Source organism: Pinus tabuliformis, chromosome 4_1 (genome assembly GCF_031772625.1).
Source record: "Pinus tabuliformis cultivar Carrire ecotype Pingquan chromosome 4_1, CPIR1, whole genome shotgun sequence".
Classification (NCBI taxonomy): Eukaryota; Viridiplantae; Streptophyta; class Pinopsida; order Pinales; family Pinaceae; genus Pinus; species Pinus tabuliformis.
In genome coordinates, this window is record NC_142303.1 from 411771598 (window position 1) to 411915776 (window position 144179).

At 35.6% G+C, this 144179-nt stretch overlaps 1 pseudogene; it reads right to left on the reverse strand.

The window, feature by feature from the left end:
• Positions 1-8244: 8244 nt before the first annotated feature.
• On the reverse strand, positions 8245-108202 carry LOC149176057 (uncharacterized; annotated as a pseudogene).
• Positions 108203-144179: the final 35977 nt, after the last annotated feature.

The following is a 144179-nucleotide window of genomic DNA, read 5'->3' on the forward strand; positions in this document are numbered from 1 at the left end:
GTCACTGTCTCCTCAGTGGTCACCGCTGTTGCTAGACCTTCGATTGGTCCTACTAGTGGTGGTCCTTCAGCGTCGGCATCTGGAGTTGTTAACCCCACCAGTAGTGTTCCACCTTCTTTTGGTTCCATTCCGGCAGGGTGGACATATGACCAGTACATGTAAGCTTTTCAGAATCCTGATCTACAAAATCCATTTCATTACTATGATCCTCAAGGAGCTCATATTTATCACCCTGGATCCATCCCATCTCAGCCTGTGGTTGAGGTTTCAGTCCCGTTATCTATTGCTTGGGGTCGTACTGGTTATCATGGTGGCCAAGCACAACCTTCGGCTTTTCAAGGTCCACCCTATCAAGGTCAGTCATCTTACGGGCAGCCATATCAAGGGCAACCTTATCCAGGGCAACCTGCTGGCCCATAAGGACAACCCTTATAGGGACAACCTTTGGCCTTCACCAGTTCCTCTTTTACTTACTTTGGGTAGCCTTTTGGTCAACTGGGTTAGCCTTACATCCAACAAGGCCAATCTAGTGCCCAGCAAGGTCACCCCTCTAGACAAGTAGGTCAGCCTCAAATTTAGTAAGGCCAACCTACTGTCCAGCCTGGTCAACCCTCTGGACAAGTAGGCCAACCTCAAATTCAACAAGGCCAACCTACTGTTCAGCCAGCTCAACCCTCTGGTCAGTCAGGCCAGCCTTCGATTCTGCAAGGTCAACCCATTACCCAGCAAGCTCAACCTTCTAGACAAATGGGTCAACCTCAGTCTCAACTAGGCCAACCTTCTAGCCAGATGGGTCAGCCTCAGTTTCCACAAGGACATTCGTCTGGTCTCGTTCAACCGGGCACTCAAACGCTCATTGTTTCTCAAGCTCCACCCAGTTTCCAGACCCAGTCTAGACTCCAGACCCAACCTGGTATCCAAACTCAAGCTGGATTTCAAACCAGACCTGCTTATCAAATGGAGCGTGAACCCCAGGAACAGTTTGGAGCTCAACCGCCATATGGTATTCGAAACCTTTAGTAGCCCCAAGGGCAGCCTCAAATTGCCCCATATCAAAATTATCCACAACCACATGTCAATCCCTATCAGAATTTTCAGCAACTGTATGTTGCTCCCGTTGGTCAAGTTGGTAATAAATGGGCTGCTAGTGGTCAAAACCCGGGTCAAACATCCGGTTATATTTATAATCCCTATGGAAAAAACCCTTACAAACAGAACCCTTACGGGCAAAATTCGACCAAGCAAAATCAATGGGGGCAACAAGGAGTTGGATGGAATTCTAATGTCGTTTCTTATCAACGACCTCAGATGTCCTTCAATCCTCAATTACCTTTCTTGGTGACTTTGGAACTACACGATGTGTCTAAGCTGAAAAAATATCCCATTCTTCACAATCCATATTGGCCACTGGTTCCGACTAAGATTCCCGATGATTGTCCCAAATTCGACGGTAAATCTGGAGAATATCCTCAAGCTCATGTCATGACCTATCACCTATGGTGTGCATCTAATTCATTGCTTAAAAATTCTATCTGGCTCTGTCTATTACAACAGACTCTCACTGGCTCTGCCACGAAATGGTATATTGAGCTAGCTCGTGGAACTTTCCAAGACTTTAACTCTCTTGCTATGGCATTTCTAACTCATTACCAGTTGCTGACTCGTTATGAAATGGGCACACACCTCCTAACATCTTCGAAACAAGACACGACCATGCATATCTCCAATCATATTCATGAATGAAGGAGGCATCGTTGTCTGATTAAGTTCTCGATCCTTGATATGCTTCTGACTGACTGGTTTACAACGTCATTCGTCGGTCTAATAGCCTGGGATATTTATATGGGGGCATGTGTTACTGAAGAGTAGGATATCATGCATGCTCCATACCTTAACTTGGTTTATTCCCAGTCTAGTATGCTATATGATTATTTTCCTGATGCTTTGTGATCCAGAACTTCCAAAGCTCTGTCAATGCCGTCTGTTGATGGTGTTATTGGTTCTATTACTTCATCCTCCAAAAAGTCTTCTGTGAACCCTGCGAAGCAAAAGTCTGCTACTCCAACTGAAAATTCTTCTCAGGCCCCATCTCATCCTGGTAAAACTTTTGAAGTTAATGTCGTCCAGTCTACCATGGCAGAAAAGACTTCGAAACGTAAGAAAAAGGGTAAAGGGAAGAATAAAGTCGATCAACCAAAATAGGATCCTCCTAAGCCTCCGGCCGAGGAAGGTGCCAAGCAAAAACCTAAGTACCCTTGTCTCATTTGCAACGAGGATCACTATACTAAAGACTGTCCTAGATGGTCTGAGGTTAGTCATTTGCTTAAAGGTGCCCCTGGGACTCCTGCTGTGCTCAAAGAGCCTTTTCCCTCACAACAAACTCAAATGGTGGCTGATCAACCTCAATCTTCTTCCACTTTTGGCTCTCAAGTCTTTATGGCTGGGACGATTCCCATCCATATTAGTACTCGGTCAAAAGAATATCCTCCACCCACTAGGAAGGAAACTGAAATCCCCTCCAGTGTTCCTTCGTCTAGTACTGGTCCCCTCCATATTGAGTGGCCTAGTACCGAGGCAGTCATTTGACCTCCTCCCAAAGGAGTGCTTCGGAAGTCTTCCTACAACCCTAATGCTCATGTCGCACAACACTATAGCATTGTTGAGGACCTAGCCCAAGCTCCTTCGACTATGTCCACATTAGAAGTCCTCCAGATCTGTCCCTCCCAGAGGAAGTCTCTGCTATCAGCCATTAGTGGCATTGACCTGGCTGATTTAGATTTTATCACTTTTGATCTTGATAATCATGTACTAAGATTTCCTCATCAGATTGCTTTCCTCATTCAAGTCATCATTAAATCTAAAAATATTCATCTCACTTTTATTGATGAGGGTGCCTCCACTTGCATCATGTCTGTTGCTTGTTGGAAGGCTATTAGTTCCCTGACATTAAGTCAATCTCCGAATACCTTGGAAGCCTTCAATGGAAGGGATTCATGTCCTTTTGGTATCCTCCCGCGTTTGCCTATTACTCTGGAAGGGAAGATAGTTGAAGTTGAGGTTGAAGTTGTCGATGCAAATTTGACTTACAACCTCCTCTTAGGACGAAGTTGGACATATGCCATGCGAGCTGTGGCTTCATCTTTATTTCGTGTCCTTCATTTTCCCCATCAAGGGAAAATTGTCATGGTTGATCAATTGTCCTTCTTCACTTCTTCTTCTTTCGATGGCAACATGCCTTTTGTAGAGCATACCTCTGTTCCATATGAGAGTGTGGGTGCCAGAATTTTTAAAGATCCTGCCCTTATGGGTGTTTTTTCACTTCCACCTCCCAACATCACTCCCATCAATATGATTTCTATCTGTTTTGATCCATGGGTCCTTCCTCCCGTCGATCAGGTAGAATCTTGGGGTGATGTCATGCCATTGAGTCCTGCCGAGCTCAACTATGTCGAAATTGTTTCTGCATCAGCTTCATCTTCTGAACCTACTCCTTTGAGTAGGGCTCTCGACACGTATGTACAATCCCCTTGGCTCGGAGATAGCACTTCTTTGGATCCATTACAGGAAATCTTTCCTTCTGATGAAGTGATTATCGAGACTATGTCTTTTGAGGAGCCTCCTTGGTTTGATCATCACCATCGCTCCTCGTTTCTCCCTAGCCATGGGGCCATGACTACTTGTCTTGAGTAGTTTGCTTCTTGTGTCCCCTCCCAACCCCTTCAGATGCCTATTCAAGTCCATGAAGTTTTCTCTGAAGGCAATATGGGGAACATTACGCAAACGATCCCCATCGACATCTCTGTCAAACCAGGGATTGTCGAGAACATACACATTGGAGTAACCTGTACTCCTGAGGAGATTCAACTTTATACTGATCTTTTCAAAGAATTTCATGACGTTTTTGCTTGGTCATATGAAGAGATGCCCGGAATTGATCCTAGTATCATGGTGCATGAGATCCCTACGTATCCTGGTGCCAAACCTGTTCGACAGCATTTACGCCCCGTGCACCCGCGAAAGGCTGCAACTATTAAAGGCGAAGTTGAAAAACTTCTTAAAGTTGGGTTTATTTACCCTATCCCACTCACTGATTGGGTCTCTAATATTGTCTCGTGACTAAGAAGCAGGGCACTATTTGGTTTTGTGTTGAGTATCGTGACATTAGTCATGCTTGTCCCAAAGATAATTATCCTACGCCTTTCATTGACTAGCTCATTGACGATTGTGCTGGGAGTGAAATTTATTCGTTTATGGACGACTTTTCTAGTTACAACCAGATCAATATATCGCCTGTGGATCAACACAAAACTGCCTTCATCTGCCCATGGGGTACCTTTGCCTATAAGAATCTCCCTTTTGGTCTCAAAAATGCCGATGCTACCTTCCAACGCGCAATGTCCTATGCATTTCATGACATTCGTCACATTGTGTAGCCTTACTTGGATGACCTTCCGGGTCATTCAACAAAGCGCCATGACCATCCAAATCACCTCCGTGAAATTTTTCTTCACTGTCGACACTACCATATCCATCTTAATCCACATAAATGTGTCTTCTACATCAAATCTAGCAGACTTCTTGGGTTTGTCGTCTCCAAGGAGGGCATCCATTTGGATCCCCTCAAGGTTGAAGCCATTTTGAATCTCCCTCCTCCTGCTTCTTTGCAGTAGTTGCAGAGTTTGCAGGGTAAAGCAATTTTTTTACGTCGTTTTATTCCAAACTATGCTAAAATTGCTAAAGGCTATATGCGGTTATTGAAGTGTGACACCTCCTTTGTTTGGGATGTTGCTGCACAAGAGTCATTTGACCAACTCAAGGTGCTCCTTATCTCTACTCCTTTATTGTGTCCGCCTGATTATCACCATGACTATACTCTTTATTTGGCCACTGTCGATAGCACAATTGGCATGGTCTTAGTACAAGACGATGATGCTGGTACCGAGCATGTTGTCTATTATCTCAGTCGCAATTTACTCGACACAGAAACTCGATATGCTTATGTTGAGAAGCTCGCTTTGGGAGCTGTTCATGCTGTCCAACGATTTCGTCACTATATTTTCTTACCCACAACTATGGTGATTTCTGATTGCAACCCGATGACATACATCTTGTCGCGTCAGTTGCTGGGGGGCAATACTCAAAATGGATTGTTATCCTTCAAGAGTTTGACTTGGAGTTTACTATGGCCAAGTCTAAGAAATCCCTTGTCTTTGCTGAATTGTTGTGCTCGTTACCATCTACTACTGCACCCTCTCGGTTAGAGGATCGCATTTTGGATGATACTCTTTTCTTGATTAGCACCCTCGATCCCTGGTACGGGGATATTATTGTCTACCTCTAGATGTCCTCTTTTCGTCCTGATTTGTCCAAGGATGCTCAGTGACATATTCACCATCATTCTCAACCTTATCGCATTATCAGGGACACCCTTTACCATCTCGGTGTTGATTCTGTTATCCACCATTATTTGACGTTCGAGGAAGCCGAACAAGTCTTCAATGACTGCCAATCTAGTGCTTGTGGTGGTCATATGTTTGGTTATGCTACTGCCCAAAAGATCCTCTGCGCTAGTTATTTTTGGCCATCTATTTTTAAGGACTACATTCTTGCCGTCCGTTCTTGTCATGCATGCCAAATCTACCAATGGAAGATGTGTGCGCCTCCCTCTCCTTTACACCCTGTCATTACCATTGGCCCTTTTTCCAAATGGGGTATAGATTACATGACCTATAACCTTTGCTCGGTGGGGCGGCATGGGTATATCATCATTGCCATTGATTATTTTACGAAATGGGCTGAGGCGATGCCTACATTATCTAATGACGGTAAGACAATGGTGTAATTTTTATTCAATCATGTAATTTCTCAATTCGGAGTCCCTCAAGCTATTGTCACTGATCATGGTTCTCATTTCCGTGGTCATATGATGATTGAGTTAACAACCCAGCTAGGCTTGCATCATGATAGTTCGACGCCGTATTATCCTTAGGCCAATGGCCAAGTAGAAGCCGTCAACAAGGTCTTGGTCATGATGCTTCAGCGTACCATTGGCATGCATAAGTCTAACTGGCATTTGATGTTGTTTTCTACCTTATGGGCCTACCATGATTTCATGAAGGATGCCACCGGATTCACTCCATTTTAACTTGTTTACAGTTTGGAAGCTACCCTTATGATTGAATGTGATATCCCTTCTCTTAAATTAGCTGTTGAATTTCTCCCGAATACTACTCCGGTAGAAGAACATATTCTTTACCTAGAGTGGCTAGACAAGACCCATCGACTTGCCTCTTTAGTCATCGAAGCACAGAAGAAGAGAGTGAAAACTCACTTCGATCAAACTGTTACTCCTCGTTCTTTCATTGAGGGAGATTTAGTCCTGTTGTACGATCAAGCGAATGATAAGCTGGGGGTAGGCAAATTCGAGCCTATGTGGCATGGGCTATATATTATGAAATGTGTTTTGCAAAAGGGGGCCTATGAGCTAATTGTCTACGAAGGGAACCCTCTAGATAAGCCCCAGAATGGGCTTTATCTCAAAAAATATTATGCATGAACTTCGTGCATCTGCTGTGTACATACATGTGTTTTCAGTGTGTGTGCATGTGTGGCTTGGTGTGTAGGCATTATCGCCACTTATTGTGTCTTTTTACTTCTTGTGCAGATGTCTAGTGCACCTTACATTGGTTTCGCTGATGGTGCCTATCGCAGTACCCAGAATCTTTCCTCCGCGGCATGGGTGATCTACGATCCTCACGGTGAGTTAGCAGACCTTCAAGGTGTTTGTCTAGGTTGTACCACAAACAATGTCATTGAATATAGCACTGTCATTGAACTATTTACCGAGGCTGTTAACCTCGATATTCATGCATTAGTTGTAAATATGGACTCTCAATTTGTTGTTCTCCAACTTAATAGGCATTATTCTATCAGAAACCCTCAAATTTTAAGGTTGTATTTGCATGTTAGATTATTGGAAAGAAATTTTGATTTCATCACATATCAACACATTCCAAGAAGATTAAACACATTAACTGATGCATTGGAAAATCATGTATTAGACAGACATTTACGCAATTTATAATCAAACATTGAATACAAACATTTAGACACAGTAATAAAGCATATATAGTATATATATCGCGTGGCGCACCGAGGCGCTCAAAAATAGTGTATATGTCAAAAAATAGAGTATGTGTTCGTGATACATCTAAGACACATGTCTCTCAAAAATAGCAGAAAAAGAAACCTAGGTGTCTACTATGGTGGGTTCTGCTCCCTATAGCAGACCACTGCCTGCACTACTCATCTCAGGAGTCTATGGATCCTAGGTGATACGCCAGCAGTATGTCTTTGGTACTCTCGTGGGACCTCCTCGAACCCCCTGTAATCCAGGATCCCCTCGGTCAGGCCCTCGAGGTTCTGGGCAATCTCCTCCTCTGCATCACTGCCTGGGCGTGGCAGAGCCAACTCTCTGTTGTCCTCCCTCCATGCTATAGGAGCGAGACCCACAGGCCTCTCAGGTCCCACATCTGCAAATGAAATGAACATGATGATTAAGACATATACATTTAAAAATCCAAAAACATTATAAAAAACAAAAACACATAAACAGTGTGGTGGTTAACCAAGTGTGTTACCTCTCTCATCCCATTGCTCGCTGGGTGGGAGCAGCATGTCAGGATCTCCTCAGAAGTCTGTGCCCGCATAGGGCCAATCCTCAACAATAACAATCTGCCGATCTAGCCACTCCCGGAAGAGTACTCCCCATGAGACTGGCCGGCCGCCACCTCCTCGTGGCATCACATGTGCCCATCTAGTGATGTGAGTCTCTCGTGGTCTTGGCACATACAGGTCCATGTCCTGCAGCTGAAGTGATGGTACCCGCTCTAGCATGAGCGGTATCAGGATGGACCCATATCCAAACTGTTTGGTCTCTCCGTGTCGGCATTTGGTCAGTTGTCTCTTCATGTTTAGAGACACTGCCTCAGCCCAGTCATACATGGTTGGGTTAAGGCAATCTAGAGCCAACCGCAGTTGGGTCTTAGTTGCCTCGTGTTGTGCCTGAGAGCCTGCTGCTCTCGTGATCATGAACAGTATGATGCGAAGTGTCAAATCCTCCACTATTGGGATCTGCAGTTTCCCACTGGTGGGTGATTTGTGTGCCCCTGGGCACACTCGTGCAATTAGCATATCAAGGGTCTCTCCGGCAACCCGCATGCCCTCCATGTGGGGTTTCTCACCTCAACGAGATAAGCCTGTCAGGAAATATATGTCGGTCGCATCGAACTCAATATCCTGACCCCGAATAACAAACTTGCCCTCCGTCGGATTCCACGAGTAGATCAGGAACTCAAGCAAGTCTAGTTGTGCCCGAAGGAGTGGTGTAAGGAAAAATTTCAGTAGCCCGTAGTTTCGCAGGGCTCTTCTGCATTGAGGATCATTGAATGCTCTTTCATCATCAACATCATGAGTTTGCTCTTGCCACACGAACACCATTCTCACACCCTGCACAAACCAACAACATCAATTAGAATTGTTTTGACCATTCAAAATGCTGCCAAAATGAAAAATTCATATTTCACAGCATTGTCGTAGTTATTTTTAAAACAGCAGCAATGACTCGATTTCCTAATTTATTTTTTGTTAGGTTATCGTAGCAATACACCTATTTCTCGCAACGATTCCGGTTGTGGTGTGTGTGAAATCCTCGATTGTTGCTAACTCATGAGGGACTTCCGCGACGACCAAGGCGCGGCTGTGAAACAAAAAAATCACCAAAAACCACCTAAAATGCATGAAATTTGACTTCAAAACAATCAAAATGTAGAGAATGGCTTGATGTACTTACTTGGTGAAAGTCTCGCGCGAAATGGTCGACCACAGGTGATGGAATTGAGTTCCAAAAATCACATAGGTATGTAGTTGAAAAGTTACCAGAGGTTAAAAACTCAAAACACAATGTAAAAATGATTTACCATAGGCCTTTATATAGATATTTTTCAAAATTTTAGGGTTTTTTGCACTATAGGGTTTGGGTTTTTTCATATGTTTTGGGTTTTACCTATGGTTTTAGGGTTTTTGACCTAATTTTTCAAATTTATAGTGCATTTTTGTCGAATGGATCTTATACTTTGTTTTTCTGTGCAGAAACAGGGACGATGGATACATTTAATGATTGATACATGCTTGGTCCATATTGTGAAATTTTCTACAAGTCTTCTTTAAGCTCTTTTCTGACTTATAAAAGATGAAAAGATTGCCGAGTTTTCCTTTTTAACTCGTTAAATGGAATAAAAACGCAGTCCACTTTTAGCTCTTTTTCGACCGTATAAATGCGAAAAGATGGTCGGGCATTTCTCGTTCCAAGTTTGATTTTGGTTATGAAACATCGTGTCTTTGATTGCTTTTTTACTTTTTCAGGTCGGGAACACTAATTACGAAAAGCAATCCTTGATCGTAATGGTCAAGCGATTCTCTCGAGTATTGTTTTCTACTTTTTTGGGCTTGAGGGACACAAATTTACAAAAAGGGACCCCCCTGGAGTTTTCTTTTCCATGTCTTTTTCAAACTCTCTAAACATGAAAAAGACTCTGAGTTTTACCTATGTCGGACTTGTTAAACCTTTACGACATTAGACTTGTGACCATGACGAGACTCGAGCTTCTCCTCCCTAGGGCTCGTCAAACTATCACTAGGTTCGATTCGTCCGAAGGTCGAACTTATATCACAAGCATATGCTATCCCCTTCAAGCTTGTTTTTAAAAAATAATTGGGGTACTTGCTAGAAATGGTGGGGGAAACTTTGGAAGTCATCATTGGTTACCTACGATAGCTTGTCACTCTTGAACATTAACACTTTTGCTTCTCGTCAGGTTGGGATCTCCTCATATCGTCATTGGCCTTCCAGGGTTTTGGGTTGCCATTTTGCCTCATTCCATCTGATCCATGTTGTCTCCGTCAGACCTCCAATCCCTTGGTCTCAAAATGTTGCCGCATTCCGAAGTTGTGTCGTCAATATGTTCAAGAGTATAATCCTTCTATAATTCGCACCCTTACCTCCTCCTCTGATGCTCTGCTTTACCGTCTACCACTTATTCCTTGTCTCACATCGTTGATGGGGGAAACATTATGGTCCTCCTGTGACGGATCGTCTCCTGTCGACATCAACTCATTATCCAGGAAGTTGACCTAGAGATCCCTTTCAGTACCTTGGAGCTTGCATGCTTCAATGGCAAGTTCTTCGCACATGACAACAAATTTTCATCATTGGTCTTTGATTGGGTGATTCCACGAGTGTTCAACTTCAACTCATTTTTCACACTTAGTGGATTGTGCTGGCAGTACCTTGAGAACCATTGACATTATTGGTGGTCTCTCTCACACTTGTTAATGGTTTCTATCATTGACTGGTAATCAAGTGACTTTCTATCATGCTCGACTTTAGCACATCTGTTCACATGCTAGAACTTGTACTATGATCGGTTAGGGTTTCAAAACCTTGGACAAAGATTACACCTATTCGAGCTGCATGGATTGGTTCGTGATTATATGCATGACTCTTTGATTGGATGGCTATGACCATACCTGAGTCTTCATGGATGGTTACGACCATACGTTTATCATTATATATGGTCTTATCAATTGGGTGGTTGTGTCCATACCACAAACCACGTTTCATATGTCTTTTGGATGGTTACGCCCATGCCTAGACTACATGTATTTTACTATCAGAGATATCAGTTGTACTTGTGCTTGTAGGTTCTTCGTGGTGGTGTTCCAGTTCGGTTATGATTTCATAAAGCATTTCACTCCTCCTACTCTCTTGTACTTCATGATTTAGGAGGCATCTGTTACATAGTAATTTGTCACTCACCTCATCTCAATCCCTCCACTGTGTCATACATCATAATAACATGTTCATATCTTCCCACTCATGCAAGAAGATTAAGCAAGTGCTCTCTAATGCTGAAGATTGACCCTTTTTTCCTAAGTTTCTACATCGTTGCAAGTAAACCCTTAAGATGTTTGACGATTCCTTGTCATGAACTATATCATTGCAACGTCGTCGGAGGTGTACACGTGTTTCCTGCAACGGTCGAATTTTAGGGCTTAGCGCAAGTCTTCCAGATGTTTATTGCGATGATTGGTCTGAACGCATCGCTCCCTTGCGATGTCATCACTAAGCCCTAGTTTATGACCTGCGATGATCCAAATTTGGCAAATTAGTTCAAACAGTCGGCCTTCTGGGTGATTCTAGAGCTGGTTGTTGGGTCAGATTAGTTCACTTTTCCTCCTCTGGGATGGTAGTTCCACCTTTTATGAAACCTCCCTTGAGGATAAGCTCCCTCTCCCTCATTTCATGGAGGCTCCTCCTCCTATAAAAGCACTCACCATTGCTATGATCAGCTAGTTCCTAGTTACAGGTTGCTAGTTGGATTGAAGTAGATTAGATAGCTTTGGTGTGAGTTTGACAAGTGTGGAATTGCTGATAGTTTGGTAAGAGATTGTGGAGTGCCTTAGCCTTGCATTAGAGTTTGTGAGTGAGAGAGAGATTACCCATTTGGGAGACCCATTCTTGAGAGTGAATGCTTGAAGGAACATACCGGCTGGACCCTCTGAGAAGGCTTGCGACGTCAAGGCTTGGTTGTAAGCTTTGCTCTTGATTTATTTTAATACAATCAATAACGATTTCCTATATCTTGTGTACAATTTACTTGGTAGCTTATAATTCCTTTACTTTATAAGTAAATAGATCATTGTTGTTCTCGATTATGTGCTTTGTTGTTTTCTTTTGGTGTTTGAGGTTGATCGCTCATTAAGGAGAAGGAAATAGGAGCTGGAGTGGTGCAACGGAAGCTTCACCAAACACCAATTTTGAGGTAGGCCTCTAACGATGAATATTTAAGGGAATCGATTGTTGTTTTGTTTTTTTGTGACTAGACCCACTCTAGGGCTAGAGGGGTTGCCTCTATCCGCAGAGGTAACAATTTCCTACTTCACAAGTTGGCAACTCCACTAGGGAGTCCTTTGTATGTTTTCTTCTTGTTTACTCTTGGTTTTTATTTTGATTTAGTGTCTCTTGAATTTTGGGGGTTTCACCTTCAGTTTTTTGGATTACCTGGGTCAATATGAGAATTCCCCTTGCTATTAGGAAGGATAGCCTGGTGTTTTTTTGGGTGTTGTCACTTTTCTTTTCCCCTTTTTACACTCATAGCTGAAGATAGCTTAACAGCTGCGACGACATTGCCCTGTCCTCTTTAGTAAATTTGTGCGTTGCTGATTACCTGTCATATAGTCGCGACTATTCCTGAAATTGAACTATCGCAGAAGATAGGTGTACGCCTGCGACAACGTCGCTCAGTTGCTGTCTCTATGCTTGTGATGATTGGCTAATCATCACAAGTTTCTTGTTATAGACTCATGATGATTCCTATACAATTTGTTTTTTTACAACATCGCCTGCTTAAACCATCATTCTTGCTTACCCCCTACTGTTCTCTGCCTCCCATCAGCTTGTTTTAATTTCTTTGGTTAAGACTTGTTTCTCTTTGATTTCATTTGCGCAAGTCTTGTGTTTTAGACCCCGTGACCTAGCTCTTTTAAGTGTTTCAAACCATTCACCTAGGTTACTTGTCTATCCAAGGTTCATCTGTAACCGTCTTATTGATTTGCTTGAGGCTTTTTGCTACTTGTTTTCCTGCTGATTGATTTTTGGTGTTGATTATTGAATCAGTTTCCCATATTGATTTGATTTCTTCACTACCAATCATAGATCACAATTGTTTGGATTGATTAGGTTGACACTTGCTTGTTTGTCTCTTTAAATTCAAAAAAAAAAAATCAAGAGATTGCATTCATTCAGTATACGAAAGTGAAAGTACACGCGCATTACAAATTTTCATGTTTTGAGAATTTGGAAAGCAAACTTTAAATCTTTCATTAGTAGTATCAATGCACTGTAGGATTGGCGTGTTGATGGATTGTGTTTCTTAGAGCTTGCATTAGCTTGTCTTGGTTTTGTGTTTTCTTGGGAATGAACTCTCTACCTTTATTTAAGTAGGTTTTCATCGAAACGATTGATGCTTTACTCATTCTAGTTACATCCTAGGGATTTTTGACATACATATGGTAGGGCCTGAAAACCGAAACCTAATTCAAGATCAACCCTAAAATAAACTGAATGAACTTAACAACAGATTGGAACTTAACGAACATTATTTAGAGGTCTAGGCTAGAGACGTGCACCGACGTCGTTAAACCTAGTCACTATTGTTTTCGCTTAAGGTTGGGTGATTCCTCCTTCTGTGACTCAATAGCTGCTAGTACAGACTTGTGCTCCCCGTACCGTCAAGTATATATCGGGAGACCCCACTAGGTTATCATCCTACATCCATAGGAAGCCGTTTCTGTCGCCTTATGAACCGTAATGCACCGAACACAGCATTTGGGAAGATTGACTGTCATACGGAAAGTCCTTGGTCATTTCTCTTTCGTTTGATCACCAAGGTGTATATGCAGTTTTATGGTTTGTCTGGTAAACCTTTTGCCTAGTTCTCCTGAGTAGTCTCTTCCATTCCTTTTCGACTCCTTAAAAGAAAAGGATCATCTGAGCACTTGTCCTTTCAGGCTCATTAAATATTCGAAGGTGACTAGAGTCATCTTTTGTCCTTTTCTTGACTCTTTAAAAATGAAAAGGTCAAGTTTTGTTCCTGTGTCATAAAATTTATTCGACCACGTTCACATTTTCCTTGTTAAATCTTGACTGTGTTTCAGTTTGCATAGGATTGTTTTCCCTACTCATTTATCTTTTCCTAGGACTTTTGAGTTAAATCATCCTGGTGGAATCACCGATCCCGTCTCCCGTACCAAGTGACCAAGGCTCTGCATCTTCTGTCACTTCTGAGGTACCGGTTGTTAGTGATACCCTTCCTATTATTTCGAGTATTCAACCACTTAACTCTCGTGCCCTGAAAGAGGAGTTGTATGACATCAATTGGAACCCTATTTGGGAGCCTTCCAAAGAGGACTTCTGTTACACAGTAATTTGTCATTGACCTCATCTCAGTCCCTCCACTATGTCATACATCAGATAAACATGTCCATATCTTCCCACTCATGCAAGAAGATTAAGCAAGTGCTCTCTAATGTTGAAGATTGACCCTTTTTTCCTAAGTTTCTGCATCGTCGCAAGTAAACCCTTAAAATGTGCGATGGTTCCCTGTCATGAACTGTATTGTTGCAACATCGTCGCAGGTGTACACATGTTTCCTACGACGGTCGAATTTTAGGGCTCGGCGCAAGTCTTCCAGATGTTTATTGCGACGATTGGTCCGAACGCATTGCTCCCTTGCGATGTCGTCGCTAAGCCCTAGTTTATGACCTGTGACGATCCAGATTTGGCGAATTAGTTCAAACAGTCGGCCTTCTAGGTGATTCTAGAGCTAGTTGTTGGGTCAGATTGGTTTGCCTTTCCTCCTCTAGGATGGTAGTTCCACCTTTTATGAAACCTCCCTTGAGGATAAGCTCCCTCTCCCTCATTTCATGGAGGCTCCTCCTCCTATAAAAGCACTCACCATTGCTATGATTAGCTAGTTCCTAGTTACAGGTTGCTAGTTGGATTGAAGCAGATTAGATAGCTTTGGTGTGAGTTTGACAAGTGTGGAATTGTTGATAGTTTGGTAAGAGATTGTGGAGTGCCTTAGCCTTGCATTAGAGTTTGTGAGTGAGAGAGAGAGATTACCCATTTGGGAGACCCATTCTTGAGAGTGAATGCTTGAAGGAACATACCAGCTGGACCCTCTGAGAAGGCTTGCGACATCAAGGCTTGGTTGTAAGCTTTGCTCTTGACTTATTTGAATACAATCAATAATGATTTCCTATATCTTGTGTACAATTTACTTGGTAGCTTATAATTCCTTGACTTTATAAGTAAATAGATCATTGTTTTTCTCGGTTACGTGCTTTGTTGTTTTCTTGTGGTGTTTCAAGTCGATTGCTCAGTAAGGAGAAGGAAACGGGAGTTGGAGCGGTGTAACGGAAGCTTCACCAAACACTAGTTTCGAGGTAGGCCTCCAACGATGACTATTTGAGGGAATCGATTGTTGTTTTGTTTTGCTGTGACTAGACCCACTCTAGGGCTAGAGGGGTTGCCTCTCTCCGCAGAGGGAACACTTTCCTACTTCACAATAGCTTAGGCTAGCACCTGGGTCAAATAAAATGGAAACAGTTTGCTTAGCAATCATACCTTCACATTCGATCATTGTTGTCTGGAATTCGGCTTGATGATCATCCAAGGCCGCATTAATTCTAGGTGTGCTCCTCGCCACTTTGCCAACTATTGATGCTTCTTTCATGTTTGATAACTGTTTTGTTCCAGCTCTTTGTGGGAAGTTTTTGTAATAATGGGGTTCTCCGCAACCCCAACACTATAGCGGCAGTTTTGATTACTGATCGTTGGCATATTTTGTGACCCCTTCAGCTGGCCTATTCTAAGAATATGTATTTCTGGGTGGATTACTAGCTGGAAACCTACTGAACAACTTTTGTTGTGTATTCTTATGATTAACAAATTTTGGGTGTGTCCTTGGGATCAAGCTTCTACCCTTCTTACTTGATCCTCCTTTTGGCCCTTCATTCCCTTTTTTCATTTACTGATAGAAAATACAGGCCTTCCTCATAGGATCATCCATTGTCTTAGGATAGTCAAATTCCAGTTTCTTCTTCATAAAGTATGGTAAGCTGCTAATAAAACACTGAATTTTGGCCTTTTCCTCTTGCATGTAAGGCACGTAGCGGAGTAAGGATGTGAATCTGGTCATGTATTCATCCATGGTTAAGGTTCCCAATCTTAGCTCATGGAATTATTTCGCTTTCTCATCATAATAGTGTTCAGTTAGATATTTATCATTGAAATGTTTTTGAATTTCATTCCATGTGACCTGTTCTTCATCAATTTTGCTTAGTGTCTCTATTTCTTTCCAATAGAGAGTCACTTTCCCCCTCAGCTGATAAACTACCAATCGTGCCTTCAGTTTTTTAGTATATTCATAAATATGGAAGTATTTTCCCATATCAATTAACTAGGCTTCCGCAGCTTCTTCAGATTCTCCCTCAAAAAGGGAAGGCTTACTTTTCTTAAACTCTCCTTGTAATTCTGTCTGTGGTTCTGACTTTTTCTTCTTAGTTTTCCATTGGTCAGATACATTGTCTAAGCACCCCTCATCTTCCTCTCTATTTCTTTCGGCAGATTCAACGTTTTCTTCCCTATACTGAGTGGTTGGGTCGTTTCCCAATTCTCTATGTTGGGATCTGGATGGTGCTGATTTTGTTGGCTGGGTAAACTTCTTAAGATTCTTGCTGTTCTACACATAGGCGTTCATTATCTATTCTCAACATAGTCATTTCCGCATGCAAATGCTACACCATTTCGAGTAATACTACATTAGCTTGCCGGGATTCCTCACCCAACTGAATCCAAATATCTGGGTTAGCATTCACATAGGTTTCCCTGGGTGATTCAGGTGGTCCTGAGTTCCTCTGCATGTTGAACTTGCTATTCTTTTTGTTGGTGTGATCTTTTTTTCTGTTATATATATTCACACATAAGTAGTTTTAATTAAAATTCAAGCACACAGTTCCTATTCATAGCTACTCCCAAAGGGTCTTAGTGTACGAACTTGGCTTTGATACCATTTGTAACATCAAAACTTTACAAACCGAAATAAACATAGTAAAAAAAAAAATATTTTATGCCTCAAACTGTTCCCATCTAATCACTAATCATTCTGCATACATACAAATATTTCACATGTTTAATGGCATTTAACCCTGAGGGATATGCCACCTACATGTTGTACCTATCATTGAATGTGATTAATGACTATTACCACGACAGGTCTATGTGCACATGGATTTACACATGGTCATGTTGTGCTGGCCATTATCGTGCCTCCACGCAGTGCTTGTACATGATGAGGGACATGACTTAGGTGTGCGTCCACCAGCTATTGTGGATCTCCACCCTCAATCTCCAGCTGTAGATCCAATGACAGGGATGGGTTTCAGATTTCCCTAACCAACTTCCCGCACCGACACTGGCCCTCCTCATTGCTTCTGGCATACTCTAGCTTCGCGCTGCTCTACAGGGTTTCCGGTTATGGCGTTTGGCAAAGCTTTGCCAATGGCGCTCCATGAGGATTAAGGGTAGGAGGGTTTCTCCATCGAACCAAGCAAGGTAACCCTCTCTCAGCTGTCTCGGAAGACTTTGCCTGTTCAAAGGTTCACTTCTTGGAAATAACTATTTATAATTAGGAAAGAAATGAGGGTTTTATCTTGCTGTTGTACAGAGGTGACTAGAACAATTCCAAGGATGAAAAAAGTCAACATACCCCCCATAACATCTGCCTCTGGTAAGTTTTTAAACATCAGGTGAACGTTTGATTGGTTGACTTCTATTCATACTTTTTTCTAAGGTTTACACTCCTCCTCGAATGGCTTTCCAGTTGCTAACACAGAGTTCTCATTTTCCTTTAAAGGGGGCAACTTACCGAAGGTGTTCTGCTATGTCAGGGAAGCCCATATCTATATCTTTTGTTATTGAAGTTTCTAGAGATGAACTACCAGTTTTAATACTACATGCCAGCCTAACCTTACCTTCTGTTGGATTTTAGGTATGCTATTCTCAAGAGGTTATAGAGTTCGATCTTTTGGCTTTTAAGTACCCAGACTCTGACATTGTGACCTCTGTGTTTCATGTTGGAGCTAGACTCTTGTCATAGGATTTAAGAGGTCATTTTCTTTTTATTTGTAAATGAAGGACTTACATATCCGGTCATGGTCTCTCATGACACTCTGTGTTTGTGGGTTAAATTACTAGTTCGGTCCTGATGGATTGTAATTGTAATGAACTTAAACATACTTTCAAGTGGTTATTTTATGTTATATTCTGTATGTAATAGTAATTTTCAAACCCTAAGGGTGGTGCCATTGCTCGGTAGTTGAGGCTTATCTCAATACCTGTTTATTGCATTTCCATTCATCGAACCAATTTATTTATGTTTGTATGAAGGGTGTAAGAAGTTTAAGCAACAAATGCTATTCTGGCATGCAATCTTTAAATATGAACAGCAGGGTTAGGCTGTATCAGCTCTAAAATGGGGTTTCGTATCTTGCTGTCGGTTTCAGTTTTTTTTATATACATATACGTTTAGATATTTCTTGAGGCTATAAATTTTGGTTGAATTGTGGTAGCTATGTTATCGTCTTTCTTTGCGTTTCAATGGATAAAACATAGAATCTACATATTGCATCACGATTTTCACTTTCGTGTTTCTTCTGAAATTACAATTATGTATGTTTAGCATGTTCAGATATTTTGTCAGAATCCAATCTTTTCCTAACTCTGCTCCACGTGATAGTTTCTATTTCATGTTAATTTAATCATGTAATCGCTATCAGAGGCTCTGTCTTCTGTGGACTTTTCAGAAGCATTCAAAACTGTTAAGAAAATAGTTTATGATCATAATCACTTTCCTATGCATTCAATGTTAATAGATACAGTCTAGAATAATTAATTTATTGCACATACATGAATAGTTACTGTGAAAAGTTGTAATTACAATTCAACAATGATACTTTTGATGGTTTCTTCTTCAGTATTCTAATTAACCTGGTAAATAGATAATAATGACTAATATATATAATACTATTTGTGATTCGACATTAAGTCTATTATGAAACTTGCTACATCAGTTTGATCATTAACCTGTAAAAACAATATTTATGAAAGGCCTCTCCTCCCAGCCACAAGTCTGGCAATCACATCCAGACTCTCCCCCGCACACTTTCAATCTTTTCCATGCTGGATATAATCTAGTTATTATCTGTACGAAGGCCTTAGGACTACGATCCAGCCTCCAATTGTACTCTTTGCTGACTATACTGAGCATGGATATCCCACTGGTTTATTCCACCCAGCTCTAGGAGCCTTTTCTGCTCCTTGCCCCTCTCTATATTACCTCTCCCAGGCAGAGGGTAACTACCTCTTGGCAACTGTTCTTTTAAATGAACAAACAGTTTTACTTAAAATATTACCACCTATAATTTAGGTAATTACCACATGTGTTTCTTGGCTCTTTACAATAATAGTTCCTATTCTTTATTAAATTAAATAACATTTAAAATATCCTTTTAGTAAAAACAAACATAATAATCTTCATGAACTTTATGCAACTTGGGGGTGTTACATATCATACATACATGGTTGACATCGTAATATTTTACTCCACATGGCCATTGAAATATCTCATTTATAACCTATGCTGTATGTGTTAAAACTTCATCTTCATATTGGTCCCTCTCACCATAGATACACACATAAAATTACTTTTGTTATTAATATTTTTTAAAATGTTGCTTGTCAACTCTATTAAATACTAAATCAAATACAAATATCTCATACCTTGAATTACAAAGCACATATCAATGGAATAAAAATTTATTAAATACTAAATCAATTACAAATATCTTATACTTTGAATTACAAAGCATATACCAATGGAATAGAAAATCTCTACTTTTTTTTATATAAATGGTGTTCAAATATTTTTCTCAACAAACATAAAGAAATAATTTATTTGTAATTTATATTAAGATTTTTTTTGTTATTGATATTTTTAAATATCACATATCAACTCCATATTAAGAATTAATTAAGTTACAAATCTCTCTCATAATTAAAAGTGAAAATGTTTTTTTTTGAAATTTCAATTAATTTAAATATATTTAAAATTATGTTATAAGATAGACATTGGAATGTTTTATTTATGACTAATACTAAAATAATTTTTTTGATATATATATATATATATATATATATATATATATATATATATATAGAAATACCACATGTCAATGGAACAAACATGAATTTCAGTTCTAATCTAGGTATATCAATATTATTTTTAAATTATTTTGTGTGTCAACCCCATATCAAGTAAAAGAAAGCATCATTCATTTTCTTCATTTTAAAAAGTAAACAATTTAATAGCGAAAACATTACACATTTCTCTTTTACTTAAAAAAAAATAAAAAATAAATAAATTAAGATTTTCTTATTTTAACTACTTTATCTTTTCTCTAAAAAAATTGATATAAATCTAATAGAAATTTAAAATATAATTAAAATATTTTATTTAGGATTTAATATTTTTTATAAATATTTTATATTATTATTAAATGTAATTTTATAAAAAATCACAAAACACCAATCAAGCTCATTATTTCATAAAATTTTAAAATTAAATTTAAACCAATATCATAATTAAAATAATAAATAAATTATATTTTATATTATTGTTAATTATGTTATAAAATAGACATTGAAATATTTTATTTATGTCTAATACTAAAATATTTTTTGTTATATATATATATATATATATATAGATTGAAATACCACATGTCAGTGGAACAAAAATGAATTACACTTCTAATCTAGGTATATCAATATTATTTTTAAATTATTTTATGTGTCAACCCCATATCAAGTAAAGAAAGCATTATTCATTTTCATCATTTAAAAAAGTAAACAATTTAATAATGAAAACATTACACATTTCTCTTTTACTTAAAAAAAAAAATTATTTAAATTAAGAAATTTGTATTTTAAATACTTTATCTTTTCTCTATTTGATATAAATTAGATAGAAAATCAAAATATAATCAAAATATTTTATTTAGGATTTACATTTTTTTATAAATATTTTATATTATTAATAAATGTAATTTTATAAAAAATCATAAAACACCACTCAAGCTCATTATTTAATAAATTTTTAAAATTAAATTAAAATGAATATTATAATTAAAACAATAAATAAATTATAATTTATATTATTGTTAATTATGTTATAAAATAGATACTGAAATATCTATTTATGTCTAATACTAGTTTTTTCTTTTATTTTGTTATATATATATATAGAAATACCATGTGTTAATGGAACAAAAATGAATTACTCTTCTAATCTAGGTACATCAATATTATTTTTAAATTATTTTATGTGTGAACCACATATCAAGAAAAGAACGTATTATTCATTTTCCTCATTTTAAAAAGTAAACAATTTAATAGTGAAAACATCATACATTTCTCATTTACTTAAAAAAAAAAAATTAAATTAAGAATTTTTTATTTTAACTACTTTATCTTTTCACTATAAAATTGCTATAAATCTAATAGAAAATTAAAATACAATTAAAATATTTTATTTATGATTTACATTTTTTTAGAAATATTTTATATTATTATTAAATGTAATTTTATAAAAAATCATAAAAGACCACTCAAGCTCATTATTTAATAATTTTTTATCACTAAATTAAAACCAATATTATAATTAAAACAATAAATAAATTATATTTTATATTATTGTTAATTATGTTATAAAATAAACATTGAAATATTTTATTTATGTCTAATACTAAAATATTTTTGTTTTGTTTTATATATATATCTATATATATCTATATCTATATATATATATATATATATATATATATATATATATACCACATGTCAATGAAGCAAAAATGAATTACACTTCTAATCTAGGTATATTAATATTATTTTTAAATTATTTTATGTGTCAACCCCATATCAAGTAAAGAAAGCATTATTCATTTTCATCATTTAAAAAAGTAAACAATTTAATAGTGAAAACATTACACATTTCTCTTTTACTAAAAATAAAAATAAAAAATAATTAAATTAAGACATTTGTATTTTAACTACTTTATCTTTTCTCTGTTTGATATAAATTAAATAGAAAATTAAAATATAATCAAAATATTTTATTTAGGATTTACATTTTTTTATAAATATTTTATATTATTAATAAATGTAATTTTATAAAAAAATCATAAAACACAACTCAAGCTCATTATTTAATAAATTTTTAAAATTAAATTAAAATGAATATTATAATTAAAACAACAAATAAATTATATTTTATATTATTGTTAATGATGCTATAAAATAGATACTAAAATATTTATTTATGTCTAATACTAGTTTTTTCTTTTATTTTGTTATATATATATAAATACCATATGTTAATGGAACAAAAATGAATTACATCAATATTATTTTTAAATTATTTTATGTGTCAACCACATATCAAGAAAAAAAAGCATTATTCATTTTCCTCATTTTAAAAAGTAAACAATTTAATAGTGAAAACATCACACATTTCTCTTTTACTAAAAAAAATTAAATTACGAATTTTTTATTTTAACTACTTTATCTTTTCACTATAAAATTGCTATAAATCTAATATTGCTATAAATCTAATAGAAAATTAAAATACAATTAAAATATTTTATTTAGGATTTACATTTTTTTAGAAATATTTTATATTGTTATTAAATATAATTTTATAAAAAATCATAAAAGACCACTCAAGCTCATTATTTAATAAATTTTTATCACTAAATTAAAACCAATATTATAATTAAAACAATTAATAAATTATATTTTATATTATTGTTAATTATGTTTTAAAATAGACATTGAAATATTTTATTTATGTCTAATACTAAAATATTTTTTTTTGTTATATATATATAGAGAGAGATATACCACATGTTTGTGGAGCAAAAATGAATTACACTTCTAATCTAGGTATATCAATATTATTTTTAAATTATTTTATGTGTCAACCCCATATCAAGTAAAGAAAGCATTATTCATTTTCCTCATTTTAAAAAGTAAACAATTTAATAGTGAAAACATTACACATTTCTCTTTTACTAAAAAAAAAAAATTAATTAAATTAATTTTTTTTTTATTTTAATTACTTCATCTTTTCTCTATAAAATTGATATAGATCTAATTAGAAAATTAAAATATAATCAAAATCTTTTATTTAGGATTTACAATTTTTTTTTTTTTATAAATATTTTATATTATTATTGAATGTAATTTTATAAAAAATTATAAAACACCACTCAAACTCATTATTTAATAAATTTTTAAAATTAAATTAAAATTAATATCATAATTAAAACAACAGATTATTATATTTTATATTATTATTAATTATGTTATAAAATAGACATTGAAATATTTTATATATGTCTAAGATATCTATATATATATATATATATATATATATATATAACAAAAATGAATTACACTTCTAATCTAGGTATATCAATATTATTTTTAAATTATTTTATGTATCAACCGCATATCAAGTAAAGAAAGCATTATTCAATTTCCTCACTTTAAAAATTAAACAATTTAATATTGAAAACATTACACATTTCTCTTTTACTAAAACAATAAAAAATAATTAAATTAAGAATTTTTTTATTTTAATTACTTTATCTTTTCTCTATAAAATTGATATAAATCTAATAGAAAATTAAAATATTTTATTTAGGATTTACATTTTTTAATAAATATTTATATTATTATTAAATGTAATTTTATAAAAAATCTAAAAACACCACGGAAGCTTATTATTTAATAAATTTTTAAAACTAAATTAAAACTAATATTTTAATTAAAACAATAAATAAATTATATTTTAGATTATTGTTAATTATGTTATAAAATACACATTCAAATATTTTATTTATGTCTAATACTAAAATATTTTTTTTGTTCTATATATATATATATAGCACATGTCAATGGAACAAAAATGAATTACACTTCTAATATAGATATATCAATATTATTTTTAAATTATTTTATGTGTCAACCCCATATCAAGTAAAGAAAGCATTATTCATTTTCCTATTTTAAAAGTAAACAATTTATTAGTAAAAACATTACACATTTCTTTTTTACTAAAAAAATAAAAAATAATTAAATTAAGAATTTTTTTATTTTAACTATTTTATATTTTCTCTATAAAATTGATATAAATCTAATAGAAAATTAAAATATAATTAAAATATTTTATTTAGGATTTAATTTTTTGTAAATATTTTATATTATTATTAAATGTACTTTTATAAAAATTCATAAAACACCACTCAAGCTCATTATTTAATAATTTCTAAAATTAAATTAAAAACAATATTATAATTAAACAATAAACAAAATATATTTTATATTATTGTTATTATAACTAACTTTATTATAACTACCTTTTAATTATAAATCAAGTATTAATAACAATTTTTTAATATCCCATCAATACTGAACTAATAAATGAACAAGTATAATTAAAACCATAAATAAATTCAATTTCATATTATTATTGATGATGATGATGATGATGGTGGTTAATGTCCACTGAGACCAAACATTGGTATATCGGACCTAAAGAAACAAATTATTTAGTTTGATTTATGATTTTATTCCTATGCTCAAAAAGCTTGGAGAGAAGCCTTCCGAGCTCACTGTAATTTTGACAATGTAAAAGGCTAGGAAGGTCAGTATTGCAACAAAGATTTTGAAACTGAGATCTAATGTGGTTGTACGTGGGGCACTCTAAGTGGAAGTGATTTTCATCCTCAATGTTTGTATTCTCACAGAGATGGCAAATCCTTTCCATCCATGGTGTTTTAGGAACTGCCCAACGACCAGTTTCACTATGGAGCTCATGAGAGTTCATTCCAATCTTGGCTATGTTAATTTTCTTCTTTGAGCTATACTTTTGATCTTCTAGGGTGGTGTTGATGACCTCCTTATAATATCTTAATTTTCTTTTAGCTGCTAAATCTTTCTCACACTATATTTTTTCTTTGAACTTAGAAGTAACAATATTTCTAATGTTATTAATGTTTTGCAATGCAACATTCTCATTGATCTCCCAATGGTTTAACCAGGCCCTGGTGTCTTTATACCAACCGTGTTTGAGCCTTAGGTCGTTTTGGCTAGAATTTAAAGCTAGCTTAGGAAGTCTATGGTCTCCTATGTTATTGAGTTTGTGCTTGTACAACAGAAGCCTAGTCATAGCTAGGTTCTCTATAGGGGAAAGACCCACTTCTATAAGGTGAATAGGGTAGGTTGTGTTGCTTTTAATTTTGAGGTTATATGTTATAAAACACTTCTGGATTTGTTCAATCTCTGTCCAAGATTCTCTAGAGATGCTACAACCCCAAACCTCACATCCATATAAGATAACCGGAGTGACTAAAGTTTCAAAGAGGAATTTCTTTCTATCCCACATTACGAGGTTTGTCATTTTACAATTAGTTTCAAGACCAAACTATGCTTTCCATCCCCCATTAATCCTTTTCTCAATGCTATAGTTCCAGTTGAGCTTCTGATGAATATCAATTCCTAGGTACTTGTAGGAAGACACTTCCTCGAAGTTACTATTGTCATATATGAAATTAGTGTAAGTATCCTTCTTGGATTTGATAATCATGACTTTTTTTTTGTCAATGTTAACAATCATACCCATGGTAAAGCAGGAATCCTTAAGAAGTATCAGTTGCTTATCAAGATGAGATGCGCACCTTGCGAGAAGAACAATATCGTCAGTGTAGAGAAGAAGGATGATGACTATCCCAGCTAAGATCATGCCAACACATCATGCTTCCTCTAAACAATATTCTAGCTTGTTTATGTAAATGCCAAATACGGTAGGGGAGAGGGGGCAACCTTGTTTAACTTTGCTATTACACTTAATATCTTTCGACCACCCCTCATTGCTTTTTAACTTGGCAATTACATTCTTGTATAAACTTATAGCGGCAGCTCTCAACTCAAAAGGAACCTTTAGCTCTTCTAATATGTTCCAAAGGTTGTTTCTAGGAACCGTATCGAAAGCCTTTCTAAAGTCCACAAAGTAACAAAAGATATTTGATTTATCATTGCAGCATTCCTCCACAATGATCCTAAGTGTAACGAGGTGGTCTGTTGTTGAGTGTTGCTTTTTAAAACCCGCTTGGCCTGTAGCCTGCTTACCTTCACTTTCAAGCCATATGCTCAACTTCCTTTACAAAATAATACCATATAACTTGGCTAGGAGAGGGCTGATCATAATTGTCCAATAATTAGAGGGGTTATTTGTATCGCCACTTTTAAAAATAGGGATAATGACGCTTTGAGTCCATGGTTTAGGGAACCCTTGCTTGACCGCTTGATTGAAAGGTTTATGAATGTGGGGGATGATGATAGGACCTCCAATTTTTAAAATTTCTGCCTGGTAACCTTCAATGTTCTTAGCTTTCCCATTAGCCAAGCGATTAACGCCAAAATCAATGTCTTCTAATGAGAAAACTTCTTTCGTTGTGAGCAGGACTTCAAAGTTATCCATGACATTTGGAGATTCATAAAGCTTTTTAAGATAGGAATTCTAGTCGTGTAAAGCAATTTTATTATTATCTTTAGTTTTCCTAGTTAGAATTTGCCTCCAAAATTTCTTAGAAACTACCTTAGAGAAGTGTAAGAGATTCTCTTGTCTTTTACCAATATACTGCCCTTATAATAACTACCCTTATTATAAATACCTTTTAATTATAAATCAAATATTACTAACAATTTTTTAATGTTAATATATAGTTATACATCCCATCAGTAATGAACTCATAAATAAACCTTCCGAATAAGTATACTACAAACTCATAACACACCATTTAGACCACTAAAATGTTTTGAAAACCATACTCAAAGTGTATTTTTAATTATTGTGCTCAGTGTGTTTTATCACTTATAATGAGAGAATATATATATGCACTATACTTAGTAAAATTCTTCGAAAATCAGTATAATATTAAATTATTTCATATTAGAGATGAAAATGATAATTATTATAAATAATAATAAAAATTATTAAGAAAAATATTTCTATAATGTGTGATGAAAATATGGATTTTTTTCTTTGTAATTGAAATAATATATTTACAAATGAAATATTAGTAGGTGGCTTTCCAAATATATAAAAGTTAATGACATTTTTTTTAATATTTTTTTTATTGGGAATAAAATTAGTTTTCACTCCAATATCTTTCCAAGTTTATTGGATTTAAAATGAACACAAATTTACAATTAATATTATTTATTTAATTAAAATATATAAAATATTTTATAATAAAATATTAATAATATATAATATTATAATAAAATATTAATAATAAAAAATTAAAAGGTATAAAAAATAATTTTAATTAATATCATTAACATTTTATTATATGTAGTTTATATTACAAAATTTAAATAATGTAGATTATTTTTCTTTGATATTAACATCGAATATGATATTATGGAGATCAACTCTGGTTGATATCGTTATTTTTCACAATGTAATAAATAACTTAAAAGACGCAATTTAAAATGTGTAATCAAACATCATTCTTCACATCATTTCATAATATTTAATTTACTGATTTTAATTTTAAATGTAATTTTTTAAATAATTTTTATATAATATTTTTAAAAATATATAATTAATTTTATAATCTTAATTTATTTAGTAATAATATATGTTATATAAATTAAAAAATATTTTTAATTTTATAAAATAATATGAAAATATATATTTATAATAATCTATAACTTACTTATATTTATATAGATTTATTTTAATCTAAATTTATGAAATATCAGTAAGGATACAAAAATTTATGATGTAATTTTTTCAGATATATATATATATATATATATATATATATATTACTCATATTGTCTATATTAAAATGTTATAAGCATTCTCTTTATATTAGAAGTAAAAAATATATATTCACATGATATGATTTCTCTCTATATATCCTCATATTGTTATTAATTATTTTTTAAATGTCACCCAACTCCATATTAAGAATTTAATGACTGAAGAATCTCTCTCACTTATTAAGTTACAAAGTACATATCAATGGAATAAGAAATGTCTCTCCTCTTTCTTTATATAGTTAGAAATATTTTACTCCAGATACATATTCAAATATTTAATTGATAATTCACATTGAATTTTTTTTTTTATTAATATATTTTAAATGTTACGGTATCAACTCCATATTAAAAAATAAATATATTATATATTTCTCTCACCATAAAAAGTGCAAATAAGTTTTTTTTTTTTTTTCATTATTTTTTCCTCTATATAAAATTAAATCACTTATTATGGATATTGAAATATTTATTTATGAATTGAAACTACAATATTTTTCAATTATTAATATATATTTTTAAATACTATATCTCTATAAATTATATTTCTCCTTCATACTAAACTATAATGAAAAAATACACATCTTAATTATATTGAAAAATATTATAAATTAAATTAAAACTTTTCTTTTTTATTTTTAATTTTTAATTTTTATTTTATATAAAATTAATATAAAATCAAAATCAAAATTACAATATTTTCATTTATAACCTTTTATTATTATGATATTTTAATTTACTAATTTTTTGTTTTTTAATATAATATTATATAATAAAACAACACACAACAAATACAATCATTTTTTTTATTATACTCATCAATAACAACTTATCCTCTATACATCTATCTAAAATATTAATCTTTAGTTTATCAATGAGTGAAATACAATTTCGAAATTCATCACACTTAATATAAAAGGTTTCAGTATTTAATGTGAAATTCATCACACTCAATATAAAAGGTTTAATGTATCACATTAGGGTTTAATATGTCAAATCAATGAAAGAGAACGTTAAAGAACTGGAAATCATCACATTGTGTTCATGCACAATAAACATTTACATTTCATTGTAAGTATTTAATGTATCACATTAGTGTTTAATGTGTCAAATTAATGAAAGAGAACATTAAAGCACATTTGAAATCACCAGATTGTGTTAACACTTACATTAGCACTTTCATTTCACGGTAAGTCTGTCAATTAATGAAACATAATTTTAAAGTTCAATATGATACATCAAATTAACGTGTCAAATTAGTGTTTAATGTAGAAAATAATGAGAAAGAATATTGAAGAAAATTAGAGATAATCACATTGTGTTGATGCATATTAGACATTCCAGATTTTATACATTGTATTCAAAAGCATCTTAATTTTGATAATTAAATTTATATAACACACTATCTTTGTAATATATCGAGAGCAGCAATTTATCAATTATATGGGAATATTGAACCAAAATATCAATGTTATATATATATATATATATATATAAAAGCTGCTTCACTTGTACTTCCACTAAGTTTCACTTGGTTACCTTTCGTAACGATGTAATAAAAATAGTACACCGAGACTCCATTGTTCCACATGAACTATCCTTCCCATATCCATTATATTTTAATGTAAGCTTGGCCATCTATATAAATGTGAATTCTCGACGATTACATCTTTACCTTCTCTTTTATCTTTTACTTTAGATAGTCAGTTACATGATATCCTTTCTCAGTAGGTTTGTGCCTAGACTATTATAATACTCTGGTGGTCACTTATTCTTTTTATATATATATATATATATATAATGGAATATATAATTATTTTTACAATCCTTCGTAATATTTAACACTTACATATTTATACGTTTTGTATTCTCAAACATGGATCATGTAAGTATATTAGGTTTTGACTTTTGGACTTTGGCATCAACATATACATTTATATACTCATTTTTATTATGAAGCATTGTTGCATGTTTACATAGGGTTTATAAATATTATGTTTTGAATTATGTCAATAGATGTTTCTTTGTGGGATTGGGGTGAGCAGGCACTATTCATGATCTGAAGATAAAAAATAGGCTCAAAAATTAAAGTGCTCGGAATCTCTCGAAATTGGCGTCAAGTCGTAGTGTTCATCATCTTGATTCTAACGATACTCAAATCATCTCAATCCGATGTCGTATGAAAAAGTTATGTTGTTTCGAAGTTTTGGCCAAACAACTAAAAACTCAAGAGTAGGGTTGACTACCCTGGTCACTCGATAGTCCCCACAACTAATATCATCAGCTCTGTGCAGGGAATTGTTGGGAGTGGACCAATCACATCTTGACACATGGCATGTTCATATGGGAGGCAATTGGTGTGTTTTGATTGGTTCGTGTAGTTGTGAGGTGGTCGAGTCAGAGGCTACCACGTGGCCCTATCGGAGGATGCCACATGGCCCTCTATGGTTGGTCAAAAAATTGTATATAGGCAAGAAAGCCTCAATGCGATTCGACCCCCAAACCTGTCGCTTAACAACTCCGCCCTCCACCATCGCACCACAGGTTGGTTCTTAACCCATATAGGCCATGGGTTATATTTGTATCCAATATATTTTGGTGTTTGGGAGGAGGGGCGAGGTGAATAGCCTTGACCCGAAGTTACATGTTGACGTATATGTCTACGTGTAGGAGAGAAGGGAGTTAGGCTAGGCACTTGGTCGTGGCCCCCAACCACATTAATCACCCATGTGCCCACGACAGAGCGCTTGGCAGAGAGGGTATGACTAGAAGTCCTGGCTCGTGGTCTTATCGACACCCATATATCCATGCAGAGGATGGTCAATGGTGGAGGCAAGTGTATAAGCCTGGTTTTTGGTGATAATGTTTTACCATAACCAATGTCGAGAAGGAAGGGAGCTTGTCCGGCAGGGTCAGGAGGTTGGCCCCAACCCCCGTCCACATGGGCACAATGTGACCATAGCCCGACAGAAAAGGAGCCAAAGTCGATGGGGGAAGACAATTTCCCTAACCCCTAACCTTATGTGCTCCACGTGACTCTAATTTTGTGCATAGGTATTATTGCCAAAATTAAATAGGCAACAAATTGCACCTTTATTTGGCAGAATCGTGTCGGTTGTAGGCGAAATTGTTTCTTGACAGATTGTGTAAAGGATGAATTTGTAGTATAGTTAGCAAGATTTATCAATTTGCAGGATAAATAGGAAATCTTGTCTTGGAGAAGCATATCTTGCTCAATTTTAAACCTTTTTGAGCTCAAGAAGAGCTTAGATGGGGTTTTTTGAGTGCCGTGGACTCAATGGCCACCTTAGTTTGTTGATTTGAGCACTTTATGATGAACTTTTTGCGGAATCAAGTCTTTTACTGCTAGAGGCAGAGTCAATTTTGAAACAGTTTGGAGGCACTTTTGAGCATGGAGAGAGCCTAGTTGGAGGTTTTACATCCTTCTAGTTTCATATGTAGTAGTTGTTAGTACTGTAGAGGAGCTCTTTTTAGTCTTTTCTCGATGTGTTAGTGAGAGAAGATTTTGTTAACTCTTTATTGTGTAGGATTTTCATGTTTATGCTTTTGATTTCTGATTGAATACATGGACATATTTTGTGAGAGTCATTTTTGTGTTGACATTTTCATGGCTTGTTGTATGGAGTCATATTTTGAGTGAGAATTCTTTGTAGGAAAAATAAGCTACTCTACTATAAACAAATTGTATGTACTCATTTGTTGCATAAATCAATATATTGATCTACTTATTGGAGCATGGCTGGAGATGTAGCCAAGGAGGAGTGAACTCCATCATCAAATGTCAATTTATTCTCTTCACATTTATCATCTTGATATGCATATGAATTCGTTTCTCTTTTAAATTCATGTGAAAAACTTAACCCCCATTCTTGAAGAGGGTGTGAAACTTGTTTATTTTTAAAGACCCATTTTGTAAACTTACAAAGTGTCGAAGGATGGTGAGTTTTTGATAGGAGGAGTGTTCCCTCCAATTTCATATCAAGTGGTATCAGAGCAAGTTCTAACCAAGTTGAAAGTATGGGAAAGAAATTGAAGTGTGAATGACTCCAAGAGTTGGAGGAGATTAATTTGTCTCTTCAAATGGAGAATGTTGAGCTGAGGAGATTGCTTGAAATTATAGAGGAGGAGAAGAGGAAAATCACTTACAATTGTTGCATGTACTAGATGAAAAAAGTGGTGAGAGTTCCATCCCGGAAGTAGCAAAGAAACCATCTAAGATGAAGTCAAATTTTGGACATGGTCCATACACAAGATATGGACTCTATGCTGGTAAAAGTGGTTGGATTAAGTCATCATCCACTTCTTCATCAACATCTAAAACAAAAAAGATGGATGACAGGTCAAAGGAGGTAATTAGCATTTCTAGTTCTACTCCTTCAGCTAATGTTGATAACACATCTTTTGCGGCCTTTGAAAAGCATACCTAAGGTATTGGTATGAATATTTTAACTCAGATGGGTTATGAGGGAAGAGTTCTTAGAGTCAATGGATAAGGTATCACTAATCCTACTGAGGTGAAGGAATGACCATGATATGAAGGATAGGGTTATGGTCATGGAGAAATTGGAGAGTGTTCTAAAATTTTTGAGGCAAATAAATCATCAAGTGATGATATATCACACCATCTTGGTTGTGTTGATGGAAACTTGTCTCTAGAGAGAGATGAATATTCGATGGGACATGTAAAGTCTAGTCCTCATATTCAAAGGCAAAACACAAAGGAAAGGTATAAGTGTCATGGGGATTTTAGAAATGTTGGTGATTTTGATTATTTGTGGGAAAAATTCCCTTCCACATTTTGTGATGCAACTTACCATTGTGTGGTTGATTATGAGAAAAGTAAGGTGATGGTTAAAATAATATTTCCTTGTTATGAATACTTCCTTGTAGATGGGCAAGCAAAAGCATTTTTGTACCCATTGTAGCATGAACGGCCACCATATTGAAAAGTGTTGGAAAATTCATCCAGAACTTCATCCCAAGAAGGACAAAGAGGTCATGCGATCCACTACAAGGAAAGCGATAGGTGGAAAAGTGAAAACTGATGTAGTTCCTGAAGCAACCTTCAAAGAAGAGACAGTGTAAAAAGAGAACCCATAAGCCTAGGATAGGAAAAGAATGGGAAAATTATTTTGTACAATTTGTTTGCTTTGTAAAATTGTAATTACTTGTTGTAAATTCTTGTTTGGGTAATTGTAAAGTGAAGTCATGTACAATCACTTATCTACAACAAGTGTGTTTTCTTTGACATGTTATGTTATTTTGGCTTGATGATGAGTCCATTTGTTTGAGGACTTTTGGGATGAGAATTTGTATTTCATCCAATATGTCTACAATTGTGTCAAGCACTCACTTATACAAGTGTTTCAAAATGAGGCTTGTTTGTGAATTTAATCTTTGATAAAGATTGTGCAAAAGATGACCATAATTAGGTGGAAAAAGCTAAGAATGTGATTGAACAAATGCAGCTGGTGCATCTAAGAGTAGAAGTGCAACTTGAGGAAGACAAAGCAAAGTACAAATCAATGCATGGAAAACATTGAGTTGCTTATGATTTCCAGGTGAGAAATCAAGTTTAGGTTCAACAAGGAAGAAATTCAAGGTGAAGTTTGTTTGAGCCAAAGAAAGACGGTTTTGGAGAGAATGTCTAGATTCCATCCATTGAAGTTTTAGTTCATGCATGTTTAGAATAATTCTGGGTTAATTTTTGGCAGGAAGATAAGGACTTAACACAGAGGCAAGGTGTAGTAACTTGATTGGAGCTAAAATACACCAATTAAAAAAAACAAAAAGGATTAAGATCAATAAATTTAGTGATATTTTTCCTCACTTATTTGCTAATACAGGATAAACTTTTGGAGGTCCAATAGTTCCTAGTGGGGAGGTATGATCCAGAGATAAAAAATAGACTAAAAAATGAAAGTCCTCGAAATCTCTTGAAACCAATGTCAAGTTGTAGTGTTCATCATCTTGATTCCAACGACACTTGAGTTTCCTCAATCCAATGTCGTACGAAGAAGTTATGACATTATGAATTTTTTGCCAAACAGGTAAAGAGTCAATATCAGGGCTGACGAGGATGCTGACTAGGTAGTGCATACAACTTACAATATCAACTGACTATACATGGTATGGGAGTGGACCTATCATGTCTTGACATGTGGCATGTTCGTAGGGTTGAAATTGGCGTGTTTTGATTAGTTTGTGTAGTTGTGAGGTGGCTAAATCAAAGGCTACCACATTGCCATATCAGAGGGCACCATGTGGCCCTCTATGATTGGTCAAAATTTTTATATATAGGCCCAAATGCCTCAGTGGGGTTTGACCCCCACATCTACCGCATAAAAGGTTTGTTGTCCACCATCACACCACATGTTGGTTCTTAACCCGTATAGACCACAGGTTATATTTGAATTCAATATAGTTTGCCATTTGAGAGGAGGGGCAGGGCAGCTAGCCCTGACACTAGGATACATGTTGATGCATATGTCCAAGCACAACATGGAAGGGAGTGGGGCTATGAACTTGGCCTTGGCCCTTGACCACATTAATTACCCATGTGCTCGTGACAAAGTGTTTAGCGGAGAGGGAGGGACTGTAAGTCTGGCCCCGTGGTCATGTCAACAACTATATGTCCATGTAGAGGAGCCTTAGCAATGAGGTTGGGCAAATAAGCTTGAATCCCAGTCACAATGTTTAAGTTAACCAATGGTGAGAAGGAAGGGAGCTGGTCTAGCAAGGGCGGGCAGTTGGCCTTAGAAAAAAAAATCTAATGTCAGCTAAGGCAGACAGTTGGCTCTAGCCCTCAACCTTTACACTCCATGTGACCCTAATTTGTGCATATGGGTTATTGGAGAAATTAAAGAGGCAAAAAATTGCACAATTTTCGGCGGGAATCGCGCCGGTCCTGAGTGAAATTATTGCTCGACAAACTATTTAAAGGGTGAATTTACAAGATAATTAGCATGATTTGTCAATTTACAGGATAGATAGCAGAGCTTGGCCTGAAGAAGCATATCTTGCTCAATCTTTAAGATTTTTGAGCTCAAGAATATCCTAGATGGGGGTTTATGACTATCCTAGACCCAATGGCAGCCTCATTTTGTTGATATGAGCACTTTATGATGGACTTTTTGCATAATCAAGTCTTTTCGTTTGAGAGGTAGAGTTAGTTTTGAAGCAGTTTGGAGGCATTTTTGAGCATGGAGAGAGCCAGGTTAGAGGTTTTCCAGCCTTCCAGTTTCATTTGTAGTAGTTGTTACTTGTGTAGAGTAGCTCTTTTCAGTATTTTCTCAGCGTTAATGAGAGAAGCCATTGTTAACTCTTCATTGTACAGGAGTTGCATGTTTATGCTTTTGATTTCTAATGGAGTACAAGGACATATTATGTGAGAGTCCTTTTTGTGTTGACATTTTCATGACTTGATGTAGGAAGTCATCTTTTGAGTGAGAATTATTTTTAGGAGAATGTTTCTTGTATGAGAAACAAGCCACTCTACTGTGAACAAATTGTATGTACTCGTTTGTTGCTAAAATCAATATATCGGTCTAGTTGTTGGAGCAGGCCCGAAGATGTAACCCAGGATGGGTGAACTCCCTCATCAAATGGTTTCTTCTTTTCTTAATGTTTATCATCTTGAGATGTATATTAATTTTCTTCTCTTCTAAATTCATGTGAAAAACTTAACTCCCAATATTTAAGATGGTGTGAAACTTGTTTATTTTTAAAGACCCATTTTGTTAACTTGTAAAGTGTCAAAGGACAGTCAGTTTTTGATAGAAGGAGTGTTCCCTCCATTTTCATATCATTTCACCCCTCCCAATAGGAGGCCTCCATTTTATTCCTTCCTCTAATTAGAAATTGGAACATGGTATGAATGATGTTTGTGCACGTTCGTCAATATGCCTGTCAATATCCACTAGATTCGTAGTGTGGTTTTTCTTGTTGTCTCACCATTTCTCTATGTTCTAATAATTTCTTATGAGGATTTCCATCGAGTGTGCTTGTAGTCATGAGAATTTAGCCTAGACGATTCGCTTATGGCTAGAAGAAATTAAAAAAATGTAAAGATAGCCAATGAAATATTCATCCACGAGTAGGGTTGATTGAATATTAAATTGTCTACACTACAGTGACATTTTCACTAGGGTTTCTATCTTTGCCTCATCTAAATGGCATGTCAAATAAAGGGTGAGATGAGGTGGAAATCCCTTGTTAATTTGAGACAATTAGTATCCCTCAGACTTAGCACCAAAGTTGAAAGAAGCCTATGTTATGTGGTTTATCCCCGAACCCTGGGACATGTTCCTTGAAGATAGTACGTGAAGGGAAAAAAATCCTAAAAGTACGTACGTGAAAATTCTTCAAATTCGAATTACCCTCTTGTGCACATGCCAAATCCAACAAGGAATTCACAAAATTGTCCATCTCTATTGGTTCGATATCAATGCTAAAAATATGTTCCCCGTAGCACTAGAAAATACCTTTTGAACTCATAATTGTTTTCTCAACATTCCAATCCCCTTCCCCCAACCATCCATACCCATGCCAACCTCCACCCCAACTAATCATCACTTTGCTAATTATATTTGTGTCCTAGTTCTCATTGCCCGCCTCAAAACCAACCTTTCTCTTAAACCATTATTTAATAACATCACAAGTAGATTCATTAATGGATTATACATAGAGAAAAACTACCAAACCTGTCATTCAAGACCTAAACAAAAGGCTTTCGCCTCTTCCATATGCCTCCTTTGTTTATATTTTTACTCTTTTTGTATTTAAGAGTTGTTAGGTTTGAATCCTTGTATTTTTTTTTTTTGTAAGATTGTAAAATAGACAGACTGAATGAGACAGTGAAAGAAAAATGCAAGATGATGGAATGGCTTCAACTCCAACTTCAACAAGAATGGGCCAAACAATTAGATGTGGAACATGAGAATGTGTGGTTGCATGACTAGGTTTGCATGCTTATTAACATGCTTAATGATGATGAGGGGTAATATGTGGGTACACCCCAAAGCTATGTTAAATGGAGATCATGTGTCTTATGCTTAATGTTATTTTCTTTTCATACATCAAGTTTATTTAGCTCTAAATATTCTCATCACAAGCAGGTGATACAGGATATAAGTTTTAGAGATGATAGTCATTGGATCACCATTAGTTCATCTATGGGAATTAGACATTTGTTTGTTATATCACCTTTCGTTGGGGTTGTTCCTACATACCCTTGAGGGAAAACGTATGGATGTAAGTAGGGTATCCTCCCATGTATGGAGTCCTATAATGTTTTGGTGGTCATGCTCTAGGCTACTAAGGGCCAATCATCAACCTCTTCCACCACCTTCACCTCCCATCGCTTTATTTATTGTGAGGAGGATAAATAATGGTAACATTTGTTAGTGGGGTACTATGAGTGGTGCTGTAGTTATTGAAATGGGAAGAACAAATTATTATGCAAGTGGTATTTCTATTGTTTTCCATAGTGGGGGTGGCCAGGGTGGCCAAACTATGCAATCCGATACTGGAAATTTCAATTCAAAAAATTAGCTACATGTTTTCTTTCCTTCTAGACATTTGGTAAAGTATTATTTCCATGTGTATAATGGAGTGGAAACTTCTTACTCTATTAATATTTCTCTTGGAATGGGTAGTGGCCCTTGTGAGCTGAGCCAAGAACAAGATTTGAGAGTTGTGGATGAAACACTTCAAAAGTGGGATGTTTGTCAAATTCCAAACATGACATAGAGAAGAGAACATTGATAATCTTGTGAACAAGGAACTATAAGTGGGAAGACATGAAAACATGCTTTGGGACGATATAGAAATGGAACTATTGTTCCTCATTCTACTGGTAGTGGAGGGACAAGAAAGGAAGGGAACAAATCTAAAGAGAAGTTCCACTAGTATCTTTCAAATGTTGAAGTGAAGATGTGTCAAGCAAGGATCCAAATATGGGAAAAATCACAAGTATGGTTGTAATATTGAACCCATATTTTACTTTTAATTTACAATTTGATTTAAATTTAAATTTTTCTGATGGAATCCCAAATGTATTTCCAATTTATGATTCCTAATGGTATGAACACAAAACATTCAAATAGATATGCATTTGGAGAAATTAATACATCATCTAGGGAAATTGAAGTTGAAAGAATTCCAACTAATATTTTTGAAGTGAGGACACAACATTTGGTGCATGTTTTGTATCACCTTCGATATTTTAAGGAAGTTCAAGAGGCAAGCTATATATTTTCAGTTGTATGAAAAAGAAATTTATGGTTTTTCAATGTTGAGGTTGTTCTTTGCATGTGTGATACACTTATTAATTGGGGGAAAACATCATATATTTTTCACATGCCACTTGTTATGTGTTCACAATCATAAAATGCTAAAACTAAACAAATTAAGTTTGTCTTTATTTCCCCTAGAAAGTAGAGGGGACATGCATTGGATTTGATTGTAGACAGAAAATATTCTAGGCATTTGGTAGAGTGCATTCCATTATATGTTGTTTGGTTAAATATTGCATTCCTATGTGGATGAAGGGGTGAAAAATATTTCATTACCAGGTTGAATTGTTTCATAAATACACCTAAAAATTGTTGAAGATGATTTGGAAGAAGAGAATGGTGACCACCTAGGAATAGAAAAATTACCAATGGCACGTGTATGGTTAATGGGATTTAGAGCAAGGGATTATTCCATCTTATTTTTTAACTTATTTACTGGTACAACTCATGCCTCTAATGCAATGAATGTTAGAATGTTTAACTAGGAAAACTATGGTTTAATATTTTGAAAGGAATGACTCATTTTATTGAAATGGTTAGTTTCAAGTTTAGATAATAGAAGATATGAAGTTGTTTTAAAAGAATCCAAAGAGTGGATTTTTAATCATATGTATCATAGGTTATGGAAATCATGTTGTACACAAATAATATTAACTTTGTTGCTTAGAGTAGTGCAACCATATAGCATTGTGATTATTCCCACCATAGATTTATCTTATATATTTCACGCAGAAATTTACATGAGTATTTGAATATTGCTTTATATCAAGCTAAATATGGATGTTATTTTACTAGAAACTAGAGATGGGAGATACTTACAAAACAAGAATGTAAAATTCCTTATACAATTTATCATTATACTCTTATTGGTTTGAAAATAGGTTGCACTAGGGTCAATGTTGAACATGCACATCTATTACATTTCTTGAGGCATGCGCCTAATAAAGCTTCTCATTATGTTGATCACTAAAATTTTGTGGATGAAATAGATATTGATACTGTTAAATATTAGGATCATATGTCAAATTTGATTCTATATAAATTGTTACATCAGGCCTATAGATATATAATGACTTTTATCATGGAAGAAGAAGATGAGAAGCAAAAGAAACTAGAAGCCAATGAACTAAAAGGGGAAGAACTTGATTTATACATTGCTAGAGTGTAATGACTTCAAGTTAGAGGTGACCACTTTTTGATGTAAAAGTTGATATCAATCAATCAATTAACCGTCTAGAGAGTGAAGCAAGTAACATCAGGGCCACATCTTTAGGTTCTAACTTGAATATTGTTAATGGTGAGCTTCAACAATTCTCCTGGCAACAAGTTCAGTGACTAATTGGATGCTCAATACTACTTCTCGGGAAGTTGATGTTCCTAGATTGGCACATACGAGTTTCGCATATACAATTCTACCAAGGAGGATTCAAGCCTATAAGAGGTGGCATATACTTTTGTATTTCAAGCAGTATCATGTGGATTTATTTTATATGGTTGGATGAATGAACATCAAGGACATGTCACTAGGTCCATTCTAGTAATTTATGAAGCACTAAGTTGTTAAGTTCGTGTAGTAAATTAATACCATACACTATATGGTTGCTTTTGATCCATCTAAAAGGTATCCATATTCTAAATAATATGTAGACTACTAATATAAGGGGATGCCATTCACCAAAGGGTGAAATTTCAAAAGCTCTATCTTTTACAAGAGTTGTCTTTTAATGTAAAAATATCTAGCATTTCTTCTAAGGGAGACAATAACATTCACGTGATCCCTAAGAAAAATCGTTGGACCAACAATACACTGTAGTGACCGTGATCATAGAGGAAGAAATTGTTCTATCAAAACATTCTATTGAATAAAACCACCTTTTGGGCAAATGAACTCTGATGCAAGTTGATTGAAGTGTTGAGGGCATTTGATTCCTTCAATGGACAATTTCTCTAAGATTTTGTATTACTAGATTCTAAATATCAATTTCTTCATATGAATATTTATGGAAGTGAATCTTCTCATTTTACTGAATGGATTCCCTTATTTATGTACCAATTTAACAAAAATTTAGCTTATATTACCTCTTTTGGAACATTGCTACTTGTTCTTTGTAAATGATATTTTTGATGTCAAAATTGTAACAAATGTTTAGTTTTACTATGAGTAGATTAACTTTGTGATTTGGTAATATGCTATGAATTTTTATATAATGTATTTTTCTATTGTCCATTTTATAAAACATTGGCTCAAATTTACTGCAATGCACCAACTGGTGCAACACATTGACTTTTTGTAATCCCATTTCATAAAACATTGGTTTAGCTTTACTACAATACATGAATTGGCTTATCACTTCAACTCTTTTGCAATCTAAACTGAGTTGCTTTAGTAAAGATGTTAGGTACATTATAAGATGAATCACAAAAGCTTAATCTTTTTGAAATTTGGTAATTTGACAAGTGTAGACATTCCAAGTGAAAATGAGAAAGTGGGTGCTTAATAAACATAAAAGTAGCATAAAATCACATTTGAGCATTGAACTTGATCATCTCAAAATCAAAATAAATATTTGTCAATTGTAGACCTTCCAAGTGAGATCTAGAACACAAGTGCTTAATAAATGAGGGTATAACTACATTTGAGCCTTAATTTTTTTCATCACAAAATCAAAATCCATAAAATCATATTTGCCCCAATGACCATCTCAACTACACAGTGACAAGGTTAGAAGTGCCACGTGAAGGAGATAGTGAAATTCAGTTGCATAGTCACCATCTTAGATGTGCCACGTGAAGGAGGTAGTGTAATCGATATCCATATTTCTAAAAAGTGCCATGTGATGCTTACCTCTGTCCTTGTGGGACATGCAACCAAGGACATGATGGTTGCAGTATTTTTTTTTTTTAATATTGTTTAGTGTCTGTGCTTAGATTGTTCGACTCAAAAGGACCTCTACTCCTGAAAGCAGGTGATTACATGAGCCTCAATTAATTTTTTGCTGACAGATTCTCATCTATTCCCCCACATTTCATGGTAAAGCATTGCATTGTAGCTAAGTTAATGTCGTCATATATTGACTGATATTTTACTAGGGGATACTTCATTTCACTTGACTTTTGGTATGTTAATTCATCCTTTAGCATCCTCTTGTCTTTGATATGGAGGTCGGCCATCCAATTTCACCAATGGTATTTTTTGTTGTTGAATATTGGTAATCTAGGTATGATCTACCCAGCTGGATTCTAATCCAAAATTATAATAATAATTAACATTTTTTCATCTCCCCTTTGTGGGAAGGGGCGAAGTAGTTGAAGATCCCAGAATGTATTTAGTAGTAATGATAGTCATAAGGATGAAAACTGAAGTTATGTCAGTAACCAGGGTGGGAAGAAAGATGGTTGTCCTTTCTCATGCCACAGTACAAACTATGTTTCCTCAAAGGGGCGTTAACAGGGTTTAATATGCAATCTACAGTTTGGACCTTAGCTGAGACTTAATCATAAGTATACCTCAATTCTTATTATATAGTCACTATAGCTAGGGAGGTAACACGTTAACTAAATAAGAAAGAATTGTTCGACCATCAAATAATGGTGTTAGGAATGAAAGAACGTTACCCAGATTCCATATGATGATGATAATGGACTGCCCAGTTTTGAAAAGACTGCCCATTAATATGAAGAAGCTAATACAATATAAGACGGTTAATTGGCCAAAGACACTCGTGGAAAATAATAATTTGAGAAGATGATACTATGAAAATACACCTTGCAAAATTATTCACAAAATGGTAAGTGCATTATTTATTTTACTCAATTTTTAGTTAATTTTATAATGGTTGTTACTTAATTTTATGGTGGTTAAATAAATATCTAATGTACACTTTTTTTTCTATAACGTTTTCATTAACTTCTGTTACACAAGGAATCTCGATGGATGTCAATGGGAGTTTAACCATAAGCTTCAAAGGAAGAGCATTAAAATATAAAATGTCTATGTCATCTTCAAAAAACCTTTTCAAAACTATTTTCAAATTTTTTTTATATTTTTTAAAATGTAAATTATTTATTAAATGCATTTTTAACTAAAAATTCCTTTTTGGTTACATCAAAAATAATTCTATTTTTTTTTTCATATATACAAATAACTAGATCAGTTAATAAATAGTTATTATTTATTTTGTGATATTCTAACTATGTTAATTACTAATATTTTTTATTTGTCCAATTATCTTAACAAAGTTGTTCATGACTATATTGACATTACTTGGGAAAATAAATATCTGACCCGGTAAGGGAGTCATTTAATGTACTACAATGGTTTTAGGGCATCCACGGTCCGTAAGTTTATGATTAAAATGAAGGAATTGGAGATATGAAAAAATGCTCGATATTTCCCATTGAAATAGTTTCAATCTACAAATTTATATAAAAGATTTAGCATTAATTAAAATGTTGCAAGTATATATGATGGATTGTACTTGGTTTTATCTTGGTTTGTTTTAATAGTGATAGACCTACCAACATTCAAGGGAGTCTCCCTGATATGAGATCCCAATTAGATCTCACACTATTTGGCATAGGAGCCCCATCCAGAATATGACCTGACTAGCATTTACTTAAAGATTTGCCTTGGATTTAGTTGTCAGCAAGAGAGAGAATCGCATATGTGTCTTTGAAAAGCAAGCAAGTGTGCTTGGTGAAATTTTGGTTGCAAGTGTATCAAGGTTGTTCTACTGCACATGGAGAGAAAAGTGAGCCTCTAAGAGGGAAGTAGTAGTACCACCTTAGCAGAGATGCACAAAAACAGGAAGGATTCATCTAACATTCAGTGAAATAGTCTACATAAATGCAACGATCATTACACTTACTACAACACATTCTCACTATGATAAGAAGTAAAATAACATAAATAGTTCAACTACTTTAGTACAGGTGAAAGCAAACATGAATCAGAAAAAATTACAGAACAATCTTACAAATATTCCTAATCCATGCATGAAAACATGTTGGCCATCAAGCTTCAAATATTAAGTAAAAGTCACAAGATACATGAATATAACTAAATTCACCTCCTCCAATATTGGAGCGTTGGAGCCACTACTTGCTCCCCAAAAGTACTAACTTTGTCTCTATGATGCCTTACAAGAGAAGCCAAGGTTAAACATAATTTTATTGTACGATGAGGAAATATATATAACTAATGAAGTGATCCTTCAACTCCCTTGTGACTCTTAAACTACCCTCATGATTGTTTGACTTCCCTATGAATTTTCAATTCTTACATGACTCTTCATATTCTATACATGTGCTTCATGTGCTTTGGAGTTCCACTTTACGATACATTTTCGAATAAGAATTTACATAATACACAACTAATGTGGCACATGATGACTCATGACATGACATGACATGAAATTGATGAAATGGACTACATGATGACATGGCGATGCCAAGCCATTATTTGTTGCATCTTTCTTTATCTCTTCTTGAAGATAGAACATGATATCCTCTGCCACCTCCATATGGCTTAGATATGAGGAGTCTTCAGTTTTATCTAGATCTTGAGTTATTGTCACAATATGATGTCCCTTTTCTTCCTATTGATTGATCAAATTGTACTTACAACTAGAGAGGTGTCTCCTAGCATGGCCTCCTTCTCCATGTCTTTCATCATTATCCTATCATAGCATGATAGAATACTTGCAACTGCAGTTCACTCATGAAAAGATGACATTGGTTGAATAAACACCTATTCTAAGATGCAACATGATGATCCATTGATTGAGCTAGAACTAGGAGGAAAGCTGAGAAAAAGGCTTCAGGATTATGTAGTTGCGCAGATCAAGTAGTCAATGGTGATGACTAAGCTTTGAGACTGCACAATTCACATTTTAGGCTGGACTGAGCTTGAAAATTGCACAGTTGAGGGATTCAAAAAGATAGATTGAGGGCTTGAGCATCGAGTTTTCCCACTGTATAGTTTTAGAAGGAAATGAGGTCAGGTGATTGCAAAATTGCACAGTTCAGGAGATCAAGGCTGAGGCGTGAGGATTGAGATTGTGCAATGTGTCGTTCAGGATTGGTTGGAGGGAAATATTACGTAGTTCTAGAGATTATGGATTGGGCTTAAGCACTAAGAGTTTGTAGTGCACAATTCTGGGAGGAATAGACTACACATTGCACAGTTGCAAGAGACAAGGTTGTTTCTTAAGGATTGAGACTACATAGTGTGTAGTCTATGAGGGTTGAATGAGGTTGAGTGGCTAGTTAGGGATTTTTCCTAGCTTTGACTAAGTGTTGGATCAGAGCAATGAGGCTTAAAAAAGCATTAATTGAACATGATCACTCACATATATTACTTGATGACACAAAAAGGAACACTCATAACACATGAACAACATACTTTTCCTCAATGTGACAACTTTGTGACAACCTACACCAAGTGCGACAACGAAGATACACTTTGAGACGACAGTGAAAAAACTTGTGTGACAATGCTTGAAACTTTGTAAATGAGTGTGATAGATGTTTTCTTGATAATAGAAACTCATTTACACAAGGATTAACACCTAAATCACACCAAAAGTAGGTTGTATATAATGTGTGACATTTAACATGCTAGAAAACGACACTTTGATCTTCTCACAAACTGGACCAAATCACTTAGAGAAAAAAATGCAATCGCTCTTAATATTTGCGATGACAATATGAAAAGACAAGTTAGGCTCTGAAATTTGGATGTAGGCCAAAATTTTGGAGGGTTTTATAGTAGCCACAACACTTGGCAACACACTGGTAGAATTCTAGCTTCTCTACCTTGGCTAATTCTTTCGTGCAAGGTCTAGTTCTTCAAGGAGTATTGATTCATCATGAAGATCACTCTAGTTTACCCACTCACCCCATGCATAAACATAGTTCCCTTTGTCCTTTCTAAGTTGGACACAAACATACAGCCAACCATATCACAATGTTTTGAATTGGGAAAAGGTTAATCAAGTTCGTGAGTTGTAGGCATTCAAAGTATATTTTTTCATCTCTAGCATTACTTTGCTACCATCTAGCCTGGACAGTACTTCAGTGGAGTGAATTCATGGACAAAAACAATGATCCACTGGCTGTAGAAATTCCTTGTAAATTCAAACTGGAAATTGTAATATTCTAAAACAATTGACTTGTATCTACTCCACTCATTAGTGGAAACAATAATTGGTCGATGAAAACACAAAGAATATAAGAGAAATAATTTAATCACACATAACACAATGATTTTCTAAGGAAATACACAACTAAAAACCCTTGATATTTGTATATTGCATTAATAAAAAAAGACGAGAAGATTACAATTCTTTGCTCAAGCCTGAGCAACCTCTGCACTATCTCTATTTGTCTCATTGCTTCCTAGGCTGACTTTAGCCAACACTTAGCCAATTTCCTAGCTTTCCAAGCTCCTACTTCCTTGCGCTGACTCTAGCCAACACTTAGCCAATTTCCTAGCTTTCCAAGCTCCTACTTCCTTGTGCTCACAAAATCCATGCACAAAATTGTGCTTCTTATTGATTGGTCTCACCAACTTCTGCTCACAAAAACAATGATTAAACTTGTGCCTTCATTCCTCCTTTTAAAGGAAATTCAAATGGTTAAAATTAGTGAGTTTTCTAATTAAGGAATGATTTCTTTTAGGCCTTCTTCTAATTGCATGCACCATATATTTAATTTAGATGATTTTACAACTAATATTACACTATCCCTAAACTCCAATATCAACTGGGTAACTCTCAGATATGACATGCATAAGTTCTTTATGAGTGAATCTTCATTTTACTAATTGATCACTGCAGAAAGCACCGCACCACACTTCAGGCAACACCACAGTGTTCAACAAGCAATACCCCAATACTGCAGGTTGTACCCCACTACTGCAAGATACACCCCACTATTACAGGTTACACCCCACTACTGGACCTCCCACTAATTCCTCCATTAGTTGGATCTAGTTTAACTGACTTTAACTCAGTTATACTGAATTAAATAATTAGAACTCAAATAGACTCAACTAGTGATCCTAATTGTAGGAGACACTCTACATGAATCTAATTAGACCCTCAACTCGAACTAACTGAGCCAACTAAGTCAAATTAACTTAGTTAACTATTACAAGTTGTCATGAGATGTGGAATTACAATTTAACTCCCAATTTAATTCAAGGACAAATCAAATTAGGATTTTTCTTGCTGCTAATTTTAAAATTTCTTCTTGATATTTTCAACACTCACTCTCAACAAGAAAGGAATTCAACTCTATCCTAATCTGGTACCTTTGGAATTTTCTACATGCAACACTTGTCATTGTTGTTGTTGCTACTGCAACATCTGCAACTAAAAAGAATCCAAACAAAATAAACTGAATCAATCGTGTTTGCAACTGTTTACTGGGAAAATTGTATTGTTGTTGACTCTGCTACTGAGCATCATGCTCTGCTATCAATGCTGCTCTTCACTACTTATTATGTGGCTAACATTGATCCTCCTACTACTAAATATTGTGGCCTCCCATAGCAAGGTAATGATCCATGAGACAAACACACCTCAATGGACCTTACCCAAATTTCTAGAACTCTTGGGATTATTGTTTCACATCACCCCACCTCACACCAAGATGTATGGCTGCATGTGCTCCCTTTTCTCACTTGGCTTGAAATTTCCCCTTACTGGAGGTCTTTGCTTCAGTGGATGTTTTCATTCGGCCTCCTCTCTACTTCTCCAATTGTCGCTTCTCCACAACTTGTTGAGGCTGCTTCTGAGGTTGCATGTTGAGAGGTAATTCATGCTCCCTCTCACCCACCAAGTCTCTAGTCTCTTCCTTTATCTGCAAGGATTTTCATGCATGAGCTAAATATGATCTACTCATATTGTTGTTGCTACTACTTTGTTGCTTCTTCCACACTGCTACTACAACTACTGCAAAAATGAGTTTGATCTCCCCAGATCCTAAACTACTAGATTCCATAGGGTTGCTCCCTCTGAGTCTCGATCTCCCTATGGGAAATATCTTTGCTCCTCAATCTACTAATATCAATGATCATAGCTCCTTTTGTGTCGCTAAACAATGGATCATTGATATTCCCACTAACAATCTTCTTTCTCCATTAATAAGTTTGCACATAGGGTCTTTTGGATCTGCCATGAACTAGAGCTCCATCAATCTGCAAGGACAACTTCAAATTCTTCTCTTCTATTATGATTTTAGCTTTGATACCATGTAGGAATTTTTGAAAATCTAGCTCTGATACCATGTAGGAATTTCTACAAATCTAGCTCTGATACCATGTAGAAATTCCTTGTAGATTCAAACTAAAAATTGTAATATGCTAAAACAATTGACTTGTATCTACTCTAGTCATCAGTGGAAACAACAATTGATCGATGAAAACATGAAGTATATAAGAGAAAGAATTCAATCACACATAACACAATGATTTCCTCGGGAAAGCCACAACTAAAAACCCCTACTATCTGTATATTACATTAGTCAGAAAATATGAGAATATTACAATGTTTTTCTCAAGCCCGAGAAACCTCTGCACTATCTCTATTTGTCTCTCTCCTTCTTAGGCTAACTATGGCCAACACTTAGCCAATTTCCTAGCCTTCCAAGCCCCTACTTCCTTGTGCTCACAAGATCCATGCACAAACTTGTCCTTCCTATTTCTTAGTCTCACTAACTCGTGCTCACCAAAACAATGATTAAACATGTTCCTTCATTCCTCCTTTTAAAGGAAATTCGAATGGTTAAAATTAGTGAGTTTTATAATCAAGGAATGCTTTATTTTAGGCCTTCTTGTGACTGCATGAACCATATGTTTCATTTAGATGATTTGACAACTGATATTACATTGTCCCTAAACTCCAACATCAATTGGGTAACTCTCATATCTGACATGCATGAGTTATTTATGAGTGAATCTTTAGTTTATTGGTTGATCACTATAGGGAGCACCACACTGCACTTCAAGTAACACCCCATTGTTCAAAAAACAACACTCCACTATTGCAAGCTACACCCCACTGCAGGTTACATCACACTACTGCATGTTACACCCCACTAATGTAGGTTACACCCAACTACTAGGCCTCCCACTAATTCCTCCATTAGTTGGAACTAGTTTAACTGACTTTAACTCAGTTAGACTGAATTAAATAATTACAATTCAAAATAAATTCAACTAGTGCTCCTAATTGTAGGAGACACTCTACATGACTCTAGTTAGACCCTCAACTTGAATTAACTAAGCCAACTAAGTCAAATTAACATAGTTAGGTATTAAAAGTTGTCATGAGATTTGGAATTACAATTTAATTCCCAATTTAATTCAAGGAAAATTAAATTATGATTTTTCTTGATGTTATTTTTAACATTTCTTGTTGCTATTTTCAACACTGCCAACAAGCCTGGACAATACCCCAACATATTTTCTTGCTTCACCTCCCTACACAGGAAGCTTTTCTCTTCCTTCACCCTTTATTTATTCATTTTAAAGAAATATGCATCGGCACTTATTTATTTGATAGGAAGAAGAGGGATCCTAAATTATTAAGAGAAGAGGAGGTTTTCCCTTCATAGAAGTATGTATAAAACCTCCGATATTGATTTTCTCATTTAGGTTTTCCCCTTTGTCCTTCTCTACTGATTGGACTAGCATGGAAACAAAAAACATAAAGAGCTGAGTGAAGGCATAAGGATTCCACAATAGACACGGATATCATGGCTCGACACAAATCTCTCCTTACGCAAGGATCATATTTTATGTTAGAACATATGACCAAAATATGTAACCAAGACAAAGAAGAAGGAACGGAGGTTAGCCAAATGTTGTGGTTTCACAAGACTCTTTTGAATTCAGCCACGTTCGACGAAGCCAAAAAACTTGTTTACACATGACACTTACTAATATAAATAGATAGAAATGGAAATATAAGTTTGAACAAAAGAAAATATGAAAGGATAGACTATGTACATAGGGTAGGGCACAACCCTAGACCATCATTGAAAGTATTGTTTTAAATATTTGCCATTAACAGGAAGAGACTCAGTCTTCCCATATAAATATTGAAGATGATATGTGTGATGGAAAAGCTTATTCTGCATGGTATATAGTCTGATGCACAGGTATTGGATCTTAGTATGTTTACCTTTGTCTTCATGGGCTTTATCCGACTTCAAGACTAGGTCACCCACCTTGAATTTTTTTTCTCCTACAGACTTCTTATTAAGCCATCTCTTAATATGACTCTAATGGAGAGAAGAATTTTCTTTAGCTTTCTTTCTTTCTTCTTAAAGTTTGAGGAGGGTGTTTATCCTACTTTGAACCAACAAGCATGGCTTACCCTAAGATTTTTTCAAAAGCTGAAGGGTATGAAAATAGATGTTCTGGGGTAGGATGACTTATTTTCCATACACCAGGAAGTAAGGGGACCTATTTAGAGAAGGTTTAGGTGTGAAATGGTCATCCCATAGGGTGTTCACCAAAGTAGAGTGTCAGTTCCTATGTTCAGAGAAAATGATACTTTTGATAATATAGATAAGGTTCTTATTGGTAGACTAAACAATACCATTTCGATGCAAGTAGTAATTAGTAGAACTCTTTAATACGATTCCATTTTCAAATGAAAAATAATATAATTTTAACAATGAGAAATACGTTACATTGTTGAAAACAAGTGAAGTCAAAATGCCAATCCTGGTAATGATATTTTCTTTAAGGAAGTTGATGACTTCCTGATCATTCACTTGCTTGCGTGGAACTGCTTCTATCCACTGCATGAAGTAATATATGGAAGTGAGAATATAGTGGTGTTGCTTTTATGAGTACCGAAAGACCTCACCGATAGAATCTAAGCCCCATTGTTGAAATATTTCTTCCATAAAGACAAGCTGCAATAGGGAGGCTAACTTATTTTCTTGATTGACACACTTCTGATAGACCAGACACTTTCGGGCATAAGTGTGAGCATATTCGAAAAGTGTGGGCCATTAAAAACCAGCCTGTATGACTTTGTGCATCATAGTGTCTCCCGCAAAGTGCTCTGACTAGTCAATCATGAAGGTCACGCAACACCTTTTCTGAATCTAGTGCTTCTTGAAAATCACTCCATGTACCAACTGATAAGATAGATATTTCAATCTAGCTTCCCTCTTCTGTCGTGCATATAAATAAGAGGGAAGTGTACCATGCTCAAGATAATGTCACACATCTGCATACTAAGAGATTGGAATGTTAGTGGGGGGAGCTCGTTCCACATTTTACATCTCAATATCCTGCTTCCATCTAGATGAATCATCATCTAGTGTATTCACTACTTTTGCTACTAGTTGGCATAGACCATGACCCTTGATAGTGTGAATTGGTTTTAATTTGAGATCATATTCCAAGAGTCCATTCATCCAGTTTTATCTTATTTCACCCAACTCTTGTTGAACAAACAATGATCTTGCTATTGGTTATGGGACAAAGATAATACAATGATTCTTCAAAATATATGGACGAAAATGTTTCACCGCCTTGTAGACCACATAAGCCCATTTATTAATGGCGAGATAGTTAAGCTTAGGTCCTTGCAAGTTGGTAATCATGATGGATATAGGTTGTTCATTATTCTGATCATATTTTTGTATAAGCACAATGACAAAAGAAGTATCAAAAGTAAAGGTGTAAAGCAAGAAATCCTTGTTGAATTTTGGGTTGTACAGGGATGGTGCTTCTGCGATTCCTTTCTTTATACAAGAAAATGCATATTTTCCCCTCTTATCCCAATTATATACTCCATTCTTCTTCACCATCTATTGCATTGGTTTTACTATATAGGCATAGTTGAAGATGAGCTTATGGAGAAAGTTTATCTTCCCCAAGAAGGACTACATAGATTTCTTGTTCACTAGGAAGGGAATATATGTGATGGCCTTGACCCTTTCAGGGTCCACTCTAGTCCCACTTTTTTCAATGATGTGGCCCAACAGATTCCCCTCAGACACTACAAAAATTCTCTTCTTTGGATTAAGAGATATTCCGTATATTCAACATCGCTCAAAAATTTTCTTTAGATGGTGCAAGTGGTCGAATATATTTTTTGAAAATACTGTGACATCATCAAGATACACCATTACACTATGGCCAATCAGACCATGAAATGCGATTTCCATTGCATGTTGGAAGGTTTCACCAACATTAACAAGCCTAAATGGCATTCTTCAAAAAGAAAATGTGCCCCACTTCATTAGAAATGTTCTTTTAGTCTGTCAAGTTATGACACTATAACTTGGTTATAGCCTGAAAATCCATCAAGTAAGGAAAAAATCTCTTACCTTGATACTGTTTGCAAAATATGTTCCATTCACAGCACCAGGTAGTTATCTTTATCCGAGGCACAATTAAGTTTTCAAAAATCCATTCACAGGCGTATTTCCTTAGACTTTTTCCTTACTAGGACCAAGTTCAAAATCCACATTGAATGTCACACTTTTTAGGTGATCCAAGTGTCCAACAGTTTCCTTAACTCTTTTTGAATTAGAGGCTCAAGTGTTAGAAGAAATTTTTCCAGCTTCTATTGGGAAGGCATGTCCCCTTCTTTAATTAGAATAACGTGTTAGTTTATTCATGTGTCATAATTTTTGAGATCATTGTATGTCCATGAAAAACATCTCGATACTTCTTGAAAAGGAGGAAACAATATTTTCTCTCTTGAGGTGTGTAGTAAGTATCGAGATTGACAAACTTCGGATCAATTTCTGTGCCAATATTTATCCATTCATGTGATAGAGTTTAACTATGATTTTTTACATTTACGGCCATGGAAAGTGATTTTTCAAGTCATACATCTCTTCTAGTGACACCAAGCCTTTAGGAATGGGGTTCTATTTTCTCACTTGAACCATATATTGCAATACTTTTTCATTCTCATGTTTTCAATGGTTGCATCCTTGAACACATTAGCGTTCGCAATGAAATGTAGAATTTGTTGGTCATCATTGAAAACACATAAATTAGTGATATTATCAGGGATGGGCAACTTGTAAATAAGTTCAATAGAAAAACCATCTCTAAGTGGTGACAACCTAGCAGCGACATTCATTAATGCATTCACAACCACATTACGTATTCTAGGAATATAAACAATATTGAAATCTTGGAATTGTGAAATTAAATGCCCCACCTCTTGTAGATAACTTTGGAGATTAGGTGACACACAATGTATAGTATTCCATACCTATCGTATGACAATATCAGAGTCAACTATTGCTTTAAGAACCCCAACTCTGAGGTTAATGGATTTTTGAATGCCCAAGATGAGTGCTTCATATTCTCTGGTGTTGTTAGTGCACTCAAATTCCAAGCGGCAAGAGATCAGGTGTTTTCTCTATTGCGGGTCTACTAAAACAAAATGAGTTCCACATCCCTCCTATGTCTTTGAACGATCAAAGTATAGAATCCATGAATTAGAAATACCAGAGCTGTGTCCTACACTAATACTACTAATATATACTATACATAATTCATTTCCACCAGTTGGACTAGGAAGGAGTTCCAACTATGTATATGGTGGGAGTATGGAAGGCAGAGCAAGATAACACCCGAGGTCATTTTCCAAAAATTAGTTTATAAAAATTATGTTTGTGAAAGAAACATTCTCATTATGCCCCTTGAAGGGTGTAACAATGTGTTTCAAGTAAGGTTCTGAATCTACCCATATTTGGTTGTTCCTGCCCTTATATGGAAGCCATAAATGCGACCAATTGGTAGCAAAATACCCCTGTAATTTTCTAGACCAGTTTTTTCTTAGTAATACACTGTATGCTTCAGGGATGTCCATAATCACTATGTTTATACACCGGTGAACTCAATTATCAGACAATAAGTGAATAAGAACATTCTTGGTTTCACCAATAACTTGGAAAAGAGACATCGCCAGCTAAATAATTTGTGCATCGGCTTTATCCCATTTGGAATTGATATTCATGGCAACTGATAATATAATTATGTTTATGGATGCACTAGATTTGACTAAACAATTATGGACATTGTAATTGAAAATTTTGAAATTCAATTAAAATGGAGGGCAAAGAGTGTCGGCTTCTAATGTTACATTTTTAATCACTAATTCCAAGGGACCAGAAGACTTACGAGAAACCTTCTGCAAGGAAGAAGCATTATCATTTGATCAAGGTTGCGGAACGGATCGAAAAAGTAATTCATGTTGCCTCGCCATTCTTGTAAGCTCCAAGATTCAAATATTTGCGCAAAATTTCTTCATGTCTTTGACTATATTGTAATTCAATGTTTCATATGCAGCAGTCATTGTAAAAGTGTTTGGAGGAGTGACTTTGTTTGAATTTCTAGAACGGTAGACTTTCTTTTACCATTAGCATAAGTATTATTTCCTGTAGGAGAGTTTCCAGATTTGTTCTGAGTATTTTGAGCGAGGTTGATATGTGCTATAATTTTTCTTAACAAGTGTTCCTTCAATTTTTTCCTTGTCAGCTCTTGTTCAAAAACAGGGCTATGACTTCTCAAATTTTATTGACTATTTTCTTCTACATTGGGGCCTCATTCAATGGTGGTTCTACAACAATTTTATTTTTAGAATTGAAAACACAACTGAAAGTATTCACTATGTGTCTAATACTCATAGTATGTTCAACCATAGTAGGTTCTTCCTTTTCTTCCATATACTCAATCTGCTCATCTGAAAGTACTGTGAAAATAATGTGCACAACCAGTGTGTTCATGTTGTGGTGCCATTGTGGGAAAGTGTTTTATGAATGATATTCTTGATGAAAAGAGTAATATTGTTCCATTCCCATGCTTTTGACATTCAACACGAAATTTGATCTCTACGTAGACGTAGCTAGTTGATTTCTACTATTGTTGTTATTATTCCATCTCAATAAGTTGAACTTGGGGGGCTTTCTACTGCCATTGGTATCTATTTTCGTTTGTTTTAACTCTATCAACTCGTTGGACAAAGACTTGATGGTCATGGTCAAGCTTTCAAGATCAAAAGCTTCTTTCTCTTGGCCTTGTTTGAGAGGCCTGAGACCTTTTTCCAGTATGATGGATTCTTCAAAATTTTGTGCCAAAGTTTCCTTTGCAATTCTCTTCACAAATTGTGAAATGCTTATCGGCAAGACGAAAGTGTGGTAATCAATCATGATCAAGTCATGATGCTTCATATCTAGGGAAATTTTTTTCAACATCTAATTGAACCTATTATTGAAATCCTTAAATTTCTCCTTTCCCCCCATATTTAAATTCCTTAACTCCTTTAATAATGTGGCTAGGGTTTTATCGTCAGCCAAATTTTCAAGGAACAACCTTTTAAACCCCCTCCAATTTTGAATCGAATTTACCATCTAAGGTACAAGGGAAGATTCTACATGCAACGTTGTCATAGTATACCTCGAGCATCTGTAGGTGTAGGTTGAAGTTATCCAAGTGGTCTTACACTTTGATCAACTTGTGAGGGTCATATTTCATTAACAACTTTTCTGGGGGTCTTGGTATCTTATGTAAAATACCTAGTAGAGCGAATGGGCCCTGAGTCATCCAATCCAGATCTTGGTTTGCCATGTTGTCATCTCTGTGTTCCTCTCCCCCTTTGGAATTTGAGGAATCTTCTCCATGACCATCAATGCCATGGAAACTATTGTCCGAAAGAACAGTGTTATCCTTGTACCCTTCATTGAAAGGTAGAAGTTGATTTGCATGTTTTATGTTGTTTGCAGATTCTACTAACTCTTCAAGAGTGGTAAACACTAAATATTTCACTATAGAAACCATTATGCTGGTATGAATTTTTTCTTTTCTCTTTGTAAAATGAGGAAGATTTTGTCTTCCGGGAATGAGTCAGATAACGTTCGCAGACTGATAGGTTATAGGTCGAGTTTCCCGAATCTTTTCATAAGTAACCTTGCAGGTTAGTTCCAGAATAGGGTGAGAATATTCGGTTATTTCAGGAATATGAGTCAGAGAAGTGTTCGGAATGTTGCTTCTTTTTCCAGAAGAAGAATGATGTGGGGGTGTGTGGTTATCAACCATAAAAAAACTAGTTGGCCTCCTTCTACTGCCAGAAATGTTGATAGTGTTGGACCTGCCAACATTCAAGGGGGTCTCCCCGATATGAGGTCCCAATTAGACCTCACATCATTTGGTCTAGGATCCCCATCCAGAATATGGCCAATTATTGTTTACTTAAATATTTTCCTTGGATTTAGCTATCAGCAAGAGAGAGAATCACATATGTTCCTTTACAAAGCAAGAAAGGTTTCCTTATGAATGTTCAGATGCAGGTGTATCAAGGTTCTTCTATTGCGGAGGGAGAGAAAGGTGAGCCTCTAAGGGTGATTTAATACTACCACCATAGAAGAGACAAACAAAAACAAGAAGGATTCATCTAACATTCAATATAATAGTCCACATATATGTGACAATCGTTACACTTACTACAGCACATTCTCAATATGATAAGCACTAAAATAACCGAAATAGTTCAACTTCTTTAGTAGAAGTGAAAGAAACCATGAACCATAAATATTTAAAAAACATTCTTACAATTATTCATAATCCATGCATGAAAAAATGTTCGCCATCAGACTTCAAATTTTAATTAAAAGTCCCAAGATACATGAATACAATGAACATCACTAGCTCCAATAGTGGAGCGTTGGATCCGCTACTTGCTCCCAAAAAGTATTAACTTTGTATCTTTGATGCCTTATGGGAGAAGCCAAGGTGAAAAGTCCTTTTCTTGTACAATTAGGGTGCATATATAACCAATGGGGCGATCCTTCACATCCCTTGTGACTCTTGGACTACGCTCATGACTGTTTGACTTCCTTATGACTTTTTTATTCTTACATGACTCTTGATATTTTGTACATGTCCTTTGGACTTCCACTTTACAATACACTTTTGAATAAGAATTTAAATAATCCACCACCAATGTGGCACATGATGACTTATGACATGACATCACATGACATTGATGACATGGACTACATGATGACATGGAAATTTCAAGCCATTCTTTGTTGATGTTTTCTTTGTGTCTTCTTCAAAGATAAAACATGATCTCTTCTTCCACCTCCATATGGATTAGAGATGAGGATTCTTAAGTATTATCTAGATCTTGAGTTGTTGTCATAATTTAATGTCCCTTTACTTCCTCTTGATTGATCAACTTGTATTTGCAACTACAAAAGTGTCTTCTAGCATGGCATCCTTCTCCATCTCCTTAATCATCATCTTGTCATAGCATGATAGAATACTTGCGACTATAATTCACACATGACAGGAAGACATCATTCGAATGAATCCCTAGTCTAAGATGCAACATAATGATCCACTAACTAAGATGGGACTGGGTGGAAGGTTGACAGAGAGGTTCAAGGATTGTGGAATTGTGTAGCTCAAGTAGTCAAGGGTGAGGACCGAGCCTTGAGTCTACACAATGCACATTTTAGGTTAGAATACACTTGACAAATGCACAATTGAGGGATTCAGGAAACCAAGTTGAGGGCTTGAGCAATGATTGTGTAATTTCATAGTTTTGGAGCTCAAGGTTGAGGCTCGAGGACATAGATTGTGTAATGTGTAGTTTAGCCTTGGATGGAGGGAATGATTGCATAGTTCTAGAGCTCAAGGGTTGGGCTTGAGCACTAATATTGTGTAGTGCATAGTTCTATGAGGAAGAGACTACACATTGTGAAGTTCTAGGAGACAAGTTTGTTTCTTGAGGACTGAGGCTATGTAGTGAGTAGTCCAGGAGAGCTAAATGAGGTTGAGTGGCCCGGTCGGGGAGGTTTCCTAGTTTTGACTAAGTGCTGGATTAGTGAGATGAGGTTGAACAAAAGAAATACTTGAACATGATCACTCATGACTTATATTACTTGATGACACAACAAGGAACACTCAAAACACATGAACAACATAATTTTCCTCAATGTGACAACCTACACCAAGTGCGACACCAAAGATGCACTTTGCGATGACAGTGACCACACTTGTGCGACAATGTTTGAAACTTTGGAAATGAGTATGTTAGATGTTTTCATGATAAGAACAACTCATTTACACAAGGATTACCCCCTAAAGCACACGAAAACTAGCTTGTATACAATGTGCAACACTTAACATTCTATAAAACAACACCTTGATCTTCTCACAAGAAAGGGTAGAACACTTACAAAAAAAACATGCAATGACTCTTAATATTTGCGACAACAGTATGCAAAGTCCAAATAAGCTCCGAAATTTGGATGTAGGCCAAAATTTTGTAGGCTGTTGTAACAAAGACAACAATTTTTTAATCACTTTGTTATTAGCATGATGTTGATTGTTAATTTATAATCATTCAACACTTTCTTTTGTGAAACATTTTTTTTTTATAAAGTTTTTTAAATATTAAATTTTTTTAAAGAAAATTTACAAACTTAAATTTTAATTTGAAATTGAAAATACTGATAAAATGTTATTTATCTTTTAGAAGTTTCTTTTTAATTATGATTAGCTTGATTGAGTTTTTAACATTTACTATCTGAAAATAATGAAACCTGACCTAACTAAAAAATTTAATTTCATTTTTATTAGGTCACATTGTTATGAAGAATTTGGTATCTACGGATAAATACTAATTCCCTAGATAAGTAGCTATATCTAGAACAACAATTTAAAGAACTTTAGCCTTTTTCTATAAACAATAGATAAGACAAAGAGAATGAGAGGACCTACTTGTACTTTCGCTTTCCTCTTGCCTCCTTTGAATCGATCCTGTCGCTCCTTCCCATACTTAACACGCTTGAGAAGTACCTGTAAACATCAACAAAAGACAAAGAACCAATCAAAGCAAAAGAACTAACGATTACATGTAAATGGAATCAGATACATTCACACATATAAGCATCACATATCAAGATAAGCATATGGAAAAAGGTACAAATATTTTATTGAATAGAAGAAAGAATTATAACCATGAAGCCTTAATCGAAGTGACTTCTCCATCTTTGGTTCCATCCACATCACATCATAAGCATGGAAATCTGGTAGCATAACGACACTTACAATAGTCTCAATGATCAAACTAACATTATCTCCTTACAATTCATCAAATTCCAGCCCCTGATCACTTAGATGAGTCACGAGTGCTCAATTTATAGAAAGATGGAGGAGGTTTTGTCATTAATGAGGGTATTGAATGGCCCTCCATACTTATAATTAGTTCAATGGAGGAAGGGATGAGAGGATAGGATGTATCTTAACTCATTCCTCATCCATTTCGAGCTCATAGGAGATGATAAGTATTGGAATCTTCTAGAAGGCTCCAAACAATAAGAATATTCCCCCAAACCCTATGTGAATTTCGCCCAAACTCGCCCAACACGGGTCAAAGAGGGCCTAAGTGCTCTGCAGAGCACCCTGGCATGGACATAACTACTTTGTAGTGCACCTTTACATGGGCCTACCAGCGTTAGTCCCTCTAGAGGTCATTTCAGGATGTCTTGAGGCCATGAAACTATTTGGGAAGGAGGCATTAAAAAAGGTTGACTTTTTTAGGGCATGTAGCAACTGAAATTGGAGTTTGATGAGCCCTAAAACACTAATCTAGATTATGGGAGTGATGTGCCCAAATGGATCTATAACAAATCCCCCCTAAAGCATGAAGTCCAAAATGTAATGTCGAGTGAAATGCTTTACGATGTGATGAGGAGGTTCCGAAGTGGTTGGTGACCTACATCAATTACAATACATTATATCATGATATTATGATTTTTTCTCTCAATTGTTGAGGGAAGGTATACCCATGATCATCATATAAATTTTAATTACAATTACATACACGGTCATCTATAGATATAGACCCATGATAAAAATGACCATCAATGTAAAGCCATTATATGGATGATTTGGTACATTTCCTAAAATCGCAACTCGAATGGATGAAACTAGATCTGGGGTCTTTTATCTCGTTCAGTCATTTTCTCAAGTACGAGTCTAACCATGTGAATATGTGATCTGAAGTCGAACATGGGAAGACACGGTCTGATTATCAGCCAATGATGTAAGTCATTAACATATGCGAGAGAAATCACTGATAATGATAATGATCCTCAAGGTATTGTAGTACATTCTGCATGGTGTAAATGGATGTTTTGATGTTGTATAACATACAAAGTCTTTTGGTCGAAGGCGAGTGATTTCAACCTATCGCTAGAAGTGAGAAACTTTCCATTGATGCATGCAAGCCTCAAGGTATTGGAAGGGTGTTTCTAAGTCAACTTCTTGGGTAATGTGCTGATGTCGACAAGAAGCGACTCATTACAGGAGGGCTTTGATGTATCCCACATCAATGATAGGAAATGAGTGTAATGATTTTGGAGATGAAATTTGATTGACGACACAAGGTTCAGGAATGGCGGTCATGAAAATGAAGGTTTATGGTATTGCAAAGGATGAATTTTAATTGAATGACTTCTCTTGAACATGTCAGTGACACTGAAATGAATTGGTAGCATTGACCCAAAACAAAGTGATGGATGGTATGATAGACCAATGGTATGATAACCATCAAGCTGATAACCCAACCCAAATAGTCATGGTGATGAAGTGAAAGTGTCATGTTCAAGAGCGACTTGCTACCAAAAGTGGTTTACCCCTTTTTCCATTTTCCCCAGTCATTGCTGACGAATACCTCTTTATTTTTATCAAGCTTGAGGAGGATAACCTATGCTTTTTGTATAATTCCACCCTTTGGATGAATCCATCGCTATGTGATGTTTAACGAGCCTAGTGAAGTTGAAACTCGATCTTGTCATGATTGACAAGTTTGTCACTATTTGGTGTTTTAATGAGTTTAACGACAAAGATAACTCAATCCTTTTCATGTTTAGAGAGTTTGAAGAGGGACAAGAATAAAACTCCACAAGTTATTTTTCATAGATTTGTCTCTCAAGCTAGAAAAAGCATAAAACAATATGAGAGAGAACCTATTGACCATTTTCGGTCAACATATTCCTTTTTCGTAAATAATCTATCTTAGCACGAAAAAGGGTTAAACTTATACTGAGTAGATGTTGTTTCCAATCTGTTAACATGCTGAAAAGGACAAGCGCTCAACAATATTTTCATATTTAGAGAGTTCAAAAAAAGCTTAAAGAGGACTCCAATGGGGTTCCTTTTTCATTATTTAACAGAGCTTGAAAAATAGATAAAAGTATGCTCTATGGTCAAAGATGCAATTTACAATCGAGCACGTCAAATTCTATAAGTAAGCTGTAAAACCTGCTCAAAACACCACCAAATGGATTAAACATACCTGTTTCTTGAGTAAAAATAGGTAAATACTAAGGTTTATTTGATTAATTAACATGAAATAAACATAAAACAAGTATTTACCATGTCTTTTTTACCATTTGATATTTACCATTCAGTTTTGTGCTTTGGGCTAGTTTTTTACCTCGAACTTCAACAAATAATTGCAAGATATTTTGTGGACCATTTCTCATGACGTTCATACTAGGTAGGAGATCTACCCCTCCTCTTTATTTTCATGTCATTCTTTTACTCTTTCATGCAAGTTTTAGGGTTTTTTGGGGCCTTTGGAGTTAGATTTTTTCACCCTGGGATCAGTGTAGTCTTGCACATAAAAAAACTTCGCTGAAGAGCACCCAGATAGAAGGCTTCCTACTCTACAACACACTGTCTCCTTTCCTAGGCTACACTGGGTGAGGTTCCCAAACTTGTTTCACTTGTTTGCTCCAAAATTTGTCCTGTTTTTTATTGGAAATGATCCTAATTAAGATTATGGTTTGATTTCAGGCTTTCATCGAATTAGAATGACTATCACTTGGTGAGAAAGAGAGCGTGAAGAACAAGAGATGATTGCCCTAAATAATCTGGGTATAGTTGAGGCCCTCAAAAATTGTGGGTTGCCCAAATACTTCAGGTTGTCTAGAATGAGGCAACAAATAGAACTATTGCAGTTCCTAATTCATGCATGGGATCCAATAGATTAGACTATTCACATAGGGGAGAAAGTGGTCCCTATTATGATCGATGATGTTTACTTTCTTACTAGGCTATCGAGGTGAGGTGCCCCCATCTCACTTTCAGGATTTGCCCATGGAGGTGAATTGGTGAGGGATTACATTCAACAATTTTGTCGGACAGATACATAGCCTAGCAAGGATGGGAAAATAAAGATCATGGATGTAATTGATTTTCCTTTGAGAACTATCCTTTTCACTATGAAAAGTTGGATGGCAGTGTGACACTTCATCTGGCGAACAAATCATATATGTAGTATGCACTAGAGTGTCTTGAGCCAAAAGTATTCAACTAGTGTGAGGTTGTGCTTTCTTCACTGAAAGAACAACCAAAAGAAGCAAAAAGTGGTAAGACGATGAATTTTAGGTATGGTTTGATATTAATCACTTTTGCCTTAGAAATAATTCCATTGATGCAACCACAACATGTAACATTGGGTGTAGTTGGTCCTAGAGATCCACAGATGTAGAGATGGGTCGAATTGATTGCTAGACATGCGGGTCAGTCAACAATCATTTTTTCTACTACATTCTTCAGTTGGCTCGATCGACAACGCATTGTCATCGAGGAGCATCCATACTCAAGGATGGATTTTCGTGGAGATCGAGATTGGATTTTACCAGTGGGCACTCAATGGGGTGCTACAGGTTAATTTTTGACCAAAATGTTTTTTGATTTTTAAGTTTCTACATGTTTTTGTGTTTTTATGTTCCAAGACTAATCCAAAATCATTCTCATGCATGTAGATGTGGGTACTATTTAACCTATGAGGCACCAAAAGGAGGTAGGTGGGCCAACGAGTAGAAACATTAGGAGAGTGGTCCTCTAGGATTTGGACTTGGCTGAGACCTTGGCAGAGTTGCAGGATCATGTGGAGGGATTAACCCTTGATATTCCAGATGTCCGAATCGAGGAGTTACCTATGAGGCTGCAACGCCATACTATTGGTGTTCTAGGCCATTTGATGCGGCTCTTGCGCATGATAGCTTAGGTTGTGACTTGTTATCATGAGTATCACTAGGTCTACTTAGGATGTTTTTGCATGCATTTTGAGTTTTTAGCTCAGATGACCAAACGTGTCTTGGACACAAATTTTGTAAAATTTTTTAAAACATCTATCTATTTTTACTTTCAGAGTTTTTATATGTATGGCTATATGAAATCCTATTCAACTAATGATGTGAATTGAAAATTACTTTTACATGTGTTGCAAATGTCTGTTTAACACATAGTTTGTTAATGAGTTGGTTAAAGTGTTAAAGCTTTTGGAAATATGTTGATATTGAATGTACTCAAAATGTCTTTCCAAAATACTAACTCTAAGGAAAATACAAAGAATTATTGGATCTTGGACAGTATAAATGTTTGTTAGTTGTAGTACAATGAGTTGTGAATTCAGCCTAATGATGTTTCGGCAGATGCCAAGTAAAATGGCATCAGAGCGAAGTTTGATCAACGCGTTATACTCAAAAATATTGTTTGTCGATCGATGGATGTAAATCCCTTGAAAAATCACTAACTCGCCACTTGGAGCGAAAATGGCCCATGCTGCAAAAGATAGGTTCTGTGTACTATGACTAGCACCATCGGCGTAACCAACAAATGGTTCCAAAGGTTCCAAAATCTGCAACAAATGCAAAGTGGATTACTTAACCACATAAAAAACTCTAAAAGATACACTGACACACACATGCAATTAAAGTGTATATATAGTGAATTTTTACTACACTCAATTAAGCATAGTAACATTTGAGATATAGCCCATTTCGAGGCTGTGACAATGGAATTCCATCATAATCCACCAACTTGTAGGCAACGTTTGCCAAAACACGCTTGACAATATAAGGACCCATCCAAAGTAGTTCAAATTTTCCTGTTCCAAGTTTATCAGCTTCCTAAGCGTAAAGCAAGACCAGGTATCCTTCTGAGAAAATGCGAGGCTTGACATTTCTATCATATTGTGCCTTGATTCATTTCTTATGCACTTCGTTAGCCAATGCGACTTCACGATGGGTTTCATCCATATGGATAAGTTCCAAGAAACGCGCTTCTTCTTCAGAAGTGTTGGGTAACAGGTCAATCGCGAGTTTGAGAGATGAAATTTCACATTGTATCGACAAGATTGCTTCCAGACCATACACCAATTGGAAGGGTGTGAATCTAGTTTCATTTCTCAGTGAGGTTTGATATGCCCACAAGGCAGAGTATATGATTAAATGCCAGTTTCATTTATGAACCCCTATCATTCTTTGAAGCATTTGCTTTAGGACTTTGTTGATGGCCTCAACTTGTCCATTCACTTGTGGATAATAAGGGGTATAACTGTCATGTGAAAGTCCTAACTTAGTAGTCAACTCAGCCATCATGTGATTGCGAGAATGCGATCGATGATCTATAACTATAGCCTATGGTACACCAAACTAGGCAATGACATGGTTGAGAAAGAAAAGAGCAGTTGTTTTGCTGCAGTTGTTTAATGTTAACATCGCCTCAACCAATTTGCTAAAATAGTCAACGGTGACTATAATGTACCCATGCCCCCCGACTGAGGTTGGGTTACATGTCATGAAGTCAATGCCCCATTTGGCGAATGGTCCAACAACGACGACATGATGCAATGGTGTGGGTGGTAATCTAACTTTATGGTCATAGATCTAGCATGCGTGATAAATTCTGATGGAAATTATGCAATCTTTGAATATACTAGGCTAGAAGTAACCAGCATGGAGAGTTCTCTGCACAGTAGCATAACCAGATAAGTGTCCACCATAAGCACCTAAATGGAAATCATTCAAAACTTTCTTGGCTTCCTCATGAGTGAGTCACCTTCACAAAATCATGTCGATACCATAATGGTAAAGAGTGTCACCAAAGATTAGATAATCTTTGGCTTGGTATCAGATACCTTGTTGTTGTGAGTGAGAGGTATCTGGCTGGAAAGTTTGGGTTTGGAGATAGATTAGTATATCTCCATACCACACGTCAGATGACAAAATCAAGAATAGAGACTCATCCAAAATTGAGGGTTCTAATGTTGAATCGATGATATTCGAGGGAATGTAGGTTTTAACCCCGTACAAAAATTACCTACATACGAATTCTAAAACACAGAAAATAAACAATGCGAGACCATAACACATAAAACATATATAGACAAATATTTTCCCCTGGATCCCAAAACTCGGACTACCAGCTTGCTTTTTCATTTTTCTCCTTTCAATGTTACAATACATATTTATACATGCCAAAGCATCCAATACCATGGACCAAAAACCATCGCGTCCAAAACCATGGACCAAAAACCATCACTTCCAAAACCATGTGTGAAAAATCATGCACAAAACCATAGGTAGGTCCGCCCAACCTAATATAGAGTGGGGTTACCTACACTCCTCAAACCCCCTATGACCCCCCTGCTATGCAATCAGTGCAATGAAGGGGGGCCTCCGCCCCCCTTCTAACCCCCTGGTTAATTACATGGGCTAGTCATGGAAAGAATATAACACAACCCAACATTCTCCCACTTGTTGTTTTCTTTCCATAGGGGGCCACAAGAGAGCTTAGTCATTTATCCAGCCCTGTAACACCCATTGTTTCTCTACACCAAGATAATTTATTAGAGCTCATCGATTTTGTCAATGCATCTGCAGTATTCTTCAAAGTGTCCACCTTTACCAACAACACCTTTTTGTCTTATATCATATCCCTCACAAAGTGATATTGAACATCAATGTGCTTTGTCTTTGAATGATATGCAGGGTTCTTTACCAAGAAAATTGCACTTTGGCTGTCACAGTCTATCCTTATATCTCCCTGTACTAACCCCATACTTGAACACAATCTCTACAACCAAGCTACTTCCTTGCTTGCATGAGTGGTTAACATGTATTTTGCCTCTGTAGTGGATAGTGCCACTACAGATTCTTTCTTACTCATCCAACTGACTGCACCTCCAAATAGGTTAAACACATATCCACTTGTAGATCTTCTTTGATCCAGATCTCCAGCCCAATTTACATCAACAAAGCCACAAATATCCAACACTCTGGCCTCTTCCTCTTCCTCTTCTTATGTCTTGGTACACTGTTCAGCAGATAACTTTACACCTACAGGAATAGGAACCTTCATCGGTTTACTATCCTGCATATTAAACCTCTGCAATATTGTCTCGACATACTTCCTTTGGTTTGACCAGATCTTCCTTTTTGTCTGATCTCTTTTAATTTCCATGCCCAAAATATAGTTTGCAGCACCAAGATCTTTCATGTCGAATTTGGAGGACAAATGGGTCTTAAAATCCTGGATAATTTCTTTGTCATTTCCAACCAACAACATATCATCCACATACAAGACCAGATAAATAACATGGTCACCAATTAATTTAAAATACACACAGTGATCTTTTTTGCTTCTGGTGAAGCCAAGCCCCATATAAATGTATCAAATTTTTGATACCACATCATTGGTGACTGTTTTAACCCATACAACGACTTCTTTAACTTGCATACCAGTTCTTTCTTACCCTTCACTGCAAAACCTTCAGGTTGCTTCATGTAGATCTCCTCTTCCAGATCCCCGTGAAGAAATGTTGTCTTCACATCCATCTGTTCTACCTCAAAATCAAAAGCAGTAGCAACAAATAAAAGTAATCTAAGAGAAGTTATCTTGGCAATAGGAGAAAAAAATATCACCAAAATCAATTCCCGACACCTGGGAATAACCTTTTGCTACCAATCGAGCTTTGTATTTCTCCAACTTTCCTTCTGTATTTGTCTTCTTCTTGAACACCCATTTGCTGCCAATGGGTTTCCTTTTAGCCGACAACTCCACCAGATTCCAAGCCTCATTTTTGTGCAAAGATGCCATTTCATAAACCATAACCTCTTTCGAGAGTTTTCCATCCTCTGAATCTACTGCTTCCTTCGCAATTATGGGATCATCATCAGTAATAGATAAAGAAAAATTTAAATAGAAAAATGATGGACTATACCTTTTTGGCTACCTCCTTTCTCGAAGTGATCTTCTCACACTCGGAGTTTGTGGCTCTTTATCTTTTGATTCCTCCTTTGTTGTAGAGTCTGATTCTTCCTCCTTTAGTTCAAATTCTATCTTCTCAAGTTCCTTTGCTTGGACTTGATGTTTAATAACATCTTTCACCTCTCTGAACACCATATCTCGGCTGGACACAACCTTCCTTGTTACTGAGTTCCAAAGCATATAACCCTTTAAACCATCCTTATACCCAATAAAGATGCACTTTTCAGATTTACTATCCAACTTGGTTCTTTTCTCTTTTGGAACATGTACATATGCATCACATCCAAATTCCCTCAGATGTGAAAGAGAGGGTTCCTTACGAGTCCATACCTCTTGTGGCTTCTTATCCTCCAACGCTGATGAAGGTGATCTGTTGACCAGGTAACATGATGTCTCCACCACCTTTGCCCAGAATTCCTATCCTAACCTGGCACCATTGAGCATGCTTCTTGACCCTTCCATCAACGTCTTGTTCATTCTTTCTGCAACTCCATTTTTCTAAGGTGTGTATGGAGTGGTCTTTTTCCATGCTATACCACACTTCTTACAGAATTCATCAAATTCATTACTGCGAAACTCTCCATCATTATCTGTCCTCAACACCTTTATCTTCTTCTCTATCTAGTTTTCCACTAGAGCCTTAAATTCTTTAAACCTGTCAAAGACTTCAGATTTCTTCTTAAGGAAATATATCCATGTACTCCTTGAGAAGTCATCTATAAATGATACATAGTACACAAACTTACCCAGTGATGGAACCTTAATAGGTCCATACACATCACTGTGCACAAGTTCTAATATCTGTTTCGCCCTCTTACGACCATAGGGGAAACTCACCTGATTCTGCTTCCCATATACACAATTTTCACGGAAATCAAATCCAGAGAGCTATTACTCATACTTTTTACCATACCTTTACCATGAAGTATTCGAAGGCCCTTCTCTCCAATATGTCCAAGCCTTTGATGCCACAGCATGGCCTTCTCCCCAAAGACCACTAGATTTTCTGCTCCAGTTTCAAGAACCATAGAGTTGTTGCACCCATCAACAACAGTGCTACCTTGCAACTTATACAGAGTTCCAATCTAAACTCCCCGCATCAATACTAGTGCTCCCTGAAGCATCTTGTCGGTATCCTTCTCGAACACTATTTTTAGACCTACATCATCCAGCTTGCTTGCAGAAATCAAATTTTTGGCCAATGCAAGAATATGCAAAACACCTGGAAGTGTTCTAACCCTTCCACCTTGCAACTTCAACTTTATTTTCCCATGACCAACGATTCGAACCTTCCTATCATCCCCTAAGAAGACATCACCACCATCGTATTTCTCATATTCGTAAAACCACTCTCTATGGGGAGTGAAGTGAAAGGATGCACCTAAGTCAATCAACCATGCATCATAATCTACATGTGTACTTGAAGAAGCCAAGTACACATCCACACCTTCATCTGAGGTGGTTTTCGCCTCTGCGAAAGGAGCATCATTAGGTCCCTTTCCTTTATCAGGAGCTTTAGATTTCCAGTCCCTTTTGTAGCGCCCTTCCTTTCCACATTTCTAGCAGACCACCTTTACAGGTTTTCCTGGAGATTTAGATCTCCCTCTAGATTTAGATCTTCCACTCGATGACTTATTTTTGTTTTTGTTTTGGGACTGTACTCGTACAGACAAGGCATCATCATTCTAGCTCTCCATATTTTTCCGTCTCATCTCCTCCATCAGCAAGGATGGTACTATTTCATCAAACTGCAAGGAAATTGTATTGCTACCTATTAGAATAACCAGACTATCCCACGAATCTGAAATTTTAATATCAATAGATAATAACTAACTTACCACAGATTAAATTCGTTCATATGCTCTGTCACCAAGTCTCCATCTTTCATCCTCACGTTATACAACATTTTCCGCAGGAACAATTTATTCACTAGAGACTTAGATTGGTACAAAGTCCCTAACTTGTCCCACAAAGCCTTCACCGTAGCTTCCCCTCATACATTCAGGAATATTGAATCTGAGACACACAATCATATTGTGCTCTTTGCTTTCGATCCAACTTCTTCCATTCTTCATTGGACACTCCCATTGGTTTAGTACCCAGATCTACCAAGATCCACTGATCTTTAGCCACCAACAGATCCTCCATCTTGAGTTTCCACAACTCAAAACTTTGACCATTAAATTTCTCGATCTGCTTGGCATATTTTTTCACCACCAGAATCGATCTTACATATCTCCCACTGAATAGGGCTTACCATAGGTCCAAGCGAAACCCCTCAGCAACAACGACATCCCCTTGAAGCCAAAACAACTCTGATACCAAATGTAGGTTTTAACCTCGTACAGAAATTACCTACATACGAATTCTAAAACACAGAAAATAAACAATGCGAGAGCATAACACATAAAACACATATACACAGATACATTCCCATGGATCCCAAAACCGAGACTACCAGCTTGATTTTTCATTATGTTCCTTTCAATGTTGCAATACATATTTATACATGTCGAAGCATCCAATACCATGGACTGAAAACCATCGCGTACAAAACCATGGACTGAAAAACATCACATCCAAAACCATGTGCGAAAAATCATGCACAAAACCATAGGTAGCTTCAGACCCCATAGAGTGGGATTACTTGCACCCCTTAAAACCCCTGTGACCCTCCCCCACTACGCAGTCAGCGCAATGAAGGGGGGGCTCCGCCCCCCTTCTAACCCCCTGGTTAACTACGTGGGCTAGTCGTGGAAAGAATATAACATAACCCAACAGGGAAGGTCACAAAGTAGCTCGATGAAAACTAGAGATTTATTTGATTTGGACATGATGAATTCCATATCAAACTCCTGAAAAATGACTATCTATTTTCCCCCCAGCAAATTGACATGACAAAATATATGTCATAGGGTTGCAATCCGAAATGATAATGGTCTTTCAGAGCAAGATATAGTGACGAAATCTTTGTACTGGTTGAACAACTACTGAAGCTAGTTTCTCGACATAAGAGTACTTACTTTCTGTATCATTGAAATTGTGTCTCAAATAATATATCAGATGTTCAATCCCATCTTCCTCTTCGAATAAAACCATTCCAATGGTTGTATCTGTAGCAGTGAGATACAGGAAGTAGTCATTTTGATAATTTAGGGAATACATTAATGAGGCTCTAATCAAGGTATCTTTAAGAGCATCAAGGGAAGCTTGTGCAAGCTAATCCCAATGGAAGGGTATCCCTTTTTCAATAAACAAGTATATCCTTTAGCCATTTTAGCATAATTGGGAATGGACCTCCTCAGAAAGTTAGCCTTCCCTTGAAGTCTCTATAATTGATGTAGATTTGAAGGTGGAGGAAAATCAAGGATTGTCTGAACCTTAAGTGGATCGATTTCAATTCCCTCCTTAGAAACTACGGAACCAAAAAAATGACCAGAATCAACAAAAAACACACATTTTTGTGGATTGAGTCGTATTTTGTAGTGTTGACACCATAAAAATATAGCTCTCAAATGCTGCAGGTGATCATACTACTTTCATGAATGAGAAGGTAAATTGTCAAGGTAAGGTTGAACAATATGTTTGATTTCATGGAAGGCATAATTCATTTCCCTCTAAAATGTGGCCCTTACGTTCTTCAAACCAAAATGGGCGTTTTCGATAAGCGAATGTGCCCCATGGACAAATAAAAGCAATTTTAGATTGGTCCTATGGGAGGATATTGATTTGATTATCGCTGTAAAAACCATCCATAAACAAGAATATTTCGCATTAGGCACATTCATCAATAATCTGGTCGATAAAGGGAGTAGGATAATTGTCTTTTGGACAAGCCTGATTAACATCCCTATAATCGACGCACACTCTTATTGTCCTTTGTTTCTCCATGACAACAACAATATTAGAAACCCAATCAGTAAGAGGAACAGGATAAATGAAAATAGCGTGCAAAAGTTTTTCAACTTCTGCCTTAATGGCAACAACCCTGTTTGGATGAATAGGTCGGAGGCGTTGTCGTATTGGCTTGATATGAGGAAACATTTCGATTTCATGTTCAACTATACTAGAGTCAATTCCTGGCATCCCCTTGTATGACCATGCAAATATATTTCGAAATTCATGAAAGAGAGCACGATAAATATCAAGATCTGATGGAGAACAAGATTTTCCAACTTGAATATTTTCTACAACATTAGCTTTGGTCAAAATATTTATAGAAATGGTTTCTTCAATATTTGACAGATTTCACTCGGAATCTACTATTTCTATGAAAAACGAATTCGAAAGGAAATCGACAATTGAAGAGTGATTAAGTTCGTTTGAATAATCTTCGATGTAATCTTGAAGATGGGAATGGTGATGATAATCCTCCCATGGTTCTCCTTCCATTATCATTAATTGGACGATTCCTTCATTAGTAGAAAATATACATGAAAAAGGATCAGAAGAAGTGCCAAATTCTAATGAACGATCTACCCATACAATTGACGAAAGTGGATTTGGGTTTGCCACGCAAGCCAAAAAAATTGATTTCTATTCTAGCTCAATAGGGCTTAGTGGGATGGTTTCAGTACTACTATCATCTTCAAATCTATTGGTAATCTTCCTTAAGTCAGATGAAGTGGAAGATATTATGTTGCAAGTCTCAACTCTTTCCACTTCCACCAAATTTGGTGGTGGAGGTAGTGAAAAAGTACCCATTAGGGAAGAGTCTTTAAAGAGACCTACACCAATGTTTTGGAGAGATAGCAGGGGTATGTGTACCAATGGAATGCTTCTAGTAACCTGTGAACTAGAGGTGAAGAATGCAAGTTGGTTGATAACCGTGATTCCACCTTTATGAGGAAATGCAATCATATGAAAGTATGTTGAAACCACAGCAGCCATGGCATAAACCCATAGTCTTCCTAACAAAGTTTTGTAGTCAAGGGGTCCGTCAACTACCTCAACTTCAACCGTTACTGTTTTTTCCCCTAGTTCAATTTGCAGATTAGTTAATATTCCGCAAGGCGTATATGTGAAACCATCAAAAGATTTTTATGTTGTTGGTGAATGTGACAAAGGCAGTGAGCCAAGTTTTTTCCAACAACTCATAGACATTATGCAAGTAGATGCCACCTTGTCAATAATGGTTTGATGAACAAGTTTATTCAAGGCATTTACTTGAATCAGAAATGCTAATTATGCTGGTAACTGTGGCGTATAACTCACGTGGTTGAAAACCACAAGATTGGAATCAATTGGATCAATTCCACCAATTGCTGACAACAGAGCCTGCTTTTGGGGGGGACAGTTCTAAATTACCTTGAGCATAGACATAGTAGAAGGTGATTGAGCTAGATCTTCTACTATATTATAATTCTGTGCAGCTCGAGCTCAAGGGTTAAATTTCAATTTATGTACAGCTCCCTTAGGCAATTTTATTGTTAACTCTGGTGCAATAGGTGGTGGAATGGGATCATTTGAAGTTGTAGTCGAAGGGTTAGGTTGATCAACCTAGTTATTCGATGAAGATGGTTGATTTCCATAATCTTTACTTCGTGTTGATACCAAAACATCATCTTTCTGCTTAGACGCAGATAGCATAAGCACTTGGGAAGTGGAAGCTTGGTCTATAGCAACCATATTTGTCTTTGGTTTTGGAAAAGGATTAGTTAATACCACGAATGTATTAGAAGTCTTTAGAAGCTTTGAGATTTCAGAGCGGTACAGAAAATATCGCGTAAAATGCTCATTGTTACAGATAAAACATGGTTTCCTAGCCGAAGAAGAGGAATCAGATGATTTCTCTTGAGGGGAGTTATTTTGTTTCTTCTTGTTTTTCCCATTTTTCTTACCTCTTCGTTGCTTTTGATTCTTGCCTTTGTTAGATGACATGGCAATGATCTTGGAAGTAAGAGTGTTATCAGGTGCATTTGTAGTTTGATTGGTAATGGCAAGTGTTTGACCAAATGGTCTACCTGTCGTTTGTGTGCTCAAAGAACCAATCACACCATCGTTGGCATGAGAGTCCTTACTTGATGGTGGAGGAGGAACAGTGAAAGTTGGTTAGGGTGCATTCTGAATCTTATGATAGAGCATGCCAGACTGTGTGTAAATCAAGTCCAAATATTGGGCACAAGCAATTACTTTCTCTTCTATGACAACTCCACCTTTCGCCACATCCTCAATGATAGATGGCAGTAAGGAATTTATAAACCACTAGGCCAGAAGCTGATCAGGAACAAAAGTTTTAACCATGCGACGATGATGATGCCACTCATGAATATTATCAGAGATATGAGTAGTAGAAGTCTGTTTAAAGTTGGTTAATAGTTCCATTCTAGTCTCATATTGTATGGGTAACTAGAAGTGGGTTAAAAACGTGGTAGCTAAAGTAGTGAAGTTATCAAAAGAAGGTCGCGGTAATTCGATGTACCACTTCGCAGCTGGACCAGTAAGTGTTCTCTGGAAAAGACGAAGTCTAACATAATCATCATTCAGGGAGTTTGATGAACACCATAAATTAAAAGTCATGACATGGTTTGACGGGTCCTCTCTAGGATTTCCATTGAATTTTGGAATATCAGAAGGTAACTTATGAGGAATCACCGACCACCAAGGTGCATAAATGATTGGGTTATTGGTGAGCTAATTTAGGTCTGGTAACTCAAGAGTCGCAACAAAAGGCAATTGTCTATTGAGGTCAGGTTGAGCATATTTAGGGTAAGATGGAAATGCCTAGGCAATGGGCCTCTGCATACTAGCATAAGGTATCTTGGTAACCTTGATATGGTAAGTTTGTTGAGAAATCTGGTGTAAGGTTGTTGTTGTTGTGCACCAGGGTAGATTTTCTATTGTCCAAACCCAACATAGGCTTGTTGACTAGGGCCTGGATAAACTTGTTGCTGACCAAACCTGGCATGAGCTTGTTGGCCAAGTCCATGTTGAGGTTGGTATTACTGGAATTGTTGCTGTTGACATTGGGGCTACCAAGTCCTTTGAATCAACTGTTGTTGTTGGTACTATGGTTGTTGATTTAACAGTTGTTGTTGCCCACCAATATAAGGTTGACAAGGTTGTGAATACACTAAACTAGTGTGAGTCTGATTCATTCTAGTGAAAGGTAAACTAGCCTGAAGTTATTGGACTCCAAACACTAGTGGTTGTTGTAAAACTGGCTGAGAGGGATGGATCTGTATACCTGAAACTTGGGAGTCTAAGGTTGAAAGGCCAGCTTGCACAGGTTGCGATACAACAATCTGAGCTTGTGACTGTGGCATAGTTTTAACAATAGGTGTTGTAGGTATGGATGAGACAAATTGCATAGGTTGTGATGGATACACAAGCCTAAGTTGAATGGACATGGTTGGCTACCACTGACAGACAGTCATTCCAGGCTGACCTAAAGACGACGGCATACCGACATATGGTTTCCCCCCAGAATATGGAGGATAAGGAGAATATGCATATTGTTCTCCATATGGGGGTAGTCCAGTGTTGAGCAGATACATAGGATGGTAACCAAATGAACCAGCTTGATGTGAACTTGATGGGTCCAGTTGTTTAGTACCCGTAAATGAGGAACTAAATAAAATTCCTGTAGAGGACATTCGTGAAGACCAAGGGCTAGAAGCAACACATGAGTGGGTTCATGATAAAGATTGGTAACCCGATGGGACGAACGGAACACCATACAAGTGTGACTCAGGTGTGGTAGTAAACATCGAAGAGGTTGTGACAAAAGATTCTGCTATAGCCATAACAGATGGTACGGTCTGGGATGTTGACTCCACCATAGTCAAATGTCCAAATAAGTTTCCTAATGAATAAATAGGTGTCTGAAAATAATCAAGATCAAAAGGAGTAGTGAAATGAGGATTATAAGGATACAGATGTAATCTAGTTCCTAAATGGAATGGAGTTCTAGGTGATTCTACCTCAAGTTCCTCTTCTATTCAAGTCAAACCAGGTGGAAGAATTTCACTGCCTAGTCCATAAAAGATTTCTGGTTGTTGCTGAGCTAAAGAGGAGGTCTCAACAGTTATGGATGTCTGAGGATCTACCAGTTGATCTTCTTCTGGTAAGGTAACAACTTCTGATTATTCCACCTTAAGATCCAAATGTTCTGGTAAAAGAACAAGTTCAAGTTGGGCTTCGTGAACAACTTCTGGTTCAAAAGTAACTTTTGATTGAACAATGATGGGTTTAGGATCTAGTTCTGGTTGAACAGATTCAGGTTCAGAAGTAATTTCTTGTTGAACAACTTTGGATTGAGAATCAACTTGTTGTTGAACAATTTGGGTTACCGTTTCACTAGATTCAGTTCTAGTTTCCTCAGGTAATTGTGGATATTCCACTTTAGTAACAGATGTACCAGTAACTGTAGGAGTAACTGGGGTCATAATACTTACTGGTATAGGTGTTTCTGGTAATTCAGATGAAGAACCAGATGCTTGTGAAGTACTGGATCCAATTAAACAAGACCACTTTGACCGAATAGATGTAGCTTCAGGCAGTAAAGGCGGTTAAATCGCTGCTCTCTGCGAACGACAGGGTAAGGGTTGAGTTTCCTCCATGATTGCTGATTGATTTTTTACAAAAGGAAATAAACAAAATGAGGTAAGCTAGGCAAAAGGTTTACCAAGCAACTATGAACTGCAGAATACCTCTTGGAAAACCAAGAAGTACATGCAGGCGATCTCCCCGAATGTTGTGTTCGGTGTATCACAGTGTACAGGGCAGTTGACTCAGTTACCTAAGGATGGATAATAGCCCAGTGTTGTCCTCCCATATATACTTGAAAGTACATGGAGACCCAAGCTGTATTAGCATTGTCTAATGCAAAACTGCACAGTGAGAGCATTCCCATATACTTTACATACTGTAACACCACCCTATATACCCGACAGTACGTGGACGAGCTACAATATACTCAGGTACATTGAATGAGATATCACACTCGGGATGTATTGTAGACAAATTAGCGATAGATGCTATGTTTTACAATGTTGGAACACATCTCTAGCCTAGAACCTCTAAATGTTTTCCGTTAGCTGACAATGCTCCATTAGGTAAATTGAGGTTAATTTTAAGTTGATCTTGATTAGAAATTTTCCTTTCAAGGTTCACCACGTCATGTATTTTCAATTCCAAGAATGCAACTAATATGATAAGAATTCTTTTCATTTAATTTAACAATGAAAATCTTAGCTAATAGGGATAGAAAAATCATATTTCTTTCAATCAAAGAGCAAAGAGCACAATCTCATGCAATTTCCCTAAACTATTCCTATGAGCACACACAAACTTTTTTCAATACACGATGCAACTTTTTATTTTTGATTCCCTTAATGTTATGATGAAAAAAAAGGAAACTAATGCACATAAAATCAATCAATCTTTAAAAAGAACGAAGACTTTACGACAATTCTGTTAGAAGGAAAATAAGACTTTTACGACACTTTCTTTCGAACAAAGATTAATCTTTAACAAGAATGAAGACTTTACGACAATTCTGTTTCGAAGGAAAAGAGGACTTTTAAGACACTTTCTTTCAAACAAATATTAATCAACTATAATCTAACTTTGACCATGAATTGATAATGACAAAGAAATCTTTTAAGGAACATTAATCAATCAAGTCAAAGTAGGGCCAGAAAAAGAGATAAAATCTAGATTTCGGAGACATGACAGTCATTGATCATTCAACAAGCAATCAAATAGAAGAAATTTAGTGAAAAACCCTATCCAAAGGTGGAAAAATGACCCAAGGAGGATCAACGCAGCCCTGAATGGGAGACAATGCACTTCATAGCACTGTCCCTAAGCCAAGGGTGCTCTGCAGTGCATTGTGTCCCTCACAAGCCTGCGCCGGTGACAGTAAGTCATTTCAAGAGGTAACTAAACATAGGTTTTGACCAAAATTCACTTCAACAACGCTGAAATACAATCAATGAAAGGAAGTAAGGGTTGCTAGAGTCTCTTAGGATGTGATAAGCTACTTGGAACAATGATCGTTCCCTAGTATGGTCACCAATTTGTTATGAAGAATTTGGTATCTACGGATAAATACTAATTCCCTAGGTAAGTAGATATATCTAGAACAATATTTTAAAGCACTTTAACCTTTTTCTATAAAGAATAGATAAGACAAAGAGAATGAGAGGACCTACTTGTACTTTTTCTTTCCTCTTTCCTCCTTTGAATTGATCCTTTTGCTCCTTCCCATACTTAACACATTTGAGAAGTACCTGTAAACATCAACAGAAGAAAAAGAAGCAATCAAAGAAAAAGATCTATTAATTACTAGTAAATGGAATTAGATACATTCACACATATAAGCATCACATATCAAGATAAGCATATGGAAAAAGGTGCAAATAATTTATTGAATAGAAGAAAGAATTACAGCCATGAAGCCTGATTCGAAGTCACTTCTCCAGCTTTGGTTCCATCCACATCACATCATAAGCATGACAATCTAGCATCATAACAACACTTATAATAGTCTCCATTCTCAAACTAACATTATCTCCTTACAATTCATCAAAGTTCAGCCCCTGATCACTTAGATGAGTGCTCAATTTATAGGAAGATGGAGGAGGCTTTGTCATCAATGAGGGTATTGAATGACCTTCCATACTTAGAATTAGTTTCATGGACAAAGGGATGAGAGGATATGATGTATCTTAACTCATTCCTCATCCATTTTCAAGCTCATAGGAGATGATAAGTGTGGGAATCTTCTACAAGGCTCCAAAAGATAAGAATATTTCCCAAACCTTATGTGAATTTCACTCAAACTCATCCAGCACAGGACAAAGAGGGCCTAAGTGCTCTATAGAGCACACTGACATGGACTTAACTGCTCTACAGTGCACCCTTACATGGGCCTACCTGCGTTGGTCCCTCTAGAGGTCATTTCAAGATGTCCTCAGGCCATGAAACTGTCTGGGAAGGAGGCATTCAGAAAAGTTGACTTATTTAGGGCATGTAGCAACTGAAATTAGAGTTTGATGAGCCCTAAAACATTGATCTAGATGATGGGAGTGATGTGCCCAAATGGATCTGTAACACACATGCATGTAATTTATCATCTATATTATTTAACTATTTAATAGAAAAAGTATACATTTTAAATAGCGATATAATGATATAGATTTTGGGTTGTTCTCATGTTGATATAATTTTATTTTTTACATTCAAGTATGAGGGAGCTGTGTAATTCCTTATATGCTTAACAAAGAGTCTATGTGTGACATTTAAAAAAATATTAATAATAAAAAAATGTTCAATATTTATTATAATTAACACATTTTAATTCCCACTTAAATAATGTTGCGCTAGAGCTACTCTAGAGCCCATTATTAAGGATATTTTTTCACTTAATGTTACAATTAAACATAATAAAATAATAGTAATAAAAAAATTAATTCTACGCCATATATGAAATTCTTCAATTTCCACTGTAATCATTAACTCCATATAGTTTGCTTGATTATTACATCCCACATTCCCCCACTCGTATGGGTGTTCCATTGCACCTCTTGGTGCAATTGCTATTTGCGCCGAGAGGCACATTTTACAACCCAGTATGACCCCCATGTGTAAGTATCTCTGAGCTCAAAGTTAAATTTTAGCTAATGTTGTCCAACATAAAAATAAAAAATTAGAAGTCTAAATAATGTATGTCGATCAACATAAAAATAAAAAATTATAAGTATAAATAATGTTTATGTCCCTCTCTCCAATAAATAATAATAATGAAAATAGAAAAAAAATAATGCCCCCCCAAACAAAAATGAAAATAATCATATATATAAAAAAACTACAACATAAATATCTCATGAGTTTATATTAAAAAATTACAGTACAATTATCTCATGCCTTTAATTTTGAATTTGTATGGATCATAAATTTACCTTCAATTTATTTTTTTACCACATTAAAATTCCAAATTAGGTAAAATTTTAAACATCTTTACTCTTTACTAAAGCCACAACCATTTCTTAAATCAAAGTAAAAAGGTGAATTCAACACAAAGATTCCAAAATCTTGTTGTAAAATCTTTTAATATTTCTTTTAATTAAACATTGTAAAATGAATCTTTAAAAGGAAAACCATATCCTATGAATATATTAAAATCTCTATAGATATAAATATGTCCACCTCAAATTTGTAATATTCAAAAATATTCATTTGATGTAGTTTTATTATAAATTTTGTTATCACGCCATGTAGAAAGCATCACTAAATCTAATATTACGATTGAAAGATTAATATTTATATTTATATTAAATCTAATATTAATATTAATATATTATAATATTTATATTATCCATCTTAATAACTTTTAATTAATAAAATATTAATTTTTTATATTATAATGATATATATTGACTCTAGATACATATGGGAGGGAAGAAAGAAGACATAGACTCATAGAGGTGGTCAGATAGAGGGAGTGAGAGAAAGGAGAAGAGAGGGAGGGATAGAGAGATGGAGTTGGAAGGAGAGAAAGGGAGGGAAGAAGAAATACAGAGAGAGAAAAGTGGAGAGAGAGAGAGAGGGAGTGACAAGGAAGAGATGGGGAGAGAATGTTTATGCTTGGAGGTGAGATAGAGAGACAAAGAATGGGAGATGGAGAGAAGGGTGTAAGAGAAGGAGAGTGAAAGAGAGAGGGAGGGAGATAATGACAAAGCTGGAGGGAAGAGAGAGAGAGAGAGAGAGAGAGTTGACGGGGAGATATATAGAGAGTTGGGAAAGAAAGCGAGCAAAAGGGAATGAAGAGAGCGAGGACGTGAAAGAGAAAATGATAGAGGAAGGGAGAGAGAGGGGAAGGTAAGAATAAAGACACATAGAGAGAAAGGTGGAGAGAGTGAGAGGGAGTGATAATGTAGATGGAGAGAGATGGAGAGAGGAGAGCAGGAGGGAAGAGAGATAGAAAGGGGGAGAGAGGGAGAGAAGGGGAAGAGAGAGAGTGAGGAAGAGGAAGAGGGAGGGAGAGATAGATAGATATGGAGAAAGAGTGTGTATGTTTTGGGGATGATATGAAGACAAGAGAGACATAGGGAGATACAGATGTAGATGGAGAGAGAGAGAGAGAAAGAGAGATAAAGGTAAAGAGAGAATGTGTGTTTTGGGGGGGGTGAGATAGAGAGTCAAATAAGGAGAGATGGAGTGATATATATATATAGATGGATGGGGGAGAGAGGGAAGAAGATTTCTTGCACTAGATGCATTGATTTCAGTGTAGATGGTGATTTCTAATCCTATTTGATTGCTTTCACTGAAGGAGATAAACTAAATTAAAGGGGAGAGGAGGAATGAAGAGAGAGAGAAGGAGAGGAGTGAGAGAGGGAGAGAAGGCTAAGAGAGAGAGAGAGAGAGAGAAGGAGAGAGAAGGAGAGAGGTAGGGAGAAATTGACAGGGTCAGAGGGAAGAGAGAGAGAGAGAGAGAGAGAGAGAGATGGGGAGAGAGAAATGGATAGAGGGGAAGGATGAGAAAGAGGAGGAGAGAAGGAGGGAGAGAGAGGAGGAGAGAGTGAGGGACAAAGAGATGGAGTTGTAAGGGGAGAGAGGGAGGGAAGAAGAAATATATATAGAGAGAGAGACACACACACACACAGGAGATATGTAGAGCGTGTGTGTATGTTTGGGGGTGAGATAGAGAGACAAAGATAGAGAGATGGATGGAGATATAGATATAGATGGAGAGGGGAGAGAGAGAAGAATATTTCTTAGACTAGATGCATTGATTTTAACATACATTATCTCTAATACTATTTCATTGCTTGAACTAAATGCATTGATTTCAATGTAGATGTTGATTTTTAATTATATTTGATTTTTTTCACTATATGCATTGGTTTCAGTTTACATGTTGATTTATAATCCTATTTGATTGCTTACACTAGATGCATTGATTTTAGTGTAGATTTTTTCCAATTCTATTTGATTATTTGCACTAAATGCATTGATTTCAACATAGATGTTGATTTCTAATGATATTTGATAATTTGCACTATATGCATTGATTTTAGTGTAAGTGTGATTTCTAATCCTATTTGATTGCTTGCACTAGATGCATTGATTTCCTTGTAGATGTTGATTTCTAATCCTATTTGATTGCTTGCATTAGATGCATTGGTTTCAGTTTAAATGTCGATTTCTGATTTGATGTAACTAGATGTATGATGGTACATTAATTTTAAAGTGATTGAATTAACAATGTGATTGATTTTAGTTTAAGCACACAAAAAAATTGACAATGTGCATTGATTTTTGTGTTATAGTAATTCAACCTATTAATATTGGAGAGCAAGAGATAAAAGGTAAGATGTTTACTACAATAGCTTGAGTTAAAGATTTGATTGGTTTACAATTTCAACTACACTTTTCATATAATCGATATGAAAATATGGCAAAACTAATAGGGGTGACAATAAGAATAGTAGAAGAAAATAGTTGAAATTGATCACAATGAAGACTATTTATAATTGACTACATTCTTATTATTCACATTTTTTGTCATTCAACACTATTACATTGTCACTTTGCATTCAAAAATTTTATTTTATCATTTTTCATAATTAAAGTTATTAACAATATCTATCATATCAAAAGATTGAGATAACTCAACAAATATAAATTAAAACTACTCTTTGAAATATATTTAGTAATACCTTGATGGACACAATTAAAAATTAATTAGTTGTAAAAAAATGTGATACCTAAAATTAAATTAAATAAATGTACAATCTCAATTCCCTAGAAGCTATTGACAAGATTGTATTCCTTTCTCATCACGATGTAGTTACTGATAGACAATTACATACACATATAGAAATATAACACAAAACTATAACATTCACAAACATTACCATCCACATCAAAACACATAAACACACAAACCACTCAAAGCATCCAAACACAGATTTAGAAACCATTCAATGCAAGCAACATAGACTAAATTAAAGAACATAATCATTAGTCATTTTGCAAAGAAAACATAATGTAAAGTTTAAAATATGAAGTTTATCTCAAACATATATATAATAATGATAATCTAAAATGATGACATTGCTGCCCTCACCTGGAACTAGCCTAGATACATCTAACTCCAAATCTATCATGGGCCAAGAGGGATCAAATCCCTCGAGGTGCAAAATTTTCCTCAAATTATACACTCCAAAATGAAGGTTTGCACCTTTAGGGATTTGATTCCTCTCTGTGCATGATAGATCCAGAGTTAGATAAATCTAGGCTGGTTTATTAACATTGGTCCTTTATTTTCCACATAGTAGCAAAGGATATTACATTGCATTGTATAGACGTGGTCTTGTCTAGTTATCCTCTAGCTTGACAGTAATCACGTGGTAGCAATTGCAAGTGTTTGGGCCCTACCTGCTTCATGGCACTTTTAATAGCTGTCTTTGTCAACGATCTAGATTGAAACTTAGCAAATGGATGGCCTAGATTGTTCGGGAGAGGGTTAGGGTAATCACTCTACCCAATCCCGCCAACGGAATCTCATTGTGCATTCGCAGTTGTGACGGTTTGAAGCTCTGCTCTTCAAATTCAAACCCTACTGTATTATTTACATTACCAGAAGGTTTATCCACTGTTTTGGTAATTAAATTCCTCGATAGCTCTTCCATCCCAGTTGCACGATAAATATATGACCCCGCTAATACCCAGGTAATGTTATATATAAAACTCCTTCCTTATTTTCAGTTCTCTGATAAGAGTGGTTTTAAAGATTTGACAACAATTCTATGGAAGCTCTTTTTAACCCTATTGAAGAGGGTTATTGGCCCTTTGTTGGAATTCAGAGTTTGTCTCTTTTATCCTTCTTATCATGGAGAAGATTTTTCCACGTAACTAATTACACACGATAACTTAAAAAGGAATATTTCTAGGGTAAAAATTTCTAGGTAAGGTTTGGGAAGCCCAGTCTCTCATTACACAAGATTTTTTTACCATTACCACCATTATTCTTCATGGTCTGACCTTTCTTTCGTTACAGGGTTACATGCAGGAAATGACGTCTTTCTGATACCTACTTATAGGTAAAATATTACTTCTAAAATGTGTTATTTGTTTCTTCTGCTAGTGTACCACTATGTATAGAGTTTCTATTAACTTTGTTTAACATTTTACCGATACGATATTGAGAATCTAGCTCAGTCCCATTTTTGGTTAGAGGGTATCGCTTTCAAAGGCTAGCTCTACTTCGATTAATTCGCATTGGATTCAGGTTCTCATTAACTACATATTTGCTTGCCAGGTTAAGTCTATGGTGACAATATTGAGTTTTCCTTAGGTGTGGACATGCATTATTTACGTTCTGAGTTTTATTCAGCTTAGTAGTTGTGCATATCCATGACCCTAGGGTTTAAAAGTTCATTCCTATAATTGTAAATGCTATGACCCTTTCTTGAATAAACTCAAAAGTTTATGTATATAATTCTTATATAGACCCGTAACAATTGCTAGCATGAGGGTTTATGCCTTCTTAGAGGAGATTTTAAATGTGTAATAAATTTTTTTTTATGCTGAGTTCCCTTAGGTTTTGGAAAAGGAAATACAATTATCATCTAAACTTGAGTACATACATTTTAAAGATCTCCATGCAATTTTTTTCTATTAGATTTATCTTATTTCTTTACATAAATTTTTTGGGTTTAGCCCTAGAGCTTAAGATTCGTTATTTGCTTCACAACCGCCAAGAATTACTAATGAATACTGAGATATAGTTCCTGATCCATATTAAGTTATTGAAATATAGTATTATACTATTAATTTATTAATTTACTATATTAATGATGTTCAATGGTTTACTGTTCAGAGTTCAATGTTCATTTGAATCTTCATGTTATTAACTTATTAACAATTATACAAGGCTACAAGCATATAAGAAACTACTAAATAGAAATTTAGAAGAACTTAGATATTAAAACCATAAAATGAAAAATTTCCATTAAGTCATAAAAATCAAAATGTGTCATATAGATACCGAAGGAATGGCACTAGAAAATACAAAAGAGTAGATACAAAATAAGAAGGAATATCATAGCTCGTCATTGTCGTCAGTGGTATTGGTCATGACTTACTAGCCATGAATCCATGAATCATCAGTCTATCAATAGTTCATGTCCTCCTCCATGTCATAATCACCATCTCTATCTAACTCTACTCCATCCTCCTCCTCTATGCTTAATCCAATATCTTCTATTGAATTTGTTGGTGTAGAGGTTGACCCCTCAAGAGACTCATCATCAAAATTCATAGGCTCTAGGACTGGGTCATTAAGGTCCATGTCGGTTAATGCCAACTCAACATTGTCATCGAAATCCATATCACCAGGAAACACATCCCACATGTTTGTATTTCCCTTCAACCACTCCTACCTTTTCCTATAAATAAGATGAAGGTTGGTGTGCACATACACCATTGTCTTCACAATGGATTGCTCAAGCTTTCTCTTTTCCAAACTATATAGATACCCATAAGTGCTCCAATTCCTCTCACAAGAAGAAGATGAAGTAACTTGGGAGAGGATTGTCAAGGCTACTTGTCATAGAATAGGGCATGCTTTCCCATGAGTTTCCCACCAAGCATAGGCATGTTTGACCCCCGTATCTCCAAGTACATCATAGCCACCAAATCTCCTAGTGCTAGTGGAGAACTCTACAAAGCATTCCTCCACCTCAAGAAAAGATGCTCTATCTTGAAATATCATTCTGAATGTTATCTTCCTCCCCTGTGAAATATCTTCATTGATGTAAGGAGGGTATCTATGTGAGGTCCCACCACGTAGCCACTCTTGACTGTAGTACTTGGGATTCAAACAATGATCTAAGAAATGCAAAGGTGTGTAATTCTTATCCCACCTAGAGATAAGAATATCTTGTATGGTGGACCATAAGCTCTCTGTTGATGTCTCATATCCAGGGAACCCATACTCCATAACAATAGTCTTCACAGACTCAATCATGGAATCCCAAACCTCATAAACCTCTCCTAAGATGGGTTGGTCCATGTCTGTAAACCACAAGAAATAAATGATAGGGTTCATGATATTTATGGTGAGATCCACCCTCTTGCACCAACCATCATATAAAATTGTGTCCTTTACCTTTTTTGAAGTAGCTTTATTCATCTTTCTCCGAAAAGACCAAAGATCTTAAATATCCAAGGTTCAAGGAAAATGTTAGGGAATGAATTTTTTCTTAATGTTTAGAAACCTTGGTGAATATTTCTCGTCCCTAATATGCAAATCATAAAATATTTGGGTATATTTTTATAAAAATATTCAAATTTCTAAAGATTTCATATCATTCTCTATCAAATTTTAGCAATTTTTAAGGTAAAATAATTTTATACTATATTATTTAGGTGAATAAATTTTAGAGAAAATGAAAATTTGGTAAATCTACATTTTGGAAAAAGCATGGAAAATTTTCCCAACTACGAATATTAGCCACTAAATTTTTCCATGCATGGCCCCAAGAGTTGTTGGGATTATGACTAATGTGTTTTCCTTGATGTAGACCTACTTGATAAAGATGTCAACATGATGGTTATGCAGTATGATAGAGAGAATGGCCAAAGGTTGTCCTTGATGACAACCTACTTGATAAAGATGTCAACATGATGTTTATACAGTATGATAGAAAGAATGACTAAAGGTTGTCCTTGATGGAAACATATTTGATAAATATGTCAACGTGATGGTTATCCAGTATGACAGAGAGAATGGCCAAAGATTGTCCTTGATAGCAACCTACTTGATAAAGATGTCAACATGATGGTTATGCAGTTTGACAAAGAGAATGGCCAAAGGTTGAAGGTTGTTCTTGATAGAAACGTACTTGACAAAGATGTCAACATGATGTTTATACAGATGCTAAAGGTGAGATTGACAAAGGAAAAGATGATAAAGGTGAAGTTTAGGAAACGTATACGTTGGTCCTGTGAAGATTATTTGTGTACATATGCAAGTTTGATAAAGAGAAGTCATGTACAGTGTTTGCACTATGGTATTATGAACATGAGGGGTCTTTACCATGGTATTGGCCCATATTAATGAGTGTGACAATGGATATTCAATCTCGTCAAATAATACCATCGGCATTACTAAAGGATTGGCCTAAGGTATTGGCTAAGGATTATACTATATAAGGAGATGGATATCAAGTCTTAGGGTGTGTATGTGATGGATTATTTATGAATGACTTGATCTGAAATATGAATACACCAGGGAGCATGGAGATGGATCATATCTAATTGATCTGAAATGACCACATATTGAATAATTTTTTTATGGTTTGATAAATATGTGATGATGTGTGTCTGTAATAGTTTGCATGCCGATATTTGGGTTCGACATATGTTGTGTTGTAGCGAAGGTATGTCTCAGTGATTACAGATTTGTACAAGGGTTTGGCACTGAGAAGTCACATACATACACATATCTACTTCTAGGTATTTGCGTATATATTCTTGAATATGGACAGATCTGTACACAAATGTGGTGAATGAGAATCACGTACATATGCGGAAGTGCTTTATAAGATTCGCATACATCTATTAGGGTTTTGCAGTATGAGTTGTTAATGATGTTTGATCAGTCCTGTTATGTTTGTTTTTGTCTATCGATGATGTCTATCTCATGATAATATGAGTTTGACAATTCTAGTTGGGTTGAATTTTTTATGAAATGATATGTTGACTATGGATGATGCTACTATGTGGTGATCTGTATCTGGTTCAGTGATTTGTATCTGGTTTATTGAATAGTGATTGATTTAGTGTGACAATGATTTAGACTCAGTTGTTCAATGTTTTGAGATCTATACACAAGTCCTCTTAAGAATAAGCGCACACATATGCAGGTATGACTCAGTACAATAGCGTATATATTATGACATATGATTGATGAGGGTTTCCAGTAGTAAAAATTGGTTTATATGATGGGTAACAATGTTCGGTTTATTTATGAGTTATTGTGAATTAATATTTTTTATCATGGTTTAGTTTGATCTAGTTCTATTGATTGATTAAGATTCAGTGATTGATTTGATGATTCAGTTGGCTTAGTGATTGAGTGATTTTATATAGTAATTAGTTTCAGAATTTTGATTTGGTATTGGTTTTAAATGATGATAGTGGGTCAAGTATGCAAATATGATGAAAAATGGCCTACAAGTTTTAAGTTTTAGATCATATGGATATAGTATGAAATATTATGAAATGTGCTCCACAGAGGTAGTGAGGGTTGGAGCCTTCAACGAGGGAGTCAAAGCTTCCTTCCAATGGTAGTTGGAAAATATGATTAGGGGGTTGGAGCTCCCTTCTAGTAGGTGTTGGTAAACAAGATCAGGGGGTTGGAGCTCCCTTCCAGTGGGTGTTGGAGAATGAGAGAATGTTGTAGCCTTCTATAGGTGGGTTCATGTGTATTGGCATGAGTCTGCACTAGTACAAGATTGTAGGATGTTTTCCTTTATAATTAAAGATGAAGACATAGACGATGGTAGTGGTGGTTCTCTCCCACATTGGGTTTCCACCTAAAATCATGGTCTCCTCATGTGTTGATGTGTTTTCTTTTGTTTTCTTACTACTCATGGTTACCGTTCAATTAAAGACTAATGAAGTAATGAAAAACTAGTTAAAGTAGAACATATGATGAAATATATGACAAGATAGCTAATTGGATATACATTATTTTCATTCATCATAGTCACATACATATGTTGTTTATTTAATGAAAATAGCATACAAAAATATGAATAAGAAATGGAAAGGTTTAAGTGAGTTTTAAAATACTAATTCACCCACCCCCCCTCTCATTATTTTTTCCCAACAATTGGTATGAGAGAAGGTCATTTCAGTTGAAGCTTAACTACTTGGAGTGGGCCAAGGATGATGGGAAAGAAGAAGATAGCTCGAAGGAAGGAGTAAGAAAATTGTCGTAGTGACAATGATATATCAAATGCAATTACAGATGTTAGCAAATATTTAGAACTAAGATTTTGGATAGAATTCTTAGTAGTCAAAAGTCTTCTTCCATTAAATCTGGTATTGGTTTTCATGAAACTATTAAAGGAGAATCTAGTGAAAGGAATCTAAAGGGTAACAAAAAATACCTGAAGTGCTCAATAAATAGATAAGAATTCAACCTGATCAACAAATAGGGAAAGTAAATTTTCAAAGGAAATCATCTACTTCTAACTATATAAGTGTTAATTGTTTCTCTCCTCTGATCAATAATGTTGAATTCTTTATATGTCATAATTATGGACATGTTGTAGCCAATTGCAGAAGCAGATTGTTTCAAGAAAGGAGTCATCTCACAAGAAGTACATAAACTCCCAAGTACTCAGATTTCTTCAAGGGATATTATTTCACTTGCAAAATATTTAGTCACAAAGTTATTGATTATAATAAAAGGAATATGAAACAGAATATTATGATTCCTTTGCTCTCTTTTCTAGTCATATAAGATGCTATACTTGTAACAAGCTTGGGAATGTATAAAAATAATGTAGGAACAAATAAATGAATCTACATAGACAACATGGAAAGAAATCAGATAAGAATATTAATAGACCTGAACATGATGAATTCTCCAACCTAAGATGAATAAGGTGTGATATTGCTCTCTTCTTGTTTGAAGATGAATATGACTGGTACATAGACAATGGATCCTCTCATCACATGATTGGAGATAAGAGTAATTTGGAGTATTTGAGGAAAATTACATACGGTAAGGTTGGAAATAATGCTCCAACAAAAGTTCCAGGAAAAGGTAGAGCGAGGCTTAATAAACATAGAGGAGTAGATGATACTCTATTAGTTCAAGGGCTAAAGAAAAATATTCTAAGTGTAGGTCAAATGGCGGATAAAGGAAATGTAATTATGTTTACAGAAACTAAATGAAAGTTCATAGATGAAGAAAATGGAAATGTCATAGCAAGAGGATATCGAAATACAAAAAAATTAAACGTGTTTAAAGAGATAAATTCTCGCAGAAATGAGAAGGGTAGTTCTTGTTCTTCAGACTTAGATTAAAAGAAGATGGTCTCTACTGCATTACATTGCTCACTCATAGTGACTATAGAAGTGATGCGAGGTACATGACATCATAAGGAGCAGGTGATGATTATCAAGTCCTTAGAATCAGTGATGTATGATCCCAAGGTGAGCTATAGATATAATTTGATGATGATTTCCATGTTGATTTGATATTCATGTTGCTTATATTACTAACGGTGCATCTGATGTAGTAACAATGAAATAGGAACATACAATATAGGCTCAGGGGGAGTTGTGGCTATGAAATTTTAGCACTTTACTTTCTGTATGCAAATCTCATGAAGGAAATTCACGTATATATGCGAGTTTTGGTATATACATTCATGTATTTTTATATGAGATGAAGAAAATGTGGGACAAACTCAGGGAGAAGTTTTGATATGCTTCAATTAGTTATTATTTGGCTTTCTGGTTATGACATTGGTTGGTTACAGTCTGTTGATGCTCAAATACTACTTAGAAGTAGTATTGTCTTATGATGATTTATGAGTTGTTGTAGTATGACATTGTTTCTTTGGTTCTTTTGATGGATTTACTGATTGATGAAGATGGATATGATCAGACCTGATAGTGAATAGTTGGCACAAGTTCAAGGGGAGAATTTGTTATGCTTCTAATGGTGCATTGTTTCCATTATGATTTCTTTAGAATTCCTTGTTACAAGATGATGTTCAAAGTAAGTATATATATATATATATATATATATATATATATATATATATATATATATATATATATATATATATATATATATATATATATATATATATCATTGATGATGTATAGTTGTTGCTACTGAAGACACATATGATGTTGTTATTCTATCATTAGTAATGATAAAGTCTTGGATAAAGTTGCACTTAGTGGAGTTAATTCTACATGAAGAGGATATGCATGCCATGATTCCTATTGACATTAGCTGATGATTATGAGTTTCACTCACTACTTATATGTTGTTGTCATTAGTTTTCAATGATGCATAAGTTGCATACGGTGTAGCTATGCATGATTCCTATAGTGCTTTTCTTAGTTCTCACATATATTACAGGTGATGATACATGTACATGTTATGCTACATATGGTATGTTCCTTGAGGATTGTGGTTCTTTGTATATAAAGCATGTTGATCTTGATGATATGAGATCAAGGAGATGGGTTAGTAACAAATCTTGATTTCATAGTCTCATGCTTGGTTGATGTTGATGAGTTTATGTCATAGATTATTAATGATGGATGGTTACCTGAGTTTCATATTGGTGAAGTTGTTTATAGTGTGATATTTATTCTTGCATGAAGATAATGGTCAAAGTGAATGATCTTACTACCTATGAATTATAACTCTTCATATATGAAGAAAAGGAAGGTTCATGAAGATAAGAGGATGGTTATTGATATACTAATGCTACAACTGATGAGTGATTCTTGGAGACATTGCATATTTAGTCACATATTGATTCTTGAAATATTTGGTTACATGGTGATGCGGATGAAGATTGTTGCTACAATACCCTATCTTACTTTATGATGATATTATTGGTTCTCATATATGTTGTTGTGTTGCAAAATATCTATATGTCTTTAATGTACATGGATTGAGGCTCCTCCTGCAAAGGAAAGAGAAAGTTGACCTTCATGAAGTCAAGGGGATGAGTTGATAACATATCTATAAGGAACAATATTATGATCCTACATATTTTTTCATAGGTTGACAATATTGAATTGTCTTATCTTGCATATTCATGATGAGGATGTGTATGTTGTTGTTATCTATGTTGCAAGATCCTATGATGACTATTATGGTCTTGCTACCTCATGGTTGAGGTCCTTGTCCTTGGTTTTGGTCATAAATGTCATATTTGTCTCTTGATGTAAAGGTCATGTAAAGACCCATGATGTAATAATTGTAAAATTCAGTCATGTTTGGACTATTAGGGGTCAAGTCAATTATGTATGTAATCCCATTTTGGGAATTTGATGTAATGTTGAGTCAAATATGTAACCCCACTGAGTTGGGTGATTGATGTAAGCATGAGTCCTTGGTAATAGGAAAGGTCATACTTGGTTGAGTCATAGAGTCATGTACTTCATTAAAAATATTCCAAAAGATTCAACATATGCTTAGGGGGAGCATGGTCATTATTCATATTCCACAAATCAGACCTACAGTGGTCTTCTCTACAAAGGGATAAAGAAGTCTTCATTCAAAATTGATTAGCCCTTTTCCCTTGATGTCAAAGGGGGAGAGTAACTTGGTGTTTGAAGAAGAATGCTTGGAAAGAAGCTTGGTATGTCTACATATGTGTTTACAGGTATCTACAGGTAGTGGTAACCAAACACCAAAGTGGTTTCCATCAAGTCCAAAGGGGGATATTGTTGGCATTATGACCAATGTGTTTTCCTTGATGGAAACATACTTGATAAAAATGTCAACATGATGGTTATGTAGTATGATAGAGAGATTGGCCAAAGGTTGTCCTTGATAGCAACCTACTTGATAAAAATGTCAACATGATGGTTATGTAGTGTGAAAGATAGAATGGCCAAGGTTGTCCTTGATAGCAACCTACTTGATAAATATGTCAACATGATGATTATACAGATGCTACAGGTGAGATGGAAAAAGAAATATAAATTCAGAGACAAAAAGATGATAAAGGTGAAGTTTAGGAAAGTATACATGGGTCTTATGAAGATAAGCCACGTATATACGCAGATTTGATAAAGAGAAGTCGTGTACAATTTCTGCACTATGGTATTATGAATACCAGGGGTTTTTACCATGGTATTGGTCCATAGTAATGAGTGTGACAATAGATATTTAATCTCGTCGAAGAATACCATCAACATTACTAAGGTATTGGCTAAGGCTTATACTATATAAGGAGATGGAGATCAAGTGTTAGAGTGCATATGTGATGGATTATTTATTAATGACTTGATCTAAAATATGAATACACCAGGAAGAATGGAGATGGACGAGATCTAATAAATCTAAAATAACCACATATTGAATAATATGTTTATGTTTTGATATATCTGTGATGATGTGTTTCTATAATAGTTTGGATGTCGAGATTTGGGTTTGAAAGATGTTGTGTTGCAGCGAAGGTATGTCATAGCAACTACAAATCTGTACGCGAGTTTGACACTAAGAAGGTGTGTACATTCGTTGATCTCCTTATGGGTAGTCACGTATATATATGGACATATATGTACGCAAGTGTGGTGAATGAGAATCATGTACATACATGAAAGTGATTTATAAGAGTCACGTACATCTGCTAGGGTTTTGCAGTATGAGATGTTAATGATGTTTAATCAGTTTTGTTATGTTTGATGTTGTCTTTTGATGATGTCTCTCTCATGATAATATGTGTTTGATCATTCTGGTTGGGTTGAATTTTTTATGAAATGATATGTTGACTAGGGATGATGCTACTGTGTGGTGATCTGTATTAGGTTCTATGATTTGTGGTGAGTTTAGTATGTAATTAAGTAATTGATTTAGTGTGACAGTGATTTAGACTTAGTTGTTTAGTATTTTGAGATGTGTATGAAGGTCTTCTTAAGAAGAAGCGCATACACACGCGGGTATGACTCAGAACAATAGTGTATATATTCTAACATATGATTGATCAGGGTTTACATTAGAAACAACTGGTTTCTGTAATGGATAACAATGTTTGGTTTATTAATGAGTAGTTGTGCATTGATATGATCTATCTTGGTTTAGTTTGATCTATTTGTATTGATTGATTAAGATTCAATGATTTCTTTGATGATTCAATTGGTTCAATGATTGAGTGATTGGTTTCAGAATTGTTATTTGGTATTGGGTTTAAATGATGATAGTGGGTCAGTCTAGAAATATGAAGAAAAGTGGCCTACAGGTTTGATGTTTTGGATCAGGTGGATCGAGTATGAAACATTATGAAACAAGGTCCACAGAGGTACTGAGAGTTGGAGCCTTCAATGAGGGAGTCAAAGCTTCCTTCTGGTGGTTGCTGGAAAATCTAATAAGGGGATTGGAGCTCCCTTTTGGTAGGTGCTAGTAAATGAGATCAGAGGGTTGGATATCCATTCTAGTGGGTGTTGGAGAATGAGAGAAGGTTGTACCCTTCTGGAGGTGGGTGCATGTGTACTGGTATGAGTCTGTGTCAGTACAATATTATAAGGTGTTTTCCTTTATAATTAAATATGGATATAGAGACAACGACGGTGGTGGTTTTCTCCCACATTGGGTTTCCACCTAAATTCCTAGTGTTCTCATGTGTTGATGTGTTTTCTTATGTGTTCTTACTACTCATGGATACTGTTCAATTAAAGAGAAATGAAGTAATGGCACACTCGTTAAACTAGAAATTATGATGAAATATATGAAAAGTTATCTAACTAGATATATGTAATTTTACTTCATCATAGTCATGTACATATGCTATTTTATTTAATGACAATAGCGTATAGAAATTTGAATAAGAAATGGAAAGGTTTAAGTGAGTTTTAAAATACTAATTTGTCCCCCCTCCCTCTAAGTATTTTTCGCAACAAGAGAAACCTTCACCTCCTTCAACCTCTTGAGCATGATGAATGAGGAAGAAAATCAAGTATCTGTAATCTTCAACAATGATAGATGTGTGTACTCTTTATATATTGTGAGGGTAGTGGTATGGTTTTGTACAAAATTTCAGATATGCCATGCATCCTCAATAATATTGCCAATCAATGTCACATCTCAAGAAATATATTTAAGTCTTAAATTCAAGGAATGAACAATGCATGGTGGCCTAAATACTTGTCTATATTTAGTTTCCATAATCAAGCCAATGACTTTCCAAATGGGTGCATTATCTGTGACTATTTACACACAACATTAAACATCATCTTCAATGAATTTAACAAACAACTCACCCATATATTATGCATCCTTGTATTCCCCAAGAGCATCAACTGCTTTCAAGGTCAGTCCATTTTGAGAATATACCATGAAATTGATGAGAGGATGGTGTGATATATCTGTCTATTCATAAAAAACAATACTGACACTAGATGAGATCCATGATGATTTAATAGATGGTAGAATTTTTTATCTGAATTTAAACAGGAGCGCAACAAATTACAGATATAACCATAAATACAAAGATGCAGCAGAAATAACACTTCATTTCATTAATATCAAATACTGAAATATGCTTACAAACATAATGGAAATAAGGCTAGCTCGGGCGATGGTAGCTTATCTCTGAGAATATATGTGGTGGCTACATGCCTCTGAGTTGTGTTACAATGAGGTTCCAAGGTCTATTTATTATTGAGAAACAATGGAAAACCCTAAACATCCAGAAACCTAACCCTAGGAGATGAAGCGCCAAAATTGTGGGCCCCATTTGGGTAAATTGGTACATCAATTTCCCGAGGTCGTAACTTTTCCATACGATCTCCATTCTTCTATCATGATACCTCGTTTTGAAGATCTCGAAGAGTAGGCAAAAATATAAATGACCTCCTCATTTGGGGCTTCTCTAGTCTCTCTGTTTTCCCTAAAAACGTCATTTGGGGCCTCAAAATGGCTCTGAAAGTTCACGACCTGAAAAAATGCCAAAAATAATAAATTATGCTACAATTAAGGAAACTAAAAAACTGAAAGAGACAGTGTTTGGGGACCAAGTGAAATAGGAGGGTTGCCACCAATATCCACCTGGATCAATTTTATCTGCCTCCTTCATTGCCTTAACCAACAATGTGGTTCTAAGATTCTTTGAACTTGGAGGTACATAACAATTGGAGCCATGTCAACTAGAGCTCGACACATCTCAATAAACAAATAAGATTGCGCAACATTAAAATAAATGAAGTTGAGATAGAAAAATAATGGAATTATAATATCAACCTCATCTCGCTTCTCACGTAGAAAAATCTTGTCCATTGGAACATAAGTTTGGGTTGCCCTCTTTTTTGTTGGTTGAATTTCAGTGCCACTGCCAAATCTACTACTACTAGTATTCCTCAAGAATGAAAGAGAATCTTCACCCTTTTCTAATTTTCCTACTTGTTGCCACCATGTTCCCTAAGCCAGTTGCATCCTCCCTTTCCAAATCCATTCTTCCTTTATCACTGATAATTTCACATTCTCCAATTCCACAAGGAAGCCCCAACAAATGGCCCTTAACTCGAAAATAAGTGTTCTTAGATTCACCCTTGCAGAAATTACAAGAACATCAAACATTCCCTCCCCGACCAACCTTTTACCCTTATTTCTTTGTTACATACTTCCATAGAGGGTACTCTTTTAGTTGTGCTTGTTGTATTGCTAAAGAAGCATCATATGTGGGATAAGAAGCACCTACAGCTTCACTTGAAGCACTTGGAGCACTATGACCAACAGATGCTGAAAAAATGGGAGGGAGGGACCATGAACGACACCACCCTTTGCCTTTCCTTTGACCTCTACTAGCTACGATGGATGATTGAGCCATTAATCTTCTTGTTGTTACAAAACCCACATGTGTAATAAAAATGACGCGCAAATGCAAGTTGCAACAGTCACCAAATCCTTCACCTACAAAAAAGGAAATGATTAAATAATTAATGATTAAACACTTAATTTGCATAGGTGCAACAATTTCATAATCCATAGTCACCTGAACCTTATTCCAAATATACATGGCATAGTTTAAGGCAGTGGAGACGCATTTAGTCAAAGATAATATTTATGAAATTTCTTGAACAAAAATATTTGTGTCTTTTCATAAAAAAAAGCAAGATTTCAATCCTTAGAAGCTACTACGTAAAATAGAAATTAGAGTGGGACTTGTGTTCATACTCCTAAAAGGCCCTTTGTTCAGCTAACAATGGTAAGCTTTTTGGATATAGAGAATCATACTAATCGTCGTGTGCCTTAGGATTTTGGAAAATACCAAAATCAGTGAATTAAAGACTCCTTCTCGCTATAGATGGGGCAAGCTAAGGGGCTTAAGCGTGTTTTCCTTAATTGTTAAACAATGTCATGCATTATGCATGGTAATACAAATGAAAACCTTATAGCATCTGTGTGAAATAAAGTTGTCTGCGACATATTTGAAAGAAAACCCTTTTCCTTGTGTCTACCTTTCTCATGTAAAGAGCTCCCTAAGTCTTGTCTTCTTCATGTGTGAGGGGTCAATGTCATGTCCCCCACTTGTCTAGTGTCCATTAACGGTCAAAAGTCTCAATGCATATTTTTAGAGATAGAAAGGAGATTTGTTTAAATTCTCATGCATGTGCTTAGTAATTGGGTTCCCATTATGTCATTACTAGAGCTTAATAAGAGCCACTTAATCTAGAGTGGTCCACTTGTTTATTGAGTGCATTGGTGGTTTTGGCCAGGTCGGTAAAATTATGTAAAAGTAAACTTAATCAACAGTTAATGTATCTCGACATTTTTTTTTTTTGGGATGTAAGTTGTGTAGTTGAAACTTTAACCAATCCAACTCTAGGGTTTGTACTTCTAAGCCTCACTATAAGAAAAGGGCACAAGTTCAGTCATCTGTTCCTCTAAACCTAAGAGTATGGAGAGTCGAGACCATAAAGAAAGCTATTTCAAAAGTTAAAAATCATGAATTGCAGCTGACACCTACCAGCAGACAATGTAAAGTTCCAACATGGCTGCGACTCTAGCAACTCTAGTGAGCTTTAACGATGAAAAATGACCGAAAGAAACCAAAAAAAAAAGAACCGTGCACGAGCTTTATCAGCGACTTTTCTTGGGACACATGTCCTAAGAGAAAAAAACATTAGGGTACATTTGTTCCACGTCAAACACACATGTCTCGATTGGAAGACATGTTCAAAACCATTTTGAAAACGTTTTAGGTCGTATTTCATGTCTCACTTGTGAAATATGGGACCTGTGACTTAGATACTAACTCAATATATTTTCTTTTGCTTAGTTCATGCTTATTATACAGGTTCAATTCTTGTATTCTCACGAAAATTAAAATGTAACAAGTTTTTCCTTTCTAGTAGAAGAAATTGTATATTAGTTTATGTAATAAAATATCTACATATACAGTGGTGCCTATGCATACAAAATTTATTTATATTTAGGACTCTCTGTGAAACCTGAAAGATCTCAGGATCCACATGTCTAACCCAGGCATAAAACAAAAACCTTGATCCTATTATGATATTAACTATAAATATATTTAATCATACTTATAGTATTTAACATTTCTTGTTTATTAAGACAATATTTTCTTCATTCAATCTTGGAGCTTTCTTTGCTTTTCTTTCTTACTCTTAAAGTGTGCTTCGTCACGTACCACTTTTTCAAGTACCCCTTTCCTTTTCTTTCATCTGTAACGAGGTCTCCTCTCCTGTCCTTCGTCATCTTTCCTGGTACTGGCAAGAGCGAGTTAGTAAAAAACAACATAATTCCTAATATTCCATATTCAGTTTTAGTATTTAAACTTTCTATATACACACATACTCTCGTTTACATTGTTAACCATTGCAATGCATATTAGTAACTACACTTATTATACTAATTTCTTCAAGGAATTAGTACTTGTCTAATCCTTTAAGAAATAAGTCAAAGCTTCCACATTCCTCCTTGCCTTCAACTAACTTCCCGTCTAAGTTCCCCAGGAACTCTCAAGAAAAAATATTGCAATTCTTCATCTCCTCAACTTTTTAGCAACATCTTTCTAAACCCTTTTTGTGTTAACTAGTTTTTCTCTCCAACTTATAGTTGTTTTTCAAGGTAATTGTATTTATCTCCCACAATACTTTGCATGGAATCCACAAAGGGTATTTGTCTCCAACCCTGTAAGTTTTTATTGTGGTCTGTATTTTTTGTTTGAATTTTTTTCATTCAACTCACTTTTATAAGTTCAAAATCTCTCTTTCATAAGCTCAAAATAATGACAAAACCAAGATTTTTTTTCTTAATTTTTGTTTCTGCCTCTTTAAACATAATTACCTCAACTATTTTTCATAACAATTAAAAGTTTATTTTGGACATTAGCCTTTAACATATTTGTGAGAAGACTAATATAACAAAACAATTTCTCATTTCATTTTTTTAAATAAAAATAATATTTCATTACATGTCTTTTCATTTTTCCAGTTTTCCAAACCTGTAAACAAATAAAACTCAAGTAAAATTTTCCAAGAATATTATAATCTTATTGATAATTGAGTGTTTTATATCATAAATATGTCATGACTTAAAAATGTAATATAACTTATACATTATACCATCACACCATCTTACTGGAAATTTAGTGTTTTACATTATTTATAAGTTATAATTCAAGAGAGTAGACGACCTACAAAACTCGTGATTAAACATTTAAGCACTACATCTAATAACATGTAGTGTGTATTTTTATTTAATTTTTAGGAAGCGGAGCTGTAAGGAAGCAGGTTCCTGTCTATTGGGACTTTATGCATAAAGTTGTAAAGAAGTATTCTGAGTGTTTTGTTAGGAAGTGTTTTATGTAAGCATTTAGAGTAAGTATTTAGTCTCAGACATATTTACACAGGAAAGGATAAGTCTCAATATTTTTTACCACCATTTTAATTTTTTATATTAATGAGAAAATCGATGATAGAAATGGAATTATTTTTTTTTGAGATCATTTTAACTTTTTATATTAATGAGAAAATTGATGATAGAAATGGAATTATTTTTTTGAGATTTTTTGAATTTTCTGGTGTTGAAATTTGGTTCAAAAGATTAACTTGAAATTTTAATTTTGATTATTTAAATTGGTTTTTTGATTGTATATATAGATTCATTTCCTTGCAAAATTCTAAAGCACTTGGATTGTCCAAGGTTATCCATCAAACTTATCATTTCAATAAATTTCTGTTAGATTTTACAAAAATTAGACTAAAAAACCCACCTGAAAATTTTCCAAAAATTCTCATTACAAACTATTCTGATGAGAATTTCGGGTTAAAATAATTGTTATAACTATTTCAACTTCTTACAATAACGACAAAGCATATAATGAAAATCTGGATTTTAAAGAGGATGATGAAAAGTTGGGGGTTCAAAGTAGCTTGGAATTTTATTTTGGTTCATGTATTCGCTTCCTTTGTGAACAATATTGTTGGATTATTTATAGATATGGATTTTTTATTAAAATGCCAACCAGATAACGATCAAAGACAAATAATTATCAAAATAGATTGCATGGTTAATTGAAAATCATTATAATATATTGCATGGTTAATTGAAAATCATTATAATATATCTGAATTTGATTTTAATGATTCAGGGCATAACTTATTGTGGATTTTGGAAACCAAGTAACAACTTCTTATAAATTCCTTCGGCCATATATATTCATTACTCTATTTATTGACATTTAACTTGTATAAGACTCTTTTTATTCATATTATATATGCAATTATTGTGCATGTAAATTGGATAAACAAAAATAAAAAGACATGTATTCTCTTAAAAAAACCAGTAGTTCCATACGTTGAACCATAACTAAAATTGGCAGATGTAATGGTTTGCTGCCGTTTATATACATATATAGTATCTAGCTTGTGGTTATTGGCAAAGGCCTATTCTTTCTTCGATAGTTCCTATCTTTTGAAACATGAGGGAATTTTGCAACCCAAAATTGCGTATTTCAAAAGCTCTTCCATAATGACTGAAGTCGTTTGGAAGAAAAGCTCTAATTCAATGCATTTATGGTTTTTTAAGTAAGGATTTCCCTTAGATATAAGGAGGGAGAATATATATATATATATATCGAAACTAATTTATTATTAACCTGAATCTCCTAATCCTTGTAATGAGTTAGTTTTTCTTCACCTTTCCTAGAGTTGGTTGTCAATTAATTTTAGAAAGGAGTAATTTTGTGTCTATAATGAAACTATTGCACTTGAAATACCACCCGTGGACATCAAGTGCAAACTCTATTAGCTTGAAAATTTGAGCTACTATGTTTTAGAGATACATTACATTTGGCTTGCACTTGAAATACCACCCGTAAGACATCAAGTGCAAACTCTAGTAGCTTGAAAATTTGAGCTACTATGTTTTAGAGATACATTACATTGGGCTTTGTTGAGTAATCCATCTAAAGTGTTAAGGTTTAAGGTATTGGTATAGAATTGAATTTATTGATGGATGTTTCCCTTATTAATATGTTACATTGTGTATGGTTAACTACTTGTATTCTAAAAATATATATACTAAGCAAAATTTTTAAAATTATTGAAAATTTAAGTGTCATCCTATTGTCGGAGTATCCTTGGCCTTGAGCAATCTTCATCAACCAAAAACATGTTTACTTTGATTTCGTAATAAGTTTTGTTACTCCAATGTGTTTTAAGTTGTTGATGTACTCTGATGTTTTTAAGTTGTTGATGCATCTATTATGCTAGTTGTTGATACACCTAGCTCGTAGTTACTACTCCAGTAACTGCATTTTATCAAAGTGATGATTTCTTGTGAGTTGTTGACACTCCTAGGATCGTGTGTTGATACTCTTGTTGCGTGGAGTTGCGAAGATATCCAAAATCAGTAGTTGTTTAGTTGCACTGCTACAAGACAACCACTACGAGACACACTACGAGAATGAGATAGAGGTTGCAAATTTTACTTGTATGCAAACTAAGAGGAAGTGAATCCATTTGGTTCTAAAAGACATAGAGGTTGGCGGCATGGGAAGCAATTTGTTTCAGTGGAATACGAATAGGTTGGCAATGTGAAGATAAATTGTAGGAACACGAAAGAAAAAATAATTGTTCTTTTGGCCTATTGGTTTCGACTGGTTCACTTCGACTCTCCGGCTTTGGTTGTTGGACTATTGGCATTGGTTTTGGCTACTACATGATTTTCAAAGAGTGTGACTCGTTGTTGTATGAATTAACAAGGGTGTTTGGTTGTTGTCTATAGTATTGTTGTGTAACAATATAGGAATTTCAAGTACTCTAAGAAATTCACTCTCACATTTGTATTCTTGTGTATAAAAACATGTTTTGAATAAATAAAATGTATTTGAATCCTTTATATGTTCTCGTGAGTAGAATTGAATTACTCTTTGTTTGAGTTGTGTGATTCAACCATTGAATTACATTATTGTAGTAGTCAAATTCCAATGGCTTGGGTTGTGCACTCTGTAACAACGATCTAGATTATATAGGTTCTATGAAAGCCACAAAATTCTAGGTTGCATCAATTTGTATCAGCATGGGATTCATTTTGGGATTTGCACCTTGAATTGCTTCATGTAATAAGATTCCAGAAAACCTTGTTGAGTGGTTGCACAATAAGAGTGTTGAAGGGACAATTTTGGTCATGGAACATGGATTGAGGTTTGTGGAAGTTGGTGAGACATTTACAACTTGTAAGGATGCCATTGAAGAGAAGAGGAGTAGGATGAGGAGGTGCAAAAAATCGAGAGCTAGAATAGATAAGACGAAGAATAAAAGAGTTGGAGCATAGAGGAAATGGATATGTAGAAGTAGATTTAGAGCCAAAAAAGGAAATCAATGAAGAACAAGAGGTTGAGGAGAGAGACTACGCAGTGAGGTTCATTTCATATTTGAGCAACAGATGCAATGCAAGAGTTAAAGTTTCCTATTATGATGGAAATATGAGAGTTCATGTGCTTATTGATTGGATTGGAGAACTCGAAAGGTACTTTGAGTATGAAAATATTCAAGATCCAAATTGGGTAAAATTTACCATGATAATGTTGAAAGCTCATGTTGCACTGTGGTAGGATATGTTGCAACAGGAAATAGTAAATAATTAGCTAAAAAATATCAATACTTGGAAGAAGATAGTCATGAAGATCAAGGATAAATTTATGCCTATTGATTAATAGTAGAATTTGTATAGACAAATCCAAAATGTAAGACAAAAGGAGACTTGTGTTCATGAGTGGAAGAGTTTTTCATAATGTCACTTCGATCTAGTATAAAAGAACTAGAATTCCAAAGAGTCACAAGGTATGTGAACAAACTAAAATACTTGATTCAAGAAAAAATGACTACACATTATTTCCAGAGAGTTGATGAAGGCTATCACATTTCCCTCAAGGTAAAGAAATATTCGAATAGGAAAACAGAATAAAAAAGTAGAGGAATATGTTTTAAGGGAAGAGGTAAGGTGGGGACTCCTAGAGGTAGTGAAAATGAAGAAGAATCCACCAATGGTAAAGGTGGAAGAGGTGGAAACAGTGTTGGAAGAGGTATAGGAAATCTCGGAAGAGGAAAGAGAATATGTAATTACTTGTTATCGTTGTGGAGTTGAAGGGCATAAGAAATTTGAGTGCCCAGAAGGACAACATTTAGGGAGATGAAGTGAAGTTGGAACACAAGGTACACAAGTTGATGAAGCTTCCATTTCTAGAGAAAATGTGACTATACTTCAACAAGAACGGGGAGAAAATTTGATGTTTCAAATAATACTACTCAAGCCTCAAAAGAAGATAGTGGAAGAACGAGAAGTGGAAGAAAACTTTTCAAAAATAAATGTAAGGTCTAAGGAAAGTGTTGTAACTTGGTTATAGATGATGCAAGTACAAAGAATTTAGTGTCCACTAAAGTCATGGACAAATTGTAACTCAATACTTTAGTCCATCCAAACCTTAATGAAGTCTCATGGTTACAAAAGGGAGAGTAGATGGCTGTGACTAAGGAATGGTTAGTGAATTCTCAAATTAGTAGTCTTCAGGAGCAATTATTGTGGGTGTGCCTGATATGGACACATGCCACATATTTATGGGAATACCATGCATGCTTGATAGAAAATTTCACCATGATGGCTGGGAGAATACATATGAGTTCAGGAAAGATAGACAACGATACAAAGTCACCACAATGTTAGAAAATACCCCTATAACACCAGGAAGTTGTAGAAGTACCATCACATTGTTAGCGGGTTAGCAACACCCCTATATTTTGTGGAAAAATAAAGGGCCCCCATTTTAGACTTTCAAAATTTCCCACTTTGGCCACAATTGATTGGTTGTTGGTTTATCCTATTGGTGTTAATGGAATTTTATGGGAAAGATTTTTTGATCACATGATTCATTGAAATTCCCCTCCTTCATTCAAGGGTCAATATGTAATAAAGGGGATATGCTTATAAATATCATTACCATATGTGTGCCCTGTGTTTATTCAATGATCATTGGATTATATAAGGACTCAAAACATGATAATAACATCATGCGGTTACTTTAAAATTATGAATGTGATTTCCTTTATATAGCATATGAACTATAATATGTAAAGGCTCGTTACATAATCTTTGATTCTATAACAAGCTTATATTTTTCCTATCACATGTTGTAATCTCTTCGTAACGTTATCTTTCATATATTTTGATAAAAAAATTGAGCCCTAATATAGTCTAGGTTAATGGTTTTCCCCTCGTCCTCATTATCATACTTTTCCCTTTTCAAGTTCTGGTTATGTCATGCTAATTCCTTCTATCTTTATTCATTATTCCTTGAATGTTTGACTATGAGTGCTTTCAACATTTTAGTTTGATCACTTTTTGAATGTAGTGTTTGATCCTTTCCTTCTCTGATTTATTCAATGGGTCTTAGCTTCTCTTGGTGATTTTCATTTTTTGAAAAGATTATAAATATGTATGTTGTTTATATTAGTTAATGAACATATATGTGTTTGAAACTATAATTGTGTGAATATAAAATATTAAAATAGAAAAAAAATAGCTTTATTTTAATTAATTGTACATATACCAGTATAGATCCATCTTAACCATCAATCTACCAAGCACTGAGAATGGATCAAATCTCATTATATGCAAACATCTTTCTATAATGAAAAAATCCATCTTAACTATGGATCTACCAAGAGATGAGAATGGACCAAATCTCATTAGATGCAAACCTCTTTTTAGAATGCAAAAATTGAAAAAATATGTACACATCAAAAGATTTAATCATTATTAGTGCTTGATAAATCTGTGATTAAGATAGATTTATAGTGGTTTTTTTTTCTCTTTATATATAAACCATATGTAATTTTTCACTGTTTAAATTGTATTTTTGAATAATTTATTATCATTAATATTTCACATTCAAAATTGAATGAGTTACACATGTTTCTCTTACTAAGAAGTAACTAAATTATTTTACCTTTAATTACTTTTTCATTTTGAGCATTGAAATAGATTAATAATGTTTTATAAATTTTTTTATTAAAACTTACCAAATATGTATAATCAATTATGTTTTTATTATAGGTGACAATATTTTTTAATTTAAAGTATTTATTTAGGAACATGCGTCAACTTCAAGTTCAACATAGACATAATTACATATCGTCGTCATTTTGGATTGTAGAATAAGCCTCTCCTCTCAATCAAATAATTTATATATACATTAACGAATGAAATATAATATATAGTTTATATATAGTATAGTTTTTTAATTTCTTACATCTCATGTATATATTGTACTAACAAATTAATAAAATGTGTCTAAAATAAAAATAACTTATTTTATTTTATTTAAACCCCAAGTCAAGCCTAATACACAAGCACAAGAATCAATCAAAGCTCTAACATCGAACCATCACATGAAATCCAACGCTTAGTACAAAAAGCACTAAGCCATGAAGGAGGAGGAGTTAAAATAGTGTAGCATTCACCAAATCATCATTTTAAAAATTAGTCGGCATGAACCAGAAACTATCCAAACCCGCTGGTTCATTAGGCATCTGGGTCGAACCAGGAAAAAAACCCAGTTTAAGGGATGAATTCACCAATCAAATCACAAAATCGGTAAAAAAACTGGTTTATGATGGAACTGAACTGTTTATGGTCAAATCGGTTGGTTCCATCATAAACTGGCATGTTCATTGCCAACGCTGCGATGGTCGATGACGGACCCACATAGACTCTTTTTGAAAGCTTCTTGGATGTTTTGGAGGGAAAGTAAGGGTTGTTTCCCTCCAAAAACACCCCCTCCAAGCCTTTAAAAGGAGCTCACCCCACGCTTACCCCCCTGATTTTCGACTCACATCTTATTTGGAGTTTTTGTTTGTTTCATTAGGAGCTTGGAGAGCATTGAATTTTTGCAGGAGTAGTGGAACAACAGAGAGTTTGAGCTAAGTAGTAGCCACCATGCCTCCAAAATCTAAAGATACTACATGGACTCATTGTGATATGATTGATGGAAAAATGATCTGTAAATATTGTCAAAAATCTATTGAACGAGGGGGTATTAACAGGTTCAAGCAACACTTGGTTGGGATAGGAGACCATGTAAATCCATGTGGAGAACTAAATGAATTAATAGGGCATATTAGGGTAGAATACCTTCAAACATTTGAGGCTCAAGTCACTGAACCAATAGAGAAGTTTGTGACTCAAGTAGTTGCAAAGTTTGGTAGTCGAGACTAAAACAACTAAGTATGATCATGATGAGAAGTTTCAACTTTCAAAGTTTCAAGTAATAATGTTGATTACTAATATCATATATGCAGAATTTTAGTAGGCCAGTGGCCCCATAGCTTGTAGGCTTTGTTTTTGGACTCTAGAGGCCATTTAGAGCCTCATTGATTATATATTTGTTTGTTGATACGTATTGCACTTGATGCCATTTTGATATTTTCACCTTTACATGGTATATATATGAGCAAAATTTGCATATTTTGTTTCTATTGGTTTTGAATCATGGTTTTAAATCTTAGAAAAATAATCATTAAAAAATAATTGCTTCATGTGTTTTTTGAAACTAATTCATTGAGATCTAACGAGTCCCCATTTGAAATCTGGTTTATTAGGTGGACTGGTTTGGTCATCGGTTCTGGCTTTTAAAACTATGTGCCGAATAGCCTTGAGAGCTATGGCATATTAAAACAACTTTGAACTCTTACTCCCAAAAAATGTGGGATTTATCCCCAAATTGCAAAGTTAATAGAAAAATAAAAAATCAATAAAAAAAATGGGAAAACGACATGAATTTCATGGATGATTTCACGCTGATTGGGGATGAATCCGAGAAATATGAAACACAGGTTTTTCTCAAAGTGACCCAAATTAGTTTTTCTCACGACAATTTTGTCTATTGATAGAGGTAAATTCACAGTGACACCCAATATGCCAAACCACTCTTCCTTCATGAGATTTCACCTATTTGGATCTGCTTTTTCTGAATTTGGAGGTTATATTTAATTTTGGTATGATCTTGATTGACTATGATATTAGATTCAACTACTTGGAGTGCAAAATTTCTTTGAATTTTTTCAATCAAACAAACACTAATATTCAATTTAGATATACCAAAAATGAGGCCATATTTATTTTTTTATTGGAATCTGTTCTTTCAATGAAATTGAATGGAACTTATTATTAATATCTTGGGCTATTAATAGCTATATTCATTTTTTATGTTGCAATATTTGATTCCAGAAGAAATTTTTAGCACGCAACTGAAAATGAATTGGGCGAAAATGTAGTGAAGTGACTAAATTTTGGCTCAATTTATGACCAAACTAGGATGAATATGGAGAATGAGGAATGTGGGTTTTTCTTACAATGGGTTTAGTTAGCTCTTACATGGGAAGTTTTGCAATCCAATGCATAATTTGGGAGATTTTCTTTTTTCTTCAAGAGCTTGTGTTGCTGGTTGCACCCAACCATGCACAAGAGAAAAAAATCGTTTGATTTTTATGTTTTTTTTGTTTTAAAATAAAATATTTTATCTAAAAGCATATCAAGAAAGGTTTTTTTTTATTAAAACTCGTTTTTTATTATAAATCATAAATTTATTTTAATAAATTGTTTTTTTTTAATATGGTTATATTTTAGTTATAATTCAGCTTAGATCCATCTTAACTTTGGATCTACCGAACACTGAGAATGATCAAATCTCTTGAGGAGAAAACCTATAATGACCCATCTCGAATTACGGGAAACATATAATTATTAGCATGGAAACAAGGCATGCATATAACAACTACATATGCATGCATTGCATGCACTGCACTAGTATACACACTAATTGCTTATGAAGGCTGCATAAGTATACGATCAATTAATGGATTAAGTAAAAATACTAACGTATTAAGTCTAAAATTCATAATAAATTTAATGAATAGACTAAACTAAAGTAATAGTTAATTTAACTAAATCCATTAATTAATAAACTCATTTAAAACATTAATTAAATACACCCTTTTAACAAAATAACACACTAATTAATAAAAACCATATCAAAGAAACTCAAGAACGAATTCAAATCAACCAAATCCAATTTTTGTTGTAATTATTTTTATATAATAATTTATGGCAATGACCACCTCAAAAATCAATAAAATCCATTCATGATGGCAAGTGATCGAAGGAACAAATGAAATATAGAATAATAAAAGGCCATTGATTATGAGAGAGAGAGGATCAATGACTGACACGAGATCTTAAAAAAAAAAACTAATGCAGAGGAGGTGGGGATTTTGGAGATAAGAGGGGGAGTTCTTGGGGATCAAATGGATAAGAAAAAGTACAAAGAGGACCACAATGAAGGGATTCGTCAGTAGAGTAAATATGAGGCATGAGCCTAAGTCTCAAGATTCAAGCATTGTTCTTGGAGTTTTGGACACAAGGGTTATAAGAATTCAATTTCGAAGTCTTCTAGGTCTGGGAACCGGAGAGGTTGATCCTAGATAGGCAAGGAGGAATTGGTGATTTTGATAATGAAAGTATAAGACTTCGATTTTCCACGGAGCAATGTCAGCTAGGGATTGACATCATACATGAAAACCGCATATGTGCATGCATTTAATTTGATAAATTGTATGTGAAATTTGCTTCTCTCATGGAACTAGAGTACTAAGACATACACATGGTATTAGAGCTAGTTTCAAACTCTTGGAACTTATAGGATCTATCATCCATGGAAGTTAGATTTTTTTCCTTCACATTTGAAAATATACATTTCGTAGTCTATACTTATTCTTTACACAATTTATAACAAGATCGATTTTCACTTGATTTTCTCGAAGCCTATTGATTTACTTCAAGTTTAATACTAAATAACATGAATTTACATAATAGAGTTGATATAAAGCAAAATTATTTGAAGCATTAAGAAAAATGAAAGAAATGAAAAACCATAATAAATGTTTATGAAACAAAACTTATGCAGCAAGCGAGTGTTACCTAGAGGGGAAATTCTTATTGTACCTTTTCCCAGAGAATTGAACTGGGATTCAATCTTCTTCAAAAAAATCATTTCATCTTTCAAAGTTTTGGAAGTCTCTTCATGGTACTTAGTCAATATCTTGCAATAAGCCTCCATAAATTGATCAAGTTTTGGGTTCATTTTGATCCTCACAGTCCGACGTCGTTGGTCTTGGTGTTCACGAGCAAGAGCATCAACATGGGCCGTCCTCGGGGGTAGCCTCAATATTTTGACAATCGATATAAACTCCCAACAAGATCAAATACTGTGGATGCACTAATATTTTTTATTTTACTGCATGCTTCTCATCATCCACATTGAAATGAGGACTATTAGCATCCAAGGACAAGATCATTTGTGCATCTCCTCAAGCCTACGAAGTTGATCATGTGACTATGGGGTTTATCAGAACATTTGAGCACTGATCTATGTAGTAACTTTTGGCTTGTTCCCTATGAAATTCAAACTGATTATGAAGAGCAGAGAAATTTTTTGTCTTAATTTATGACATGGACAAATCTGACATGATAGACTGCTTAGAGACTAACCTGCCCATCCTAGCCTATTGTTTGATCTTATGGCTTCATTGAGAATCCTGAAACATTACTTCCAAGAGAAGGTAATCAACATCACTTAGGAATGATGAAAATGAGGTTGGCATCCTCATCGACATAATATTTTCACTTTCTTGAGGCTCCTGTTGGGTTATCAGTGCCATCAATAAGCTAACACTAACATCTCTATATTATGTCATGTTAACTCCATAAAGTAAAGATGGGGCTTGTGTAGTTATTGTATTCAGATGATTGATATTAGAATGAAACACTTTCTTCGAGACTTTGTTTCCTAATTCCAGTCTATTGGCAAACATATATATTTCAATCCCCTATTTTTCCTCTAAAAATAGAAGAGAAAGTCTCATATGCACTGGAGGAATTCATTGTGTGAATTAAACATGCATCCCTTTCCTAATTCTAGATCCCAGCATAGATGTCATTATGTCTTTTCCTTTCCTTTTCTAGTTTTTTTTGTAATTGTGTGACTTTCCAAATTCAAATACTTATACACACAACAAACTTTTAGCTTAGAAAAACATAATTTTTCCTTATTTAAATAGATTTCCTATATACATTTTTCCCAAGTTGACTCTTTTCCTTCATCTAATCACAATGGTAACTAGTTACTGATTAGACGTCATTGTAGATCCTCAAAGGGAGGGGTGCATTAAGAAGTGCATGGACATTATACTTTATTGTGAAAAGGTAAGTTATAGTTGTTTCATCACAAGGGAAACGAATAAAGTTATTAACGACCACACCGGTGAACAATTTGATGAAGAATAGACCAACAAGCGAAGATACAAAATAGTAACCATAGAGAAAATATTTCACTCTGCCTTTTGGGTAATGACAATTAACATATATAGGATTTCGAAATTTTGCATGAATCATAATATGTGGAAAGAATCAATTTGAAATTTTTTCACAATTTGAAAAATCACTCCATTACAACTAAACTTGGATAATATATGGAGTTAAACATAGAATTAAAAAAAATAAGCATCTCATATTTCTTATTGTGGAATTGTTTAGAGGGATAACCAACATTCCCCTCCATACTTTGAGGGGAACAAATCAAGGCTTGGTTGTCAATGTGGGTTGACATTTCCTTTGTATACGTGGGTGCACATGTCTCCAAAATCTCCCTTTATTATAGTGAATAATTTACTATATTTTCTCAGTCACCCATTTACTTCTACGGATAGGGAAATAGAAAAATTCACTTGAAAGAAGGTGTATCCCATCGGTGATCCAGATCTTGATGGGAGGCCCCAAGATCTAAAAAATTGAAATGGATCTTGGGGGAGCAGGCCCCCAAGATCTGAAAAGAATAAAAATAGTAGAATCCCCAATAAACAAAACCACAAAGAATTTTTGTATTAAAACAGGTAATAATTGTAAGGACTACATTGTGGTGGACAATCTGTCCTTTTACAAAATGTGACTTGTTACTTATAGTATTTTTCAGTTACAATATCATGAGTCAATTCCATGGGTGAATGAATACCATGGGTGGATGTCACAATACAACAGGTCAATTCTATTGGTGAATGAATACCATGGGTGGATGTCACAATACCATGGTTCAATTTGATGGGTGAATGAATACCATGGGTGGATGCCACTTAAAATACCATGGGTGGATGCCACTTACAATTCCATGCATAAATTACATGGGTGGATGAAGAACATAGGTGGATGAATACCATGGGTTGATTCCATTTTCCATTCGGATCATTCTTCCCTCCTTAAGAAGCAATGGTCCACATTGCGTGAAGTTCCCTCCTGCGAAGCCTTTGTTGAATATGAAGAGCCAGTGAAGAGAAGGGTTTTATGTGGTTAACTCATAACCATGATGAATGAAGATTCGAGGATAGAGATACCTTGTAATTCTTGTGACCAACTGTGATACTGATAGTGTGTGGTCTGGAAAATGGACTTCAATGAAGTGTGGGTTTGTGGATGACCCATAACCATGATGAACAAAGATCCGAGGATAGAGATACCCTATAATTCTTATGACCAACTGTGATACTGACAGTGTGAGACCTAGCAAATGGACTTCGATGAAGTGTGGGTTTGTGGATGACCCATAACCATGAAAAATGAAGATATGAGGATAGAGATACCATGTAATGCTTGTGACCAATTGTGATACTAATAGTGTACCCAAGAAAGTGCAAGTCGCATTTTGGCAGAGTTGCACTCATCTCCCACTGCAGGCCATTCAGGATTTCAGTAAGGCTTATGCTCGCACTCCACGTTCATTCTTTTGGACATGCATGAAAAAGGACATTCTTACTTTTGTAGCTGAGTGTGATGTGTGTCAGCACCTCAAAGGGGAAACAGTCAAATCCCCAGGAACATTACAACCATTTCCCATCCCGTCCTCAATCTGGACAGAGATTTCTATGGATTTCATTACAGGTCTTCCGAAGTCAGGAAACAAGCCAGTCATCATGGTGGTTGTGGACAGATTTTCTAAGTATGCTCATTTTTGCACCCTACCCCACCCTTTTACACCAGCTTTTGCGGCTCAATCTTTCATGGACTAGATCTTCAAATTCCATGGCATGCCCACTTCCATTGTGTCTAATCTTGACCCGATCTTCACCAATAACTTTTGGCAGGAACTCTTCAGGCTCCAAGGTAACCAACTACAACTCAATACTTCTTATCATCCCAAAACTAATGGTCAAACAGAAGCAATCAACAAATGTCTAGAGACCTACCTCAGGTGTTTCACTTCAGAAAAGCAACATCTATGGGTACAGTGGTTACCTCTAGCCGAATGTTAGAAATTTACCACAGAGAGATAAATTATTACTCTGATTTACTGATATTTACAGAGAGGAAAGTAAAATAGCCAGCAACAATACACATAAATATTATACACATAATATTTATCCAAGAAAACCCCAAATGTGGGAAAAACCCAACCCAATGAGATCTCATTAGCATTGGCCAAAACCCTGGCCAATCCAGCCAAGTGAGCCTTCACCGCTCACCTCCAGGCCTACATTACAATGAAGTATTCCCAGCCTTTTATAGGCTCCATTACATGCAATACCACAGACCATAATACCATGGGTACACTATACCATGTGCCCAAAACCACTACTATTTAACCAGGTCAACCTTGACTCAAACCCCAAGTCAATTTTACCTAACAATTCCCCCCTTAAACTTGACTTGGGGTTCCTTGACTAAATCCAGCCAAAACCTACTAAGTGAGACAATCCCGCTCACTCTAGCCCTTACCCCCTTCAATTTATTTTACCCGGGATTTGTTAACTCGACATCCCCCTATTACCTAAGTCTAACCCAGACTTTACCGGTAATTACCTAGGGGTACACATGTCTTACTAGGTCTTACAGCAGTATGCCCATTTACATGCAAATTAAAAATTCCACTCCATTATAATACTTTTTTTTCTTACCCTTGTTGATGTCGTTGTATATATGACATCAATGTCCATATAAAAAGAACCCATATACCAAATTACATGGGTCACCAACCACTGTAATCGCTAGTTATCTAGGCATTCTTTTCAGCTACATGGTTCGTCAATTAATTAATCCACGTGCACATATCCTCCTCATCCAGTGAATCTCTCATGACGAAATAGTGTGCAACTTTGCTTGGCAATCTATGGCTTTTGATCCAGATCTGTAAGAAAAACTCAATTATCTCTTTATCTACCAGGCCAATACAAACCCTTGGCAACTAAAAACATCGTTCTGAAGCCAACTTAGCTCTGATACCAATTGTTAGAAATTTACCATAGAGAGATAAATTATTACTGTGATTTACTGATATTTACAGAGAGGAAAATAAAATAACCAGCAACAATACACATAAATATTATACACATAATATTTATCCAGGAAAACCCCAAATACGGGAAAAACCCAACCCAATGAGATCTCATTAGCATTGGCCAAAACCCTGGCCAATCCAGCCAAGTGAGCTTTCATCGCTCACCTCCAAGCCTACATTACAATGAAGTATTCCCAGCCTTTTATAGGCTCCATTACATGCAATACCACAGACCATAATACCATGGGTACACTATACCATGTGCCTAAAACCATTACTATTTAACCAAGTCAACCTTGACTCAAACCCCGAGTCAATTTTACCTAACACCAAATGGTGGTATAATACTAACTATCATGCCACCATCAAAATGACTCCATATGAAGTAGTTTATGGTCAACTCCCTCCTTCACCTACTTCCTATATCTAGGGATGCTCGAAGGTACAAGCAGTCGATCAACTCCTACAGAACCGTGCAAGCATGCTGGCCCAACTAAAAGAGAATCTCCATCAAGCTCAAAATCGCATGAAGCAATAGGCAAACCAACATCATTCAGAGCGCAAATTTCAAGAAGGGGATCAGGTATTCTTGAGGCTGCAACCATAGAAAACATCACTCAAAGACAAGGGTTGTCAGAAATTATCTCCAAAATTCTACGGACCGTATCAAATACTTTAGTGCATCAGAGAAGAAGCTTACAAGATAGCCTTGCCACCCACTACAAAAATCCTTCCCATCTTCCATGTCTCATGCCTCAAGAAAGTGGTTGGGAACCATTGCAGAATTCAAACCAGTTTACTGGAATTGGATGAAGAAGGTTCAATCTAGCTCCAACCTGAACATGTTCTAGACACGCGAGAATGACACCTACATGGCCACATGATCAAGGAAGTCCTCGTCAAGTGGAAAGACACCTCTCTAGAAGATGTGACCTGGGAATCAGCCACTGTTCTTCAGCAGTTTCCATAGCTTCACCCTTGAGGACAAGGCTATTTTTTGGGGGGAGGGCATGTTAGGGTCCAACCTTAACCCCCTTATTTTGGTAATAGGGTCGAGACATAGTTATAGTTAGTTAAAGAGTCAATAAAGCCCATATTAATAATTGTAAGTGGTTAACCCACATTTAAAGAAAGGACCACAGTTAGTTGCAAATGGGCCATGGTATTAGATAGATGGTATTAATAAGAACCATGGTACTGAACCATGGTATTGCATCTATGAATGTTATATAAAGGATAGAGACTCCCCTTGAGGAGCATCATGTCTTATTTTGTAATTGAGCCCAGCTTTATTGGAGGTTGCCCCCTCGAAGAGGCAACTGAACATTGCTTTCCTTTCAGAATAAGAAAATACACGCTGTTATTTCTTATTGTTATGTGTTCTAGGTATATTTCTTTGCATATTTGGTATTCTGGTATCTTCTCACAGGTCAAGAGCATAACAAGTGGTATCTTGTTATAGATTTGATATGAAAATATATGACAGATAACAAATATACCCAAGAATAACAATATGTTAATATAGATAGAAATGCTTCTTTATTGATAAAACCCTTAAGGTAGGGCAACACCATACATTCACTCCTTAAGGAAGGAGAACACTCCACAAGCCATATGCTTGTTCATACGATAATCCTTGACATCTCTCAATGGGGAGTCTCTACCCTCTATATAGGCCTCATACATACAATACCATGGGTCATTACCATGGTTCCCTCAATACCATCTATCTAATACTATGGGCTTATTATATTATTCCCAACTACTTGTGGTCCCTTACATGATATGGGTTAACCACCTTATTTATTACTACGGTCCATCCCATTATTACATTATTCCCTTGGGTACCTCCCTTTGTACCCCATATTATCCCTCCTAGGTATACTACAGGTACCCTATAATGCTTTTGACCACCTGTGATATTGATAGTGTGTGGCCTAGCAAATGGACTATGATGAAGTGTGGGTTTGTGGATGACCCATGACCATGATGAACAAAGATTCGAGGATAGAGATACCCTATAGTGCTTGTGACAAACTGTGATACTGACAGTGTGAGACCTAGCAAATGGACTTCGATCAACTGTGGGTTTGTGGATGACCCATAACCATGACAAATGAAGATCCAAGGATAGAGATACCCTGTAATGCTTGTGACCAACTGTGATACTAATAGTGTGCAGCCTAGCAAATGGACTTAGATGACAAGGATTTTGTGTGATTGACCCATAACCGTGATTTGTTAGGTAAACTTGACTCGGAATAGAGTCAAAGTTGACCAGGTTAAACAGTGATGGTTTTGGGGCACATGGTATTGTGCACCCATAGTATTCTGCCCATGGTATTATATGTAATGGAGCTTATAAAAGGCTGGAAGGACTTCATTGTAATGCAAGACCTGGAGGTGAGTGGTCAAGGCTCACTTGGTTGGATTGGCCAGGGTTTTGGCCAATGCTAATGAGATCTTATTAGGTTTGTTTTTTCCCCGGATTTGGGGCTTTCATAGATAAACATTTGTGTTTATATGTTTATGGTTGTTGCTGGTTATTTTCTTTTATATATTCCTCTCAGTAATTATTTATGTTATGCGGTAAATTTATTAACAACTGGTATCAGAGTCAGATATTGGCTTCAAAGGGATTCTTTGATGCCAGGGGTTTATGGTGCCTGATGAGATCAAAGCAGCCTTTTTTCCAGATCTGGGTCTGGAAAATAATGGTGGAACAATCGTACGTGAAAGAACCTCGAGGAGAATGTGCGGAAGATAGTTTCGTAACTGCCAGGGATCGTAGTGCATTTGCGACATTCACTGGTTTGGAACATGCTAACGAATTGTTTGGGATTCATGCGGCTATTTAAAGAAGGTTGAGAGATACCTCTGGTCAGCAGAAGAGAATTGTTCATGTGGCTTTGGAAATAGTTCATTTTCTGCTATGTGAGGCCACCAGTGCTGGAATCTACGAGGTTCTCATTGGGCTTGCAGTTGGAGCAATTTGATAGAAGTTTTTGAGAAAATCAAATTGAGAGAGGATGGATCAGAATCGCAGCAGCAATAAACAAAGAAAATTTTAATGAAGTCAAAATTATTGCATGTAAATGGGCATACTATTGTAAGACCTCGTAAGGCATGTGTACCCCTCAGAGATCACTGGTAAAGTCTGGGTTAGACCTAGGTGATAGGGGGGATGTTGGGTTAACAATAAGCCAGGTAAAAACTTTGAGGGGGGTAAGAGCTAGAGTGAGCGGGATTGTCTCACTTAGCAGGTTTGGCTGGAGTTAGTCAAGAAACCCCAAGTCAAGTTTAAAGGGGGAATTGTTAGGTAAACTTGACTCGGGATAGAGTCAAAGTTGACCAGGTTAAATAGTGATGGTTTTGGGGCACATGGTATTGTGCACCCATAGTATTCTGCCCGTGGTATTATATGTAATGGAGCTTATAAAAGGCTGGAAGGACTTCATTATAATCCAAGACCTGGAGGTGAGTGGTGAAGGCTCACTTGGTCGGATTGGCCATGGTTTTGGCCAATGCTAATGAGATCTTATTAGGTTGGGTTTTCCCTGGATTTGGGGTTTTCCCAGATAAACATTTGTGTTTATGTGTTTATGGTTGTTTATGGTTATTTTCTTTTATATATTCCTCTCGGTCATTATGTATGTTATGCGGTAAATTTATTAACATGATGTTGGTTGTTGATGAAGTAGTAGGTGCCTACATAGCCTGAGGTGGGAGGACACATCTCCAAATAACCCAAGCCGAATGTTGTTATGTTGAAACTGATGAATGTGAAGTAGGTGATTACTAAAGTGGGGTGTTAGGGCACGTTTCCAATGGGAACCCATTCCAAATGCTGCTCCAGAATTAAAATGGATAATAACTATAAGTACTACATTGTGGTGGACAATCTGTCCTTTTACAAAATGCGACTTGTTAGTATTTTTTAGTTACAATACCATGAGTCAATTACATGGGTGAATGAATACCATGGGTGGATGTCACAATACAACAGGTCAATTCCATGGGTGAATGAATACCATGGGTGGATGTCACAATACCATAAGTAAATTCCATGGGTGAATGAATACCATGGGTGGATGTCACAATACCATGGGTGGATGCCACTTACAATACCATGGGTAAATTACATGGGTGGATGAAGAATATAGGTGGATGAATACCATGGGTTGATGTCATTTTCCCTTCGGATCGTTGAGGCCCCCAAGATCTAAAACATTGAAATGGACCTTGGGGGGGAGGCCCCCAATATCTGAAAAATTGCCAGAAGAAAAAGAGTAGAATGCCCAATAAACAAAACCAAAAAGAATTTTTTTATTAAAATAGATAATAACTGTAAGGACTACATTATGGTGGACAATCTCTCCTTTTACAAAATGCGACTTTTTACTTATAGTATTTTTCAATTACAATACCATGGGTCAATTCCATGGGTGAATGAATACCATGGGTGGATGTCACTTACAATACCATGGGTAGATGCCACTTACAATACCATGGCTAAATTGCATGGGTGGATGAAGAACATAGGTGGATGAATACCATGGGTTTATATATTTATACATATGTGTTTATACATTGTTTATATATAAATGCACACACACACACACACACATATAAGCATGAAAAATCCACCTACAAGCCACTTAGTATATTGAGACAAGTGTGATATGTAGAATTAAGGTCACTTCTCCTTTAAAGCAATATTTTATTTTACTTGATGAAATATTTACATCATTGATAAATATGTTAATAAGTAGTTCCATAAAGTTTTATAAATTTTCATTTTTTGCAACTTGTTGTATTTTCTTTTGTAAAGGATCATCTTTTATTACCTCAAAAAAATATTTTGTAAGAATTGACTTTGAGTTACCGGTCTTCTTGAAGTAATATCAGACCAGTAGCACAGACACAATACCTTGGTGTTACATCGTTTTTTCCTGAGTTTTGCATCAGACAAAGTTACAAAATAGTAGGTATTATGAAAACTATAAGTCTTCCTATACGCACATAGGCCTAGTTTTAAAAAAAATAAGGAGAGTTATTATTGCAAAATTCATGCAGCAGCATCCTTCAAAATTTGAGCGAGACAAAGGACCTTGCTTAAGTAGGTTGAGGATGGACAAGTCCCAAGATGCCCAAAAGGATAAAATACTTAGTGCCAATGACATGGATCTCAGTCATGAGCCCTACTTGACATGGAGCTTGGTGGCTTCTTGAACTCAAACCCATATTGTCGTTGTGTCGAATCCATTGTTGATGCTTCACCGTGCAGTCTTGAAGGGAACCTAAGCCTATGGAGTTCCCTAGCTATTTTCCATGGCCCCTAGGTCGCAGAATTAGATGAGCATCTGATGATAAGAGTACCCATGGAGTCCAAATGAGGCCCCTTGCACTCAATTTAGACCTCTAGATGAAATGTTTCCATACGAAGAGCAAGAACGAGCATAATTAAGGCCAATTGAGGTGAATTGAGGTGAATTTAGGTGAATTAAGAAATTCTACACACTATAATTATGCATGAACACCTAAAGGTGAGACAAAACCAAATAATAACATACACTATCAAGTTCAATCCCCAAAGGACCTAAGAAAATTTTGCCATAATTAGTGACCTTTGCACTAGATGAAGGGTAATGACCATCCACCATTTTCTTGAGATCAATTATACGCCCATGGTGGGACCAACTAGGGAATGCATAAATATGGAAAAGAAAAACAACATGGCTCATTTCCAAAGTTGCTGTCAGACCAAAGGTGGCAGAGGGGCAAGGTATGGATATTGTTGAGTTATAGTGACAATTAATAATGTGATATAGAGTGCGATCATGGGGTCTTGTGTAGGTATGATGGCAGGCCATAATTAGATGCAGAGGAGCATACTCACCTACGGGGAATCATATACCTCGCATCAGATGGAAATTGAACTGCATGTACCTAATTCTATATGAGATCGCATGGCAAACTAGGTGGCTCGATGAGGGGAGACGTTACGTGATTTTCATGGGGAGGAGTAAGGCTCGTCACTCTTGGTGGGGAATTACAACTTGGTGTGTTGATATCTGATGAAATTAGTATTAAAACCTCAGTGACACCTTCTATAAATCTTAAAAATATGAGTGATATGGTGAATAGTGTTCTAGTGTGGTATATATATATATATATATATATATATATATATATATATATATATATATATATACGTTTTTATAACCACTTTTATTTTGAATTTAATATATTGTTAAAATATAATGATGATTGTTAGTATTCATACAATCTATTTGCATTACATTCTTCTGCATGTATCTGCATTGTTTATCTACACTTAAATATAAAATTTGATATATGTATATGTACATGGGTTGACTTGAGATTATAGGTTTATTCACATATATTTTTTTATTGTAAAATTGAGTTACCTTTTGAATATATATATTCTCGAAAACATCAACCCATAAGATAACTAAACATCATAAGGAGGAAGCCATGTATGAATCAGATGGATAGATTGTAACATTGCAACATTATTAAAGATAGATCATTGAACTACAATTGTTAAATATTAGAAAAATTGAGTTAAAACCATTAATAAACAACTGTTGATGAACTATAAGAACCTACGTAGTATGATAAGTATCGTCACACATTGTTAGATATTATAACATATTATCATTAAATTTAGGGCATGGGTGTAATGACATCACCCTCCTTGACCTCAATATCAGTAACACCTTCTTGTAGGTAATAATAGTAGAAAACCCATACCCACATTCAAGATTGAGTTTACGATGTTATATTTTCTAACCTAAGTTTTCACCTTAGGTACTCATAATCATTTTTATGTGGCCAGAACAAGGTTGTGATGGTATAGACACATCCACAATGAAGCCAGCTGGCAGTCACATTGCCACTACCACCAACACAGTTTATAATGCTAGCAACGTCGTCAACACCAACAACTCTAGCACCTAAGCTAGCCATTATAATGCACTCATTGGAAGAAATATTGGAAACACTAAAAGGGTCATCGACAACCACTCTTGAGGAAGAGTGACATTTCCTTAATGATGGAAACCTAGAGGTATCTAAAGGATCAGATCTTAGACAACCTCATGAGGATATTTTTAAGGACCTGCAAAATATTAAGTTCTTGGAATTCTCAGGAGGGTGAGCCAGAGAATGCGTTGAAGCATGGTTGAAGGAAAGGCAAGGTGTTTTGTGCTAAAGGAATATGCCTCCACCTCTAAGACAAAGATCACTATATTCCATCTTAGAGGAAATCCTTTGATTTGGTAGTGAAATATAGAAAAATAGTTTCATCTCACATCAGGGAACGTCCCCTAGGAGTTGTTCAAGGAAAAATTCCATGCAAAGTAATTTCCACCCTACTTTCAGAAAGAGTAGGTCAAAGACTTTCATGCATTAGTCCAAGGTAACAAAAAAAGGGAGGAATACGAGATGAGTTTTATGGAACTCATAAAATATGTCCCCTATATAGATATTAATGAATGCCAAGTTAAGCATTTTTTGTATCGATTAAACCCCTGAATCAGGGCCATGGTTAAAATATGGAGGCCATCGTTAGTGGCAGAGGTAGGTGAATGTTCCCCTTATGGAGAGGAGCCTCTAGGGATCAAAAGGGACATTAAGATGATGGGACCACCACAACTGATATTTCTGGGGAAAACTCCCCGAAACTTCTTCAGGGAAGGAAGTTTGAGGGGACTTCCTTATGGTAATAGGTTTACTTCCATGGCAGTAGGAGGAAAGGCTCCAGTGCAAGCTAATGTTGTATTTGTAGATTCATTAAGGTCTAACATGAGGCATTGTAACTCTTGAAGAACTTTCAGCATAGGAAGAATCATCAGGGGAACGAACTTATTTTCAAGAAACTGAAATAATGGCACAAGGGGATCACCACAGGTTAATTGTTGGGGATGTTGAGGACCTCATTTTCATTGTGATTTCCCAAATACTTCATCATGTGTGGTGAATAGGGAAAGAAAAGATCCATCATTAAATACCAAACATAGTCATAGAATCTAGGAAGAAGTCAACAACAACCAAGCATAACATCAATCCAATGTAGTGGAGTCATTAGGTACTATTAATAGCATAAAACTCAAAATCTTATTTGATTCTAGTGCTAGTGATAGTTTCATTTCTTCATATGCATTAGATGAATGTGGGTTGGTAGCATGCAAGAAAAATGATTTTAGATGGGTAGAAATGGCTTTAAGGGAACTATAATGAGTAGACTCAAGTGTTGAGGAATGTGTGGTTGATTTATGGGTGTTTTTGACTAAGTTAAAATTAAATGCCATTGCCGTAGGAGCCTATGACATCATTATAGAGATGGATTGAATGGAAGCCCACCAATATTGGGTGGACTATTATGTAAATAGAATTATGTGCATAAATAATGTAGAAGAACCAATCAAAATCCATGGCATTAAAAGGAGCGTATCTTTATGCTTAATCTCAATAATGAAAATGATGTTTTTCCTAAGAAAAAGTTGTCAAATATATATAGTAAAGGAAGTAAGAAAGGAAAAGGCATCATCCCTAGAGGAACACCCCATGTTGCCCAAATTTCTGGATGTTTTTCCTAAGGAACTATTAGGATTTCCTTCTAAAATGGAGTTTGATTTCAAAATAATATTAAAAACTCATACAAAACTAGTCTCTCAGAAACCCTAGAGAATGACAGCTCTAGAGCTTCAAGAATTGCAAATACAACTAAAGGAGCTATTAGAATTAGGAATCATCTAACCTAGTATCTGGCCTTGGGGTGCGCCTATAATTTTATTCAAGAAGAAGGATTGTTCCTTTCAGCTATGTATAGACTATCAAGACTTAAATCAAGCTATAATAAAGAATAGATACCAAATCCCCAAATTTACGAGCTCTTCGACCAAATGAAAGGGGCTTATGTCTTTCCGTTCTATGGTCTGGTTATCGTCAATTAAGAATTAAAGATAGTGATATTCCTAAGAAAACATTCTAAACACACTTTGGGCACTAAGAGTTCATAGTGGTTCCATGTAAGGTCCCTACTCCCACATCTACCCAAGTAACCATCCAACTGAGGTAAACATGTGATGATAAGTTACCATGATATGATTCGACTCCCTGTGTTAGTTAAGGAAGTGGAATTGACAGATACATGCCATAACATACCTTTTTCACCTACTATAGGGCTCCCTGAATGCATCCCATTCATTCCCCTAACCAGCCCCTAGGTCCCACATAGATTTTAGACCACTAAACCCTTCAATGCTCGCATGATATGGACAAGGGTCTGTCTAAAAACCTCTAGACGCATGCACAACATGGGTATGCATGCGTCTGGGGAATTTTATCCTCATACCTATGCCTAGAACTATAGGATTTGTGCCACTTTTCAAGCCCATAATATAGGTCACTACCCAGAAACCCCTGTAGCTTTCAGAATCCATAATTTACATGATGACAAGACTTACAAATAAAAAATTGACTCCAGGACTAGGCCTGACCATCCCCAACTTGGACTAACATTTTTTCAAACACTTGGCATCAATGCAATTTACAGGAAATGAATACAAGACAGCATAAATGACTGATAACTCACATAATACATGACAAGAAGGATCGCCACCCTTTTCCCTTAACTGTTTTGAGATCAATTAGGCCTTGCATCCATTATCCTATTAGTTACAAATAAATACATGAAGTAACCATGACTATAACCAGACACATAAACATGCTTATAATTAGAATTAAACCATGTAAATAACAATGAGATAAGATCCATTAAGGCCACGTAATAACAAGTAAAAAAGCAAGAGAACTTAGCTTTTATTAAACACAGGAAAAAGCTGACTAGGTTCGGGACTTCCACCTAACACCCGACTATAGACATGGTTGAACCAAATCTTTCTTTTAGACAGTCACCCTCGTGCCACATTCCAATCATTAATGCACTAGTACAAAGTGACTAATTAGTTACTAAAAAAATGACTAAAATTTACGTATAAACGACTCTTTTTCGGTCGGTGACCAATAGTAGCTAATTTACAGTATCTTATGATGCGACCAACTTTTAGTCATTTTTAGCTTAGTCATTAATTGGTTGTCACAATTTTAATGTCTAGTAGTATATTTAGTCATTAATTTAGCAATTGATTTGGTCATTAATTTAGTCATTGATTTGGTCATTGATTTGGTTATTGATTTAATCATTGATTTGATCATTAATTGTCACAATTAATGACCAAATATATAACAAAATATATGACTAAAAGATCACCTGAGACAACTAATTAATGACCAAAGAAATATGACCAAAATGTTGTTTGTGTTATAAGATACTGTAAATTAGATACTAATAGTCATATATATGAAAATTTTAGTCATTGTTTGAAACCAATTAATGACCAAAGATATATGACTAAATTTTAGTCATGTTATAACATACTATAAATTAGCTACTATTAGTCGTATACATGAAAAATTTAGTCATCATTTGTAATCACAAATTTATCGTTGGAATTAGTCATTTATGTTTTTTGGTAGTATCATATTCATTATATAAATTACTACTTTAGTAGTTTGTATTCATTTCATTTATTTTCATTAACAATCATTATAAAAAACTAATTTAGTCATATATTCATTTTATGTGTTCATCATTAATAAACATAAACTACTAATTTAATAGTTTTAGATTGATTTTATGTTTTCATTATTAATCAACATAAATTAATTAGTATGATTTTGCAACTAAATTAAAAAAAAATGGCATACAATGTACATGTTCATATAATATGAAAATGCAAAGTTACATATGTTAATTACAATACTAAGTAATATCAAGTGCAACTATAAATAATTTCAACCACATAAATTATATTATATAAAATGTCAAGTATTACAATATGAGTTTCCAACTTCATATTGGTTGGAGTAAAATTTACACATGAAATATTGTTTCATCACTTCAAAACAGTATCATTGTGTTACCAAGGCATTGTAGGTGAATTCACCAACTCTTAAGACTTGACCATTATTCTTTATGTGTGAATTATGTGGGATATTGGCTCCATGGGTACCACTAGACCAGTTCTCTTCTCTTTCTCCTTAATTTGCATTTTGTCACTCTGGTGTTATTCTTCTCCTCTTTCTTCAATTCCTTCTTCTTACCATCAATATGGAGTTCCTTTCCTGAAAAGAGAGATACAATGCAAAGTATAAGACATGAAAGTTGATGAACACTGGAATATAAACTAAAGTAGACTATAAAAATATTTATACGATATATACCTCAACATCAACAATATTGTTAATGTCACTTTTCCCCATAAAAGAAAGAAACCCGAACATTTTTTCTTTAGGTGGGCAATAGTGGCCACTATGTAGCCAGATGACCTATATACACAAAGAAAATAAAATGTCACCATAGAATAAATTTTGTACCTACTATGTTCTTAGTGTACAACATTTGTTCATGAAATGTTATCTTTAACTAAAGTAATAAATGCAAATAGACGCACACATTTCTATCCCAATATTTTGAATTCCCATGCTTATGGTACATTGAAATTCTGATTTTATCCAACATAATCAAACACATCAGAGCTAGCAATTTCTATTAGGAATGTTTCATGATCCACTTTTGTAGCTGTATAATTTCCTCTAGTTATCTTTAAGAAGCAGTGACACTTTAACAATAGAACTGGTCAATAGAAATTGAATGGGTGGAGCAAAGTATTGCTGACACAAGATTACAACAATAAACTAGAAAAAAATAAGACAAGACTTTGTAAATTGTGATACTAACTGGGAATATAGCTTCAACATAGTAATCTTCAATTGTCAGCGTATCGTTCTAGGAGAAAAGAAATCCAATTCCTAGAAGCCAACAAATTATGTATGCCCCTTGTTTTCCCTGTAGTTAATTGAGTAAAATTAGCACATGCAATTTCCATTTAGAATCTCTGAAATGATTCTATAAATATTCAAATCAAACTTAATGTTACTCATTCATTTTTCTCTAATGTAGACAAAACTGAATATTCTAACATGTTTTTGAGCTAGAGAGTTATGTAATTCATTGAGTCCAAAATCATTGCTTATTGTCATGACTATTTTTTTTAATGATTAGGAAATGGGCCTATATTTGATTAGAAAATATATTTTCAAAATGTATTCCATTTTTCTAATTCAAAACTAAATTTCCTTTCAGTTTATAGCGTTCAAACAAACCGAAATCTTTTTCCTTTAACAATTCACCGTTGTAATATATTACTAAACGAGCAGCTACATAATAAAGTTATTAGCGGTTGAATACTAATAAATCACAAATACATGCAAGAAATAACACCACTATGTCCTAGGCATGCCAAGTCTTTATCCTCTTGGTTGGAAATATTACTTCATGAAAACAACATATTTGACAGAGAACTTTTTTGAAACTAACCAATGCCAGTGTATCCAACAACAACGACATTTCTATTGGAATTCCCTCAAAATGTGTGGAAGTATCAAACACATGTATTTCACTTCCCTATACACACTCCTCTTTCTTTGTGTCTTCATTGGAAGCCCTCAAGTTCGATACTCTTGCAAGTACTGCTACAAAGTTCTAGCTCTAAAGGCCCTCAGATTTCAAATAGATGAATGTATTGTATCTTGGTTCTAAATGATAGACACAGTGATGAAAGGATGCGCTAATCCTCAAATGGATTATATGTATCTATGAAATAGAATTAAGGAAAATGTTTCCATAAAGATTTGGGTCCAACTCAACATGGACAAAGAAACAAGGTTTGAATTAAAATCGGGCAAGACTTAAGAGTTAATTCGGGAAATTTGGTCAAAAGAAAATAACTTGGACAAAAATTTTCTTTTTGAACTACCAAGTTTTACCCAATTCTTGTCCAAGCCCAAGTCAGATCCTGAGATAGTTCTACTCAAATCTGTGTTAGACCTTGAATTTTTTCAAAGTTAAGCTTTGAGTCCATTTGATCTGCTCAGGTTTAAATCCCAGCTTAGTCAAACAAGCCAAGTAAGCTCAACTGAATCTGGTAACTATGGCTACAAGTATCTTTACCAGTTAATGTAACAATGGCCCAAACGTGACGTGAAAAATAAATACAATGTGATTAATCATTTCTTATGATTTAGGATTTATACATTTTAGATGATGGAAATGTTATGTTGTCATGTATGGATAGGGTTGACAATGATATGGTGAAATGTTCAAAGGTTTTAGGTTGTCACAAATAATGGTATGGTAATTCAAGACCAGTTGGCTTCCTATGATCAGCTTTGATTATACTTATAGGACCATTTATTGCAGATGTGTTGGAAAAGGTATCAAAAGGTTTGTGTTAGGTCATTTTTTAGTTCAGATATCAACCCCAATGAACAATGTACTTTTAGGCATATAACAACATGAGTTTCCAAAATTACTATACAAAATTTAAGTGGCTTGATACTCACTTCCTTGAGATCTTATTGTTGACATAAAAGAAGAAATTATAAATGTGTACTAGACAAAATGATAATCTAATATGAAGCTTCCCATAAGTGTTGTTAACTGTTATTGGAATTATCTTATCATTGATTTGATTTTTACTTTGGATGCAATGGTTTTCTAGCTTGAATGAACTCGTTTTTTATCAAATTTCACATGTGCATTATAGTTGCGTAAAAGGTAAATTATTCTCAGGAGTAAATCCCAGTGTAAAGCAATAAAACAGAATTAATAAATTTGCAGTTCAAAAGATGCTACATTGTGACTTATTGAATGGATTCATATATTCAATCATGGTCTGGCTTATCTTGATTTTGTAATTAGGACTATAACCAAATTCTATAAATAAATATATTAGGATTTTTTTGGGTAACTTCTAGAACTGTAGAACAAATGGAAGAGGAATTTAAGTAAGGTTTTTATATGACTTTAAGATGGTATCTTTTCCTTTTATGTACCTTGCAAAAATGGTGTTTAATAAAGTCTTGACAAGTTGTTTTATTAAAAGTATGAGGAAGACTAAGGCTGCAAAATACAAGTTTAATTGTCCATATCCTTATTCAAAATGTCCATAAATATATCGAGTTTTCTATCATAGACAAACTCTAAGATTATAAGGTGTAGGTCTATCAAGAATTGATCATCTATGTGTACTACCATGCATAGAGAGACACATAAACAAATATTATGACTCCTAAATAAATACAATGTGGTCATCTTCCTCGACTTCAAAAATATACCTTGTAAAGTTATGATTGGAAAGAAGAATGATAAGGAAAGAAAAATCCTTGCCACCAGAAATGAAAATGATTTCAAAATGACAAAAATATTTTCAGTTGAACTTGGAGGTAAAATAATAACTTATTGGTGTGAATATTCAAACTACAAACCCAATTTTGTTCAATATTTTGGATGGCCACAACAAAAATTTATTACTACACTTTAAGTCTCTAACCTGACAAACAAATAACAATCTCCATGTATATAACTTCAAAAACTGACCTTCCAAATCTATTGCATTTCTCCACATTTTTCGACATAGGTTAGGCTTCGAATTGGTGAATGATTTACTTTTTATGTAGTTGGCTTAAAATGGCATCAAATCAATGCTGACACCATAAAATAGCCCATGGACAAGGAATGTTTAGACATTCATGCATAAGAATCGACATCTTAGACTTTTTCCTCTCTAAGAAGGACATCTCCCAGATGTCCCCTATTTGGAAGAGATGCCCTAAGAGATGGAGGGAATCACCAACATCCTCCAGGGTGTCCACTCATCTCCAACACCATAAAACATAGGTGATGAGTCCTTCAAGGGTGGTAGCATATCTACATACTTCATAGTTTCTAACTCATTTTTAATCTTGTACCCTCATCAATAAAATGTAACAAGGAAGAACAATTTCTGGGCCACTTCCCTTTAACTCATGCAATATAGACAAAAATCCATAGACACACATAAAAATTAAGAGATTGTGCAAAATTTGGCTGGTGTTCTAATCTAAACTTGATGTGAGAAAATGACAAGAGATTACCCATCAAATATCCATGCATCCACATGATCTCACACATTCCAAATATAATTACCCATAGCTTTTCTACAGCACTTCTGTGTGCATTCAAATTTTATACAGTCATAGGATGAGCCATATGAATTCTAGGTGATTATCCATTATCTCTCTTCAATGGTATCCACTCTTGAAGCTAACCGGGACCTACATAAATTGAAGGACATTCCATAAGTCATATCATGTATTCTTCCATTCTTAAATCAATGACTTCCACTTAAAAAAAAAATCATAAAGAGAACTGTAAAATATATAAAGATGCAAGATACTAAGTTTGATGATTTAGATGACCTTCATCTAAAAGTAGTTCATCATAATGGACAAAAGCTTTCCCATCCTTCAATCTCAGTACTTTGGCTGAAAACCAAACACCCTGAAGACCCTCTTCATCAGAGACAACCTAGAAAGATTTTAATGATTCAACATGATTTTGAGAACCAAACAAGGAATTTAGGTTGTTAATAAAAATTTAATTCCCAATCAGTGTTTTCTCTTAGAAATGATAGAGGAAATTCTCAAGGATATTACAATGCTAAAGCAAAGATCAGAGAAGTGAAAATATCCTTGCTAGATCACCAACCTCCACAAGAAATCCCTCCTTGATGTCGTTAGCCTTTGAAGCAAATGGATCCCTGTGATTTTTAAAACTAGGTTCAGTTTCAAGAGTTACTATTTCCCCCCTTGTGATTGTCTCTGTAACAGAAACAGGTACAACAAGTTGGGTTGTACCAAGAGTTTGATTCTCCTTATGAACTTTGACATCCTTTTCCATTGAGATATCATATTGTGAATGATCTAGCATCTGTGTGACATCCTTCTCCACATGCTTAACAATTCTGTTGTAGGACCCTTTCATGCCTTCTTTTGTATTCCTTGAGGTTTCATTCTTGAACACATCTCTCTTATCCTTCGACTTGTAATATTTAACAATATTTTCATTTTTAATAACAATTTGTTGAGTTGGTGTTTCACTGTGAACATTATCATCTTTTTGAATATTTTCTTCTTGGTTCATTAGCTTCCAATAAGCCTTTGGACCAACTTCCAGTAAAACATTCAACGGTAATTGAATAGGATCACCCATGGCCACAACAACTCTTGCTTGAGATACAACTTGTGCAGATAGTTCAACTTCCCTCACAACTGCATCCAAATTCTCTGCCCTCTTTGTAGAAGCAAAAGCACCTTCAACCTTCTTTTTGGCATCTTCCATGGCAGTTGCAATAATTGAATGGGAATGGCCCTGGCTACCTTCAAGAAATCCAACTTCACTAGAGAAAATAGCATCATGTTTACCATCAAAACTCAGAGCCTCCATTTCCATGTGCTTTGCTTGTAAGTTGTAAAGTAGCATTAGATGCAATCTTCGTTGCTACTATTGCAACCTTAGCAACCGATGTAGCAGCAGTTGTTGCCATAGTTGTAGAAGAAAGCTTAGCTTCATAGTTTGAAACTAATTGAGAATTCTTTTGAGATGCTAACTAACTCCAAATTCCTTGGTTGTGCCTAACCACTATAGTTGCAATAGAAGCGGGGTATTCAACATTCAATTTCACCTATTCTATACGAGTTATTGTTTCCTCTGAAAACATAATTATCTGTCTAGTTTCTCCTCTACTTATTACCTGGAAATGAGGAACAGAAGGTATATCGAGGATGTCAATATCTTTTGCAATGACATCATTTGAAGTAGTCGAGACAATCATTAATGGCCCAAGCTTAGATACTGGTGTGGGTTCAGTAGGGTGTTTGGGAATAGTGCATGTCACTTGCAAGCAACCAGTTCGAACAATTTCTTCTGAAACACTTTTATTTTTCCTCTTTCTATGTTTTTTCTCCTTGTTGGACTACCTACCTATTACCAAACTTGTTTTTTGAACATTTGTACCAATATTGGTACCAGTTTGAACTATAGTAGCCCCCAACATACTTGGGAAATGAGGAACGACGAGTGTCATTAGCATATATTGTACAGAAGGTGATACAAAATTCCTCTGGTTATTAAGTGCATCCTGAGTTCCTTCTGGAACTGCAAAACTAGAAATCTGTAAGCCAGACTTTATTGGTGGTCCTTGAGGAGGAGCCACCCATGGCCCAAGGAAAGGTAAGTGAAGCATCCAAGGAGCAGCACTTCTTGGTGTAGGGTAGTGTCCAAGTTGTACAAATTGATAGAGATGCCTTGCTGCAGTCATTTGATGGGGTTCAAGATGAAGACTCCTCTGAATGGTGGACCACTGCACCCCTTCATTCACTAGAGTACTCCACACTCATGGTGACAATGTGAGTGGGCGAGGTGGACTCATAATTTCTCAAGGGGTATTCTTGCTCCCACCACGACCTAAGTTAGAATCCCCCATCATTCTAGTCAGCAATAAATGTCTCATTGAAATTTCCAAGTTTGTTGACCTCATTCCTGAAACAAGATTCCTAGCATCAGTGGCATTAACTGATGAAAAAGGAGTTGTAATTTTCATGACTTCAAAAAGGACATCCCAAGTGTTTCCTCTCTAATAAGGACATCTCCCAGATGTCCCCTATTTGGAAGAGATTCCCTAAGAGATGGATAACATAACCAACATCCTCCAGGGTGCCCACTCATGTCCAACGCTAGAAAGCACAAGTGATGAGTCCTTCAGGGGTGGTAGCATATCTACATACTTCATAGTTTGTAACTCAGAATCTTGTAGCCTCATATATAAAATGTAACAAGGAAGAACAATTTTCGGGTAACATCTTTTTAACTTGTGGAACATAGACAAAAATCCATAGACAAGCATAAAAACTAAGATATTGTGCAAAAGTTGTCTGGTGTTCTAATATAAACTTGATGTGAGAAAATGACAAGAGATTACCCATGAAATATCCATGCATCCATATGATCTCACACATTCCACATATAATTACCCATAGCTGCTCTGTAGTGATTCTGTGTGCCTTCAAATTTTATTAAAGTCATAGGATGAGCCATATGAATTATACGTGCTTTTCAATTATCTCTCTTCAGAGGTACCCACCCTTGAAGCTAACCTCGGCCTGCATAAACTAAAGGACATGCCATAAATCATATCATGTATGCTATCATTATTAAATCAATGATTTCCACTTTAAAAAGAACTCATAAAGAGAACTGTAAAATAAAGAAACAATTTCTGGGCCACTTCCCTTTGACTCACGCAATATAGAAAAAAGCCATAGACAAGCATAAAAATTAAGAGATTGTTCAAAAGTTGGTTGGTGTTCTAATCTAAACATGATGTGACAAAATGAAAAGAGATTAACCATCAAATGTCCATGCATCCACATGATCTCACACATTCCAAATATAATTACCCATATCTGTTGTGCAACACTTCTGTGTGCATTCAAATTTTATACAGTCAAACGATGATCCATACAAATTCTAGGTTATTTTCCATTATCTCTGTTAAATGGTATCCACCCTTGAAGCCAACCTAGGCTTGCATAAATTGAAGGACATGCCATAAATCATATCATGTATGCTTCCATTATTAAATCAATGATTTCCACTTAAAAAAGAAATCATAAAGAGAATTGTAAAATAAAGAAAGATGCAAGATACTAAGTTTGATGATTTAGATGACCTTCATCTAAAAGTAGTTCATCATAATGGACAAAATCTTTCCCATCCTTCAATCTCAGTACTTTGGTTGAAAACCAAACACCCCAAAGACCCTCTTCATCGGAGACAACCTACAAAGATTTTAATGATTCAACATGATTTTCAGAACCAAACAAGGCATTTAGGCTATTAATAAAAATTAAATTCCCAATCAGTGTTTTCTCTTAGCAATGATAGAGAAAATGCTCAAGGATATTAGAATCCTAAAGAAAATATCAAAGAAGTGAAAATATCCTTGATAGATCACCAAGCTCCACAAGAAAACCCTCCTTGATATGATTAGCATTTGAAGCAAATGACTCCCTATGATTTTTAAAGCTAGGATCAGTTTCAAGAGCTACTATTTCCCCCCTTGTGATTGTCTCTGTAACAGAAACATGTACAAAATGTTGTGTTTTGTTAGGTTCCTATACCAATATGTGTCATAATTTTGAATTGACTTTTTCTCAAGCTTGTAATATGTACATACTTTTCTTTCGGAAAATAGTTTTCCATATTTAAAAGATAAAAAAAGGGTATGTCCTAAAAGAATAATCAAAGGACAAAAAAGAAACAAAAGGTCAAAAAAATAAAAAATAAAATTGAAAAATATATATATGAACCCCAAAAACAGACCATGAAAGTGTGCAAGTCCAAGTGCCACTATTATTTACTTTTTCATGCAAAATAATGATTGTGTGTAGCTTGTTAAAATGCAATAATCCATGATAGTCAAATAGTGTAATATTGACTATTTCATGTTTTAAATTGCATGTTATAGATAGAGAATAAAGTCTAGCCAAACTATTTAATCTTGGTAGATTAGTAGATAGGTAGAGAAATAAAAATGAGCTCAACAATTTAATCTGACCCATTGGAAGAAATAAGGTTATATTTAGATAGTCTTATTCAAATAAAAAATAAGGTAATAAAGGTTTTTCTAGCTCAAGTGCACCCATGCCAAAGGAGAAAATATGTTAGGTTAAGAAAGCGTAAGTAGAAGAAAACTTGCAGAATGGACCATGTGGTCAAAATATTAAGCACATTTTACATGCTCAAATCATAATGTGCAAGTACATTCATCAAAGTACAAAGCTAAGCAAAGATGAGTATAACTAACTCCCCCTTCTTTCACAAGATTCTCCCTCTCATGTTTATTAATTTCCTCATCATCCCGTAAAATACTCCTCTTCCCCTCCATTTTTACCCTTACTTCATTATCCCACATTTTGTTGGGTTGTGTTATATTCTTTCCACGACTAACCTACGTAGTGAACCGGGGGTTTAGAGGGGAGGTGGAGCCCCCCCCTTCATTGTGCCGATTAGACAGCGGGGGGTCACAGGGGGGGTAATAGCCCCCCTTGTCTGGGGGGTTTGAGGGGGGCAGGTAGCCCCCCTCTACGGGGTCTAGGGCAGCACCCCGTGAAAAGAAAATTTTGGACCCTATATTAGGTTGGGCGAACCTGCGTATGGTTTTCGGTTCATGGTTTTGGATGCGATGGTTTTTCGGTCCTTGGTATTGGATGCTTCGGCATGTATAAATATGTATTATAACATTGAAAGGAACATTATGAAAAATCAAGCTGGTAGTCCCGGTTTTGGTATCTAGGGGAAAATCTTTGTGCATATGTGTTTTGTGCGTTATGCTCTCACATTGTTTATTTTCTGTGTTGTAGAATTCATATGTAGGTAATTTCTATACGGGGTTAAAACCTACATTTGGTATCAAAGTTGTTTTGGCTTTAAGGGGACACCTTTGTTGCTGAGGGGTTTCTCTCGGGCCTATGGTAGACCCTGTTCAGTGGGAGATCTACGAGATCGATTCTGGTGGTGAAAGAAGATGGCGAGCAGTGGAAAGATAGAGATCGAGAAATTTAATGGTCAGAGTTTTGAGTTGTGGAAACTCAAGATGGAGGATCTGTTGGTGGATAAAGATCAGTGGATTGTGGTAGATCCAGGTACTAAACCAATGGGAGTGTCTGATGAAGAATGGAAGAAGTTGGATCGGAAGGCAAAGAGCACAATACGATTGTGTGTCTCAGATTCAGTATTGCTGAATGTATTATGGGAAGCTACGGCTAAGGCTTTGTGGCACAAGTTAGGGACTTTGTACCAATCTAAGTCTCTGGTGAATAAACTGTTCCTGCGGAAAAGGCTATATAACCTGAGGATGAAAGATGGAGACTCGATGACAGAGCATCTGAATGCGTTTAATACTGTGGTAAGTCAGTTATCATTTGTTGATATCAAAATTTCAGATGAAGATAAGTGCATTAGTTTGTTGTGTTCTCTACCAGATTCGTGGGATAGTCTGGTTATTGCAATAGGTAGCAATGCAACTGCCTTGCAGTTTGATGAAATAGTCTCAGCCTTGCTGCCAGAGGAGATGAGATGGAAAAATATGGAGAGCCAAAATGGTGATGCCTTGTCTGTACGAGGATGGTCCGAGAACAAAAACAAAACTAAGTCATTGAGTGGGAGATCTAAATCTAGAGGGAGATCTAAATCTCCAGGAAAACTTGTAAAGGTGGTGTGCTGGAAATGCGGAAAGGAAGGGCACTTCAAAAGGGACTGTAAATCTAAAGCTCTTGATAAAGGAAATGGATCTAATGATGCACCTTCTACAGAGGTGAAAACCACCTCAGATGAAGGTGGGGATGTGTACTTGGCTTCTTCAAGTACACATGTAGATCATGAGGCATGGTTGATTGACTCAGGGGCATCCTTTCACTTCACTCCCCATAGAGAGTGGTTCTATGAGTATGAGAACTACGATGGTGGTGATGTCTTCTTAGGGGATGATAGGAAGGCTAGAATCATTGGTCACGGAAAAGTAAAGTTGAAGTTGCAAGGTGGAAGGGTTAGAGCACTTCTGGGTGTTCTGCATATTCCTACATTGGCCAGAAATCTGATTTCTGTAAGCAAGTTGGATGATGCTGGTGTAAAAATAGTGTTCGAGAAGGATACCTGCAAGATGGTTTGTGGATCATTGGTATTGATGTGGGTAGTTCGAATTGGAACTCTGTACAAGCTGCAAGGTATCACTGTTTTTTATGGGTGCAACAGTTCTGTGGTTCCTGAAAGTGGAGCTGAAAATATAGTGGTCTTTGGAGAGAAGACCATGTTGTGGCATCAAAGGCTTGGACATATTGGAGAGAAGGGCCTTCGAATACTTCATGATAAAGGTATGGTAGAAGGTATGAGTAATAGCTCTCTGGACTTTGATTTCTATGAAAATTGTGTATATGGGAAGCAGAATCAGGTGAGTTTCCCCCCTGGTGCTAAGAGGGCGAAACAGATATTAGAGCTTGTGCAAAGTGATGTGTTTGGACTTGTGAAGGTTCCATCACTGGGTAATTCTGTGTACTATGTATCATTTATAGATGACTTCTCAAGGAATACATGGATATATTTCCTTAAGAAGAAATCTGAAGTCTTTGACAGGTTTAAAGAATTTAAAGCTCTGGTGGAAAACCAGACAGAGAAGAAGATAAAGGTGCTGAGGATAGATAACGGTGGAGAGTTTTGCAATAAGGAATTTGAAGAATTCTGTAAGAAGTGTGGTATAGCACGGCAGAAGACTACTCCATATACACCTCAGTAAAATGGAGTTGTAGAAAGAATGAACAAGACGTTGATGGAAAGGGCAAGAAGCATGCTTAGTGGTGCCGGGTTAGGACAGGAATTCTGGGCAGAGGCGGTGGAGACAGCATGTTACCTGGTCAACAGATCACCTTCATCAGCATTGGAGGATAAGACTCCATAAGAGCTATGTACTGGTAAAAAACCCTCTCTTTCACATTTGAGGGTATTTGGATGTGATGCATATGTACATGTTCCAAAGGAGAAACGAACCAAGTTGGATAGCAAATCTAAAAAGTGCATCTTTATTGGGTATAAGGATGGTTTAAAGGGGTATAAGCTTTGGAACCCAGCAACAAGGAAGGTTGTGTACAGCTGAGATGTGGTGTTCAGACAGGTGAAATATGTTATTAAACATGAAGTCCAACCAAAGGAACCTGAGAAGATAGAGTTTGAGCTTAAGGAGGAAGAATCAGACTCTACAGCAGAGGAGGAATCAAAAGATGAAGAGCCACAAACTCTGGGTGTGAGAAGATCAGTTCGAGAAAGAAGGCAGCCAAAAAGGTATAGTCCATCTGCTTTCTGTTCAAATTTTGCTTTATCTATTACTGACAATGATCCCAGAACTATAAAGGAAGCAGTAGATTCAAAGGATTGAAAACTCTGGAAAGAGGCCATGGTTGATGAAATGACATCTTTGCACAAAAATGAGGCTTGGGATCTGGTGGAGTTTCCGGTTGGAAGGAAACCCATTGGTAGCAAATGGGTGTTCAAGAAGAAGACAAATGCAGAAGGAAAGGTGGAGAAATACAAAGCTCGGTTGGTAGCAAAAGGTTATTCCTAGGTGCCGGGAATTGATTTTGGTGATATTTTTTCTCCTGTTGCCAAGGTAACTTCTATTAGGTTACTTTTATCTGTTGCAGCTGATTTTGATTTTGAGGTAGAACAGATGGATGTGAAGACAACATTTCTTCACGGGGACCTAGCAGAGGAGATCTACATGAAGCAACCTGAAGGATTTATGGTGAAGGGTAAGAAAGAACTGGTATGCAAGTTAAAGAAGTCTTTGTATGGGTTAAAATAGTCACCAAGGATGTGGTATCAGAAATTTGATACATTTATATGGGGACTTGGCTTCACCAGAAGCAAAGCAGATCACTGTGTGTATTTTAAATTAATTGGTGAACGTGTTATTTATCTGGTCTTGTATGTGGATGATATGTTGCTGGTTGGAAATGACAAAGAAATTATCCAGGATTTGAAGACCCAATTGTCCTCCAAATTTGACATGAAAGATCTTGGTGCTGCAAACTATATTTTGGGCATGGAAATTAAAAGAGATCAGGCAAAGAGGAAGCTTTGGTTAAACCAGAGGAAGTATGTCAAGACAATACTGCAGAGGTTTAATATGCAGGATAGTAAACCAGTGAAGGTTCCTATTCATGTAGGTGTAAAGCTATCTGCTGAACAGTGTCCCAAGACACAAGAAGAAGAAGAGGATATGTCCCATGTTCCATATGCAAGTGTAGTCGGTAGCCTGAGGTATGCAATGGTCGGTACTAGACCAGACATTGCACATGCAGTGGGAGTATTGAGCAGGTTTATGTCAAAACCAGGGAAGGAGCACTGGACAACAGTGAAGCGGGTTTTCAGGTATTTGCGTGGCACTAGTGATTATGGTTTATGCTACCAAGGAAGACCAGGATTGGATAGAGTGTTGGATATTCGTGGCTTTGTTGATGCAGACTCGGCTGGAGATCTAGATAAGAGAAGATCTACAAGTGGGTATGTGTTTAACCTATTTGGAGGTGCAGTCAGTTGGATGAGTAAGAAACAATCTGTAGTGGCACTATCAACTATAGAGGTAGAATACATGGTAGCCACTCATGCAAGCAAGGAAGCAGTTTGGTTGTAGAGATTGTGTTCAAGTATGCGGTTAGTACAGGGAGCTATAGAATAGACTGTGATAGCCAAAGTGCAATTTTCTTGGCAAGAACCCTGCTTATCATTCAAAAACAAAGCACATTGATGTTCAGTATCACTTTGTGAGGGATATGATAGAAGACAAAAAGGTGTTCCTGGTAAAGGTGGACACTTTGAAGAATACTACAGATGCATTGACAAAATCTGTGAGCTCTGAGAAGTTCTCTTGGTGTAGAGAAACAATGGGCGTTTCAGGGTTAAAAAAATGACTAAGCTCTCTTGTCGCTCCCTATGGAAAGAAAACAACAAGTGGGAGAATGTTCGATTGTGTTATATTCTTTCCATGATTAACCTACATAGTGAACCAGGGGGTTAGACGGGGGGCAGAGCCCCCCTTTTGTTCCACTGATTGCACAGCGGGGGTTTCACAGGTGGGGTGGCAGCCCCCCCTGTTTGGGGGGTTTGAGGGGGGTGGGCAGCTCCCCTCTACGGGGTCCCCCGGGGAAATTTTTTTTGGACCCTATATTAGGTTGGGCGAACCTACCTATGGTTTTCAGTCCATGGTTTTGGATACGATGGTTTTTCGGTCCATGGTTTTGGACGCGATGGTTTTTCAGTCCATGGTATTCGATGCTTCAGCATGTATAAATATGTATTATAACATTGAAAGGAACATAATGAAAAATCAAACTGGTAGTCCCGATTTTGGGATCCAGGGGAAAATATCTGTGCATATGTGTTTTATTTGTTATGCTCTCGCATTGTTTATTTTCTATGTTTTAGAATTCCTATGTAGGTAATTTCTGTACGGGGTTAAAACCTACATATTTTCCCCTAGAAATTCCCTTTAAATTCCCTTCCCCCTTGCTAAAATCATCATTATGTTTCATAAATCCCTTTTCCTAGGGTAAAAACCCTTTTCCCCCTTCATGAAAAGTTATTTTCCCCTTTTCTTATCAAAAAACCCATAAATCAACTTATCCTAAGTTGGAAAACACTTCCGCTTTGCAAAAACCCACCTGATGGATCATTTATGTTAATCTGCAGTTTAAAAGTTAATTAAATAGGCTTAAGTGTATTTGATTAGGCGGGCCCCTCCTTAACCATTCCCCCAATCCCCTTCGCACATCTTTTCAGCGCGACCACGGTCTGATTAACACCCATCTCATCCAATGATTATTGCTCCATTTCGCACGAATTCCATTTCCGAGCTTTAATGACCCGATAGCACCTGAAATGGACGGTTTTTCACGGACCCAATTTTGCAACAAGTCACCTTCGCATCATTTCACGTCTCCTCCGAATTTTACCACCCTGCCCCCAAAAGTGGTGCAAAGAAGGGAAAAACCACCCTCTCGAAACCAGTCACTGTTAATAACCAAATTTCCCGCTTTTCTCAGTTCTCACACAATAAAGCTCCACAAATGCCATTTTCTACATTTTTGACAATCTGCTCATTTGAAAACCTGAGCTTTCTCATGCACTAGAAATCTACAACCGCTAATCAACTACTAGTCACCATCTTGCCTCCAACACTTGTCTAGAGCCAACACCTGTCGTCTGCAACCTAAAACCTCGACTAAATTCACAACACCAACCTCTGGTTTCAGGTATTCTTCAAAATACACCATATTTTCCCCTTTCTTAAAGTAAAAGTTTAATTAATTCAAGATTGAATGAATTAAATAAGATTTGTACCCCTGAATTAACTGATTTGCACACAGACCCTTAAAAACAATGAAAAACCCAGACCACTGGTTGAACCCTACGAAGTCAATTTTTTATTTTTACCTCTATTTTCCACACAATGTCTACCCACATTGCCTGAATGTTAAGCCCATTTTAACCCCCCACCTTGACCAAGATCACATACCTTTGGTTGATAAGGATTTTTAAATTAATGATACATCTTCTGCCTTTGAAAGAATGAAGCTCCACTTCTGGAGCAAAGATAGATTTTTAAATCATGCTGATGAAATTCACCTATAGGAGTCAAATCTACCCCTATACTCATTCCCAAAGGTCCACAATCTCCCAGACATTATCCACTATTGTCAAACCTGCTACATCCCCAGCGAGAGGGCTGTAATAGCCCCCAATCAACATCTGCTCTTCACTATCACTCCAGAATCCATCAATAAGATGTTACAGGTCTTGCCCAACCCAAATTTAGCTCCTTTATCCATTGGAGGACTTCTAGAACTGTACAATTCTATTGATGAGGACAAAGCTAAGAAAGTGTTCAAGAATTTCATAGTTGCAGAGAAACATACACCAAATTTTACTCCTCCATACATGGCCCCCATATTTTCACAAACTGCCAGGCATATTATCACCATGGTATATTCCATCCTTGGATACAGGACAGATGAACATGTAGATGAAGTTACTTTTGCATTCTTTTCCCTTTTTACCCCTGGTAAACCTCCTTCCATCAAGTTTGATTATGCTCTATTCATTGTAGATAAAATGCATGAACAACACATAAGGTTGCCCACTGAAAGAGTGTTTAAATTCTCTGCAGTATTGTATTATTTGTTTTTGTACTACCAAACTGATAAATTCTCCATGAAGATCATAAAATGTGACAGTAGAGGAAAAGAGAGCTCTGTGTTCTATTGGACACCTATTGTTCAAAAATATTCCACTGTCTCTGATTATAAGGACTTCATAGATTCCTTTGTCCACCCAGTGATGAATATGCTGATAGGGACTGTGCAACCTAGGATTAGTCCTCATATCAAAAAGGTCCTTCAGCTGGCTAAAAACAATAAGATAGGAGACTAGTACTTGTACCAAAGTCATACAGAAATTAGAGTCTATGGCTACCACCTGGCACCATATAAATTGCCAAAGTATCCTCCCTTGAGAATTTTTGCCTTAGAATATTTCAGGCAAATCATAAACTTAGACAATGTCCACTTCATGGCTGCAAAGAAGAAGACCCAATTCAGAGTCAAAAGTGAACTGGGCCCCTTTATTTGCAATAATAGACAAGCTGAACCAGAGGTAGACAATATGTTACAGGAGCTGAAATTTACCAAGAGTTTTATGTGGTAGTATGACCCTCATGGAGTAATAAGAAAAATGAGAACCAGGGTTAAACTAGCTCCTTATGCACACTATTCAGTACCTAAAATTGAAAGATATGCCAACCAAACAGAATGGTTGGAAAACACTTTCGTAGATAAAGATAGCACAATTATTGACGTTGAAAATGCTTTGTATGATATTGAGCAATAGATTGACCTGAGTGAGTTCCTGCAGGTCCCAGATCAAGGGAAAAGGATGGATGTCCCCTATACATTGCAAACACCTCTGAATAAGGAGAAAAACCCTAAAAATAGAGAAGATACTTCTAGTTCCCAGATGGAGACAGTGGATGAGCAAGCAGACCCAAGGAAAAGGAGAAAACTGAATCATGTTTCTGAACAAGAGGAACACAGTGAAGCAGAAAGGGTAGAGCTAGAAACAGAGTCAGAACCAATGCTAGAGACAGAGCCAGACACAGCAGGTCAGAAAGGAAAAGAGGCAATGAATGAACCCACAACTTCTAACACTCAACTGTTAGAGAGACAGAAGTCAGTAGAAGTTTCTTCCTTTGTTAGAGTAGCTGACAAAGAAAGAACCATCAAAGGTAGATATAAGGAGATCAAATTAGGAAATCAAAAATTGAAGGCTAAGACATATGCTTAGTATTTCAAGCATTCAGCTCCTAACCATAGTAGACTAATGTTTTCATTTGATATTGGGGAAGGAAATATGAAAATGTCATATATGCATCCAACAGTGCCACAACCCAAATGTTCAGCAGATTATAAGAAGGTCACATTTGAAGTGTTGGTAGAGGACATCCATCCCTTGGACCAAATAGAGTTTCACAAACAAGCTGGAGAAATGATATACTCCAGCTTGACTGCTAAGGCCATGGACGTATACAGGTTACAAGAGTCCTTAAATAATATAATTGCAGAGATGAAGCTAGAAAAGGCATCCTATAAGGCCATGGACAATAGGATTAAATCCTAAGAAGACCTGGTCCTAGAAATGGGCCATGATCCTGCATATATTAAGGCAGCAAAATAGTTGATCAAAAAGAAAAATGAAGATATAGCAGCTTTGAAGAAGTAGTTAAAACTCCCTGCTTCATTACACCCATAGAACATAGAGGTATTAGAAAGCTAAACTGCCCATGAGGAAATGCTTGACTTGGTGTTACAATTGAACAGCCAGCTAAAAGAAATGGAGAGAGCGATGGAAAAGTGACAAAGCAGGCCAACCTCTAGGAAGCCGCAACCACTGTCACCCCAATAGTCACCATAACAATACCATCTACATTGGTTGAAACATTGGCTCCTATAGCTCCATTGGCCACTGCATTGCCTGCAACAACACCATCTACTTCAGCAATAGGATCGACTGCATCGGATTCTACAGGAGAAGAAGCCAATAGGTTGGCTAAGGAAATGGAAGAGATGTCCCTCAAAGCTATTGAAATCAAGAAAATGGAAGAGAAATTAAATATTCTAGAGACAGACTATAAACTTACCCAAATTATGAATAAAGAGGAACAAAAAAAGGTAGCAAGATTAACGGAGAACATAAAGAAACTAGAGAAAGAAATGACTCTAGGTGAGCCATTGGGACAGGCAAAAGAAAAAATTTGGACCAATATCGTTGACTCTGTCAATGATATTTGGTCATCCATTCAAGTAATTTTTGAGCAGATTGACCTAGTTAAAGAGGCCATAGAGACAATTCAAAAAGTCAGAGCAGAGCTGGAAGGGATGCCAGAAGAGGCAACCAGGATCATTGGCTTTTTGAATTCTAGAAACAAATACGAACTTGAAGAATTGGATATTAATGATAGGACATGGACAATCCTAGAAGTAAAAAGAGTCCTTACTAAAACGATTTTGATGCATAACTTAGAAGACAAGTGTCAAACCATGCAGCATTCCATAGATAGATTTAAGTTCAAGTTTAACACTTTGATACAAAAGGGTTTACCAAGTCCTTTGGTAATTAATGATAAATTGATTACACATAAGGACTAGGACAGGAAGCTCAGGGAAGTGGCCAGAGATCAAATCAACAAGGCAGCCATCCACAACACAACAAAACAGGGGATTCCCTCCGGTTAAGTCCTTTACCAAGCTTTGGAGAACTTGTTTTACCTCTAGCATGAGGTAAAACACTTGTTTTTAAATAATCCTACATTTACTAAGTACACGAAGGCTGATGAGGTCTTCAGAAATTTGAAAAATATTTAGTTACCAACTGAAGAGATATGGGATCAGCGAACTGACTTACTTTAATTCACAGTAAGCCCAACAATTGACACCATTTGGTAAATACAGAATGATGAAAGTAAATGGGCAGTTGTCCCAATAAAAGAGTATTAGAGTCAAAGAGTGTTAGTGAAAGAAGATAAGTCGAAGAATATCAAATGACAGCTAGAAGATCAATTAGCTAAATATCAAAAGAAATCAGATATAATAGTGCTAGAGAGCAATCAGTTAGAAAGGTGGCATTACCTTCTTAGAATTATATATTTTTTCCCTAAAATAAATCCCAAGTTAGTTTGGGATATTTTGTAAATATTTATGTATAAAAATTTCACAATTCAAAGTATGTAGAGGTGGATTTTACTGGACATTTCTATAGACTTTTTTATTAGAAGAGCCAGAGGATTATTGTATCATTTGTTGAGCCAGCAAGATGGATTGATAAATAAAGATCAGATATTTCAAAGGATTCATATGTTGAGCGAACTTCATAGAAGTATTCTCATGTGTTATTGTTATTTTTCTAAAGTTATTCGTAATCTTTAATGTGTTTCTGAATCTAAATGTTATAAATGGAATAATACTTTAGAACTTGTTTAATTACACTCTGTCTTAATAGTTATACATTTAAATGTTTTCTGCTGAAATCTAAGTTAAGGAATTCTTAATTTCTCCTTGGTTTAGATTGATTTCTTGAATATCCAAGTTGAAGGATTATTTATTTCCCATTGATCCCGGTTACCCCTTCATTCCTCATTCATTATTCGGTTTGAGAACCCTTAATTGCTCTCTCACCCCTAGTGAAACCCTTTCACCCCTCTGTTTCAAAGATATGAAAAACACTCAGCTATCTTGCCCTTTGAACATTCCCTTTAGTGAGTTAATCCAATTTTTCTTCCTTATTGTTTGAATCCATAGCCCAATGGTCTAATAGACATCAGTCTGTCCATTTGTTTAAGTAATCCCACCACCCAATCTCAAATGCAAATCAAAAACCCCTTGAACAATCATAACTAGCCTAAAATAAAAAATAAACAATGTTAAATCATATAGAGAGAGACCACTTTGAGTTTAGGTTGGTTAGAACCTATACTCCAAAGTTGGATAGTGGTTACCTCGGAAATTTCTTTCTTCTGACAACTTCTAGAGAAATTACTGAGTGATAACATAGTGTTGACCATACTGGGGACAGACCCTCAGTCTAAATAAACTTTAGGAAAATTCTAATTTTCATTTTAAGCCTCTTAAAGTCATTTGTTAGAAGTTGTTCTTAAAAAATTCCACAAAAAACATTTAAAAAAAAAAAGAAAAAAAATTGAAATTCTAGCTTGCAGGAAGACTCATTATAATAGGGCCAATCCAAATCCAAACCTTGCCCCAGTTGTTAATAATCCAAACCTAATTTCAAGAAAATAGAAAAAGGAAGAAGGTGAGGTCACTAATACACCATTAGTGAAAGCTAATTCGTGCCCTGATGATTGGTTAGTTTTAGAAGAACTTCCATTTGATGTACCATTTGATTTATCATTGTTTAGAACAAAATCTGAAAGTGCAATTTATGAAACTGTTTTAGATCCTGAGTTTATTGAATATATTGAAGTTCAACAAGCTAATAAATCAATTGATGAATACATTCTAAAATCTCCTCAATCATCTATCATTACTACTGCTACCCCTGAGATTTCTGAACAATCTTCCATTACTTTAGATTCACCATTATTCACTTCAACTTCATCCATAATATCCTTTGAAGTTCATTCTTCACATCCATTTATACCTACACTCCCTTGCCAACCTATCATTACTCATTCATCATCTACTAGCCCCAGTACCTATTCCACCATAACTGGTACATCTGCCAATATTCCTATTGCATCAATAAACACACCTATCGTATCATCTAGCATACCTATTATGTCTGTAAGTTCCTCATCCACTACTGCATCATCTACAAGTACTGCAACCCCATATCTCTGTCAATCCCAATGTACATCTATGGCAGCCAGATATGCTCCCTTAAACTTTAATGTAGCCCTATCTCCTATGCCAGCAGATTACCAAAGTAAAATTGTTCAATTTGATGGCACAGGACATTACACTGCACAACAACATGTTAATAAGATGACAAATTACTTTGAGTTGCATGAAATTGACATAGATGATGTTCAAATGAGGTTGTTTGCCTAGACTTTAGTTGGTGACGTAAGGAAACGGTTTAGAACATTGCCTGCTAGTAGTATTGACAATTTAGATATGTTCTACCAGTGATTCTTGAACAGATGGGAAAAGAAAAAGAATCCCCTACAAATACTGTCAGAATATGATAGTATTAAAAGAGGACCTAATGAAACTGTTCAGGATTATTGCACTAGATTTAATAACATATATAATGATATTCTAGCTAACCTTAGACCCCCACCAGATTTAGCATTAATAAACTTGCCTGATGGTTTTGACACTGACATGGCATACCAACTTAGGGAAAGAAACCCCCCAACATTAGAAGAAATGTGAAGTGTAGAAGTCAGTGTAGAAGCTAATCTATTACCTAAAAGAGCTAGAGTTAGAAATGAAAGAAGAGTAACTATAAAAGAGGAAACTTCATCATCAAACATTAAAATATATAGTTTAGCGAAAAGTATGGAAATATTAATGGATAGGTTAGATAACATAGAAAGGAAACCCCAATGGGATAACCAACGAGGTCCTCAAGTTAGAAACCCAAATTTTAGGAAAAATCAAAACACTGGAAAAGCTAGGGAAACTGGGCTAGATCAGAACATTAGGCCACCTTTTCAAGAAAACTATGCTAAGAGTTCCTATCAAGAGGATATAGATCAATACATGCAAATAAACTTAATGGGAATAAACGATGAAGACCCTGTTTTTCTGACCCAAGATGAACAAGGACTGTTTATGCTGCAACAATTATAGTGCAGTCTAGTGAGTGATTTGAC